Genomic DNA, 144,179 nt, shown 5'->3' with positions numbered 1-144,179 from the left:
AATATTTAACCCTTAATATTTTAATGGAGCTTGTAATGACACAGAAAAAATATGTTTCTGTTTTTTTAATTCTGGTGAATAGAAATATAACAATAATTTAATCCACAGATTCCAACTTACAAAATGACTCTATTCTTTTCTCATGGACTAAATCCTTGAGCAAAAATTACAGATAAGTGAAATAAAATTTTTACAAGTAATAGAAGAGTTAACCAGAAATACAGCAATTTTTTTTTCATGTAGTAAAACATGAAAGAAGGCATTTATGAAAGACTGAGGGAGACAAGGCTCAGAAAACATTAAATAAGTATTAATTTAAAATTTATGTTTTCAAGCTATGTGATCATGATTGAGTTCAGACCTTTAAAATGTTATCACATTGAAGTCACTGGCACACCTAAATTAACTTCACCTGACAACAGACACAGCCATTGCTGGTGACTTCCATCAAACCCAGAGTACACAGTTTCTTAGTGTGATGGTATTTCAGAATACAAGTAATGAATACTACAGTTAATATTCCTAAAGTAGCTAGCAGCAAAACATGTTCACTAATGTGTTTTAAAGACCCCACCCAGGAGGGGTCTTCTATGAAACATGCTACCTAGCAGGTTTAGTATATCTTTACTTAGGAAATTCAGATTTAACTGGGCAAGCTCTTGCACAAGAGATTGCATGTCCATTTTCAAAAGGTCATTTGAAATCAGCAGATTCTCCTTTACTATTTTAGAGCTCACCACTGAATTCTAAATAGTAGTAATCAGAAGGAGAAACAGCAGAGTTTCAAAGCTGTGGACTCTGAATATTTTGTTTCAGTGATTGTACAACACATACTTGGGGTTGGGAACAAGGCCTTGTGAACATGGAGGTCATGGGCAGGCCAGAGGACTGAGAGAGTGTGTTAGGTGACTGGCACTTGACATCTGAAGTCTAACAGATGTCACTTATCAGTTAAGAAGAAGGCTGTGCAAAGACTCAGACACTAATCAACACATATTTAATCAGAGTAATGGGACTGGTTCTTTTAAGGACTGGAGGGAGGAGGTCACAACTTATTAAAGGTTTTACATGGCTTTACTGAAGGAAATAAAAAGCTTCAGCACAGTACACTCTAGCTAGCTCAGTTTTTCTCTCCTGGATTCCACATGAATTAAAGGTGCACTGGGTCATCCATTCACTGCCTCCAGACCTAGCGACAGGCACTCATCAACCACCGGGTGACTTTGAGGGAAAGGGGGGACCCAGAAGTCTGTGCTCACCAAGATTTGCAATGCTTCATCCCCACCACAGGGTCCACAAGTACCAGCCAACTCCAGGCAAGAGTCCACCCAGCTTGCCCCCACACTAGGCCTCCCAGGCTGCACCACAACCCGTGACCCCCACACCCATCCACCACTCTTGGCCCACAAAGAGGCCCATGCACCCAGCATCCACCTATCTTCTGTAGGCACCAGGAACAATAGCACTTGCAGCACCAGCAGCGCCCACCATCCACCACAGCCACGGCCAAATTTTGCTGCACACTATTATTGGAAGAAATCCTAGGTCCTGGCTGGCAGCAGTGAACATCTCAAATGTGCAAGGAAAACTTGTGGGGAGGAGCTTTCCACTTCAGCTACCTGGGAAAGTCAACAACTGCCCCAAATTGATTCAGTTTTACCAAGAGAACTCATATAGGAAACTGGTGGTCTGATCCCCTGTGGAACATTTCGATTGGACAAGAAGCCAATAAAATGTATACCTGTTCCCACAATAAACCAGTTTGCAGGCTGCTCACCACAAGCCTGCTTCCACCCAGCTCCCAGAGTCTGGGTATTGAATCCGCACCCTTACCCTTAGTCTAAGCTAGCCAGGCACAAATTAAACTGCATAGACCAACATCAATATAAATGGAAAAATTTCAACACTTTGACAAGAGAAACTACATTTGGTGTCTCACATGCACCTCAGGATGTTCAAAACAGCTGAAGAATTAAAGGAGTATATTATTGGGCCCTTAGAAAGATTTGAAACCTGGCATTCAAGACAACATTGAGAAGACTGGAATTATGCTAGTTGAAGGTCAAATACTGTGTAATACCACTTACATTAGGTATTTAATATTCTTAATTCTATGAAAGGAAGGGAAGGAAGGAGGGATGGAGAAAATAAGAGAAAGAGGAGGAGGAAGAAGAGGAGGAGGTAGAAGGCAGGCAAAGGAGGACTAACCCCATAGTGTTTCTTCTACACAGTCAGGATCCCTGCTCAAAGTGGCCCTGTCCATGCATTAATAGCCTGCTATGGCTATTATAATTTTTTAATTGTATCTTTGTGCTTATTTTTCGTGAGTGAATTTCAAAACAATAGACCAGACCACATGAATGAACATAGTGCATACATGTAACCACATGTGAAGGATTATGGAAAGTAATATTGCTATAAAACAACTCCCCAAGAGAAATGGAGATATGGTGTGACTTGGAATGAGAAAATTGTTCAGATATTAAACATCTCCCAGTATATTCTTTCCTGATAAGAATGGGTCCTGGGAAAAAGGACAGACACTTAATGCTGGGCCCTAAACCTTCACCTTCCCACATGGCCAATTAGTTCTAAATGACAAGGGACAAGATGTAAGTACTTATCCCTCGGGGTCTGGTTTTAACCTATACGACTAGCCCCTAAGAGTCAAAACTGAACATACATGATTTCCAATGATTGCATCATCCGCATTTTACCCTATAAAACCCAAATCCCCTCTGTAACTGATGGCCATTTTTTTCTCACCTGGAAAGTGGGCCCTGACAGCACCCGAGTCTATGAAGGATAAAGCCTTCTCTGAATCCATTGAGGTCTGCTTCCTGTCCTTTGGAACTTATGGCACGTTTTCTGCATCTGATGTCCTCATGCATACTAAGGAGTTTTAATTTCCATAAGCACAGAAGCCCAGTGGGTCAAAACTATGGGAGCAGAGAGGATATGGGGTATAAGATAAATGTATTCCATCTTCCAGTAAATACACACAGGGAGATTACTGAATCCCAGGATGACCATACTGGGGGGGTTCAATGAGAACTAGATTCAAATGCAGAAGTATAACAGTGAATTCTTCACCAAGACTGAGGAACCCTGTCTTCTCCTTTGGCATTCATAGTACCTCATTGTGTCAGCCCACCTCTGCAGTTGAGTATGTGAAGAGAAAGGGAAAGCAGGGCAATCGTCAGTCAGATTCCGTTCAGTTCTTTCCAACTCACTAACATATCAATAGTAGAAATTGTGCGCAGTCACCAAAGTGTATTGAAAACTATTGCATTTGTTTGTGATTCATTTTAACTTTTCAGGAATGAATAAACTGAACATGGGTGCACGATCTATAAAATATGTCTTCTTGTAATTTTCCATTTTCAATTGACATTGAATAATAAGTGATGTTAAAAGTCTTACTAAAAATTATAATGCTGTTATTTCTGTAATGATAAATTCAATAAAGAAAAATAAAATGCACCATTACATATAAAGAGATCTCAGAATCCTTCTGTAAACTGGGGGGTCATCTTCATACCCAGAAAATTGGTGCCTCTATGCTTGATCAATGGACCTCGCTGCAGAATAGAGGAAAGCTTGCTGATCCAAGCTTTGTTTACTGTCCTGCCTCTGTCATTATGGGTCATGAGCTTATAGTAATGACAGCTACTTTCTTAGCTGGAGAATAATTTTATTAATAAAATTAATTAAGAGTTTAAAGAAAGTATAGGCTTCTTGCAAAACTAGTACTGAAGGGCTCTCTAATTTTGAAAATTTCCATTAACCAATCCAGCAGACAGATGTGCAGATACTTTTGGACTCTAGAAAAAGTTTTAAGTACAGTTCCACCATGCTCTAGCATCTAATTAGGAATTAGAACTTCTTTCAAGGGAAAAACACACTTCAAGCATAGTTATGTACTGGTGGAGTGAGAGAGGTGCCCTGGAAATATCTGAGATAAATGGAGAGATGCAACTGGAGAAGAAAGTGAAGGCAAGTTTCTGAAGGAGGCCTTTATCTCAGGTAGGAAAGGACAGGGGGAAGCTAAGTGACATGATGAGGGGTGTGTTTTAGAATAACTGAGCAGGTTAAACATTGCTATGGATGGTAGCATGATGTCAGATACCTAAAGGAATCACTGAATCAAGTATTCAATATAGGCAGTCAGTGTAGATAGGTAATGAGGTCCTATACTGAAAGTGAATGTCAGTTTGGATCTGGGATGTTGAAGTCACTCTCAGAGTTATTGAATTGTCAATGCCTCCAGAGTCCTTCCACCACCCTTACCAAGATAACCTGCCCCTTCTCAACCTGTTGCTAAGGTAACCTGTCCCAAGAACTGTTCCTTATTGCAGGGAATTGTAAAAATTGCTAATTAATGCCTCCAGGACAGCTATTTCCTGCATTTCTACACCTTGGCCCTTCAAACCCACCTGCTTCTCAGCTTTTGACCATCACACCTGCATTTCCTGAATCTACAGAGGAAGGAAAGAGATAAGGAGAAAGAGAGATGAAAACCAAAACATAAAAGCAGCAAGATGCTCTCACTTCTGGGAATACCAGGACATCAGCTATGTCCCACTTTTCCCTCTCGGGAGAAGTCTATGTTACTATTATTTAAATAAACTTTGTTTCCCACACATGCCTTGGTGAGCTTCTCTAATGTTCAAACTTGAACATTTGAGGAAGCACAACAGCTTACTGATAACTGGGGCTTCATCAATGCTCCATGCCTTTTAGTGTCTTAATTCTTATGTCACACCAGTGGAACAGCAGCCCTCACAAGGATTGAAGCAGGAATTCTTGGCATTTTTATTCACATCTATGTCCTCTATTTCTAGAACAGAGTCTCATCCAGAAGAGTTTTATTTTAAAATACAAAAGCAGTACATTTCCATATGGAAAAATAAATTTTAAGAGTCATAATGCAGATCACCTACCTACCTATTCCGTACTGTCTTTTAGAGAATTACAAAACTGGGGCTTGGTCTTACACTAGCCTCAGAGACAAGCATTGCTCCTTGTACTACTTTACAGATGCAGTGAGACCACCAATGTTGCTCCTGGCAATTGTCATGGTCGCCTCCCTCATCTATGCTTATCTCACTGCCCAGGCACCAGGAAGCCCCTGCACCATGGGTGAGTGAGATGAGCTTTGGCATCTGACCTAGGCTCCAGTGACAAACACACCACATGTTTCCCATCTTTGGACCACCAGATTACACCTTCTACACAGCAAATACCAGGAGAATCCCCTGTGAACACACATCCAAAAATGGTTGCTTCCATAAAGCAAAATCTCTATACAAACATTCACCAAGACCCTTCCCAGAAATTCCATGGATACTAAGTCACCTAAATACATGGAAAGTTGACAGCAACTAGTGAGAGGAAAGAACTAAGGAAGGCTTTACCATGGCATCTTCTCCTCACTCCATTCTCTAATTGTAAAAGTGAGAAACAGAGGCTCCAACAGAAAAGACTCTGAGCTCGCATATAAAGCAGGAAAAGTCCAAGTGCCCTGATTTATTATTTGGACCACAGCAATATTCTACATGATTTCCAAAGTTTATGTGTCTCTTTGGGCTCCCTGGGTATCCTTTGCCTGCTGCAAATGCACCCACCACTGTCTACTTAACTCCTGTCCGCCTTGTTTCCAGACTGAGCTCACCTGAGCTGCCCTAAACCAGCTGCTCACCCAAATATTTTGAGGCTGCAGACTAGGCTTTAGGGCTCCAATGAGGTCCACACTACTGGCTCCAACCATTTGCTGGACTGCACTGAGCAATACTTGATTCCACAGGACTCCATCACTTCAGGTCCACTCAATTTTATAGGCTACTCCTAAAAGTTGGGCTCCACTTGGCTGTAATTTGCAGAACCATACCCACTTCATACCCTTGCTTCACTGCATTCTGAACACTTGGCTCCTCCTCTTCTGACCTATTTAACATACTGGAGTCTCATGTTTCCCTTCTAGCCCTGGAAACTTCTGATGTCTGGCTTGACCCACTTCCACCCACATCAAATAGCATCTCAAATGGCTCTGCTCTTCTTTATCCACCAGGCTCTTCAGTCAATCTCACTTGTACACCTCCCATTCCTTCCCTACTGGCTGCTCAAAAACTCCTGTAGAACTCCAAATGAATGGAATGGAAGGGGTCTTGCAGAGTTGCTCATTGGTCTCATACACTGATTAGGTTGAGGGACAAATAACTTGGTGTCTGGTCTTATCAGCAACCCCCATATCACCAATGAATGACCTTGGATCACTTTGCTCATCTGAGTCAGTCTCAACATTTAAACAGTACAGCTAATGATAATAATTTATTAGCATAAAGATGAGCACAATTTGATTGCTATCTGTGTATTAGGCAGAGTATGGAAGTAGAGGAGATACAGGTGAGCAAATAACAAGGTCCCTGTCCTGCTTGTGGAGTAGTCTGTATTAAAAGTGTGTGTGTTTTCACAGGGCCTGCCCTTTGCTTTTCTGTAGCCCTGTGGCATTCAGCTTCTTTCTTAGCCTTCCAGCACAGGATGGGCATGGCTTCTTGGCAAAAAGTATCATCTGTATTTCCCTAACCAGCTAGTCCAGGGCTTCTCAGAATGAGTCATGATGTGTTTCTGACCATGACCTTCTTTCTCAAAGTTGGGTCTGAGAAGGAGAGTCTCTAAAACAACCTCTGTGTAACTACTGTTTATTCTGTAAAACTGACTCAATTCAGGGGAGGCAGGACAGCAGTTGTGGATATTCGCTACAAGTTGCAGAAACAAATATGGGTGCTTTAAACAAAAACAATGTGTTAGAGGACAGTGGAGGGATAACAGGAAACTGAGGGTAAAGCTCAAGAAAGGAGGTGCTTGGCTGTGCAGGTGATCTCTAAGTCCCAAACACCTGCATCAATTTCCATACATGTTGCTGGTTCATGATAAAACTCTGAGTGTTTCTGCTGTCCCCTTATCAGTGTTCAGGTTCTAAATTTCCAGAGAAATTTTCTGAAGGACTGGGTGTAAGTATTGAGAAATTCTTCCCATTCAACTAGGAATTGAAGGATGAGTAGATGTTTTCTAAATGCAAAAGAAATGACATTCTAGATAAGAATAATATGTAAGTCCCTACAGAGAAACTGGGGACCTCTCAGAATCTCAGTCACACTATGCCAGGTGCTTTCTTTGTAATGTCATTCAATACTCAAATCCCTTCAAAAACAGTGCTAATATTTTGAAAAAAACAAATTGCATTGTATTATAAAAGTTCCAAAGGCTCTTAAAAAGAATTCAATGTATATAGCAGAATACTGGAAAACTGGTCAGGGGATAGGGACCACAAAAAACCCAGTACCTCAAGTGTCAGATTAAAGGTGACATCATTACAGTTGACTTTCAATTCACATAGATGGAGAAATGAAAAAGGGAGGGGGGCAGAAAAATATTTTATTAAAATGAAATAACGACGTATGATAATTTTTACTTATTGTTTTACTTGTTGAAGGACCATTATTTTATATTTTATATTTGATGCTGAGAATCAAACCCAGTACCAAACACGTGCTAGGTAAGCATGCTACAACTAAGCCACAACCGCATAACTATGGTAATTTTAAAATAGGGTGATTTCACAAATTCAGATGAAAGAAAAATAGTTGCTAACTTGATATATTTCTTTTGTGACCAAAAGTACTATATGATACAGGATCACCTCGATGGTGTCATTAAATTTTTGATATAAAAGTACACTATAATAAGAGCATTTTCAAAAAGACTGGCCTGAATGTTGCAATCTTCCTGCCTAAGCCACCTAAGCCCCTTGGATTAGAGGCATGTGCCAGTGCACCTGGCTATTTTAATTTTTATTTTTTTAGGTGCTGGGGCTGGAATCCAGAGCCACATACCTGATAAGCACTTGTTCTGTCACTGAGCCTCAAATCCAGTCCAAAACCTGTCATTTTGAAGTACTAGCAACAGATAATTTTTTTTTTAATGTAAGGGCTCCATGGAACAATTGAGTGTGTTCTGGAGTTTGGCCATAGCAACCTGCTCTGCTGGGGTGTCTGTGCAGATGAAATGCTACAAGGTTTCAAGGGGCATGGTTGGATGGGAAGCAAGCAAGGATAGACCCAGGATTCTGATCTGAGTGAAATCTGATGGGTTGTTTTGGGAGTTTAGGCAGTAATGGTCAGGTTGAGACAATTTTCTGTCATGCATGCAAAGGAAGAGTGCATTTGGGAGCTTAAGCACGGAGCCACATCTCACTCCCATTTATTATTATGAGGAAGGGTCCAGCTAAGTTTTTCAGGACCTTGCTAAGTTACTGAGGATGACTTTGAACTCCCAATAATCCTTCCTAAGCCTCCCAAGCCATTATAATTGCAGGCATGCACCAGTGTGCCAAGCCTAAAGAAATTTTAAAGTTATTTTTCCATGCAAATGTGGATTTACTTAAACTTATACTATAAAAATATACATATAATATTTTGATTAATGTGAAAGAAATTTAAAAGAATGGGCATATGCCATTTATATGTACAGAAATACCACAAAATAAGAGAACAGTATTTTAGTGATCAAAAGTGACTGATAAAAGTTTGGACACTTATGGACATTTGATTTATATATTTCCTCTTATATCTTTTGTCTGGACATATCATGGGAGACAACCCCAAAACACAGAATGAGTGAATGGAGTCAGGTTATATGTACTCCTCAGGCCATAAAGACAATGTAGGCCAAATAATATACAAAGGTCATAGAGGCTAAGAATGTCAGTTAGGCAACTCAAAACATAGAGATTTTGCAGAAAATAGAGGCTTCCAATGTCATAGATTATATTCAGGCCACAGAAACTATGAAGGCTGTTCAAGTTATAAGGGGCTATGCAGATATGGCATAAAGGGTATTTAGGCCATGAAAACTACTCAGGCCAGTAAGGCTACACAGATCATAGATGTTAAGTAGATCACAGAAGTAGTTAGCTCCTTTTTGTTATTAACACCATAAAGGCTACTTAAGTTATAGAGTGGATACAATTCACAGAGACAACAAAAGTCATAGATGTTGTGCAGGTTGCAAAGTCTATGCACAAAATAGAGACTAATGGATCCATGGAGGATTCTCTGGGAATTTGGTAAGACATAAATTCTCCATGGTTATGAACATAAAAGAATGTGCACAGGGGATATATGTAAATAAATTTATAGAGACAACATAGGCAATACTGCTAACACAGGGCATAGAAGTTAAACAGGACATAGAGGGTATGAAACACATAGAGGTCACATAGATAATATGGGTTATGCTAGTGGTGCAGTCTACTGAGTACATAGAGACTACTCAAGTCATAGAGAGTATCTAGGAAGTAGAGGTTATGCATACCATAAATACATTGAAATTTATATATGATGCTCAGGCCAGAGAAGCTAAGAACATCATGGAGACTGTAAACTTTTTAGGCTAGCTGGAAATTTCTCAAGTAAAGGAGGCAATGTAGGCCATAGAGATGTCAAAGGCCACAGAGGGTACTCTGTTCATGAAGGGAACCAGATTCTAGAATCTACCCAGATCATAGAAGCTATGCAGGTTTTATATGATGCTCAGGTTATATAAGTCAATCAAGTCATAAAATTTACACAGACCAATCAGTTTATATGGGTCATACAGGCTACACAGAATATGGAAGCTAAGCAGGTCATAATGGCTACTGAAAATATGGAGGTCAATTGTGTAATTTAGGCTATGTAGACATTGAGACTACACAGGAAATGGAGGATACATGGGTCACAGAATATATGTAGGATGCATGTAATTACCATTCAGGATACTGGGGCTTTGTAGGCCATAGAGGCTGCACAGACTTTAGTGGCTATGTAGAATATAGTGGTTTAAAAAGTCACAGAGTGTAATATATTTAAAGAGAATTCTTTGGAAATAGTACTTTGCAGAATACATGGAGTAATAAGTTTGTAGAAGATATTCATGTCATAGTATAGATGCACATTATGTGTCCTTCTCAGACCATAGAAGCTAGGCAGGTAATAGGAGCTCTACTGGTCATTCATGCTACCCAGGTCATAGAAGTCCCACAGATAATAGTGAACTTGCATGTCCTAATGGCTACTCAGGATGTAGAGCTTATTCATGTCATAGAGTTCAGGCCATAAAAGGTACTGAGTTCACAGATGCTATATATATTATCAAAGAATCTCAAGCCCTATATACAATATAGGTCAAAGAGAATACTCAAGTCATAGGGACTACATAGGCCATAATGACTTTACAGGCAATAGAGGTTACAGTGTTCCAAAAGGCTACATTTCTTAATACTGCTCTTATTATAGAAGATATTGAGTCAATTGAGGTTACTCATGCCATAGGATCTAGGCAGATCATAGTAGCTTCTCAGATGCAAGGCTAAAAATCATAGAGGCGACAGATGTCAAAGAGAGTATGAATATTTTAGAGACTACTTGGGTCATTGAGCCCACACAATTTACAGAGGTATGCAGAAGATAGACTACTCTGGAGATGGAAGCTAGGTAGACTATCAAGAATACTCAGGTCATAGATTTTAAAGGATCATGCAAGTTACAAGGTGACAGGTCAGGCTACAGGACATGCACTTCATAGAGGTTACTCATGCCATAAAGATTTTACTGCTCATAGAGTATATGCAAGTCATAAATCTATTAAGGCTAAAAAATCATAGAGGCTACAGATGTCAAAGAAAGTTTGAATATTTTAGAGACTACTTGGGTCATTGAGCCCACACAATTTACAAGATGACAGGTCAGGATACAGGACATGCACTTCATAGAGGATACTCATGCCATAAAGATTTTACTGCTTATAGAGTATATGCAAGTCATAAATCTATTAATGTCCCTTAGGCTACTCAGGCTGTAAAGGTTTCACTGGTCATGAGTCTCTGCAGTTATTAGAGGCTAATGAAGGCAACCAAACTATTCATACCATAGTGGTTACTCTGAAAACAGTGGAGTCTAAAGTCATAGAGGATACTGAGGTCATTTAGGCTACTCATGCTATGTAGTGACACAGGTCATATAGGAATCTCAGGCCAAAGAATTGAAGCACATCTCTGAGGCTACACAGGTAACAGAGACTATGAAAGGCACTGAGGTTTTATTGGTTATAGATACTACTCAGTAACTAGAGCCTACAAAATCCTAGAAGTTCCTCAGGATATAGAAATTATGCAGGACATTGAGGATAATCAGGTCATGTAGGCTATTCAGGTTCAGAGATGCTCAGGTCATAGAAGCTGCACAGGTCATATCAGCTATGCTGGTCAGAGAGGTTATGGTAGTTTTGCTGATACTGAGTTCCACAGGGGTACTCAAGTCAGGGAAGATGTGGCAGCTACAATAGTAAGGTCATTCAAGGTATGCAAAGATTTTCATCTTTTAAAATAGGTGCTATACAAACCATAGAATTTTCTTAGGTTAAAGAAGTTCCAAAGATTAAAGAGGCTACAAGATCTTAGAAAAATAGTCTCCAGTCTTAAGAGACTACAAGGGAATAGGATATTCATTCCATAGAGTGCACACTTACATAAAACCATTGTAGGAAGTAAAGGCTAGTGGTCATAGAGGTTATGCTAGCTATTGGGACTCTGCGTATTTTACAAGTTACTCAAAAAAAGAAACTTTGTAGGTCACAGAGCCTACACAGGTCATAAAATATAACTAAGTCATAGAAGTTAAACAGGCCATAGAAACAACTGAGATCATAGAAATTAAACAGGTCATAAAATCTATGCAGGTAATGAGACTACTAAGTTAATTTAGGTTAATAAATCCATATATACTAGAGAGATTATTTAGGCTACTCTATTTATAAGGGGTATAAAGTCACGGAGGTTTCTAAGGTGATATTGGTTTCAAAGATCATAGAAAATACACAATGAATAAATGTTCAGACAATAGTAACCACAAAGGTTGCAATCTCTGTAGAGGTCATAGAAAAACTGAAGCCTCAGTAACCCTCCCAAACTTCTCCATCCCTTCCCAATTCACTAGACCTGTTAGGGAGTAATTACTTGCAGCCGGAAAGAGGTGGGGAAGGTGGCCATTATTTCTCACATGGACAAAACAGGACAGTTCCACAAAGTGGGCCTGGAGGACTCTGTGAACTAACAATCTTCAGAGGAATTCCTTCTCTTGGACAGAGTTGTTTAGATCAAGGACATTGGGGCCAGAAACCCAACACTCACTGGCTCCTCTGCTTCTGGGCAACAATATTTGTATCACATTACATGAAAAGCACAGGCCCCTTGGACTCACTCTCTTCATTTTCCCACTTACGATCACAGGTGAGCTTGCACTTGTTTTGAAACTTGATCTGAAACAGCTAGGACCAGAAGTCTCTGTATTTTCCAAGGTAACTGTGATGTCATCATACACTCATTCCACACTCTATGACATCATAAGGTGTCTGAAGCACAGCCAGGCTTTCTGGGACGCCACTCATGGAAACCCTTGTTTCCCAAGGCCTCCAAATAACACTTGGGGAGAGATACAAAGTGCATTCTTCTACTGGAGCCTGGAAATTATGTGCCCTTCAACCCCTACTTATGGTATGCCATTCCCTTCTACTTTGAATATTGTACCTCTTGCTATTTTTGCTCTACCTTCACAGAAGCACATGCGACCAGGATATACATTTCTCCAAAAATAAATAAATAAATAACACCAGAGTACAAAGAATTTGAATGGAAATAAATGAATGAGTGTTCAATGGTCATGGTTTTCTGCAACAAATCACAATCTAATGAATCACGAGTGGAATTGCTACAAATAAAATTGCTAGAAAATTTGAAAATTGAATGAGATTTTTCTATTTTCTTTTTTTTTTTTTTTGCCAGTAAATATTTACTGGCATCACTGACCTGTGAGTCATCACCTCTTCCCTTAGATAGACTATTTATATTTACAGACAGTATATGGCTAATTTTCTTATGCATTCTCTAAGGCTTTGACTTTGAGAACCACATTCCCCATCCTCCCCTATACCTGAGAGAGCCGGCAAGATTCAGCATCTCTTCAGGGCTGTGTAGAACTGGGTGAGAGATGTCATGTTCTCATTTTACCATGGTTGTGGAAATAATTTTATTTTGCTCTGTAGAGTAAGGCATGACACAAGAACTCCTATTTGAAAGAAGTGACATGGAAAAAATGAAATCACAGACATTAGGTATGTGGCATGTTTGTGGTTGATATAAGCAATTACAAGAAAAGAAGGATTTTGAACTTTGGAAATGCTTTATTAACTGATTTTTCTGTTCACTATATCCTATCACAAATTTAGGTGTTCTTTAAAATTTTCTGTTTATGAAATTCAGGTTTCACGTGTATTCTGTACCCATTTTGGTATTTTAGTAGAGATGCTTTTGATTAAATTTCTTGTGATGTAGTGCACTCTTTATTTGAGAAACATATTTCATTGTCACATTTCCATACTTATACTTGTTTAAATTTTATTGCTTGTGTGTAGGTGCTCTGGTGTAAGAAAAATGTGCTTCATAAGTCATGTGCCAGAAAATCCAATCTGAAAATGTGTAATCAGCCCTCACTTGCAAGCAACAAGAAAGAAGCAGAAATTTGCAAGGGCATTGATGTCCTTTGCAAATGAACTATTGTCAGTAATTACAGTTGCTTACAAATGACAACACAATTCCTCTTACTGTATTTGAATGTATGATGAAGCTGAAGAAATGTCCTGGAATTTTGTGGGAGACCATGAAGGATGACAATTTCTTTTAGTGTCCTGTCACTGATGATGGTTTTCATCTCCAGCACCCTTCTGCATTGAGTGTCCCCAAAATGTCCTTAACCTTCCCTTTCAGAATCTTCAGCTTTGAACCTGTGTACCATTCCTCTCTTCCAGTTTGCTGCATGTTGAAAAATGGTATTATGCCATGGTAAACTTTGCTCTTCCTGCCACCATCAGGCACTTTTTCAACCAGCAACTTGACTTAACTGAAGCATTATTGTGCCAGTGTTTGTTGAACTGTCCTGCAGTCAGTGTGTCCTACAGGGGCTGGTAAAAGCAACCCTGGCATTATCAGAGTGGGCTTTTTGCCAGACATGCAATATTCAGGTCAAGAGAGTAAACTATTATGTGAAGACAGTATGGCCAGATATTTCTGCACCTAAAAGTGGGTGTAAGGACCTCAGGGAAAATCATACCAAGAGAATTTCTGAGTGCAGCCTATTTGTATGTCATCATCAATAGAAGGTGGTGCCTGGCAGGTGGAGTGAGCACAGAACATCTCTCCTAGCTTGCTACCTCCTTCCTGGAATCCATCCTACATGCTGAGTAATTTACTCCCTCCTCTCCTCATTGGAAATCACAGCACCCACCCACCTCCACTTAACAATCGAAATTCCCCTGTTCCAGTTGTCTCTTCATTGAGCATTCCAGGAAAGGTTATGTGTCCCACCAGAGTTGGTGTGATGTTTTCTTATTCAACCAATACCTAACAAAATAAACTGCACTGAATTCCCCTGTACCCTGAGTTGTGAACAGCCAACAGCCTGTGTGGGTCATAGAGCCATAGGTTAGGAAACATAGCAAAATCGCAGATGAGCCCAGACCTGGATGAGTTGGTCAGAAGGGCAGTGCTTCAGAAAAATGTGATAAGCTTGTTAATGCAGGTGCCCTCTCACACCCCTCTGTCACTCCCTGATCATCTATACAAGTCGGGGAATAATTGCTTGTAGCAAGATTCTAGTTGCCAGGCGACCATGATGCCTGGTCGCCAGGTGAGGACTTCGCCACCTAGCGGGCCTGGAGAAAATTGTGGGCTGTTGTTCTTCACACAGGTCCCTTCAATTGAAAAGAGCTGGTGAGATCAAAGGCCTAAGTTTCCCTGTGCTAACACTCCCTGACTACTCTGCTACTGGGAGATGATGTTAGGATCTCATTTCTTGAAGAGAACAGACCCCCGGGGCTCCCTCCTTTCATCTTCCCTATTACAATCACAGCTTATTGGAGGCCTGATTAGAATCATGATATGAAGTAGACAGGACCAGATGACTTTCTGGCTGCCATGACAACCGTGATGCCATCATATTCTCATTCCACCTTTCTGTGATATCAGAATGTGTCTGCAGTGCATCCAGTACTCAGGGAATTCAATCATGAAAACCCATGTGGCCCTAGAATCAGACAAAACCCCTGGGGAGAGAAGCAAAGTGCATTCCCTCACTGGAGCCTGAGACCTCTGGGCCCTTCAAACCCAACATGTCTTATGCCAACCCCTTCCACACTGAATATTGTATCTCTTCTCTCTTTTGATCCAGGGATACTGGTAACCAAGTTAGGCATTTTTTTTTTTTTTGAGAAGGATCATACCAGCCTAGAAGAAATTTTAATGGTTATAAATAAATGAGAGTTCAATGTATATAATGTTCTGCAACTAATCACACTGCAATTTTTCTTGAGAGGAATTGCTGCAAGCATGATTACTGGAAGTATGAAATTTGGATGAGTTTTTCTTACATTTTTTATTTTCCTGCCAGCAAATATTGTACCTTGGATCACTGACCAGTAAGTCATCACCATTCCCCTTTGCCTATTTACAGACAGTTTTTGGCTAAGTTGCTTAGGCATTCCCTAATGTAGGAAAACAGGCTCTGTGCTTGAGAACCACCTTACTCAGGCTCCTCTATACCTGAGAAATTTGGCAATATTTGACACCTCCACTGGTCTATGCGTTTTGCCCAGATATCTGCTAGTTAGAATGTTTCAATGAAAAGACCAGAGGAAACAGAACAAGTCAGAAAGGAATGAATAGACTGACTGCAATGGCCTGGGGTTCAGGTATAAATAATCCCAACAATTGCTTTTATACTAATGCTATGAGCACATATTTTCCACATGTGTCTGCATCCCCTTAAGCCCCAGGCTACCAGGGATCACTGGGATAAGTGCCTGTTCAGTGTTCAGCTACAACCTTTTATATCCTTATATATGGTTAAATCATTCTCTCATGATAACCCTGGACTGGGTCTTGATATGCAACAAAATATTCTACAGAATTGGTCTCAAAAGTGCAATTAAAAACTCTTTCAAAATTGTTTGGTTTTACCTTGGGATGGTTTCCTGAAAATTATTTCAGAGAATCAGACTGGAACATGATCCAGTCCCCTAATTTACAGAGGCTGCATATAATGGCAAGCCTCCAGTTTCTCAACATTGAATCCTTTGTTAAATCAAGTGAATGGTACATGATTTACAAAGTAGCAGTTTAAAGTGGAAGCTCATTCCTGGGACAGATTTTAGGATGGAGATTCAGTGGTAGTCAGCAGTGTTTTACCAGTGACCTGGATTACCTAAGAGTAGGCATTCTTGCAGATGACACAACTCTCAGGAACTGAAAGGTTTTATCATTCTTATGAACATGCTGATACGTTATTTTTTCAACAAGTTCTTGAAAAAGAAATTGCTCACCACATTTTAATGACTTGAATTTCAATATGTGTACTTCAGTATTCTTCTTGAGGTAGTAGCCCACATTGGCACATATGCATTCTCATTTCAAACAAAGGAGACTTCTACAGATGAGAGGTTTCCATGTCATCATCATTGTGAACTGGAAAAACAAGAAATGAATGCAGCATGAAACTGCTCTTTGTCTCCCACTTTCTCTTTCTGTTTTCTTATGCATTGGGATAAATATTATATTATCAAATACTTGCATTATGTGGGACTGAATGCATATCTTCAGCTGTTATCATTCAGGAGGCACAGGGGTATATAAACCTGGTTTTCCTGTATCATTTGAGGTACTGCTTAAATAGTAATGAAGCATTTTTATAGAAATGGTTAATTCTGATGGCTTCTTAAGATATACTGTGGAGAAGTGGATGAAAGATGGGATGTTCTCATTTTTACCATGGTTGTGTGAATAATTTGGTTGTGCTTACTAGAGTAACGTGTGGCACAAGTACCTTTATTTCAAAGCACTGACATAGATACAGTAAAATCAGAGATATTAGGAATGTGGCATGTTTATAGTGAATATAAGAAATGACAAGAAAAAGAAAAGGACTTTGGAAGTGCTTTATTATATGCTATCCTGCTCATTATGTCCATTCAGAACTTTAGGCATTCATTAAAGCTTTCTCTTGATGAAATTGAGGTTACCCCTATATTTTTCCTTGATTTTCGTATTTTAGCAGAAATGCATTTGTTCGAATTTCTGGTGATGTGGTGCACTGTTATGCCGCCTGCAATTCCCCTCAGTGTTTGACAAGGATTCCATTGAGTAATAAAGATTTTTGCAAACTCTTATCTCTTGGGAATTTGGGTTGTGGGCTTTCCTTCCTTGCTTGCTTAATATGTGTAGGTTTATTATTAATATTTTATCTGTTTTCCCTGAAAACAGGGGTCTAAACAGAACCAGGGTTAGAACATAAGAACCAGATTTCTAATGGAACAGTGATTTCAGATTTAGCCATTTGCTATGAAACTCTGAGTAACTAAGATTGCTATGAGAAAATCCAAAAACATATTCTAACTGCTGATCCCCTGTTGACTACTCTCAGATGACCTGAAACATGTAGGCAAATAATTCCAACCCCACTAGGAAGGAATAACAGGAACAGAAGAAATAAAGTTTTTCTCAATGTTAAGTTCACACAGTATAAGATGATATCATACATTTCTTAGCTTAAAATGTCTATTGTTTATTAACTACAGCAGTAGTCACATGACTGACATTTATTCAACCCTACTGAGCTTACTTTAATCTTTATGATTAGGTAAATATTAATATGTCTTATTGTTTAGTTAGAGGTTATCACATGTAAACAATTACTAGAATAATTAGAATTCTTCATTGTCTAGTCTAGTAATGATTATACAAAATATTTTTGTTTTTTTCCTTTTGACCTTTTCCTGTTCTGAAAAAAACATGTGTAACTGCCTACCTTTTAATGTATAAAAATCTGGCTGGAAAAAAAAAATAAAATTTTGAACTTAGCATCCATTCCTTGAGTTTGTGTTGCTTTGTTCTCCACCGCGCCAATGCCTACTCCATCACCTGAGACCACTATGACCCCTGCTAGCACTGGACCCTGGAAGTACACTCTTTATTTCGAGTGACATGGTTCTGTACTACTTTTCTAAATTTGAACTTGTTTATATTTAAGTGCTTGAGTGTAGATGCTCTAGCATAAGGCAACCTTTCCTCACAGTTTATTTGCTGGATAAGCAAAATCAGAATATATATAATCAGCTGTCCCTTGCAAGCAACAGGAAGAAACCAGAAATTTGCAAGGGCACTGATGTCCTTTGAGAGTTGAAATGTTGTCAGAAGTTAACGTTCCTTATATATCTCACAGTGACTTCTTACTCTATTTGTAAATAGTATGAAGCTGAAGAATATTTCTCTAATTTTGAGGGGAGATGTTTAAGAATGACAGTTTCTTTAGTGTCTCTTCACTGATGATGGTTTCCATCTCCAACACCCTTCTATATTGAGTTCCCCAAAAATGTTCTTTACTCTTCCACTTTTGAATATTCACCTTTGAACCTGTGTAGCATTCCTCTCTTCCAGGCTGATGCATGTTCAAAATTTGAACTAAGTCATTTGAACTTATCCTCTTCCCACCATCATCAGACACTTTTTTCATCCATCAATTTTACTTATTTGAACCATCATTATTTCAGTGTCTGTGACACTGTCCTATAGTCTATATCCTACTGGTGATAGTAAAAGTAACTTTGACATTGTCATAGAGGGCCTTTTACCAAACCTCTGAGTGAGCACCTCTCACTCAGCAGTGTTCATTTTCCTCTGTACCATGTGCTAAGTTACTGTAGCCAATCTTATATCACTCTCCTCTGGCTCCTGTGTGTGATCATAAATAGCCTACCATTTCTCATCTTTTTTGGGTTCTGTTTTAACCTCACTTAACCCACCATTTATCATGGTCTTTTGAGTTCTGTGGGTGAGACCCCTCTACCACCTGTCTTCAAGTTCCCTGTGTATATTGTGGTTGGGCACACTCCTGTAACCAGTGTTTATTATCCACTGAGCCCTATGCGACTTATTTTTCTTAGTGATCTCTCTGGGTGAGTCCCATTCTGGCTAGTATGAGTACAATATTATGAGTATAATATCTCTGCCTTTACCTTCATGTTCTTACCAATACTACTGTGGAAAATTAAGGAGATGTGGATACTTCTACTTTGCAACATCCTTGATAGGCCTTTTTGTGCTGCCATGCAGAGAGTCTCCTAGGTTTTTTTTTTTGTCAAAAAAACCTAGACAATATTAATGAGTGTCACTTCACAGAGGATCTCATTTTACCACACATCGTCCACATCATTGCTCAAGTGGATGAGTTCTCATTGATGATGTAGCATGCCTGGGATTTCTATCATCTCTCTGAACAGTGGATGGAAAGCATATATTGAAGTAATTTCAAGATCTTCTCTAATATGTCACTGGCTGCAATCTTTTGACAAGAGAGAAAACCTCCTCCGACCTCTGAGTCTGGCACAATACACAATTTCAAAAGACAATGTGAAATGCGATCAAGAACCATTTCCCATCTTTATGGAGGACTTTTTTATACCTTGAAATAGAATAATTCCCACCATAACTGAAGCCAATAACTTTGGCCCAAGAAGTATTCTGCAAAAGTTTCCAAGAACTCACCACACTATAGGTGAGAACCCTTCTGCTAAAAGACCTCGGTGTCCTCTGCATCCTGTATTCACACAAACCTCATCTATTTTTTGTTCTGTCTTCTCTAGGTTGTGCCATAAAACTCCTCTCAAACGCCATTGCTCAAGAACTTCTGAGTCTTCTGGGTGAACACCCTCTCCCACCATTACTCAGTCTTCTCTGGGTCCTGCCCTAAAGTTTGCTTAACCTGTCCTTACTCAGTGCCCAGGGGGTCCTGTAGGTGAGTGCCCCTCAGTTAATGGTGCTCAGAGTTCTCTGCTTTATTCTGAGTTCTCTAACAATTCCTTGATCTTTCTTCTATCATCCTTTGAGTGAGTGCCCATCACCTAATAATGCTCAGTCTTCTGTCTTTCTCTATTTTTCCCAAGGCAATTCTTGCTCAGACCACTCTGAGTTCTGTGTGGGAGTGCCCCTCACCTGACAGTGTTTAGTGTTCTCCACATTATGTCCCTAATCTCCATGAGAACATCATTACACCACTCAAAGTCCACCATTTTCACATCTTTGCTCAAGTAGCTCAGCTATTATGAGTGAAGTAGCATGTCCAGAATTTCTGCCTTCCCTCTGACCATTGTGTGGAAAGCATATTTGTAGGAATCTTCAAAATCTTCTCTGACATGTCACTGGCTGCCCTCTTTTCACCAGAATAAAACTCCTTTCAAATTTGGATCAAACTCAATTTACACCTACAAGGGAGATTGTGAAATGTGGCCAAGGTCAATTCCCCATCATCTTGGAGGACTTCTTTAAGTCTCTTAAATACTACCATTCCCACTTCTCTGAGGTCACTGAAGCACTGGTCTGAGGGACACTCTCAAAAAAGATTCCAATAACTCTGAGGTCTATAGGTGAGAAAACCCTTCCCAAAAGGGTTCAGTTATGTCTGGATCCTGGGGTCAGTAAACCTCATATAACTCAGCTCAGTCTTCTCTGGGTTCTACCTAAAACTTTTCTCAGCCACCATTTTTCAGGTCTTCTGAGTCCTCTGGGAGAGCACCTCTCTCCCAGCACAGTGCTCAGTCTTCTAAGTGTCCTGTCCTTAATCTACCCTCCCTCTTGATTGTTTAGGGTCATTTGAGTCCTGTGGGTGAGTGCTCCTCTTCCACCAGAGCTCAGTTTCCTCTGGGTTATTGGATAGACTCACTTTACATACTAATGCTCCCTCTCCAATGTGCCCTAGGCAACCTGTTTCCCATAATAAACTCTCTGGGTGAACCCCAGTATACCATCTCTAACATTACTTACGTGTCCAGGGCAACATGACTGTGTAAAATGAATATATGTGGATACTTCCTCTATTCAACAATTTCATTAGACCTTTGGTGCTCCCATGCACAGTGGCTCCTCACAAATGCCTCAAAATCCAAGACAATTTTAATGGATATCAGTTCTCACAGCACTGAAAACCTTGTTCTACCACACATCATCCACCATTTTCACACCTTTTCTCAAGTGGCGGAGTTTTTACAGATAAGATAGCATGCCCAGAATTTCCAATATGCCTCTAAGCAGTGGATGGAAAGCATATCTTCAAATATATCAGGATTTTTTCTGATGTACCTGAATGTTCTGTTTTGCAAGGGAGAAAACCACTTAATACATCTGAATCAGGTAGAATGCACACCTTCAAGGCACAGTGCAAAATGTGGCCATGGACAATTTCCCAACATCATGGAACAGTTCCTAAGAACTTTGATAAAACACCACTGTCCCACGACCCCTGAAGTAACTGAGAACATTTCTCTTGAAAAGGATCTAGAGTCTGTGAGTCATCTTGAAGAGCACTCCTTTTCCAATAAAGGTCAGTCTCCTCTGACTTCTTGTGGTCAAACAACCCTCATCTAGCTCTGCTAAAACTTCTCTGGGTCCTGCACTAAATCTCCACTCACTTTTCATTGCTCAGGGTAATCTGAGTACTAGGGGTGAGTGCCCCTCACTCACTAGTGCTCAGACCCAACTGGGTTCTCTTGATGATATCTCCTCTTCTAATATTACTCAGCCTTATTTGTTTTAACTAAGTTTGACTAACCTGATCTCAGTCTCTTCTGGGTCCTGTGGGTGAGCCACCATCTTCTAACACTGCACATTCTCCTCTGTTTCTTTTATTTTCTGTTAACTAACCATTTTTTGTTTATTCTAATTTGGGTCCATTGGGTGAGATCCCTCTCCTACGAGTGCTCATTATTCTCTCTGTCGTGTTCCAGGTTCCACAAGGCAATCCTTGCTAAGACTCTTCTGGGTCCTGTGAGTGAGTGTCCCTTTCCTGACAGTGCTCAGTCTTTTCTGGATCCTGTCCTTAATGTCCACTCATACATCATTCCTCAGTGTCATATGAGTTCTGTTGGTGAATATATCTCTTCCACCAGTACTCAGTCACCCAGAGGTTTTGTGGGTGGACACCCTTCGCCTACCAGTGCTCACTTTCTGAAAAGCCGTAGGCAACCTGGTTCCCTTAGTGATCTCTCTGGGTGAACCCCTTTCCTGCTAATGTCAGTAGATCTTCTCTGCTTTTACCTTCTTATCCAGGCCAATGTGACTGTGGAGACTTGGAAAGATGTGGACACTTCCTCTTTCCAAAAACCTCAATAACCTTTTGATACTGTCATGCAGACAATCTCCTCAACAATGCCTGAAAACCCAAAACAATTTAATGCATGTTATTTCCAAAGCACTGAGGACCTCCTTTCACCACTCACAGTCCAAGAAGTCTACACATTAACTCAAGTGTCTGACCTCTTCTCAGTAATGTAACATGTTCAAGATTTCTAACATCCCTCTAACTGAGAATGGAAAGCATATATTTCAGTATTTTCAGGATCTTTTTGTGATAAGTCACTGACTGTTGCTTTTGAAATGAGAGGAAATCTCCTAGGAACACTGAGTAAGGCACAATACACACATTCAAGGGACAGTGGGAAATGTGGTCATGGAAAACTTCTCATCAAAATGGAGTACTTCTTCAGACCTTTGAAATATGACCATTCCAACCCTACTTGAGATTACTGAAACTTTGGCTGGAGGGAATACTCTTGAAAAGATAAAAAAAAAAAAAAAAAAAAAAAACTCTGAGAGTTGTAGGTGAGAACCACTTTCCCAAAAGACCTCCAACTCCTCTGGATCCTGTAGTCAAGCACCCCCATCTATTTTTTAATCTGTGTTTTCTGAGTTATGCCCTAAACCTCCTCCTAACCACCACACCTCAGGATATTCTGACTCCTCAGGGTGACCCACTGTCTCCCACCAGTTCTCAACCTTCTCTGGGTATTGCCCTAAATCTTCCCTCATCCAACATTGCTCAGGGTACTTGGAGTCCTGTGGGTGAGCACCCCTCATCCACTAGTGCTCTGATTCCACATGGTCCTCTTGGTGATAGTGCTTCTGCTAACATGGCTCAACCTTCCTTAAGCTGTTACGTAAGCCTAATTTGTAGTTCTTCAGTCTCCATTGGTTTTTTTGGGTAAACCCACTTCACCTTACCCTGTTCAGTTTTCTCTGTTTCTTCTTTCTGAGTTAAATTACCATTCCTCACTCATTCATCTCTTGACTCTTTAGTGATTGCCCCTCACATTACAGTGCTCAATATTCTATCTTTCCTCTTCGAGGTTCCCAAAGGCAATACTTGCTCTGACTCCTTTGGATCCTGTGAGTGGGCACCCCTAATCTGACAGTACTCAGTCTTCTCTGAGTTCTGTCCTTACTCTCCCTTCATTCACCATTGCTCAAAGACATCTGGGTCCTATGGTGAGTGCACCTTGCACACAGGTTCTCAATTTTCCCTAAATATATTTTTGAAGTGCATCTTATGCTCCAGTATACTGTCTCCTCTGTGTCCTCTGGGTGAGGGGCCCTCATCCAGCAGTTCTTAGGGACCTCTAGGGAGTACCCAGAGTGCTCAGTCTCCTTTTTGCCATTTGCTAAGTTCCATAGTCAATGTTATCTCACCATTCTCTGGTGCATGTGTGTGATCATAGGTAGCCTAACATTGCTCATTCTTTTCTGTGTTCTGGCTTAATCTCCCCTTTCCCACCATATTTCAGCATCCTCTGAGTCTTCTAGGTGAGAGTACCTCTCCCACTATTGCTCAGTCCCCTGTGGGTACTTTGGGTGGGTACACTTGTGCTACCAGTTCTCCCTTTCCATTGAGCCCTAGGCAACCTTGTTATTTTAGTGAATTATGTGGGTGAATTTCATTGTATCTAATGTCAGTATATCATCTCTGGCCTTATCTGAATTTCAGATCAAAAACTACCATGGAATCTTGGGGAGATGTTGATACTTCCTCTTTCCAACAACCTCAATAAGTCTTTGTTGCTGCATGCAGATGGGCTCCTCATCAATGCCTGAAAATCCAAGACAATTTTAATGGATGTCAGTTCCCACAGCACTGAGAACACTGTTCCACCACTCATTGTCCAATATATCCACACCACTTCTCAAGTGAATGAGGTCTTATGGTTGATGCAGCATGCCCAGTGTTTCTGACATTTTTCTGAACATTGGGTGAAAACTATATACTTAAGTATTTTCAGGGTCTTCTCTGATATTTAACTGACTACTCTGTTTTGATAATAGAAAACAAGCCTCCTAGTACCTCTGAGACAGGCATGTGCACACCTTCAAGGGACAGTGTAAAATGTGGCAAAAGATAATTTCTCATCATCAAGGAGTACTTCCTCAGACCTTTGAAATGGGACCATTCACACCAAACTAAGGTTACTGAATCTTTGTCCAGAGAAACAATATTGAAAAGTTTCCAAAAACTCATAGCCCTGTAGGTGAGAACTCCTCTTCCAAAAGATATCATTGTCCTCTGGATCCTGTAGTCAAGCATCCTTCATCTATCTTGGTCTGTTCTGTTGGTCCTGCCCTAAACCTCCTCTCAACCACCATTGCTCAGGGTTTTCTGAGTACTCTAAGTGAGTGCCCATCTCCCACCAGTGCTCAGTCTTTTCTGCATCCTGCCCTAAATCTCCCCTCTTCCACCATTGTTCAGGGTACTCTGAGTCCTGTGTGTGAGTGCTTCTCTCCCACTAGTGCTCTGATTCCACTAGGTATTTTCAGTGATAGCCCCTTCCCGTCATGGATCAGCCTTCATTGCTTAATCTGATATGTTCATCTAACCTGTCCTTACTCAGTCTCTTTGGGTTCTCTGGTTCAGTGCTCCTTACCTGAATGTGCTGTCTCCTCTGTTTCTTTTTCTGTGTTCCCCAACCAATCCTTGCTCATTGCACTCTTGGTTTTTTTGGTGAGCACCCCTCACCTTAGATTGTTCACTCTTCCCTCTATCCTGTTCTAAGATCTCCAAGACAATCATTGCTCAGACACCTCTGGGTCCTGTAGTTAAGTGCCCCCCACCTGAGATTGTTAAGTCTTCTCTGTATCTTGTCTTTAATCTCCACTCACACAGCATTGCTCAGTTTAATCTGAGTCCTGTGGTGAGATCCACTTGCACACAGGGGCTTATTTTTCCCAGAATATTGTTTTGAGTGCCCCTTACACTTCAGTACAGTCTCCTCTGTGTCCTGTAAGTAAGTGCCCCTCATCCACAGGGCCCAGTATACTCTGGGAACTCTGGGTGAGTGCTGCTCACCTAGCAGAGCTCAGTCTCCTCTGAGCCATGTGATAACTTTCCATATACAATCTTCTCTCAGCCTCCTCTGGCTCCTGTATGTGATCACAGTTAGCCTACGATTCCTCAGTCTTTTCTGTCTCCCATTTTAACCTCACTTTCACTACCATTGCTCAGCATATTCTGAGTCCTGTTGATGAGGGACACTTTCCCAACAGTGCTCATTCACTCTGAGTCCTGCACATATCTACCATCCTGCATATTTTCAGGGTCCACTGAGTCCTATAGTTGAGCACCCCTGTCCCACCAGAGCTCAGTTGTTGTAGGTATTTAGGGTGGGCACATTTCCACCACCAGTGCTCACTCTCCACTGTGCCCTAGGCAAACTGGTCCTCTTAGTGAAATCTCTGGGTGAACCAGATTCCAGTTAAAGTCAGTACATCATCTCTGGCCTTGTCTGCATGTCCAAGCCAGCACTAATGTGAAAAGTTGGAGAGTTGTGCATACTTCCTCTTTCCAAAAACCTTATTAGGACGTTTTGTGCTACCATGCAGACAGGCTCCTCACCAATGCCTGAATACCCAAGACAATTTTAGTGGATGTCAATTCTGAGAGCACTGAGGACCTTTTTCTATCACTCATCATCCACCATTTCCACACCAGTGTTCATGTGGCTGAGCTCTTATGGCTGATGTAGCATGCCTGTGATTTCTAACACCTTTCTGATCAGTGAATAAAAAGCATATATTTAAGTAATTTCAGGATAATCTCTGTTATGTCATTGGCTGCTCTCTCTTAACAAGAAAGGAAATCTCCTAGGACTTCTGAGTCAAGCACAATGCACCCCTTGAAAAGACAGTGTGAAGTGTGACCGAGGAAAATTTCCCAACATCATGGAAAACTTTAGACCTTTGAAACAGTATAACTCCCATTGCAACTGAGGTGAATAAAACATTGGTTCAAGGAACACTCCTAAAAAGATCCCATAACTCTGAGCCCTATAGGTGAGAACCCCTCTCACAGAAGACCTCTTTCTCCTCTGGATTCTGTAGTCACATCTGTCTTTGCTCTGCCTTTTCTGGGTTTGGTCCTAAGCCTCCTCTAAACCACCATTGCTCAGGGTCTTCTGATCCTTTTTGTGAGTACCCCTCATCCAGCAGATCTCAGTATACTCTGATAACTTTGAGTAATCACCACTCACTAACTTTGCTCTCGTTTCTCTTGATACTTCCCCATTTCTCCCCTCCCTCACCATTTCTCAGGTTCTTCTGTGTTCTATGGGTAAATGGCCCTCTCCCACCAGTCCTCAGTTTTCTCTGGGTTCTGCCCTAAATCTCTCCTCACACCTCACTGCTGAGAGTGGCTCTGGGTTCTGAGAGTGAGCACCACTCACCCACTAGTGCTTTAATTCCACTGGATACTCTAGGTTACTGCCATTCTCCTAATATGGCTATGCCTTCTTTAAGTTGATAAGTTTCACTTAACCTGTCCTTACTCACTGTCACTTGGGTCCTATGGGACAGCACCCCTCTTCTAAGAATGCTCATCCTTCATGGTTTCTTTTTTCTGGGATTCCTAACCTATCCTTACTTATTCTTCTCTGGGTCCTTGGGGTGACTGCTGCTCACCTAAGAGTGCTCGGTCTTCTTTCTGTCTTGTTCTATCTTCCTCAAGACAATCCTTTCTCACACTCCTCTGGGTCCTGTGGGTTAGTGCCTCTCACCTGACAGTGCTCAGTCTTCTCTGGGCCCAGTCCTCAATCTCCCTTCACACACCATTACTCAGTATCATCTGAGTCCTTTGATGAGCACCCCTCCCACACAGGAGCTCAGTAATCCCTGAATATTGTTTTGGAGTGCCCCTTACCTTCCAGTACCTTGTCCCCTCTGTATCTTCTCAGTGATTGCACCTAATTGAGCAGTGTTCAGGATTCTACTGGACTTCTGGGTGTCTATCTTCAACCAACAGTGCTTAATCTCTGAACCTTGTGCTATGTTTCCCTCGCCAATCTTTTCTCAGCCTCATCATTCTTCTGTTTGTGAGCATATATAGCCTAACATTGCTAAGCATTCTGTCTTATCCCCAGCTACCCCACCATTGCTCAGTGTCTTCTGAGTCCTGTGGTGAGAGAACCTCATGCACAGTTGCTCATTTTCTCTGACTACAATTACCAAGCAACACTTAGCCTTCTATTCTCAGTCTGTCCTTCATCTTCTGGTGAGAGCACCTTGTCCACCATTACTCAGACTCCTATGGGTCCTATGAATTCCTGCCCCCTCACCAATCAGTTCTCTGTCTCTGCTGGGTCTCTGGATGAATGCCCTTGCCCAGCAGACCTCAGATTCCTCCCTGTCCTTTGCACAGAAAATCAGATCTATGGAAATATTTGTGGCACTTGGTTTCTTTGTGCAAAAAGAGCGGGTGTTCCTGGTGGAATGGATGCTAGTTTTGAGTGCAGGAAGAGAGCTCCCCACATTTCTGTAGATCTTCACTATAAAATGGCTGCATAGATATGCATTCCTTCTTTATTAGCATTCACACAATCTCTATATTAAATGGAGTCAATGCACCAAATAAGACACCATCCCACAGCAGGCAGTTACTGCTTATTTCCCTGTTGTAGATGACTCAGGCAACAAGGGCTGGGTGTGTCCAAGAAGGGACCTGGAGTAGAGCAACACCTTATGACTGTGAACATGACTCTAGAGAGTCCTGATCTGGGGTGATAGCAAGACTGGGTGCCTCTGAACATGACTTAGTTGAGTCCTGAGCAGGGGTGATACCAAGACTTGGTGCAGGTATCTTCAAGTCATAGGGGGGAGAACAAGATCAAGGTGCTTCTCTCAGTTCCTGGCTCTGGAGCTCAGCCCTGCCCATGTATACCCTGGCTTCTGCATACAGGTTACCAGACACACATGGTGCCTAGGGAGGTGTGGCAGAGTTGGCAGTGTTTAGGGCAGGGCTGGTTCTGTGCACAGATCATCTCTGGAGGCTCCTCCAGCAACTATTTTCTGCTCCTTTCCAGGGTCCAGGGCTACTATTCTCCCCAGGCTCCTCCTGCCCTCTGTCCACTTCTATCACTCTCCTCCTATGACCACCCTGGTGCATCCCTCATCAGGAGTAAAAACTGCTGTGGGTTTGGGTTCTTCTTGCCTCCTCTGGACATAAAGTCAGAACTCTGATATCACACTTGCCTGCATGCAGAGCAATCCACAGGAAATTTCTGGAAAAAGAGAATCCACTGAATGCTGAGAGGGAGAAAACAGGTACTCATCCTTGTGAGGCCTGAGAACACATCACTTGGCAACATAAATAAAAGAAGGGGAGGGATGTCAGAATGACACTCCTGGTGGGCAAAGGCCATTCTTACATTGAAAATACCAAATACCCGTGCGTAGAAGTTGAAATTGAAGTTTCCAAACATACAACTCTTAGGAATCAGTGGAAAAAACTTGAAAAGTTTGATGGAAATGGGACAAGAACACCCCCCCATCCCCAAGCTCGCCTTCTTGGGGTCACTGATGCAGATGGAGCAATCAGAAGAAGATCTGCTGCTGGACTATATCTAGAAATTATGAAGCCCTTGAAAAGGATAGAGGAGGTTTTCATTCAGGAAGGCAGGAGAGACCCATAAATTGTGCAGAGCAACATGATGTGGAAATTGCTTCTTTTCAGACCAGGGAGGAAGCACTCCAGTTGTGAAGAATTATGGTGAAACATTAGAAGAGCTGGACAAAGTGCAGGGCCACAGTGTAGCTGCAGAGAATGCTCAGGAGTGGGAGCAGGTGCAGTGGATGGACTTGACAAAGGCGGCCCTGGCTCTGCATATGTGGTCCTTCAATTTGACCAGTGGATCATGTGTAGGTGAACATGGAGGACTGTGGCATTCCTCAGTTGGGTCTCCATGGAATGTCATTTTGTGAGTTGGATGCTAGACTGTGGTCTTCCAAAACAGAGCTCTGCCCTGGCCACTTGCCTGTTTCTGAAGAGCCCTGCCCTGCTGACTGCCAGTCCCTGCAGCACTCTCCCAGCAGCTCTGGACTTCCTCTGCAAGTTTGCATCACTCAGCCCTGCCCAAATCTGGTGTGCATGCCAACCTCCAGAGGCCATGGCCATGGAGCTGACACCATCACCCTCTCTGAGGATGGTGAATGCCATCCTGAGGATCGGATCTGACCTAGGTGAACATGTCTCCAGAATGACATGCATCTGTGGCCCATGGGAGGAGCAGGGCCAGGATGGGACTTGCTCAGGGCCTCAGTTTCCTGCCCTGGAGAGATGGCAGGCTGCCTTGATGGTAAATTTTGGGGCTCCCAAAACAATCAGCAGACTGTCTGCCAGGTCAGCAGGCAGGTAGGTGGTCAGAACCAGTTGGAGAACTTGATAGGTTTGTGCTTCCACACAACAGGGTGTATGCCTGTGGGTGGATGACTGTAGAGTGGGTGGCCTTGGGCCCTGAAATGAGGCATGTTCCCCAAGCCCAGGGTTGAGGTGTCAAGACTGCTTGGCATCAAGTAATCAATTTCTTCCCACCTCCTCTTGCCAACCTGATGTGTGATATTGCCCAAATACCTGAGAAAGTGAGTACCTGTCTTCCTGGAGGGGGAGACGTGTGATGTGGGATGACATGTGTATCTGGCATCAGGGCCTCCAGCTGCCAGGTGGGCCCAGGTAGATGCCCATTTCTAATGTGGACACTGAGAGAGGCCATAACTGCTCAGCAAACACTGTGACTGCTCTGGCCCTGTCCCTACCCTGCAAAATGGGTACAGCAGGGCTGCTTCCTCCCAGAGAGGCAGGTGGATTTCTCTCCACTCCATACACTGCATGGGAAATGCTGGACTCATTGTTCCCAAGGGCATTAGCTACTCAGAAAGGAAGTCAGGGAAGGAGGGTAACAGCTAGAAGACATGGTGTTGCTTATAGATTGTTTCTGACTTTATCACAACTATTCCCTGCCTGGCTTAGCACAGGAACCTGTCTGGTCACAACTGGGTTCTTACCTGATCAGGCACAGGGCCCTGACATAGTCAAAACTGGTCCTGATTCTTGTCACACACTGGGCCCTGATCTGGTCACACTCTGTTTCCTGATCATTGTCACACTCGAGGTCCTGGACTTTGTCACAAGTGGACCCTTACCCTAGTCATGCCCTGGTCCATGGCCTGGGTCATACTTTGTGCCTTGAAACTGTTCACAGTCTGGGCTCTAATCTGGTAATAATTGAGCCCTATCCTGGTCACAACAGGACACTAACCAGTCAAACAGAGGACCCTGACCTGGTCAAAACTGGACAATGACCTGGTTACAACTGGGTCCTACATGGTCACACCTGGGCCCTGAAATAGTCTCAAGCTGTGTGCTGACCCTAGTCACATTCTATGCCCTTAACCTGGTGAAATGCTGGGCCCTGACTCTGGTCACATTCTGTGTCCTGATACTTAGTCACCTTGTAGGCCCTGATTCTGCTCACATTCTAGGCCTTGGCCTTTGTTACACTCTGGGCCTTGACCCTAGTTACACTCTGGACCCTGACTCTCATCACCCTCTGGCACCTGACCCTGGTCAAAGACTGGGTCTGGACCCTAGTTATACATTGAGACTTAACCATGGTCATGTTTTGTCCCTGGCCTAGTCACTGTGCACCATGACCATGGTCAGACACTGATCCCTTGCCCTGGTAACACTCTGTATTCTGACCATAGACACACTCTGAGACCTGACCCTGGTCAAACTCTGGGCTGTGGGCCTGGTTACACTATAGGCCCTGGCCTAGTTCACACTCTGGGCCCTGGACCTGGTCACACTCTGTTACCTAGCCCTGATCACACACTGAGTCATGGCCTTGGTCAAACCCTACACCCTTTCTTCTTAATGCCTGTGGCACTCCCTGTTGGGTTAGAGGGTGAGGATGAAGCATAAGACAGGTTGTCAGGAGGCCTGAATGTGCTGAGAGGGTGAGAGTGAACCAATCAGGCCTTAATGAACATCAGTCTGTCTTGCTTTTTTCCAGGTCCCCCACATCAGCAAGCACTTATCATGAAAGCCCTTTTTATACCTGCCCTGGTGTCCAAAGGAGCCTGGCTTATTTCAGAGCCTCCTGTTGCAACACAGGCCTCTGCAACATAGCCAAGAGACTCAGTGCCAGCTGGGGTGCTGGCACTCACCATCACCTTAGCAGACAGTGGTGGGCCTCAGGCCAAGGTCACCTTCCGAGTGCAGGAATAGAAGCCTGGAGTCAGGTTCCCCTGGTAGATGACATGATTTGTGGCCTAGTTGTGGCACTTCCACACTTCCAACCACAAGGATTCCAGGGGAGAATGGACACCCCAGTGGGACTTACAGGACACTAGACAGAGTGAGCATGGTCATGGTCACTGTTTAGGGTGTGGCCACCACTTACCAGCCATAAGATGGCCCCCTTCAGCCTCCAGGGGCTATGCAGTTAGTTTCTCCTGGTTGTAGATGTGTTGCCCAGTCTGCTGAGGCAGGAGACAGGACTCAATATTGCATCTGTTCCTTCATCCCACAGGTGGGATATCTATAAAATCTTAAATTGAGCAAGAAATATAACACTTGTGATAAATTCAAAATGTCATTTTGGTTTTTATTATGTTCACAGAATTGGGAACTTCATGGGTTAAAGAGACTTTCTAAATTTCACTGCCCAGGGAGAAATCAGTGCCCAGATCAGACTTCTTCCTATATGCATTCCTCTTCTCCTTAAGAGCTAGGAATCTCTGGTCATGAGGACAAAGCACTGGGGCAATTCAGGTGTGATTAGTGACCATCACATGAGTCCAGGGTGCCCATGGGTGTTTGGAGCAGAAAGGCTCCACTAGTACGCTGCCTGGGAATGCCAGGTGCTGATGTTCAGGATCCTGGCTTCAGTCATGGGTCCCAGCTATTCAGTGGGGAGGGAAAGAATCACCTGTGTGTACATACCCTCTGAACTCACCTCCTAGGAGACAGGAATTCCTGAGAAGTTGACAGGATTTTGTCCCAGAATGTTTTCCCATTGTACACAACCAGGGCTACAGTCCCACAAAATCTAGCCTCAGCAGGGAGGCAGAAGCTGTGCCAAGCATTAGACAAAGCCTGTAATGGGCAACACCCTCTTTCCTGAGTCAAAAGAAGCCCTTGGTGAGTCTCACAAGGTACAATGTCCCTGTAGCCTGTGCCCCAGCTTTGACCTCAGTGTGGGTGTCAGCAAGTCATGCAGAATAATTTGGGGTTTATAGTAAGCCTGTGACCACATAGAGATGGTTCAGGGCTTGGGGTACAACCAGCAATGTCATGACTAAGTTTGGGATCAGGTAGGTCTCTCTATGGGATAGAGGCCAACACTGTGGCTGGGTTTGGATACACCATGCTTTGAAGGGTTTAGTATCAGGGGTGAATACAGCAGCTAGGAAAGAGTAGCTGGCACTGATTCTGCTTTTGAACAGAAAGCTGGGTTCCACACTGGTAAACAGGATGCGGGAGACAGAGTGGGCGATGGATGAAGAATGAAAGACACAGACTCTAGTTCTGGTGCAATCAATGCCCCTTTATTCTGGGGAAGGCTGGGTTTATATACATTTTTCTTCAGGCTTTGATGACAGGCGTGTGACTAATAAAATCAAAGAAGTTTTCAAAGCATAGGCAGAAATTGTTTTTACCGAAAGATTATGAGAAAACAGTAGCCTTACAGATTATCCTTACTTAATCACAATTATTTTAAGCATATCTAACTACGTCAATGAGCTAATACAATGTTAATTTCCTTAATATCTAAACTCCATATGACCTAAGTCTATTTTTATTACTTTTTGCAGTAAAGTGATAGACAAATAATCCCATGTGACCATCTCTACTAGGTCCTTCTGGTTAATATCTAAATTGCTGAGTTAACGGCTACAGGAGGGCAGCAGTCCCAATGGTTATTGTGTATCAATGTTTATTATAGGGGTGACATATTTTTTGTAGGATGGAAGGAATGTTATGAAACCTTATTCTTTTACCTTACCACCACACATAAACAAAACCATCATCTGGATTAAACCACCCTGTTGGAGACAGGGGGAGATCTATATCTACCTTCTCTAAGGGCTTGCCTTAGGGGGGCACCAGGGCTTGCCATTGATAAAATAAGTTGGTCCATATCTAGTAGCTACTGTGGGAGGTGCTTTGTGCTTAGAACTTGGGGAAACATTGTTATCTATAAGTATCTGTGCCCCAACAGGTTCTGGCTGTGCCAGTAAATGCAGTGTTTGATTTTTAACATAATAAGAACATTCTTCTGTAGTGAGGTTAACATCACAGGGTTTCAACATGTGTTTTTGTCTCCATGATGTTTTTCTGGAAATTTGTAGAATTATTCCCATCACCTCTAGCAAGATCCTCAGACTGAAGTGAGTAATATATTATTAGGAAAACCCCACAGAATAACATCCAAGCTAGGGAGGTATACGTCTGGCATGCCATCCTTTTAGGATGAGTCTCTGCAATCATCTTTCAGTGGAACTCTGTCAAGCACTGCAAGGAGAGCCAGGCACCCTCGCAGGTCAGAGGGACACAACCTTCTCAACTGAACATTGTCTGCTGAGACACGTGAAGGGCCATGTGTGCTAGACATGAGCATTTTGTTTCCAAATCCAGCCTGGTTACTCTGGTATCCTCTCCAGATCCCACAAATAAACAAGTCATATTCAAAGAGTGACTAAGCAAATGAGAAACAGAAAAAAGAATTAAATATTAGAAAGAAATCAAAACGGAAGGAATTAATAAATAACTCTTTACATCAGCGTGGAAGGTAAATGGTCTCAACTCTCCAATTAAATGACACTGGCTTGCAGAATGCACCAGAATGTAAGACCAAACTATGTATTATTTGCAAGGGAAATACTTTATAGGTATCATGAGTCACAGAAAATGAAACTGAAAATTGATAAACCATGGGACAGGAACCCCAAAGAAGCAGGAGTGTCTACTCTCCTATCTGACAAGCAGAATTAAAAGCAATATTAAAGAGAAGAGTCAAGAAGTGTCATTACATACAGTACAAGAAAAATACAAGAAAGAGATGTAATGATGAGAAATATTTATAGCCCTAACGTGGGTGCAACTAATTAATTACAAGAGACACTGCTTCAATCACAGCCTCAGACAGATACCAGTTCAATACTACTGGATGATTTCAGTACACCTGTCTCACCAGTGGCTAAGATATCCAGAAATAATACAGCAAAGATTCTTCAGACATGAAAAATATCATAAATCAAAATGATTCAACAGACCTCCAAAAAATATTTTTTACAACAATGGCTGAAAGCACTGCCTTCTCAGAAGCTTGTGGAACCTTCTCCAAATACACTATATTTTATGTCAGAAGGCAACAATTAGGAAATACAAAAATATTGATGTAATTTCTTGCATATCATCAAATCATAATATAAAGTTAGAAATCAACATAAACAAACACTACCAGAACATAGACACACATGGATATTGAAAAATGCACTTTTGAATGATAAATATGTAATAGAGGAAATCAAATTAGAAATTTGAAAATGCTCACAGAGAGAGGAAAACAATGAAACAACATATCAGAAACTGGAACGTTGTGTGGATGGTTCTAAGAGGAATGTTTATAACCCTGAGTGCCTATGTACGAAATCAGAAAAATCTCAAAGGAACAGCCTAGTCATGCTTCTCAATATCCTTGAGAAACAAAAGCAAACCAATCCAAAAGTAACAGATAGAAGTAAATAATAAATATCAGAACCAAAATTAATCAAATCAGAATAAAAATTAAAGAATCATGAAACAAAGATCTGATTTTTTGAAAAGATAAACAAGATTGATAAGCCTTTAGCCAATGCCACTAAAAGAAAAAGACAGAAGGCCCCACATTAATAAAAGTATAAATAAAAACGGAGCAATTATCATGGACACCACAGAAATCCAGTGTATCAATGGAGGATATTTTGAAAACTAATACTCCAAAAAATTGGAAAACCTAGAAGAAATGGATCAATTTCTTGACACATACAACCTGACAGAATAAAATCTAAAGGATAAAGGAAACCTAAAGAGAACACCAACTCGCAATGGGATAGAAGCATCAACAAGACTTTCAACAAAGGAATACACAGAACCAAATAAAATCTCAGCTGAATTCTACCAGAGCTTTGAAGAAGAAATTTCAGTGCTCCTCAAATCATTTCATGAACTAGAAAGAGATGGGACACATCCAAATACATTCTATGAAGTCAAATAAAATAAGAAATCATAAAGAAAGGAAAACCACTATCCATAATGAAGTTAGATGCAAAAATCCTTAATAAGGTATGAGCAAAGCATATATAACAAAGTATTAAGCATACTGAACACGATTACCAGGCTGGTTGAACCAAGGGTTGCCAAGAAAGTTTAACATAAAAAATATCAATAAATATAATAACCAAATAAATGGAATTAAAAACAAAAATCACAGTCACCTCAAAATATGCAGAGAAATATTTCAGCAAATCTCAGCATCCATATATAATCAAAATCTTGAAAACAGGCACAGAATGAACCTCCCTCAGCAACATAAAGCTATTCAACTAACTCAAAGCCAACCTCATAGTAAATGGGGAAAAACTGAAAGATATCCTTTTCAATCAACAAGAAGAGAAGGATTTTCACTCTCACCACTGTATTTAAATATAGAGCCAAAAATTCTACCCAGAGCAAATAAGCAAGAGAAGAAAAAATATGAAAATAGGCAAGGAAGACATCAAATTACCACTACTTGCAAAATTACCACTGCTATAGCTAAAGTTGAAAGAGTTCAAGGAAGTATTTGTTTCCAAAATCAACAGATTTTGTACCTACCAACAATGAATATGCTGAGAAAGAAATTATGAAAATTGTCACATTCACAATGCACTCAAAATATAAAAAGATAAATAAATAAATAAATATTGAAGGAAGAAAGGAAGAATTGAGAATTAATCTCACCAAGGGGGTGAAAGATTTCTAAATTTAGTTACAGAACATAGAAAAGAAAATGAAGACACAAGAAGATGCAATATATTCCCATGTTCAGAGAAAGGCAAAAATCAATATTGTTAAAATGGATATACTACCAAAACAATATACAGATTCAAGGCAATCTCCATCAAATACCAATGGTGTTCTTCCCTGAACTAGAAAAGAAAGTCCCAGCTTTTATTTGGACGAATAAAGGAATGCAAAGAGCCAAAGAAAATCAAAGTTGAAAACAATGCTGCAGGTGTAATAATTGATTCAAATTACACTACGGCCGTAGGTAATAAATCTACATGTACCAGCCTAGAAAGAGGCACCCATGCCAATGACCCAGCTTAGAAGACACACAGACTCATCCATACATCAACACTCATCCAATTCTTGAGAGTAGTGTAAAAAATAGGCATTGGATAAAAGACAGCCTTTGTAACCAGTAGTGTAGGGAAACTGGTTATCCACAGTAGAATGAAACCTACATATCTCACCCTGCACCAGAATCAACCCTAAATATATCCAGTATCTTGAAATTGGACCAGAAACCATGCAACTTCTACAGGAAAACCTAGGGGTAACACTTCATCTTTAAGGCATAGACACATCCATCTCAGTGGGACCCATATAATGAAGAAAATAATGCTGAGTCAATAATGGAATTAATTCAAAGTAAAAAGTCTCTGCACAGGAAAGAAATAATTGAGGCTGTGAATAGAGAACATGGAGGATGGGAGAAAATCTTTGCTAGTTACTTTTCTGATAGAAGAGTAATATGTAGAATGCATAAAGTACTTAAAGACTTAACATCAACCTCTGCCCCTGAAAGAGACATTAATAACTGGGAAAATGAATTAAACACTTTTCAAAAGAAGAAATACAGATAGCTGGCAAATATATGAAAAACAGTTCAACATCATTTTTAATTAGGGAAACACAAAACAAAACTGCACTGAAATTCCTTCTTGCTCCAGTTAGAAAGGCAGTCATGAACACAAACAGCTGGTCTCCATGATGCATGCTTGTAATCCCAGCAGCTGGGTAGGTTGAGGCAGGAGGATGGTGATATCAAGGCCAGCTTAAGTAAATTGGGGCTGTAAGCAATTCAGTGAGAACCTGTCTCTAAATAAAATACAAATAAGCCTGGGAATGTGCCCTAAGTTGTGAGTGCCACTGAGTTCAATTGCCTGTAATGACACCCAAAAACTAGAAAATAATACAACCATAAGAAAACCTGGACAGGCTATGGAGATAAAGGAAACTTCTGTAGTGGTGGTGGGAATGTAAATTAGCACAATTATTGTGGAGGTTTGTCAGAAGACTAGGTATGAAACCACCATATGATTCAGCTATAATTACTTCAAGATTTATGCTTAAAATTAGTCAGCATATTGTAGCAATACACATATAACCATGTTAATAGCAGCACAATTCACCATTGCCAAACCTCAGAACAAGTCTAGGTGAATGTCCACCAAAGGATGAAGACAGAGAAAATGTGGTATGTAGACACAATGCAGATTTATTCAGTCATGAAGAAAATGAAGTCACATCATTTGCAGGAAAATGGCTGGAACATGAGAACATTATATTAAATGAAATAAACCAAAGCTGTAGGGGAAACAGAAGAAGAATGGCAGGGAATGTCATAAAATCCAAGGCAGATAAGTAGGTAGAATGACCAAAGAGTTGGCGGGAGTTGCTCGGGAGTGACGCTGGCCAGAGAACATGGCTTCACTTTGTACACATGCAAGTGTGTAATAAAAATCCCATCATGATGCACATCTGTGACAACCACCAGAAGGAGAAAGGAACAATAATATCCAAGGGGTGGCTTGTGTGATGGTTTCAGTATACTTCCTTTCTCTTTCCTGCTCCTGGACTCTGAATTTCATGCCAGAGTTTATGAGGGCCAGGTCATGGGTACTTAGAGAAGGGGTATGGACACACCATTGACAGTTACCTGGGCACTCAGCCAAAAACCAAGGGTGGGTGAGGGCAGTGGACTCAGGTACATTGATGGCCACATTCTGAACAGGCCATTGTAGCTGACCTTGGTGGGACCAACCCTTCCTTCTCTTTCCTGGTGCTAATCACAGGGCATCCTCTTCTGTCCTGGACACAGGCCAGCACCTAGACTAGAACATTGGTGCTCTTCCCCTACTGCTGATTGCTTCCTGTAAATTTGCTCACTGTTCTCCATGCCAGGATCTAGCTACACATGCCTTTACCTCTCTGCCTTGATATCAGCCTTGCCCCTCCTAGAACCTTCCAAGGTTACTAGCCAAGCTCTATCCATATCATTGTGGCAAGGTCCAGGTCATTGCCTCCTATTTCTCAGCAGGGGTTTCCTGCATCATCATCTTGAGGATTTCTGATCTTTATATTTATGGATAATTTTACAAGAAGGGAAGTTTACAAATCAAGAGCATGAGGAAAAGATAGGTCTCAGGAGGAATTCAGAGAAGTTCAGCAGAGCCTGCAGACCATTTCCCCATCTGGGGGCACCCATGATGTGGATCTCTGCAGCAGGAAACTGTGCACATGAGCAGAGTGTCTGTGCCCAGAGAAAACAGGTCAAGTGTCTGGGTCTGAAGCTTTTATTGTGAGGTATTTACATAGAGGCATCATGCTATAGGACACTCACAGTCACTGAAATTTAGGCTCCCAATGATAAATCCAGAAGCACATCAGGTATGCTGATATATGTGCATGACAGTCTGACAGCTGCATTGGCATTGTCTATTGGTCAGCTGTATAAGAGAAGACCATCAACCATAACAATCAGACCACTCTGAGGACAACATTTCCTACGTGTACCAAGGACCATTTCTGGAACCAGGTTTCTTTGAAGACATGCAAGAACTGAAGAGCAAGACCTATTCAGGGAACAGTTTCCTCAAACTCAACATGCACTATTTAAAATCCAAAGGTGACCATTAGATGGGGCATAGCATGTGTAAACTCTGATATGGATCAAGACCACATCCAGCCATGGCTGGACTGAGACTTGATCTATGGTGTGTTATTCTCTCCTGTGCCATTCTGCCTTCTCACTACCAGCTAACAGGGTGCTGAGTATTTATAGACCACCCATCCACTGGTGTGGGCAATCACCTCATTGACTGAAAATTAGTCTAAGCCTCCTCCCACTCTGCTGCAGGCATACAATGATGTCTTTTGCTCATTCTTTCACCACCCCATGGCCTCTATCTTTTCCCAGGTAGTTTCCCCATGTGTGTGTCTGTAAGGTCATCACAATATTATGGGTATTACATTGTTGTTTATGCATAAAAGTATTATGAGAGAGTACATGCATACACTGAGGATAATCATGGACCAAGCATGGTACCACACACCTGTTATCCGAGTCACTCACAAGGTGCAGGCAGATCATCAAATATTTGAGACCATAAAAGTCAACTTATGAACACCATGTCTTATAATAAAACATTCTGAGGAGGATCTCAGTGACAGAGCACTTGCTTAGCCTGTGTGAAACCTGGGTTCAAATTCCCCCCACCCCTGCTTAAAAAGAAAGGATTGTGGAAGTTCTAGACTTGAGTTTTCTACTGGTATTACCCAGTTTAATAAGAAAACTGAAAAGGAATATGTAGCAAATTATCATGTTTAGAAAAGCATGATCTTTTAAAAATTCTCAAAGCAAAATTTATAATCAAATTTTAAATTAAGAAGAGAAACAAAGAAAGGTAAACATGTAAATCTCATATATTTATTACTGAGTTTAAACAGGTACACTTCATGACCAATGTTGTTTAATTAGAATTTTTTCCAATAATCATTTTAACCTAAAATATTAGCATTGTTTTATGCACATACACTTCCAGTATTTCATTTAGAATGTAAGGTTCCCTCAACTTGGGATCCTCCTATATCAGTCTCCCTGGTGGCTCAGATGAGAGGCATGACCAGAAGGAGGAGCATCAGCTGCAGGTTTTGGCTCAATTTCAGCCCTCATGGGTCTGGCACCCAGGGAAGAGTTTCAGGCTGCTGTGTCTGCATTCATTGCTGCTGGTGCCTGACCTTTTGCCCAGCCTACTGGTGAAGCTTGGTGGTATCCCAGACAGCCTCCATGGCCTCCCCAGAGGAGTGGTTTACCCTGGAGGCCTGTTGCCTGCATGTGCCCCAGATGATTCAGTAAGGAAACTTCATGGTCAGGGTAGTGTCCACAAGACAATAGTGGCTTCATCTGTAATAAATTTATTTAATATAATTTAAAGTGCTACATAAGAAAAATTGGAGACTTATTTTTGACCAAACCGTGACCTCTAATTTAGTATGAGAGGCTGAGAATTCTTTCAAAGCCATCACTGGGCAGGTATCACAAGTCTGTAACCCCTGAGCCCAGGGAGACTGTGACAATAGGATTCAACTTTAAGAGTTGCCTCTGCAACTTCAAGATCTTGTCTCAAAATAAAATGAAAATAGAACTGTCAGTCAGCTGTAAAGATCCCTGACTTCAATTCTCAGTATAGTCAATTAATTAAATAAATAAAACAAAAATAAATTCAGGGAGGAACCTTCTGGAGCTGAATTGTTGGCAGTGCTGCCAATAAAATAGGATGCTGAGCCCACAGGTGGGTGCAGGAATATGGTGAGCTCAGGAGGGTCTCAGGAACTTGTGATAGTAGAGGCAGGGATCCCAGGTCTTGTAAATGCCTAGTGGATGAAGTTATGCTTGAGAAGCCTCAGTAGAGCCTGGAAGCACAAAGGTGTGCCCCAGCTGGAGGGCAGAGGCTGCTACCTGCATCCCCATGTCAGACGCTGTGCTCAATGCAGCAGCCCCTGTGGCACACACTAAGGGGCAGTGTCCATGCCCTGGCTGTTGCAGAAGAGTCAGACACCTGAGTGACTCCAGAGTGTGGCCTACTGCTAGGAAAACCCCTAGTTACCAGGGAGAGAAGGGAGAGGGGATTAGGGCAGGTAAAATTCTTGGGTGGCCAAAGAGTCTTTCCTGGCTCAAGACCTGGATGCTGGTCAGGAAGCAGGCACCAGGAGCCAGATTGACAGACACAGAAGAGCAGAACTGTCCATCATTCCTAAAGGAAGAGTGTTGGAAAGGGATGAGGTGTGGGTACCCTCAGTACTCTGGAGACATAGAAGAATAGACTGAAAGCAGGTTGCCCTAAATCTGGCTCAAGGTAGAAGAACAGGAAGATTTGTATGAAGCAATCTGAACTGTGGGCACTACTATTCTCTGTGTCCAGAGGAGAGTAGGAGGTATGAATTACAGACAGACTTTTCAGCAAGTTTGGTGTTCATTAAAAAATTCATTCCCCCACTGCTCCCAATGCTAGATACTAGGAAAGGAAGGAAGGGTAGAAGGGCATGTGGTCCTTGGTGACTTCTGGAATCTCAAAGGCAGTGTTCTGTGGTTTGGTTGCTGTTGGTGTGCACAGCAGAATCCATTGTGAGTGAAGGCTTGCTCCACCAGGTGGAGGGTGGGGCACCTTTAGAGATTGGTCTAGTGTGCAGTCCCAGGATCAATGCAGAAACTCCAGAAAAGGGGTGCTCTTGGACTCTGGGTGTTGCTCAGGGAGGGTTGTTCTAGTGGCAAGAGCCTGCCTACCCTTCTTGGAGAGGAGATGCTTGCTCCAAACACCCTGATGTTGTGGTGCTCATGGGCAGATTAGATTATGAGGCCCTCACAAGAACTGGTTGAGGTAAGTTCCATGGCTTAGATATGACAAATCTGAGGGAAATTGGCTCTTCTCCGTACAGTTACATGACTCACAAATTTTTTTGAAGAGATGCAAGACTGACCAACAGGCACCCAAACTTCCTTCTAAGTTTTGCAGATCTATAGTCCAAAATCATGGCACTGGCAACCTTGGTGTATTGACAGGACCCCTTTCTGGTCCTGGATGTGCACTCTGGCTGTGTTTCACATGGTAGTCAGTGCTCTTTGGGCCTATCTCATGAATGCACCAATGCCTCACAGAGGGGCTCTGTTCCATTATGTAATCCCCTTCAAAACTTCTCAGAGTTAGACATTAAATATGAAGGAGGGGTCAGCATTCATTAAGGCCATGCAGTTTCTCCCAAGTAACACATCTTTCTCCAACATGTTGAATGCTTTCATTCCCTCCCAGTAGCTCTCAAAGGCCACTCTGAGGACTGGCTCTTGGAGGGAAGGACACAGGTCACACATGTTCCACTGGCTACCAGCACATGACTGTGCTGAATGACATCCCTGCAACTGCCCCTCAGGGGACCTAACATGAATGCTACAATGGAGGGTCCTGGGTGGGTTCCTAGAGGGGACTATTGGAGGAAACAGACCTGCCAGTGTTCCCAAAACAACAGGAAATCCCTCAAGTTGGAAGAGCTGGGTAGAGGTTTGGGAAGTAGGTCTGTGGCCTAATGGGAGACTGAAGCTGGGATATCTGATGACAGAAGTCTAGTTGGTGGTGCATGTTAGGACAGAGGAACATGTGATAATGCAAGACCCAGACAAGAAAGCATTTCTGATCTTTAGTGTTGTTTACCAACTGTAGAGGTGTACCACCACTGGGAGACTCTGAGGGAGTCCATATCAGGGAACTCTCTCTGGACATGTTGGACCATCCTCCTTTCTGGGGCCCAAGGCCACTCTGAGGAATATTGTTTGACCAGGCTATACAGGCTGCACCAGACTAGAGTTCCTTGAGGTGGGGGATAAAGTTCGTTTGCACCCATGTGAGACCCTGGACCCCTGAGAGTGGTGGACAACTTTTTAGGGCACTACAATCAGTCTTCAAAGTGGGGACAACACAGTTTCAGTTTCAGCACACAAGTGAGATAGATTGTGTCTGATTTTAGACACACTTTTCTTTCTGGCTAACTTCAGTGTGGGTCTGAGTTATAGTTTCATCTACACCACTTGTGAGGGAAAAAACTTCTGTTTAACAAGGAAGGGACTGAGACTAGCATGGTGCCCCATCTATAATGCCAGCTATTCAGAAGGCTGAGCAGGAGGATCAAATTTGGAGCCACCTGAGCATCTTAGAGAGACTCTGCCTCAATATGAAACACAAAAAGTGCTATGGGGTAACTTAGCTAAAAGGCACCCTGGGTCCCACCCCCAGGGTCCTCGAACCCTGTCAAGGGGGAGAAACTGAAGGGTAGAGGGAAACATGGGAGGGTACAGGCTGAGGCTGCTACTTGGATCTGAGCATATCATGAACTTGGTGTATCAGACTTGGGGTTTGGGAAAACTGCCCTCTTAATTATCACCGGGCTCCCTGCAGTGTTTGGGAAATCTCAGAAAATCTGAGAAAGGAAGAACAGGGAGTGAGGAGGAGAGATTACTTGTGCCCCTCTTCAGCAGGTACCCCTAGATGTGCTTCTGTCCTGCAATCACACAGAGTCCCTTTCCCTTCCCCTGGTCCCAGGCATTTCAGCCTCCTTGGAAACCACACACCCTGGGAAGTCTGTGGGGGGTCATGATGCTTTCAAGGATATGCCCCACTCTATGGCACAGGGGAACCACAGTGGGTCTGTGATGGTGGTACAGGCTCTGCCTGCTCATAGGTGACCCTTGATGAGGAGCCCTAGGGACAAGGACAGATCGAGGTCCTGTGGTTAACTTTCTATCCACCTGTCAATGAGGACCTCACATGGGTCTGTGAAACTTCTGCTTTCAGGGTCGAATGACCCATTATATCATGTCTGGGTGAAGTTGCAGCAGGGCCAGGCACCCTGGTAAGGGTTTTCACCTGCCTGGTAAGGGCTGGAGAAAGGGAGGGGAGAAGGGGGAAACTATGGGCTCAAGACGGAGCATGAGGAAACAAGGGTTACAGACCACAGCTGTGGTCCCTATGGAGTAGGAGGGGCAAAGAGGCCCCTGGCTCCAGCAGGGACTGGATGGAAAACTGAGGCACTCTTACCCAGACTCAACGCTCATATTTTGACCTCACTCCTCATACCTGGGACAGCTCCTCCCAACCAGACATTCCTAAGATCATGGAAAACAGGGTTAGAAATAGAATTGGAGTCAGGCTGTTCAGACCTCTGACTGCAGCCATAGGAGTCAGAGGTCATTAGGTCCAAGGATAGGAGGACACAATCAGTCCTGAGGGCCATACAACTCTCCAAGGCCCTGATAGAAAAAACAGTCACGCCTGACCCTCCCCTCAGGCCATTATGTCATCACAAACTGTATGAGAGTTAAGGAGAGAGACTGTTCAAGTTAACATAAATTGATGGACACTGTTCTCCCACCATGGACCCAGGGGAGCAGAAGAGGCATGGAAGATCTCATGAGGCCACATATCAGCTCAAAGGTAACATTAGAACAGTTGACAAAATGTTAATAGTGAGTGCTACATTCAAGTGAGTATTAAGGGCATAAACTTCCCTGTGTACCAGGCCCTCTGGACAGTAATGCCAGACTCCTGTGCCCTGTGGGTGAGCACAATTCACCTATGATTTCTCAGTTTTCTCTGGTTCCTCTCCTTAATATCCCATCCCCAAAATTTGTCAGGGTCCTCTGAGTTCTGTGGGTGAGCACCCCTGTTCCAATAGTACTCAGTACCTTGTGGGTATTGTGGGTAGGCACACTTCTGCCACAACTTCTCCCTCTTCCCTGAGCCCTAGGCAACTCATTACTCTTAGTGAAATCTCTGGATGAATTCTATTCTGGCTAATGTCAGTGCACATTCTTGGACCTTCTATGCATGTCAAGGTTAAGACTTCTGTGGAAACTTAGAGATGTGCATACTTCTATCTCAATAGAACTTTGATGCTGCCATATAGTCTCCTCACCAATGCCTGAAAACACAAGAAAATTTTAAAAGATGTCAATGCACAGGCTTTGAGGACCTCGTTCCTTCAATCATCATCCACCATGTCCACACCATTGCTGATGTAGCTGAATAACTATGGGTGATGTATCATGCCCAGGATTTCTGACATATTTTTGAACAGTGCATGAAAATATTTTCAGGATCTTGTCTAGTATATAACTGACTGCTCTCTTTTGACAAGAGAGGAGAACTCTTAGACCTTCTAAATCAGGCACAATGTACAACTTCAAAAGACAGTGTGAAATGTGGCCAAGTAAAATTTTACATCTTTATGGAGGACTTTTTCAGATCTTGGAAATGGACCATTTTTACCATACAAGAGGTTACTAAACCTTTGGCCCAAGGGGTATTTTAAAAAAGGTTCCAAAACTCAGAGCCCTATTGGTGAGAACCCCTCTCCTAAATACATCTATCTCTTCTGGATCCTGTAATCAAGTAATGCTCTTCTACCATTTCATTGTCTTCTCTGGGATCTGCCCCAATTTTCTCTCCACTACCATTGTTCAGGGTCTTTTGAGTTCTCTGGGTTAGTGCCCCTCTCCCACAAGTCTTCAGTATTCTGTGGGACCTGCCATAAATCTTCCCTCATTCACCATTACTCAGGGTACTGTGAGTTTTGTGGGTGACTGTCCATCATGCACTAGTTCTCTTATTCCACTGTGTCATCTTGGTAATAACCCCTCCCCAACCACGGTTCAGGATTCTTTGATTAAGCTACTAAGGTTGCATAACTTGTCCTTACCCAGTCTCCTTTGGGACCTGTGAGTAAGTGCCCCTCTCCCAACAGTGCTCTATACTCTTTGCTTATTTTTTCTCAGTTCCATAACCATTCCTTGCTCATTCTTCTCCTGGTCCTTCTGGTGAGCACCCCTCACCTTATAGTGCTAAGTCTCCTCTCTTCATGTTCTGGTTTCCCACAGGTTATCCAATCTCCACTCCTCTGGGTCTTGTGGGTGAGTGTCTCTCATCTGACAGTGCTCAGTCTCCTCTTCTTCCTGTCCATAATCTCTCTTCTCACACAACTTCTCAGTGTCACTTGCAGGGGTCCAGACGTAGCAGGAGTCCATGGGTTCCACACAGGTAAACGGGACACGGGGAGACATCGTTGGCAATGTATGGAGAATGAAAGACACAGACTCTAGTTCTGATGCAATCAATCCCACTTTATTCTGGGGAAGGCTGGGTTTATATACATTTTTCTTCAGGCCATAATGGCAGTCTTGTGGTTAATATTAAAGAAGTTTCCAAAGCATAGGCAGAAAACAGCAACCTTACAGATTATCTTTACCTAACCACAATTGTTTTAAGAATATCTAACTATGTCAATGAGCTAATACAATGTTTATTTCCTTAATATCTAAACTCTATGAAACCTAAGACTATTCTTATTATTCTCATGGTTAAAGCGATAGGTAAGTAATCTCATGTGACCATCTCTACTAGGTCCATCTGGTTAATATCTAAATTGCTGAGTTAAGGGCTACAGGAGGGCAGCGGTTCCAATGGTTATTGTGTACCAACGTTTATTATAGGGGTGACATATTCTTTGTAGGAAGGAAGGAATGTTGTGAAACCTTATTCTCTTACCTCACCAACACACATAAACAAAACCATCATTAGAATTTAACCAGCCTATTGGAAACAAAAGCAGATCTATAACTATTTTCTCCAGAGGCTTTCAGGGACTCATTGCATGGTTGCAAAATTATTTTTAACTTTGTTAGTGGTAAAGACCTATTGTTTTTCAGATTGTAGGTAATATTTTCTGGAATTTTTGTTGTATTCCCCTCATTCCCTTAAGCATCCATTCCAACTTAAATGAGTAATATATTATCAGAAAAACACAGCAGAGAAAACACCATGCTCCACAGCAAAACATCTGGCCAATTCCTTTTAGGATGAGCCTTTGCAAACATCCTCCAGAGCATCTTTGTCAAGCACTGGATGGAATTCCACATGCCCCCGCATCTCCCCCTTTTTTATTTTGTAAAGTGAAGAGGCCTTGAATTTTTACTCTATTGACTAGTCTGAGGATTACTCGGAGAATGACTGGAAGACAAGGAATTAAAATTAAAATACATACTCCAATCAAGCCATATTTTAATATTGTATTTAGGAATGTGCTATTAAATATAGTTGTTTTTATATTATGAAATATTTGGGATGCAAATTATCTGCTGGAACAACCGAGAGATGAGCCTGACTTAACATTTTTATTTGTAGTTGCAAAGCATTGATATCTGGTGCTATATTAGTATTATTCCAAGCTCCTTTAAGGTGAGTTTTAACTTGTTTCCAATTAGTATTATTATCAACCTTTAAGGGAGTAATACAAATCCATTTGTAGTTAGCATGATATCTAGTGGTCATTCTAGTTTGAATATTTTGAATCTCATTTCCCATAAAGAGAATAGCTTCTTCAAGAGCATTAATTCTTGTTTCTAATTTTTTATCAATTTGTTCTTGTGCTGCTAAAGCCACAGAGACATTATGAGATAAATCATTTACATGTGAAGCAATATGAATTTCCTGTACAAGCACTGTGGTCAAGAGAGCTAAAGAAGTGATTATACTGATTAAAGCTGTTATTCCTAGGATCAAAGCTGCAACAAATCTTTTTGGTCTTAAAAGTTCATTAACTGTTTTTAAAATTTCAACATCTGGGTCATCATACCAAGATTCTGTAAGATTAACTGGCAATATAACATAATTAGGCTGATGTACAATTAAAAACACCTTTAAATCTTTAGACATGGTTGAATTAATACAATTAGTAAGAACACAATCATGGCAATAAATGTTATAAGCTTCCTTATTTTTAGTGATATTGAAATTATGGTAGACATAAGAATAGCATGAGTAGCATTTATACAAGCACGTACTGAAAAGTCATTAGGTTTACTTAACTTAGGTCTTTGTAATAATACTATATTAGTAGCTGTTAATAGTTTATACAAGTCAGGAATGTAAGAGAATTTACCACTCATAAGGTCACTCCGATAGATGGGTGTTACCCATCCAGGAGTAAACCTTCTATGAATAGGCTCATTGGTAAGAAAAGGGTTAAAATTAAAATATAACGTTTTATTCTGTCTTATCTTTAACCAAAGTTTATAATCAAAATCACGAGAAGACATAGAATAATCTGTAATAGTAGTAGCAGAGCCTTGTGGCTTAGCCTGTAGTGTAGTATGATGAAAACCACATTCAAACCATTTTGGGAAATCTGTTTCTAAATCGAGTAGATTCCAAGATCTGTCTTTACGACTGTTAAAGTCGTCACACAGTTTAAAAGGAGGCGGTAAAGCCACTGAAATATTTGTATCATTATAATTAGCATATCCAAGTGAGGTTATCTCTATGGACCATATATCTCTTTTGTTGTCTTCTTCTCCTGGAGAATCAGTAATGTAAGTCCTATAACTTAAAGGGAGACATCCCAATGGCACATGTAGATTATCTGTTCTAAAGCACATTGGTGTCTCTTCAGTAATTCCATGAAATGTAATTGTAGATGCTATTTTATGTGGTATTAAAGAATTTAAAATCCCTCCAAGTAATTGAGGCTAATTAGTAAACACTTTCATATTATATCTGCTACAAGTAGTTGGATGCAGTAAGGGAGGATTTGGAAAATAGGTCCAGTAAACTTGCCCTTCATTATCATAAGCATGAATAGGCAGTATCTGAGTTGAAATGAGAGCAATCAATTCAGAAAACAAAGCCTCTGGGGTTTTAGGTTTTCTGGAGCTGTTCACCATGTGTTCAGCAGGGGCAGTCAGGCGTTTCACTTGTCCCCAAGTCGGCAGGTCTGAGTTGTGAGTTGCGGATGATTGTGCAAGATGCAAATTTTTATCTTAAATACTAGCCCATTTTCATCCATCTGATTGGGTTGGTAAGGGATCCAATACTTTTTGTTCTTACTCCTTTGAATAGGGCTCATTGTAGTGATGTATCAATCTGTCTGGAATGCACAAAGGTGTTTCAGCATCCTGTGGAAATACACAAGCATAGCCTTGACTGGATATCAGCAAGACATCAGGTCCTCTCCATTTACCAGATAATAAATCTTTCCATTTTACTAAAGTTTGTTTTGATCTTTTACTTTCCCAATGTCTCATCATTGCATATTTCCCTCCTTGTCAGTATTTAGATGATTTAAAACAAATAAAGCATGTTGTAAAATATGATGTGGGGAAGAATATTTAAGCTCTTCTTTTAGCTTATTTATTTGTATTTTTAATCTTCGATGACTCCTTTCTACTATTGCTTGTCTTTGTGGGTTATAAGGAATTCCTGTAGAATGAGAAATATTAAACCTGAAACAGAAATCTTTAAATGGTTTTGATGTATAAGCAGGAGCATTATCAGTTTTTAGTTTTTTAGGCATTCCTAAAACAGAAAAACAAAGGAATAAATGTTGAACCACATCCTTGTAGCCTTCCCCAGTTCTGGCTGAGGCCACAATAACATGACAAAAGGTATCAACTGTAACATGAACATAAGACAATTTTCCAAATTCTGATAAATGAGTTACATCCATTTGCCATAAATTAGGTAAAAGTTCTCAAGGATTAACTCCCATCTTTGGAGAAGGAATAAATTTAGGACAAATATAACAATTTTTAACAATAGTTCTAGCTTCTTCTCTAGAAATATGAAATTGTTTTTGTAAGGCCGATGAATTTTGATGATGATTTTTGTGTGATATAAAAGCTTCTTGTATAGCTGTTAAAATAAAATTTTATTTAAGTGATCAGCATGGGTATTCCCTTGAGCAAGGGGACCAGGTAATCCGGAATGTCCCCAAATATGACTTATAAAGAAATGTGAAGTTCTGTTATGAATTAGATATTGAAGTTCTTGTAGCCTATGTATAATTTTAGATGAAAAGGAAAGCATTGCTATTTCTATGGTTGGAAACAGTTTAACCATGTATAGTGAGCCTGTTTACAAGTTAAAGTGTTGAGAAACAGTCTTGAAAGCATAGATGACTGCTTCTAATTCAGCCCTTTGTGCAGAAGTTTCTTGTGTCCATTGAACTGTGGGTTGAGAATTAATTATTGTAACTGATTTTCCATTTGATGACCCATCTGTAAATATTAACATAGCATTGTTAATTGGAGTCGAGGAGCACCATTTAGGAAATATTATTTCTGTTTGAAGTAAAAAATGTAGTAAAGGATTATTGGGCAAGTGGAAAGAAATTTTTCTGGTAATATTTAGAAATGCAATAGCCCATTGATCATCAATTTGTAATAATTGGTCAAACTGTTCTCTTGTGTAAGAAATAATTATTTCATGCATTTCACAAGCAAAAAATTCTTTACTTCTAAATCTGGCCTTTAATACCAAAGAAGCTACCATAGTAGGATAAGACATTCTTTCCTGATACTGGTAAGTGTATTCATTCAAGTGAATCATTTTGCCATAAACAACCTGTTGGACTATGTTTTGTTTTTAGCAAAATAAAAACCCAAGGCAAGTTATAATTAACGTGTTGCAAGTGATGTTTTTGAATTGCAGTTTCAACAACTTGCAAGGCTTGTTCTCTTTCTTTAGTTAATACTCTACTTGAGTTAGGATCTTAATCACCCTTTAGTATTTTAAACAAAGGTTTTAAATGATTAGTTGAAAGTTTTAAATAAGGTCTAATCTAATTTATATCTCCCAATAATTTTTGAAAATCATTTAACGTTATTAGTTTGTCTTTTCGAATTTGTAACTTTTGAAAGCTGACAAAATCTGTTTTTATAGTTCTTCCTAGATAATTATAAGGAGGTTCCTGTTGAATATTTTCAGGAGCCACTATCAGACCCCACCTCTATAAATCTTTAATTAAATCCTGTAATATTATTTGTAACAAATGGCTTTGAGAATGTGCAATCAATATATCATCCTTATAATGAACCATAGAGAAGTTTGGATACTTTTGCCTACAATTAATTAAGGCTTGATCTACAAACTTTTAACATAATGTAGGATTATTTTTCATTACTTGAGGGAATACTTTCCATTGAAATCTTTGATAAGCCCTTTGTAAGTTAGGTGATGGTAAACTTAAAGCAAAATGCCATCTATCTAGTTTAGCTAAAGGAATAGTAAAGAAGCAATCTTGTAAATCAATGACTATAATATGATAGCCTTTAGGGACAGCCACAGGAGAAGGGCATTCTCCACTAGCTGCAGAGTATACAGAGAAGTAGGTCTTAAATCTTTTACAGCTGCTTTTAGTTCTGTAAACATTTTAAAAGAGAGAGGCTCCCAATGAGGCTCTCCTCCCTCATCTATAGCCCATACTATAGGGCAACAAATACAGAAATCCTACCTTTTGGACTTTCCTTTTTATTTTATCTGGAGGTTTAGGAAGGGCCAGCACAACAGGAGCCACTAAAGGTGGATCCTCATTATGATATCTGAAAGTGGCTTCTTCCAAGTCCTCCTCATCAGACAGGGAGAGCTGATCAGGCAGACCTTTCTCCTTTTACCCATCTTCATCATCGTCTGATTCACTTTCACTTTTACTCTAAGTTTCCTCTATATATTTTTTAACTGAGGCTGTCAGCAGACTCCTTTTCTGACAATTCATCTGGTGATTTTACCCTTTTACTTAGCTGCTCACTTCCATGTCTAGGGTCTAAACAGTCCCTAAAAAGATTCCACAATGCAAAAGCATTGGCAGGGACTCTTTCATTGCCATATAATCTATGATGTGCATGCTTAGCATCACCTACCTTTTTCCAGGTTTTAACATCTAAAGTACCCTGTTCAGGAAACCAAGAGGCACATTCTTGCACAAAATGAAAAAAATTTTCAATTGAGCTGTTCCTACATGCATTACTCTTTTAGTTAATAAGTGCTTAGCAATATCAATAAATAGTGCTCTTTCTTTGCTTTCACTACGTCCCATGGTAGCTGTTCTGTCTATCCCTGCCTCTCCTTTCTCAGCCTTCTCTACTGAGGGGTCCATGGCACCCCAAGCAGGATTCTAGCTGTCTCGAAAAGGAAAGAAATTAATATTAATAAATGGGGTGTTTACCAGAGTGCCCCATGTTGGCGCCACTTGCTGTGGTCCAGCCCTAGCAGGAGTCCATGGGTTCCACACAGGTAAACTGGACATGGGGAGACAGCATCAGTGATGGATGGAGAATGAAAGACACAGACTAGTTCTAGCGATCAATCTCACTTTATTCTGGGGAAGGCTGTGTTTATATATATTTTTCTTCAGGCTATAATGGCAGTCTTGTGGTTAATATTAAAGAAGTTTCCAAAGCATAGGCAGAAAACAGCAACCTTACAGATTATCCTTACCTAATTTGTTTTAGGAATATCTAACTATGTCAATGAGCTAATACAATGTTTATTTCTTTAATATCTAAACTCTATGTGACCTAAGACTATTCTTATTATTCTCATGGTTAAAGCGATAGGCAAGTAATCTCATGTGACCATCTCTACTAGGTCCATCTGGTTAATATCTAAATTGCTGAGTTAAGGGCTACAGGAGGGCAGCGGTTCCAATGGTTGTTGTGTACCAACATTTATTATAGGGGTGACATATTCTTTGTAGGAAGGAAGGAATGTTGTGAAACCTTATTCTCTTACCTCACCACCACACATAAACAAAACCATCATTAGAATTTAACCAGCCTATTGGAGACAAAAGCAGATCTATAACTATTTTCTCCAGAGGCTTTCAGGGACTCATTGCATGGTTGCAAAATTATTTTTAACTTTGTTAGTGGTAAAGACCTATTGTTTTTCAGATTGTAGGTAATATTTTCTGGAATTTTTGTTGTATTCCCCTCATCCCCTAAAGCAATCCGTTCTGACTTAAATGAGTAATATATTATCAGAAAAACACAGCAGAAAATACACCATGCTCCACAGCAAAACATCTGGCCAATTCCTTTTAGGATGAGCCTTTGCAAACATCCTCCAGAGGATCTTTGTCTAGCACTGGATGGAATTCCACATGCCCCTGCAGTCAGAGTCTTGTGGTGAATGTCAGTCACAGAGAAGTGCTCAGTTTTCCCTGAACATTGTTTTGGGGTGCCCTTTAACCTTTAGTACTCTGTCTTCTCTTGGTTCTATCGGTGGGTGTCACTCATCCAGCAGTACTCAATATCCTCTATGCAATGTTCTAAGTTCCCATGTCCAATCATATCTTATTTCTTGTGGTTGCTGTGTGTGACCATATGTAGCTAAATATTGCTCATCCTTTTCTGGATTTTGTCTTAATCTCACCTACACCAACATTGCTCAGGGTCTTCACAGTCCTCTGTGTAAGCAACCCTCTCCTGCAAGTGCTCAGTCTTCTCTGGGTCCACTCCTTAAAATTTCTTCATGCACCATTGTCAGGATCCTCTGTGTCCTGTGGGTGAGAGCCCCTCTCCCATGAGAGTTCAATCCCCTGTGTGTACTGTTGGTGAGCACAGTTCTACCACAATTCCCACTCTTCATTGAGCCCTAGGCAACCTGATTCTCTCAGTGAAATCTCAGGGTGAGTCTCATTCTGACTAATGTAAGTATACAATCTCGAGACTTATCTGTCTATCAAGGCCAACACTACTGTGGAAACTTTGAAAGATTTGGATCCTTCCTCTTTTCAACCTCAATAGACTTTTGGTGCTGCCATGCAGACAGACTGCTCACCAATGCCTGAAAATCCAAGAATCTTTTAAAAGATGTCAATGTCCACAGTACTGAGGACCTCGTTCCACCACTCATCATACACAATTTCCACACCTTTGTCACTCCAATGACTGAGAAATTATGGATGATATAGCATGCCCAGAATTTCTTACTTTATTCTGAATAGTGGATCAAAGTATATATTTAAGTGTTTTCAGGATCTTCCGTGATATAGTCTACTCTTCTTTGACAAGACAGGAAACCTCCTAGGGCCTCTGAGACAGGCACAATATGCACCTTCAAAATGCAGTGTGAAATATGGCCAAGGACAGTATTCCATCACCATGGAGGACATCTTCAGATCTTTGAAGTAGGACCACTGTGGAAACTTGGAGAGATGTGGATACTTCCATTTTCTAACATCCTCAATAGAGTTTTGGGGTGACCTGCAGACAGGCTCCTCACCAATGCCTGAAAACCCAAGGGAATTTTAAAGGATGTCAATTGGAAGACCTGAGGAAGACCTCATTGCTCCACTCATTATCCACCATTTTAACACCATTGCTTAAGTGGCTGAGTTCTCATGGGTGACATAGTATGCCCAGGATTTCTGTCATCATTATGAACAGTGGACAGAAAGCTTATATTTAAGTATTTTGAGGAACTCGTGTGATATGTCACCGGTTGCAATCTTTTGACAAGAGTGGAGACTTCCTAGTACTTCTGAGTCAGGTGCAAGGCAACCTTCAAAAGACAGTTTAAATTGTGGCCAATGACAATTTTGCATCATTATAGAGGACTGGTGGTCCAGATCTTCGAAATGGACCATTTTTAACCTCCCTGAGGTCACTAAAATTTAGGCCCAAGGGATACTCTCCAAAAGTTTTCAAAAACTGGCTCTCCCCTCCCACTTCCCTTTCTGGGCCTTGCGGCGGGATCTCTCCTGCAGTGCTGAGCGGGGAGGAGCCCGCCACCCTCGTTGCTGCCTCTGAGGGGAGGATGTCCGGGACCAGCGCACCCTGAGCCCACCCCCAGCTGCCCAAGGGCTCACAGCCTGGTGGCGGGAGTAAGAGGGAGCTGGTGTGTGAGGAATCACCATCACCCTTGTCAGCTCAGTGGACAAAGTGCCTGAGAACATTAGCTCCACCTGCCAGGCCAGCTAATGATCGCCCTCCAGGAGGAGCTGCATTGCTCCTCGGAATTCTGACACATTCGCCAAGAATTTCGAGGTGCTTTTCTGCGGCAGTCTGAAGGTGGCTCACAAGAAGGCCCCACCCACACTGATCGACGAGTGCATTGAGAAGTTCAACCACATGAACTGCAGCCTGCACATGGACTGGGGCAGGGCGGTGGAGCCACACAGGTCCATGCCCAAATTCTTCTCCAAGTCTGGCCTGTGCTCTCTGGCCTTCAGGAAGGAGTTTCAGGACATCAGCCTCTGAAGCAGGAGTTTCTTCAGCTCTTTTGAGGAAAATTCAATTGAGAATCACATAATTAGGGGACACAATATTGTGCAGCCAACAGAACTATACTCTTCACAATTGGCCAGTTGAAGTTTACCTCATCAGTCCTCACAATGAAAAACTAGCACTGGAGAAATATTTTAAAGAGATATCCTTTTGCTCTCAGAGCATTAGACATGGGGACTACTTTGAGTTTATCTTCCAGGAGACTACAGGAGGTGGTGGCTTTCATTTTATCTGTAATGCGTTCCACTGCACAAATGAAGCTCTGGTTGATGAAATCATGATGACCCTGAAACATGCTTTCACAGTGGCTGAGGTGCAGCAGATGGCAAAAGTGCCAGCCCATCTGGGTGAGGGCTGTCCCTTGCAGGCCCTGCACAAGCTCTGTGAGAGGATAGAGGGAATTAATTCTTCCAAAACTAAACTAGAACTCCAAAACACCTGACAAAATTAACTAACCAGGAACAGGCAACTATTTTTGAGGGGGTTCAGAAATTGAGACCAAGGAATGAGCAGCAAGAGAATGAATTGATAATTTCTTTTCTGAGATGTTTATATGAATAGAAATAGAAAGAACACATCCACATTAGGGAGATGAAACAGACATCAGAGATTGCAACAGAGAATATTGGAAGTGAATTGCCAGCAAGTGCCACTCGATTTAGGCTAGATATGCTGAAAAACAAAGCAAAGAGATCTTTAAAAGAGTGTTTAGAAAGTATTTTGTCCCAAGGTAATAAAGCCAAAGACCTGCAGGAACATTCTACCAGTGTGGATCTGGACATCTCTGTGTCTAGCACATTAAGTAACATCAGCAAGGAGCCATCTGTGGGTGACAAGGAGGCCTTGCCCATCTCTTGTTATTTCCTTCAAATTCCTTGGCTCTTCAGATAACCTGTCCAGTGACTCAGGGCCATTTCACAGAAGAGCCTGGTTCACTCTCCCTGCAGCAGCCCTTCCAGAGGTGAGTGAACACCCTGAGTCATTTCCCAGAGGGGTGCCCAGAACTTCCAGAGCCCACTCAGGGCTCTCCAGGGGTCTCTCAGAGAAAAATTATGAGGTATCACTCATGAACAAAAGGACTTTGAATCCAAAGTATACCACCTTGGTGACTCTAGCAGGACTCCAGTGAAGACCCTGTGGCACTCTTGAAGGCAGCAGGTATTCCTGTATGTGGCTACCCCACAGAAGGCATGTGACTCCCTTGGAAGATAAAAGGATGCCTCCACTTTTGGGTTCTCCTCCATTTCCAAATACAACAAAGAAGGAAAAATCAAAGAGGAAAGGGTGACCCTCTGTATCCAGAAAGCAAGACTGATCCAGAAATGCCTGAGAGACTTCCTTGTGCATCTCACTATCTGAACCATATCATCTGGCCAGCCACAAGGGGCTGAGTATATTGCCAGCTTGCCTGGTACTCAGGAGAAGGGTGGGGGATTGGGGACCCACAGCCCTGCTGTAGAATGTGTTGCTGTCCCCTGCTGTGCTGTGTTCCCTGGACAGCCATGGTTTTGGATAGACCATTTTCATTTCCCATAAGGTTCTTCCTCTTCATTTTCTCCCCTCTGTACCCCACCAATGATACTTTGGCACTGGAAGACTTTTCAGTGTCCTCTTCAGGACCCAGTTCCACTGTTTCCTTCCCACATTAGAACAGTCAGCCTCTCTATTCCTGTTGTCCCTTATGTTTGTCTTGTCTTGGGTATGTTTGTTGATATCCACAACTGTGCTGTCTAGTACAGCAGTCACTATCCACATATAGTTGTCTAAACTTGAATGTTAACTAATCACACTTAAATGCATTGACAATTTTATTTGCTCACACTAGCCTCACTTCAGGTGGTCAAGAACCACAGAGGCCAGGAGCTATAGTGTTGAAGAACACAACTCTACAGCATTCTGTCATCCTAGAAACTCTCATGGACACACTGCTGAGCTGATGAGCTCTTCAAGAGTGCCCTTCCTCGACTCCACTCTTCAGAAACACAAATGTGGGCTGCAGGATGTTGCTGAGTTTCACTGGTTCCTAACTGGAGTGGTAAACTTTGTGCAGAGTCAAGATAGCTGACAAAACACACCACTCTTAAAAATAATGTTGCTGATTATGAATATGTAAAAGGTTTCCATTTTGAACAAACCCTAAAAGCAAGTGGTGACTTTGAAAGTCATTTATTCCACACCTCTTATTTAAGAGATGAAGATGCTGAGACTGTGTGTATGGGGTGGGATGGGACCCACTGAAGTTTCACAGGCAGCCAGTGGTAGAATGGACTGGAATCTTGGCTGTCATACCTGCATTCCCATCTGTTTCCATTAATCTATGTCTGATTGAGTATTGCCATCCTGTTTATTTTCCCTGATTGAGTTCTCTGAGACAGGAAGCTGCTTTCAGCTACTCAGCTATCCCTGCATGCCCATCACATGTAGGCATTGCTCAGGGGAAGCTCAGGGAACTGCTGAGTGTAGACATTTTTCCATCAATGGTTGTTTAGTTCCAATAGTCAGAAAATGACTAAAACTAACTTACCCAGAATGTGGCTTTAGAAATCAAGATAAGGGTAAGAACGGGAACTAGGAAGTTGTCAGGAATCAGGGATGTCTCTAGCTCTCTCTTTGGAGTCACAACATTTTTTCCTTCTGTTCTCTTCTTTATTCTGCATGCCAGTTCTGCCAGCTCACTCATCCCTTATATGATCATGCTAACCCCCGAGCTGTATGACTTCTTAGCGCTGGAGGTAGCCATGTACCTACTGCTGGCCTGTGTTTTATTGCAGTTTTTGAGATGTAGAACTGATTGACCCAGCTTTGATTGCTTGCCCAGAATTTATGGGAAAAGTGTGGTACCACCATAGCTGCAGGACCCGGCCAGCTGTCATCTGGTTTTGGGAGTATGGAGTGGGCAAAGAGCTGGGAGACGGGGCACAGTCACCTGCCACCATAAGTCAGTGTGGTCTTAAAAATTATATCATTTATCTACCAAAGGCAGGGGACAATGAAACTAACATTTTCAGTTGATGGTTATTCTCAGTAGGTAAGATTGGGCAGGGGTAAGTAGTGTGAATTTCCCATTACCTGAAAAAATTGGGTAGAGATTGGCTAAACATTGGTCAAAGAGACTTCTGCTAACAACAGAGTTTGATTGATATATTTATCCTATAACAAGAGCTTGGGATTCTTTGGGCAAAATAGTTTTCATGTGATTCCACAACCAAAGGTGTGTAAGGTGTCCTTCAAGCCTAGGACCCCTGGGAACACTTCTTGATCTCACACCATGGCCCTGGGCTCCAGGCTAATATAAGCATCACTGATGTGAGGCCTTGACATGCTTCTGCATCTACTTAAGTCTCATCAAGCCTTTGAGAGCACTTAGTGCATTTGCAAAATCCAGCTGAAGCCTTGTGGGAACAGTGACACTATCTTGTCAGAGACCTAGCACCTTCCACGGAGTTTGGCTTATGGATGTTACTTGATTTCTTTTGGATAAAGAAATGTATGATTTTTGTACCTAACCAACTATAGGTATTTTTATTATAAAAGTATTTTTACAACTACTTTGATTATGCTATATAAGAAATAACATAGAGAAAGATACAAAGAAAACACTGATATTCTATAGAAGTTAAGAGAAGGTATGATGGATGATGTTTTCCCTTGTCTCTCTTTAAAATTTTATAATGTAATACTTTGATAATAGAAGAAATTAATGTGTAATTAATAAAGGAGCATTTGAAATTTAAAAAAAGTTTCCAATAACTCAGAGAACTATAGGTGACAAACCCTTACCCAATAAAACTCTGTCTCCTCTGGATCCTGTAATCAAGTCCACCTCTATTTGTATTTTTTCTCTTTGAGTTCTGCTCTAAACCTCTCAACAAATATTCCTCAGGGTCTATTGGGTACTCTGGGTGATAGCCCCTCTAATCCCCATTTTCATTTTTCTCTGTGTCCTGCCCTAACCCTTCCCTCATTCACCATTGCTCCAGGTATTCTGAGATCTGTGCATGAGTGCCCCTCATCCAGTAGTGCTCTAATTTATCTGAGTCTTCTTGGTGATAGCCTATCTTGTAACATGGCACAACCTTCTTTGACTAAGCTGCTAAGTTCTTCTAAACTGTTCTTACTCAGTCTCCTTCAGTTTTTATGGCTGAGTGCCCCTAAGTAAACAGCACTCAGTTTTATCTGTTTCTTTTTCCTGATTTCCATAAACATTCTTTGCTCATTCCTCTCTGAGTCCTTTTGGTGAGTTCCCTCACCTTAGAGTGGTCAGTCTTTTCTCTGTCATCTTCCAGCATCCCCAAGGAAACTTCTGACTTGGGCTCCCATGCATACTAAGGATGAATGCCCCTCCCCTGACAGTGCTCTGTCTTCTTTGGGTTGTGTACTTAATCTCCTTTCAAACACCATTTCTTAATGTGATCTGAGTCCTCTGGTGACTGCCCCTCACACACAGATGCTCAATTTTTCCAGAATATTTATTAAAAGTGCCACTTACACTCCAATATCATGTCTCCTCCATGTCCTCTGGTTGAATGTCCCTTATCCAGCAATGCTCAGTATACCCTTGGACCCCTGGGAGAGCACCCCTTACCCAGCAGTGCTCATTATTCTTTGTGTCATGTGCTAAGTTTCCATAGTCAATCTTATCTCAGTCTTTTGTGGATCTCTGTGTTATCATAAATAGCATAACATTGCTCAGCCTTTTCTGGGTTCTTAACCTCACCTACTCCAATATTGCTCATGAACTGTGTACTGTGTGTGAGCCACCTCTCCCACCAGTGCTCAGTGTTCTCTTGGTGCTGTTCTTAATCTCCCCTCCTGCACCATTGTTCAGGATCTTCTGAGTAGTATGAGTGACCAATCCTCTCCCACCTTTGCTAAGCCCCCTGTGGGTATTGGGGTTCAGCACACTCCCAAAACCAGTGTTCATTGTCCACTGAACCCTAGAAAACTTTGTTTTCTTAGTGAAGAGTCTGTGTGATTCCAATTCTGGCTTATGGGAGTACACCATCTCTGCCTTAATCTGCATGTCCATATCAATGCTACTGTAGAAACACGGAGAGAAATGGATAATTCCTCAACATCCTCAATAGGCCTATTTCTGCTGCCCTGCAGGGAGGCTCCAAAAGAAAATCTGAGAACCCATGAAAATATTAATGGATGTCACTTCCCACAGAACTGAAGATCTCATTCCACTACACATTCTCCACCATTTCCACACCATTGCTCAATAACAGTTCTTATTGGTGAGGTAACATACCCAGGGTATTGGACATCTTTCTGAACAGTGGATGAAAAAATATATTTCAAAAAACCAGTGTCTTCTCTGATATATAATGCCTGCACTCTTTTGACAATAGTGGAAACCTTCCAGGACAAGTGAGTCAGGCACAATGCACACTTTCAAAAACAGTGTGAAATGTGTCCAATGGCTGGTTCTCATTATTATTTGGAAATTCTTTTTACCTTTGAAATAGGATCCTTCCCACTCTAATTGATGTCACTGAAACTTTGGCTGAAAAGACACTTTCCAAATTGTTCCCAAATCTCAGAGCACTATAGATGAGAACCCTTTCCCAAACGACCTCACTCTCCTCTTGATCCTGTATTTAAGAACAACTCGTTAATTCATGCACTGTTTTCTCTGCATTGTGCCATAAACAGCCTCTCAACCAGAATTGCTCAGGATCGTCTGAGCCCTCTTAGTGAACATCCCACTCCCATAAGGGCTTAGTCTTCTCTGGGTCCTGCCATAAATTTTCTATCATCTACCATAGCTCAAGGTACTCTGAATCTGTGGATGAGCGCCCCTCAGCCACTAGTTCTCCAATTCCACTCATCATTCTTGGTGATAGTTTCTTTCTTCACACTGCTAAATTTGACTAACTTGTCATTACTCATTCTCATTTGGGTCCTCTGGGTGAAAGCCCCTCACCTAACAGTGCTCAGTCTTCTCTGTTTCTTTTTTCTGAGTTTTCTAATTGTTCCTTACTCATTACACTCTGGTTCCTTTTCATTAGCACCCCTCACTTGAGAGTGTTCATTATTCTTTGTGTCCTGTTCAAGTTTCCTCAAAGCAATTTTTGAGCAGACTCCTCTGCATCCTGTAGGTGAGTGCCCCTTACCTGAAAATGCTGTCTTCTCTGGTGCCTTTCCTTAATTTTACCTCCCACACCATACATCAGAGTCCATTCAGTCTCATGGTTGAGTGTTCCTCCCCCACCCATGCTCATGCCCTGTAGGTATTTTGGGTGGGCACAGTATTATCATCAGTGGTCACTCTCTAGTGAGCCCTAAGCAAACTTGTTCTACGAATTAATTACCTGGGTGAAACCCGATCCAGCTAATATGAGTACAATATTTCTGGTCTTATCAGTGTGTCCAGGCCAACATTAGAGAACACACTTGAGTAAATGTGGGTACGTCCTCTCACCAACAACCTCAATAGGCCATTGGTGTTGCCACACAGACAGACTCCTCACCAATGCCTGAAATCCTACACAATTTTAATAGATGTGAATTCCCAGAGCACTGAGGACCACCCTCCAAAAAACATCATCCAATGTTATGGGTCACAACTTAAGAACAGACTGATCACCACTGAGAAGTCCAAATTTGAGGTTCTTAATTAAGCTGACCGGCTGACTGTATCACACAATATCCCAAAAAATGGCTATTGGGAGAAGAGCCCTGACCAGAAGATTGTAGGTAATCTTATACCAACAATCACATCACTAATAAGTGTCAGTTGTTATGATTGAATTTACAAACTAACATCATGAGAACATCAAAAGAGGGGGAAGTGGGTCAAAAGGACCCTTACCTATGTACAAACTAAAGAATGGTTACTGAAAGCCACACAATCACTGTTTACATGGTACATTGTTAAAGAGCAATGTTCTAAACATCACAGAGCTAAGCATAATGCACAAGCCAGTTCAGATGCTGGATCTTGACCATCAACTCAGGAATGAGTGAGGCAGAGGAAGATGTTCCTCTTGGGCTAAGCCTGTTTCCATCAGTGAGGGGGTGCCTCAGAAAATTAGCCAGATGTTGTTGGGAGATATAAACAGACAAAGGAAAGTGGTGATGACTCATGGGGTCTGGGGTCCCAGGACTAAAACGTGGTGGCAAAAAGAAAACATTCCTCAACCAATTTCAATCTTCTACTCATTATGTTTTCAGTTATTACTCTCAAGAATCATTACAGTGTGATAAAAAGCCGAAAGTCATATACTTGATCCTTGAATAATTAAGTTGCCTTCATTTCCACTTAGAAAAATGCATCACTTTGTTATCAGTTCTCCTGTGACATAAGAGCCATACATGGGAGAGCTCCTCTAATCAAAGGAAAGGAGCACACATTGGACAGCTAGGTCATGAAGGGCGTGACTTTTCCAGACCCCTGTAAAAGAAGGCACTTGGTTTCACTCCCCAGAGGGTTATTAAAGCCTTGGGCAACATGAACTTGAAGGAGTGGCTCCAATGACTTGATGCCTGCACCCCAGAATCCACCTGAGGTCACAGAGGAGCGGCATGAGAGCATGGTGGCATCACGGTTCCTATGGCAACCAGAGACCATTCTGCTCCTGGCAGCTTCAAACCACATTCAAGACAAGCACCGGCTCAGCTGTGAGGGTAAGAGGAAAGACAAAGGGAGTGGGTGTCAGGGGCTTGCAGGTTCAAGAAATGATTCTATCCTTGTTGCCCAGGCAATGAGGAACCAGGCTGTATGGGGTATGAAGCAACACGAGTGATAAATCCCTCCATGTCCAGACAGGAAAAGGGAACCAACTGAAGCCTGACAGCTCGCATTTCCACACAGGCCCGCTAGGTGGCGATGTGCTCCTTTGGCCACACAATACATGCTGACAGCCCGCTCACCTGGATCTTCCTGCAGGCTATTAACCCCCACAATATCCAGTGGAACAGACTGGGATGGAGGGGTTCTTCTGAGCACGTGGAACACCAGGCTTAGCACCTACAACAGTGGAATTGCCACATGAACCCACTTCTCCAGGACTGGGAAAACCCGGATCTTCTTCCTAGTCAGAAAACTAGGCTAGAGGCCTGACAGCCACATAGAGAAATGGTTGGTGAGAACTCAGTTCAGTAGAGCACACAGTGCAGCGCCGTGGCTCAGGTGATCATTGAATTGGGACACATCACATTCCATCTGTCGGGTTTTCCATCCTAACATACACAGACAGGAAAGAAGTCACCTGGAACCTGGGATCTCCACATTCTATTTGAAGGTGAGTGGCTCTTCTGGTGGCTCATGGAGAGAGGAGAGAGTCATTCACTTAGCATGTTGGAAGAAGGACAGGACGAACCTGCCATGCAAAGAGAGTTGTTCTGTGCTCATTCCAACTGCCAGGAACCACCTCCTTGGCTGCTGCCTTACAACTAGGCTGCACCCAGAAACTTACCTGCTGGGATTTTTCCAGGTGCACCTCAAATCACCTCAAGATGCAGAAATGTCTTGCCAATCTGTATTCACACAATGGATCATCTTCTTGACCAGACAAATGCCTCTCTGTCACAAGGGCCTGTTGGGTATTGCCAAGAATTCTAAAACAGTCCCAGGAAGATGCACACTACAAGTCAGGGGATGAAATAACAGTCTGGGGATGTCACGATGAGCACAGTTCCACAGGGTATAACACCAGATTTGAACATAGACCGTGCTGAAAGTGGAATAGTTTAAACCTTCCAAGTTGAATATTCAAAAGGGGAGAGTAAGGACATTTGGGGGGCAAAAAATGCTGAAGGGTGTCGATGCTGGAGAAGAGACACTATGAAACTATCCATTGTTCATGGTCAACCCACAAACTCTACAATATATATTCACCATCATTGTACACTACAAATACAGGAAGTAGTCATTGCCCATTCATTCTGTATTTGACCAAGAATATCGACCCTCATTCCCTTTGTAAGGACATCAATGCCCTTGCAAATTTCTGTCTATATTCTGTTGCTCCCAAGGGACAGCTGAATACACGTTTGCTGATTCCTATTTTTTTCTGACACAAGAACCATGTGCAAAGACTTTCCTAACATCACAGCATCTACACCCATGACCTACAATTTTAACCAGTTGATCCTGGGATATGCAACACTAATCCCTGGCTTTCCTAATAAAAAGTACACCACAATATCAGAAATTTAATACCAAAAAGGTCTATGAATATTCAAGTGTGAAGACCCTACATTGACAAACTCTGACTATCAAAACAGAAGTGGTTCCATACTAACCAACAATGTAATAGAATTACTGAGCAGAAAAAGTGTGCCTCAATCATTTGCAAATTGTCAAACTCATTTTCTTTCTTGTCTGGCTTCTATCCACCACCAGCATGTTATATGACTATTGTCTCTGATTTTCTTCTTCCAGTGTGAGTTCTTGCAAAGAGGCATTCTTGTTTCATTCCTTAACCTCCAAAGCACAATGCATTAATTCCAAGATCTGTGCTAAACATGAGAAAAACTCATAACCTGGGTTGTTGTTTTGCCTCACCCAATTCTACGCTGCATCTCTTCACATCATCCATCAATATTAACAATGATCTATAAAACGGCACCATTCATCTTGAAAATGGACCTACAATTATATTGGGAGATTAGGTTGCAAACACCCTCTGATCCTCCTGAATGCTATCAATAAAGGCTAACATGGATTCAGCCCCAAATGCTACCCTTATTCATCAAGAAGTCCCATGCTAGCCACTGCAAAGCAAAACTGTCAGAGAAAATCCAGGGACAAGAGCAGCTGTCTTTTGTCTTCATCCTTTGGTTTTCCAGTTAACATTGAGGGTCACCTGGAAAGTGTTCAGTTGTGGATGTATGGGAGTGTGTCCAAGAAGCCTGGAGAGTGCCAGGGACAAGTGTAGTTGTCATTTTGAATTCCTCCCACTGCAACCTGGTGCACACTGTGCAGTTAAAGAAGGTGCTGATGAAATATCTGCATAAGCATACTCATGAGACACACGTGACCTACGTCTTAAGGAGAGTTGAGTGAGGTCGTGGAACACATACTCTGATAAAATGCAGCTGACTGAGCAGCACTGCTATCTTGGAGTGCAATTGCCTGCTGAAAGTGGTTCAGTGGAAATTGGTTGCATGTGAAACTGGTGCGTTTTTGCAGTTTTGATTCAGTTTGTGACAAGAGAAGGAAAAAAAAGGAGAGAGGATAGAAGGTTAGGAGCCCCAGAATTGGTTTCTTTTGTTTGCCAGTTATTTCCACAATCCCACAGTGCTGGGGACTCAAAACGTGGCCTTACGCATGGAAGGGAGGCACTGCACTCGATGGGCTACATCGCCAGCACAGGAAAGGCTCCTCTAAGTTACAACACTTGATCATCAACAGTCTTACATTGTGTAATTGTATGCAGAGAAGCAATCATGACAAATCCAAACATTATCTAAGGAATTCTTAATTCTCCTGTTCACAAAAATCCAACAAGAAAATTTTTTGCATGTCAATTTCCAAGTCTAGCAGTGTGTCCTGAGGGAAAGATTTTTCCTCTCTTCACTTAAGAGACAAACCGATGTAGATGGTCCCTGAACGGGAAAATTCCTCAGTGATATGAGGACACAAGGAGCAGGGTCAGAGGCAGGACTGTGGGATTGAGAATATACACAATTGTTGACTATGAATGGAGAATACATGGATCATTTACACATACATCCCTAGCCATTACATTCACAATCTACTGATAAATTTCTTGTTCCTTATTTTTTTTTTAATTTTTCTTTTGGCATTTTCTTTTGATAATATCTAAACAGCAGAGAGCTGTGCATAATGCAAAAGCCAGATCAGGTTCTGGGTCTTGCCCATCATCTCAGAGAAGCTTGTTTCTCCTGAGCTAAGCCAATTTCTCCCAGCGAGGGAGGGCTTCAATAATTTATCCAGATGCTGTTGGGAGATATAAACAGGCAAAGGCAACTGGTGGTGGTTCATGGGGTCTGGTGTCCAAGGACCTTAATGTGATGTCAAAAAGGCAACATTCCTCATCCAATTTCAATCTTCTGCTCATTAGGTTTTCAGTTATTACTCTCAATATTTATTTCAGAGAGACAAGTGACTGAAAGTCCAATCCTGATCCTTCGGTCATTCACATGCATTCAATTTTTCAAGAAAAATGAATGCATTGGTTAACAGTTCACCTGTGACATAAGAGTCATACATGGGAGAACTCCTCTAATAAAAGGGGAAGGAGCAGGCATTGGGCAGCTAGATTTTGATGGGAGCAGGTTCTGGTATTGGATAGGACAAAGAACTTGGTTGCACATCCCAGAGGGTTTGTAAAGCCTTGAGCAACATGAACTTTGATGAGTGGCACTCGTGACATGTTGCCTGCACCCCAGATTCCACCTGAGGTCACAGAGGAGTGGCCTGAGGGAATGGTGGCATCACAGTTCCCATGGCAAACAGAGACCATTCTGCTACTAGCCACATCAAACCCAATTCAAGTCAAGCACCAGCTCAGCTCAGAGGGTAAAAGGATAGACGAAGGGAGCAAGTGGAAGTATCTTGCAAATTTGAAGAAATGATTCTATACTTGTTACTCAGGGGACAAACAACCAGGCTGTAAGAGGTATGGAGCCAGTTGGGCTATAAATTCCTCCATGTCCAGGCAGGACAAGATTCCCACTGAAGCTTGACAGTTCGCACTTCCACCCAGGGCAAGTAGGGGGCGCTGTGCTCTGTTGATGGCATCATTCATGATTACAGGCTGCTCACCTGGATGCTGAAGGGTATTAGCCCCCACAAGGTCCAGTGGAGCAGGCTGGGACTGAGCGGTGCTTGAGAGAACGAGGCTCAACATCAAATCTGCTCCAATTTCCACAATTATTCATCAAGAAGTCACATGCAAGCCACTGCAAAGCAATGTGTCAGAGAAACTGCAGAGACAAGAGCGGTTGAATTTCGTGTTCACCTCTGGTTTTCCAGTTGACATTGAGGTTCATGTGGAAAGTACTCAGGTGTGGAAGTCTCCTTCATTGGCAGAGACTATGGGAGTGTGTCCAAGAAGACTGGAGAGAGCTAGGTACAAGTGTGGTTGTCATTTTGAATTTCCTGTCACTGAAACAGCCTGAAAAAGGTGCAGTGGAAGAAGGTAGTGAAGAAATACTCACATAAGCATACTCAAGAGACCTGTGATCTATGTCCCAAGGAGAGTAGAGTGAGGTCATGGAAGTAGTACTGTGAAGAAAAGCAGGTGAGTGTGCAGCACTACTCACTTGGAGCATATTTGCAAACTGAAAGGTGTCAGTGTAAATGGGTTGCATGTGAAACTGGTGCAGCTTTCCAGTGTTGATTCATTTTGTGAGTAGAGAAGAAGATAAAAGAAAGAGGTGAGAGTATGGAAGGTTTGGAGCCTCTGAATTGTACACATTTGTTCATTTCTTATTTCTGTAATCTGACCATGTTGGGGACTCAAACCTGGGCCTCAAGCATGCAAGGCAGGCACTCTACGTGATGGCCTATAGCGCCAGCACAGGAACAGCTCCTCTGAGTTACAACACTTGATCATTTACAGTCCTACTTTGAGAAAACGTAGGCAGACAAGCAATCATGACCAAGCCAACAATGCCTAAAGAATTCTTAATTTGCTTGCTCACAAAAATCCAGCAAGGAACTTTTTTGCATGTCAATACCAAACACTAATGGTGTGTCCTGAGGGAAAGATTTTTCCTCTCTTCACTTAAGGAGGAAAATGTATGTAACTGATCCCTGAGCATAAAATTTTATCAGGGAACAAAGGAAACCAAGAGCAGGGGAAGAGTCAGGACTATGTGGGATTGAGAATATGCTCAATTGGTGACTATGAATGGAGATTTTGGGGATCATTCACACATGCAACCCTAGCCATTATTTTCACAATTTACCAACAGTTTCCTTGATCTTATTTTTTTCTTATTTTTCCTTTGCTCACTTTCTTGTCAAATATTCTAAACAGCAGAGACCTGTGCATAATGTACAATCCAGTTCAGCTGCTGGAACTTGCCCATCATTCAGAAAAGGATGAGGCAGAGGAAGAACTTCCTCCTGTGCTATGCCTGTTTCCCTCAGTCAGGGAGTGCTTCAGCAATATACACAGAGGCTGTTGGGAGATACAAAGAGTCAAATGCAAGTGGTGAGGTGATAGCTCATGGGATCTGGGGACCCAGAAGTGAAACGTGGTGGCAAAAAGAAAACATTCCTCATTCAATTTCAATCTTCTGCTCGGTATGATTTCAGTTATTACTTTCAAGATTCATTACAGAGAGATCGTGACTGAAAGTCATATTCTTGATCTCACATTCATTCAGGTGAATTCAATTTCACTCAGAAAAACACATCATTTGCTTACCATTTCTCCTGTGATATAAGGACCATTAATGGGAGAACTCCTCTAATCAAAGTGGAGGGAGCAGGCACTGGGCAGCTAGGTAGTGAAGGTCACAGGGCTTCTTGGCTCCGGTAGTAGAAGGCATTTGTTTGCACACCCCAGAGGGTTTGTGAAGCCTTGGACAACAAGAACGTTGACCACTGGCTCATGTGACATGGTGCCTGCACCCCAGATTCCACCTGAGATCATAGGGGAGCAGCCTGAAAACATGGTGGCATCATGGTTTCCATGGCAACCAGAGACTGTTCTGATCCTGGCAGCTTCAAGCCCACCTTCAAGACAAGAACCAACTAAGCTGTAAGGGTAAGAGGATAGTTGAAAGGAGCGTGTGCCAGGGTCTTGCATTTTTCAGTAAATGATTCTATCCTTGCTGCCTGGTCAATTAGAAACCAGGCTGTAAGCTATACACAGCAATGTGGGCGACAAATCCCTCCATGTCCAGGCAGGACAAGTGTTCCCACTGAATCCTGACAGCTCATACTTCCACCCAGGCCCGCTAGGTGGTCCTGTGCTCTGTTGGCCACACCATTCATGCTCACAGCCCGCTCATCTGGCTCTGCTGCAGGCTATTAGCCCCCACAAGGTCCAGTGGAACAGGCTGGGACTGAGGGGTGTCTGAGAGAAATTGGCTCAACAAGCTCAGCACCGGCACCAGTGTATTTGCCCTCCGACCCAACTCCTCCAGGACTGGGAAAACCCGGGTTTTTCTCAGAGTCAGGAAACTAGTCTACAGGACTAGCAACCACACAGAGAGATGGGTGGTGAGCACTCACCTCAGTAGAGCATGCAGTGCAGATCTGGGCCTTAAGTGATCATTGAATTGGGACACATCACATTCCATCTGTCACATTGCCCCTCCTAACATACAAAGTCTTGAAAGGAGACAGCTGGAACATGGGATGTCCATGTTCCATGTGAATGTTTGTGGCTCCTCTGGGGCTCATGAAGAGAGGAGGGAGTCATTCACTCATAATGTTGAGTGGAGGACAGGATGAAAGTGACAGAAAGGAGAGTTGTTCTGTACTCACTCCAACTGCTTGGCCCCTTCTCCTTGGCTGCTGCATTATGAGTCAGCTGCACCCAGAAACTCAACTGCTGGGATTTTTCCAGGGGCACGTCAAATCACCTCAAGATGCAGAAATGTCTTGCCAATCTGCATTCATACAATGGTTCATCTTCTTCACCAGAAAAATGCTGCACTGTCCCAAGGGCCTGTGGGTCATCTAAATAATCTGGGAGGGAGGAGACTACAAGATGGGCAATGAAATAACAGCCTAGTGATGGCATGATGAGCACAGTCTCACAGGACATAACACCACATTTGAACATAGACCGTGCTGAAATTGGAATGGAGAAAAGTTCCAAACTAAATATTCAAAAGGGGAGAGTAAGGACATTTGGGGGGCAAGAAAAGCTGGAGGATGTCATGCTGGAAAACAACTTCGGAGAAGAGACCCAATGAAACTCGTCATTGTTCATGGTCAACCCACAAACTCCATGACATATATTCAGCCTCATCTTACACTACAAATACAGGAAGTAGTTATTGCCTGGTCATTCCGTATGCAAACATGATCACTGACCCTAATTTCGATGAAAGTACATCAATGCCCTTGAAAATTTCTGTCTCTTTATGTTGCTCACAAGGAACAGACAAATATACATATACTGATTGCTATATATTTCTGGCACAAGAACCATGAGCAAAGGCTTTCCTAACATCACAGCACCTACTCCAAGACATAAAAATTAAACCAGCTGATCCTGGGATATGCCACACTACTCCCTGGTTCTCTGAAAGAAGAGTGCAACACAATCTCAGAAATGTAATCCCCAAAAGGTCTATGAATATTCAAGTGTGAAGACCCTACATCGGCAAACCTGAATGTCAAAACAAAAGTGGTTCCATAATAACCAAAATTTTAATAGAATTACTGAGAAGGAAAAGCGTACCTCAAGCGTTTGCAAATTGTCATATCCGTTTTCTTTCTTGACTCTTTTCTATCTACCACCAACATGCCTTATTCCTAATGTCTCTGATTTCCTTCTTCCTGTGTGACTTCTGGCAAACAGGCATTCTTTTGTGATTCCTTACCCTCCAAAGCACAGTACATTCATTCCCAGATCACCGGTTATGATGAGAGCAACTCACAACATGAATTGCTGTTCTGCTTCACCCAATTCTACACTGCATCTCTTGAGGAAGTCCGTCAATATTAACAAGAGTATATAAAAGGGCTCCATTCCTCTTGACACTGGAGCTCCAATGATATTGGTAGAATGGGCTGTAAATCCTGTTTGATTCTCCTGAATGCTGCCAATAGAGGCTAATATCGATTCAGCCCAAAATCCTACAATTATTTATCAAAAAGTCACATATAAGCCACTGCAAAGCAAACGTTTCAGAGAAATACCAGAGACAAGAGTGGTTGTCATTTGTTTTCACCTCCTGGTTTTCCAGTTGACATTGAGGTTCCTGTGGACAGTGCTCAGGTGTGGAAATCCACTTCATTGGCAGAGAGTATGGGAGTGTGTCCAAGATGACTGGAGGGTGCCAGGTACTAGTGAGGCTGTCATTTTGAATTTCCTGCCACTGAAACCTGGTGAACAAGGTGCAGTGGAAGAGGGTGGTAAATAATTCTTTGCATAAGCATAAGCATGAGATACCCGTGATCTCTGTCCGAAGGAGAGTAGAGTGAGGGTATGGAAGTAGTACTGTGAAGAAATGCAGGTGAGTGTGCAGCACTGCTCTCTTGGAGCACATTTGCAAACTGAAAAGTGTCAGTGGGTTGCATGTGAAAGTGGTGCTGTTTTCTAGGGTTGATTCATTTTGTGAGGAGATGAGAAAAGAAAAGAAAGAGGTGAGAGGATGGAAGGTTGGGATCCTCTGAATCAGTCTCATTTGTTTGTTATTTCCATAACCCAGGCCAACAACATGCAAGGCAGGCACTCTACGTGATGGGCTACATTGCCAGCACAGGGACACCTTCTCTGAATTACAATGCTTGATCATTTACAGTCCTACTTTGGGAAAATGTATGCAGTCAAGCAATCATGACCAAGCCCAACAATGCATAAGGAACTCTTAATTCTCTTGTTCACAACAATCCAGCAAGGAACTGTTTTGCATGGCAATACAAAAGACCAGAGGTGTGTCCTGAGGGAAAATATGTTCCCCTCTTACCTTAAAGAGGAAATTGGATGCAGCTGATGTCTGAGCAGAATATTGGATGAGGGATGCAAGAATGGGAGGAGGAGGAGTGGAGGCAGAAATATGTGGGATTGAGAATATGCTCAATTGGTGACTATGAATGGAGATTTGGGGTATCATTCACACATGCAACCCTAGCCATTATATTCACAATCAACTGACACATTCCTCAATCCTAATTTTTTCTTATTTTTTCTTTGATCATATTCTTTCAAAAAATTCTAAACACCAGAGACATGTACATAATGGACAAGCCAGTTCAGGTGATGGATCTTGCCCATCATCTCAGGAAAGGGTGATACAGAGGAAGTTGTTCCTCCTGTGCTATGCCTGTTTCCCTTAGTGAGGGAGGGCTTCTGCAATTTATCCAGATGGTGTTGTAAGATATATAAAGGCAAAGGCAATTGATGATATCCCATGGTGTCCGGGGTTCCAGAAGCGAAGTGTGGTGGCAAAAAGAAAACATTGCTCATGCAATTTCAATCTTCTGCTTGGTATGATTTCAGTTATTACACTCAAGATTCAATACAGAGAGAACTTGGCTGAAAGTCATACCCTCGATCCTGCATTCATTCAGGTGCATTCTATTCCACTCAGAAAAGTGTATCAATGGCTTACCATTTCTCCTGTGACATGAGAACCATTCATGGGAGATCTCCTCCAATCAAAGTGGGGGGAGAAGGCATTGGGCAGCAAGGTTGTGAAGGGTGTGGAGGTTCGTGGCTTCTGTAGGAGAAGGCACTTGGTTGCACACCCCAGAGGGTTTGTGAGGCCTTGGGCAACATGCACTTTGAAGACTGGCTCATGTGACACGATGCCTGCACACCAGATTACAACTGAAGTCATAGTGGAGCAGCCTGAGGACATGGTACTGTCACTGTTCCCATGGCAACCAGAGACTGATCAGCTTCTGGATGCTTCAAGCCCACATTCAAGACAAGCACCAGCTCAGCTGTGAGAGTAAGAGTATAGATGAGGGGAGCACGTGCCAGTGTCTTGCATTTTTAAAGAAATGATTCTATCCTGCTTGCCTGGTCAATGAGAAACCAGGATGTTAGCGGTATGCAGTCCCGTGTGTGTAAAATCCCTCCATGTCCAGGCAGGACAAGGGTTCCCATTGAAGTCTGGCAGCTCGCTCTACCACAAAGACACACTCGTTGGTGCTGTGCTCCGTTGGCCGCAACATTCATGCTTATAGCCTGCTCGCCTGGCTCTGCTGCAGGCTATTAGCCCCCACAAGGTCCAGTGGCAAATGCTGGGACCGTGGGGTGCCTGAGAGGACTTGGCTCAACAAGCTTATCACCGGCACCAGTGGATTTGCCCTCTGACCCTACTCCTCAAGGACTGGGAAATTCCGGGTCTTCTTCAGAGTCAAAAAACTGGCCTGGAGGCCTTGCAGCCACACATAGTAATGGGTGGTGAATGCTCACCTCAGTACAGCATGCAGTGCAGCGCTGGGACATAAGTGATCATTCAATTTGGACACATCACATTCCATCTGTCGGTTTTCTCCTCCTAACCTACAACATCTGGAAAGGAGACAGCTGAATCATTCGATATCTGTGTTCCATGTGAAGGTGAGTGGCTCTGTGGTATCTCATGAAGATAGAAGTGAGTCATTCACTCAGCCTGTTGGAGGGAGGATCAGACCGACAGCAGATCGCTGTGTAAAAGGCACATCCAGTTCAGGTGTTGGATCATGCCCATTATTTCAGTTTTGGCTGAAGCAGAGGAAGGTGTTCTTCCTGAACAAGTCCTGTTTCCTTCAATGAGTCATTGCATCAACAACTTACCTTATGCTGGTGTAAGATATATGCAGGCAAATGGAATTGTGTTGTGTTCCATGGTCTCGAGTCCCAGGACAGAAACTTTGTTTAAAAAGAAAACATTTCTCATCTATTTTGAATCTTCCATTCGTTATGTCTGCTGCTATTACTCTCAAGATTCATTTCAGTGGAGTAAGGGGCTGAAACTCATATCCCTGATATTTCAATAATTTAGTTGCATTCAATTCCTCTCAGAAACTGCCTCACTTGGTTACCATTTCTCCTGTGACATGAGAGCAAATGATAGAAGAACTCCTCTCTTCAATGAAGTAGGAGTATGCATGGGGTAGGTCAGTTTTGAAGGGCGGGTGTGTTCCAAGCCCCAATAGGAAAAGGCACTTGGTTGCTCTTCCCAGAGGATTTTTAAAGCCTTGGGCAACAGGTAGTTTGAGGATTGACTCCTGTGACATGACGCCTGCACCTCATATATCACCAGAAGTCACAGAGAATGGGCATGAGAGCACAGTCATGTTTCCAATGACAAAGACACTTCTGGTATTCGCTGTTTCAAACACTTTCAAGACAAGCACTGACTCAGCTTTGATGGCAAGTAAAAGATGAGGAAAGTGGGTGCTATGGGCTTGGGGTTTTCAAGAAATTATTCTGACCTCGTAATCCAGGTGATAAAGAACTATACTGTACTGAGTTGGAGATCCGTGGGTGTTGTGTTGCTCCAGGTCCAGGCAGGACAAGGCATCCCGCTGAAGCCTGACAGCTCGCAAGTCCACCCAGGCTTGCTAAGTGGAACTCTGCACCTTTTGCAACACTGGTAATCCTGAAAGACTGCTCACCTAGTTCCTGCTGCAAGCAATTAGTCCCCACTAGTTCCAGTGGACCACGCTGGGACCTCTGGGTGCTTGAGGGCATGTTTTTCACCAGGCTTAGCAGAGGTGCCAGCAGCTTTACCCTCTGAATCCACTTCTCCAGGACTGGGCACACCCAGATTTTCCTAGTCAGCAAACTAGCCTAAGGCCCTTGCAGACACACAGAATTATGGTTGTTGAGAGCTCAGTGCAGGAGAGCATGCAGTGCAGCATGGTATCTTAGGTGATCTTTGAATTCAGACACATCACATTCCGTATCTATCTGGTTTCCCCTCCATTCCTACAAAGTCCAGAAAGGAGACAGCTTTAACCTGGTAATTGAGTCTTCTAAGTGAAGACCAGTAACTCCTCTGATGGCTCATGAGGAGAGGAGGTAGTCATTCACTCAGTATATTGGATGGAGGTCAGGATGGAGTTGACAATCCTCCTGAACTCTTCCACATGACAGTCAGTGACCATGCTGTCTGACTCATAAGTGTCTCCTCTGCTTCCTTCCACTGCCTGTCACTCATAGGACACTCAAAACATGCTCAATCTTTTGTTGATAAACTATTTTTTTTTTATCAGCAGCAGAGTGTAAATGTAAAGACTGTGTCTCTGTGGTGAGCACAGTTGTTCAAGGTCATTCATTTCTGATGTTGGGGTCTCAATGCAACAAGAACCCAAGTCCAATTGTGCCTCAGCTTAACAGTGTGAGCTGTCTAAGATCCCATTCATTACTTTCTGAGGAGTTCTTTAGGAGCATTGGAGCAGCCAGGTGGGCAAATGTGTGGCAATTGAACAAGTGTGGTTGAATGAAGACCCAAGTTGATCTAGAGAGCAGAAAAATTTGAGATGGTATGGGATGTTGGTGGAATTGTGCTAAACTGGAATACAAGGTGTTCCAGTATTAGAGGGCAAAACATGTCACCCTAGTATGTTAAAATTATCTAAAGAGGTTGAGCCCATTGGCACAATGCAGTGAAGCAAGTGGGTGGTGTGGGCAGGGTGTTTCAGAGAGATCCAAGTAAGGCTAAATGTTGTGTGGAGCCTATGAGATGAAGTAGTTTGTGGCCCAGTAGAGCTGAAATGATTGGAAGAGTGAGTCCCCTGGAGCTTAGTTGGACCCAGTGAAGCCACACAAATGGGTGAAGCCAAGAGGGGTCTGAGTGGAGCCCAATTGGTAGGAACTGTAGGTGAGGTGGGCCTAGCAGAAGCAAGTGAGAGGCTAACCTGGCCCAGTATTTTCAGGTAAGCACAGCATGGGAAGCAGGAGCTGATCAGGTGAGTGGAGTGCTTGATGGATGTGACCACAACAGGTGAAGGGAGCCTGCAGAGGCATGTATACACTGGAAATCTTTCAGGGATCTCTGTGGGTCCAGTGTGGAAGCAGTTCCTTGGACTCACTTGGACCAAATGTCATCTCAGAATCAGCTCTTTTGGGGTCTCAGTTTCCTCACTTACACAATGAGACAACAATGGGAGTCTCAAGATACCACTGCACACCTTTCCTTATTTCCATGTTCTCAGTGGATGCTGTGGGCTTTCAGTATATTCACGTGGGTTGGAGTTCATGTGGATTCTGGTAGAGGTCCTGGTTGCTTAAGAGACTTTTTTTTGGTAGTGAAAATTGTCCCTTCACATTCAAAGAGACTTCTGTTTACTATTGTGTAGATTGTGGACCTGGAGGTACAGAGAGGGTAAGTGTGTGGAGTAATTGCCCCTCACTGGAGCCTGTTTCAGATTGCACAGGCCTCCTCACTTGCCCAAGAGCAGGGATGTCTTGGCGACTGGGCAGTTAGAGAAGCATAGATGGAGGAGGCAGCTTTGACCTTTGCCAGGGGTGATCTTGGGGCACTAAAGTAATCTTTAATGTAGAAAAAATTGAGGCACCTGCCTCAGGCAAGTCTGAAGCCAAGTCCCAGTTTCATGGTTCTATAAATGTCAGTTTAGCAATGATTGGGTAAGGGGCCTACATTTTGATAGTGTTATCATGAAGACTTACATGGTGAAGAATATTCTCCTTTTACTTTTAAAGGGAATGCTGTTATGGAGCAGGCTCTGTTCTACATTGTCAGGACATAACTAGAAACAAATCAGTCAAGAATCCCTGCTTCCCTTCTCAGAGGGGCGGATTTTCCATTGATCTGGCCTAAGAATTCAGGCAATGTCCTGTTAAGCATGTGATACAATTTCTTAGGTGCATGGAGAGATGTCTTTGAGGTGTGTATAGAAGGATTTCTAGGACATATAGAAAGGGTTGTCTTAAGTGTGTAGGAGGGTTTCTTGCCATGAGTGAGAGTGCTCCCTTAAGAGAGAAAGTAGAGCTGCTTGGAGTGTATATGGAATGCCTCTGGTAGGCTGGCAGGGCTCTGTGGGGTGTGTAGTGTGTGCTCTCTGAGGTGAATAGAAGGGCCCTTTGTGGTGTTTTTAAATGACGTAAATAAAAATATATTGAGTACACATTCTGGACAGTAGTGATATGTCTCTGATGTTTTAAAGCACTGCTCTTGAGTTTAGTAGTGAGGATTTTCTGAGTAGCCCCTGAGGTGTGTAGCAAGGGCTATCAGATATTTGCAGTTATGAGCCTCTGGTCTGTGTAGGGAAGGCTCTATGAACTGTGTCAGAGGGCTTCTTGACATGCGTAGGAGGGTCCCTGAGGTGAGTAGGGAGGGTTCTTTGTTAAGTGTAGGTACAGTCTTCAGAGATGTGAAGGGAGGACTTTTGTGGCAAAAAGTGAGGGATCTCTGAGATATGTAGGTAGGGTTTTATTAAGTATATAACATGGACATTCTGTGATTTGTAAGAGACTCTGTGATATTTGTAGAAGTACTCTCATGTATGTATAGGGAGGACAATTTGTTATATATAGGGAGAGCCCACTTAGGTGAGTAGAAAGAAGTTACTGAGATCTGCCGGGTCAGTAATCTAATGTCAGTAGTGAGAATTCTCTGAGGTGAGTAGGAAGAACTCGCTCATGTGAAAAAAAAAAAAAATCTCTATGAGGTAAGAAACAGCAGTCTCTGAAGTATGAATTAAGGGCTTTCTGAAGTGTGTAGAGAGGATGCGTGTGATGTTTAATGAGGGTTGTCTGAGGTGTCTATGAGTGGCTCCATAAACTGTAGAGAAAGCATATTTAAGATGCATACACACAGCCCTCTGAGCTGTGTATTAAGAGCACTTTATATGAGTAGGAAAGGCTTTCTGTGGTGTATAGGGAGGGGTCTTTTGGGTTTAGTAATATGATTTTGAGTGATGCAGGAACTCTCTCTGAGGTGTGAAGTGAAGGCTCTTTCTCATGTGCAGGGAGGGCCCTCTGAAGTTGTAGGCAGTCTTTTTGAGGGTTTTATGGTGTGAGTGGGAGTGCTCACTTAGGTGATTGAGGAGGTCTCTTTGAGGTGTATAGGGATGGCCAGTGTATTGACTAGAAAAAGCACTCAGGAGATCCAAGATGGCGGACTAGAGGGACTCTGCATTCCTTGTCAATCTAAAACTCTGGTTACAAGCAGAGGATATCTGTTTCTTGGTGAGGCAGTTTTTGCTGCTTATTGATCCCCTGCTGTTTACCCCATTTGTCTGCTGTGATCACCTGCAGTCTGCCAGCATATCAACTCCTTTTTTGAGTGCAGATTCAATATACTGAATTGGAAACTGCTAGTATTTCTAATACTGTCAGGTGCCTATCATTTGCCATTTTTCTGCCTCTCACCTGTCCGTCACCTGCCTTACACCTATCCATCACCCAATGCATGAGGTTCACCTCCAGATCATCTGACAACAGTCAGCAAACTGATTGCTGACCCCCAGAGGAGCACCAGCTGCCTAGTGTTGCCTAGAAGTTCACTTTTACAGTAGCTGCAGGTTTGATTACATGTGGCTTCTGCCATTCTGAGACAATAGCCAGGCCCCATAGGACCCTTGGCCAGACTGATTGAGCCCCATATCCAGGATCCCTCAGCCCTACCAATCACTCCCTTCCTCTGGGGCCATCACATGGACTGACTGCTCCCTACTGCCAGGACCCCCAGACAACTGCCTGCACCCTATAAATAGGACCCCAGACTGACTGATTGCAACTGGCCTCCAAGATACCACAACCACTACAAACACACCTGACCTCCAGGACCCCTGCCTCTCAGGTACCTCTCATACATCAGGCTACTGAATTCTGGGAGGTTTCATTACTATATGACTGTTATACTGCAGATTTTCTTTTTTCTCCTTATTGAAAAAAATTAAGTTTTTATTTCTTTCCTTTTCTTGCTCTCCTTTCCTTTTGTTTACCTGTTCCCTCGGAGTCTTTTTCTCCTTTTTTTGCATGCTAACATCCAATTTCTTTTGATTACACTTTCACACTTTCTATTATCTAGAACTTCTGTATATTCTTTTCATATGCCATTACCAGCTACATTCTACATCCCTCTGCATCTTCTTTGTCCTCCATTAGTAACTGCAGACCTTATTGCAAGTCTGTTTTACTGAAGATAATATTTTAACTCATTCTGTTTATTATGACAATATTGTTATTGTCCTCATAGGGGCTATTTGGTCTAGGATTGCATACTTTCTGAATTGGGCACTGCTAATCCTGATCTCCCCTTAAAGAAAAGGTTTTGGAAACCTATAGGACCACTGTAAGCCTATAGGGGGAAATCTGCAATACCCCAGATCTGCACTGCTAGAAGGGAAGATACATGAACAACATGAAAAAAACAAGGGAAGAAAATGATCCAAACAAATCTAGATTCTACATTAATAGAATACAATGACAGTATGGTAGAAAAAAATGTCAGAAAAGGACTTCAGATTATACATGATTAAGATGATTCATGAAGCAAAGGATGAGATAAGAGAACAAATGCAGGCAATGAATGATAATACCAATAAGCTGAAAGAGCAACTGCAGGAAGCAAAAGATCATTTCAACAAAGAGATAGAGATTCTCAAAAAATACCAAATGGAAATCCTTGAAATGAAGGAAACAATAAACCAAATAAAAAACTCAATGGAAAGCATCACCAAAAGATCAGACCACTTGGAAGACAGAACCTCAGACAATGGACAAAATATTTAATCTTGAAAATAAAGTTGCTCAAATAGAGAAGATGGTAGGAAATCATGAACAGATTCTCCAAGAACTATGGGACATCATGAAAAGACCAAATTTAAGAAGTATTGGGATTGAGAAAGGCACACAGATACAAACCAAAGGAATAAACAACCTACTCAATGACATAATAGCAGAAAATTTTCCAAACCTGAAGAATGAAATGGAAAATCAAATACAATAGGCTCCCAGAACACCAAATGCACAGAATCACAACAGATCTACACCAAGGCACATTATAATGAAAATGCCTAACATTCAAAATAAAGATAGAAGTTTGAAGGCCGCAAGAGGAAAGCATCAGATTACACATAGGGGAAAACCAATACAGATAGCAGCAAACTTCTCAACCCAGACTCTAAAAGCTAGAAGAGCATGGAACAATATATTTCAAGCTCTGAAAGAACATGGTAGCCAACCAAGAATTCTATACCCAGCAAAACTAACCTTCAGATTTCAAGATGAAATAAAATCCTTCCATGATATACAAAAGTTAAAACAATTTACAAATAGAAAGCCTGTTCTATAGAATGTTCTCAACAAAATATTCCATGAGGAGGAAATGAAAAACAACAATGTAGATCATAAAGAGAGGAACTACCTTAGAGAAAAATCACTCAAAGAAACCATGCCAACTTAAAAACAAAAAATAAGTCCAAGTGACTGGGAATACAAATCATATCTTAATAATAACCCTGAATATTAATGGCCTCAATTCATCAATCAAAAGACATAGACTGGCAGAATGGATTAAAAAGAAAGACCCAATGATATGCTGCCTGCAAGAGATTCATCAAATAGAAAAAGACATCCACAGACTAAAGGTGAAGGGATGGGAAAATACCTACCATGCACATGGACTCAGTAAAAAAGCGGGGTTTCCATCTTTATATCAGATAAAGTGGACTTCAAGCCAAAGTTAGTCAGAAGGGATAAAGAGAGACATTTCATACTGCTTAAGGGAACCATAAATCAGGAAGACATATGATACTAAATATTTGTGCCCCAAACAATGGTGCATCCATGTACATCTAACAAATCCTACTCAATTTCAGGAATCAAATTGATGACAACACAACAATTCTGGGTGACTTTAATGCACCACTGTCACCACTAGATAGGTCTTCCAAACAAAAACCACCCAAAGAAACCATAGAACTCAATAAAACAATCAATAACCTAGACTAAATAGACACATATAGAATTTTCCATCCATCAACAAATGGATACACTTTCTTCTCAGCAGCACATGGAACCTTCTCGAATATAGACCATATCTTATGCCACAAAGCAGAACTTAGGAAATGCAAAAAAAAAAAAAAAAAAAAAAAAAGAGAGATACTGCCTTGTGTTCTATTAGATCATAATGGACTGAGAGTAGAAATCAGTGACAAAATAAATAACAGAAATTACTCCAATATCTGGAGACTAAATAATATGCTATTGAATGAAACATGGATAACAGAAAACATCAGGGAGGAGATAAAAAAATTCTTAGAGGTCAATGAGAATGATGATACAACATATCAAAATATCTGGGACACTATGAAAGCAGTACTAAGAGAAAATTCATTGCATGGAGCGCATTCCAGAAGAGAATGAAAAGTCTACAACTAAATGACCTAACATTATAGCTCAAAGCACTAGAAAAAGAACAGAATAAGAGCAAAAGTAGTAGAAGACAAGAAATAATTAAAATCAGAGCTGATATCAATGAAATTGAAACAAAAGAAACAATTCAAATAATTGACAAAACAAAAAGTTGGTTCTTTGAAAAAGTAAACAAAATAGACAAACCCTTTGCCACATGAAAAAAGAGGAGAGAGAAATCTCAAATTACTAAAATGCGTGATGAAAAAGCAAATATCATGACAGACACCACTGAGATACAGAACATAATGAGAAGCTACTTCAAAAATCTCTATTCCAACAAAATAGAAACTACTGAAGACATTGACAAATTTCTAAAGACATATTCTTCTCCCAAACTGAACCAGGAGGACATACACAATTTAAACAGATCAATATCAAGCAATGAAATGGATGAAGGTATTAAAAACCTAGCATACAAGAAAAGCAAAGGACCAGATGAATTCTCAGCCTAGTTCTACAATACCTTCAAAGAAGAACTCATTCCAATACTTCTCAAAGTATTCCAGGAAATAGAAAAGGAGGGTACCCTACCAAACTCATTCTATGAAGCTAATATCACCCTCATATCCAAATCTGGCAAAGATGCATCAAGGAAAGAAAATTTTAGATCAATATCTTTGATGAATGTAGATGCAAAGATTCTTAACAAAATATAAGCAAACCATATCCAAAAACATTAAGAAAATCATGCACCACGATCAAGTGAGTTTCATCCCTGGAATGCAAGGATTGTTTAACATCATAAATCAATAAACATAATCCACCATGTTAATAGACTTAAGGATAAGAATCATATGGTTATTTCAATTTTTGCAGAAAAAGCATTTGACAAAATACAACACCCCTTCATACTCAAAACACTAGAAAAAATAGGGATAGTGGGAACATACCTGAGCACTGTAAAGCCTATTTATGCTAAGCCCATGACCAACATTATTTGTAATGGAGAAAAACTGAAAGCATTGCCCTTAAGACAGGGATGTCCTCTTTCACCACATCTATTCAACATTGTCCTCGAAATACTAGCTAGAGCAGTTAGGCAGACTAAAGAATTTAAAGGGTTACAAATAGGAAAAGAGGAACTTAAGCTGTCACTATTTGCTGATGACATGATTCTATATTTAGAGGCCAAAATCTCCTCCAGAAAACTTCTAGACCTCATCAATGAATTCATTATAATAGCAGACTATAAAATCAACACACAAAAGTCTAAAGCATTTTTATACACAAGCGATGAAACATCTGAAAGGGAAATTAGGAAAACAACTGCATTTGAAATAGCCTCAAAAAAAAAATACTTGGGAATGAATCTAACAAAAGAGGTAATAGATTAAAACTACAAAGCATTGAAGAAAGAAATTGAGGAAGAGCTTAGAAGATGGAAATATCTCCCATGTTCTTGGATAGGCAAAATTAATATTGTCAAAATGGCCACACTACCAAAAGTGCTATACAGATTCAATGCAATTCCAATTAAAATCAAAATTGACATACCTTACAGAAATATAGCAAGCAATTATGAAATTCATCTGGAAGCCTAAGAAACTCAGAATAGCTAAACCTATCCTTAACAGGACAAATGAAACAGGGTGTATCACAAAACCAGATCTTCAACTCTACTGCAAAGCGATAGCAACAAAAACGGCATGGTATTGGCACCAAAATAGAAAGGTAGATCAATGGTACAGAATAGAGGACACAGACACAAAGCCAACTACATACAATTTTCTCATACTAGACAAATGTTCCAAAAATATGCAATGGAGAAAAGATAATCTCTTCAACAAATAGTGCTGGGAAAACTGGAAATCCATATGCAACAGATTTAAATTAAACCCCTATCTCTCACCCTGCACAAAAATCATCTCACAATTGATCAAGGACCTTGAAATCAGACCCTGCAGATTATAGAAGAAAAAGTAGGCCCAAATCTTCAACGTGTTGGCTTAGGATCAGAGTTTCTTAACAGGACTTCCTTAGCACAAGAAATAAAAGCAAGAATCAATAACTGGGACAGATTGAAACTAGCTTTCTTTCAGCCAAGAAAACTATGAGCAATGTGAAGAGAGAGCCTACAGAGTCGAAGAATATCTTTGCCACTCATACTTCAGATAGAGCACTAATTTCCAGAATATATAAAAACTCAAAAACCTCTACAACAAGAATAAAAATAACCCAATCAACAAATGAGCTAAGGATATGAACAGACACTTCACAGAAGAATATCTAAAAGCAATCAACAAACATGTGAAAAAATGTTCACAATCTTTAGTAATAAGAGAAATGCAAATCTAAACTACACTGCGATTCCATCTCACCCCATTTAGAATGGCGTTTATCAAGAATACAAGGAAAATGGGTGTTGGAGAGGATGTGGGAAAAAAAGTACACTCATACATTGCTAGAGGGGTTGAAAATTAGTGCAGCCACTCTGGAAATCAGTGTGGAGATTCCTTAGAAAACTTGGAATAGAACCACCATTTGACACAGCTCTCCCACTCCTTGGCCTATTCCCAAAGGACTTAAAATCAGCATACGACAGAGATACAGCCACATCAATGTTCATAGCTGCTCAATTCATAATAGCCAGATTGTAGAACCATTCTAGATGTTCTTCAATTGATGAATGGATAAAGAAACTGTGGTATATATATACAATGGAGTATTACTCAGCTATAAAGAATAATAAAATTATGGCATTTGCAGGCAAATGGATGAAATTGGAGAATATCATGCTAAGTGAGATAAGCCAATCTCATAAAAACAAAGGACAAATGATCTCACTGATAAGCAGATGATGAAACATAATGGGGGCGGGAGTGGGTAAGATTGGAGGAAGGAGGGACTGTATAGAGGGAAATGAGGGGTGGGAGGGTTTGCGGGGAAGGAAAAATATCAGAGTGAAGCAAACATCATTATCCTATGCAAATGTTTGATTGCACAAATGGTATGTTGTTACTCCATTTACAAACAAACATCATGTATCCCATTTGTTTACAGTAAAAAATTAAAATAAAAAAGAAAGGGCACTCGGTGTTTAATGAGGACTTTATGAGTTGAATAGAGGATTCTTTGAGGTCTTTTATAGGACTTTTGAAGGAATATATTGAGGATTCATGAGTGATTAATGTGAGTGTGGATGGTCTTTATATTACTGTTTTGGTACAGAAATTGAACTCAGGAACACTCAAACAATGAGTCACATTTCCAGGCCTATTTTGTATTTTAGTTAGAGACAGGATCTCACTGAGTTGGTTCGTACTTTTCTCTTGCTGAATCTGACTTTCAACTTAAAATTCTGCCTCATCTTACCAAGTTTCTGGGATTAAAGTCATTCACCAATGCACCTGGCAGGAGGACTTTCTGCAATGTGTAAGGAGATGACCCTTAATGTGTGTTCCTTAATGTGTGAGGGAGGGCACCTGTGATCCTCCCTATGATCCTAGGGAGTGTTCAATGAGATAAATAGTGAGGGTTTCCCAATGAGATAAGAGAGGACTAAATGAGTTCTGCACACAGGGTATTTTAGGTGCATATTAAGAGATATCTGAGGTGAGTAGAGAGAAAACACTGATTTTGAAGATAGAACTTTCAGCTGTGAATGGAGGGCTTTCTAGGATTCTCTGAGTTGAGTAGGAAGTGTTGTATGTGTCTAAAATGTAGGTTCTGTGAGTTTGGTAAGGTTGAGAGTCAGAGGTCTTTTTGATATTTACTTTGGGGATAAGAGGTGTGCAGAAGGAATTTCAGAGGGAGTGTAGGAGGAAATTTTGATACTTATATAAGTGCAATCTCATTTGTGTATAAGAGACCTCTGATGTGAGCAATGAGATCTCCCTGAGATGTGTTGGGAGAACACAGTGAGATGTGATTGGTGGGATCTTTGAGAAGTAGAAATAATCTCCAAGATGTTCAGGGAGGGCACTCAGAGGAGTATCATGAAAGCTCTGTGAGACTTGTAGTTATGGCTGTTAGTGGTATGCAGGCAGTGACTTGTGATTAGTAATGAAGGTTATACTAGAAGAGAATATATGGATATTTTACATGAGTAGAAAAAACATGCTGAAGTTTGCATGGAAGGCTCACTGAATGTGAAGGGTGGACTCTCTGGGTGAGGATTTCTGATGAGTAGTGAGAACTCTCTGGGGTGCATAGGATGAGCAATCCAAGATAAGTAGAAAAAACACATGCACTGTGTAGGAATGACTTAATATGATGAGTGAGATCTCTGATGAGTAAGGAGAACATCCTTATGTGTGAAGGGAGGTTCCTATGATGTGTGTAACATATATCTCCATTTTGTGAAGGGAGGGTTTGTGTATGCAAGAACTTCTGATATGAGAAGTGACCTTTAAGTGAGATGAGTAGGGTGCACCCACAGATTTAAAGGGATGGCTTCCTGAGCTATAGAGTACCCTCTGTGATGTTTTATTTATTTATTTATTTATTTATTTATTTATTTATTTATTTATTTATTTACTTATTTATTTATTTATTTTTATTGTAAAAATGGGATACATGTTGTTTCTCTGTTTGTACATGGAGTAAATTCATACTATTGGTGTAATCTTAAATTTACATAGGGTAATGTTGTCTGATTCATTGTTAATTTTCCCCCTCCCCCATCCCTCCCACCCCTATTTTCCCTCTACACAGTCCTTCCTTCCTCCATTCTTGCCCCCTCCCTAACCCTAACCCTAAACCTAACCCTAACACTAACCCCTCCCAACCCCCATTATGTGTCATCATCTGCTTATCAGCAAGATCACTCGTCCTTTGGTTTTTTGAGATTGGCTTATCATACTTAGCATATTTTCCAATTTCATTCATTTGCCTGCAAATGTCATAATTTTATTCTTCTTTATGGCTGAGTAATGTTCCGTTGTATATATATATATATATATATACCACCGTTCCACAGTTTCTTTATCCATTTGTCAATTGAAGGATGTCTAGATTGGTTCCACAATCTGGCTATTGTGAATTGAACAGCTATGAATATTGATGTGGCTGTATCTCTGTAGCATGCAGATTTTAAGTCCTTTGGCCAAGGAGTGGGAGAGCTGGGTCAAATGGTGGTTCCATTCCAAGCTTTCTGAGAAATCTCCAAACTGCTTTCCAGAGGGGCTGCACTAATTTTCAGCCCCACCAGCAATGTATGAGTGTACCTTTTTTCCCACATCCTCACCAACACATATTGTTATTTCTGTTCTTGTTAAACGCCATTCTAATTTGGGTGAGATGGAATCTTAGTGTAGTTTTGATTTGCATTTCTCTTACTACTAAAGATGGTGAACTTTTTTTCATATATCTGTTGAATGCTTGTAGATCTTCTTCTATGAAGTGTCTGTTCATATTCTTAGCCCATTTGTTCATTGGATTATTTGTATTCTTCGTGTAGAGTTTTTTGAGTTTTTAATAAATTCTGGAAATTAGGGCTCTGTTTGAAGTGGCAAATATTTTCTCCCACTCTGTAGGCTCTCTCTTCATATTACTGATAGTTTTCTTTTCTGAGAGAAAGATTTTTAGTTTGAATCTATACCAGTTGTTGATTCTTGCTTTTATTTCTTGTACTGTGGGACTCCTGTTAAGGAAGTCTGATCCTAAGCCAAAATGTTGAAGATTTGGACCTACTTTTTCTTCTATAAAATGAAGGATCTCTGGTCTGATTCTAAGGTCCTTGATACATTGTGAGTTGAGTTTTGTGCAGGATGAGAGATAGGGTTTTAATTTCACTCTTTTGCATATGGATTTCCAGTTTTCCCAGCACCATTTGTTGAAGAGGTTATCTTTTCTCCATTGCATATTTTTGGCCCCTTTCTTTAGTATGAGAAAATTGTATTTATTTGGGGTTGTTTCCATGTCCTCTATTCTGCACCATTGATCTACCTGTCTATTTTGGTACCAATACCATGCCATTTTTGTTACTATTGCTTTGTAGTAGAGTTGAAGATCTGGAATTGTGATATCCCCTTCTTCCCTCTTTCTGCTAAGGATTGCTTTAGCTATTCTTGGTTTCTTATTCTTGAAGATAAATTTAATAATTGTTTTGCTCTATTTCTGTAAGGTATGTCATTGGGATTTTAATTGGAATTGCATTGGAATTGCACCTGTATAGCACTTTTGGTAGTATGGCCATTTTGACAATATTAATTCTGCCTATCCAAGAACAAGGGAGATTTTTGCATCTTCTAAGATTTTCTTTAATTTCTTTCTTTAGTGTTCTGTAGTTTTCATTGTAGAAGCCTTTCACCTCTGTTGTGAGATTTATTCCCAAATATTTTATTTTATTCAAGGCTATCGAGAATGGGGTAGTTTTCCTAAATTCTCTTTCTGAAGATTCATCACTTTTGTATAAAAATGCATTGGACTTATGAGCATTGTTCTGGTAACCTGCTACTTTACTGAATTCACTTTTGAGTTCTAAAATCTTTTTGGTGGAATTTCTGGCTCCCTTAAAATATATAATCATGTCATCAGCAAACAGGGATAGTTTGAGTTCTTCTTTTCCTATTCGTATCTCTTTAATTTCTTTGGTTTGTCCAATTGCTCTGGCTAGAGTTTCGAGGATGATGTTGAATAGAAATGGTAAAAGAGGGCATCCCTGGTTTGTTCCAGGAATGCTTTCAGTTTTTCACCATTTAGAATGATATTGGCCATGGGCTTAGAATAGATGGCCTTTACAATGTTGAAGAATGTTCCCACTATCCTTATTTTTTCCAGTATTTTCAGCATGAAGGGATGCTGTATTTTATCAAATGTTTTTTCTGCACCTATTGAAATGATCATATTATTCTTAACTTTAAGTCTGTTGATATGGTGAATGACATTTATTGATTTCCAGATGTTGAACCAACCTTGCATCCCTGGGATAAAGGTTGCACTATCTTTTTAATATATGTTTTATGCAATTTGCTAAAATTTTGCTTGAGAATTTTTGCATCGATGTTCATTAAGGATATTAGTCTGAAATTTTCTTTCCTCAATGTGTCTCTGTCTGGTTTATATATCAGGGTGATATTGGTTTCACAGAATGAGTTTGGGATGGTTCCCTCTTCTTCTATTCATGGAATACTTTGAAAAGAATTGAAATGAGTTCTTCTTTATAGGTTTTGTAGAACTCGCCTGAGAACCCATCTGGTCCTGGACTTTTCTTTGTTGGTAAGCTTTTGATGACCTCTTCTATTTCATTGCTTGAACTTGATTTATTTAAATTTTGTATGTCCTCCTCGTTCAGTTTAGGCAATTCATATGTCTCTAGAAACATCTTGATGTCTTTGAGGTTTTGTTTAGTTGGATTATATATTTTCAAAATAGCTTCTAATTATGTTTTGTATTTCACTCATGTCTGTTGTGATATTTCCTTGTTCATTCCAAATTTTAGTAATTTGAGTTTTCTCTCTCTTCTTGTTAGTGTGACTAAGGATTTATCAATTTTGTTTATTTTTTCAAAGAAAAAATTCTTTATTATGTTAATTTTTTCAATTGTTTCTCTTGTTTCAATTTTGTTTATTTCAGCTCTGATTTTAACTATTTCCTGTCTTCTACTACTTTTCGTGTTGGTCTGCTCTTCATTTTCTAGGGCTTTGAGCTGTAGTTTTAAGTTGTTTATTTGTTGATTTTTTTTCTTCTTTTGTTGAGTGCGCTCCATGAAATAAATTGTTCATTCCTTCGGTTTGTTTCTCTAAGCCTTCCTCAATCCTAATAATTCTTAAATTTGGCCTTTTCATGATATCCCATAATTCTTGTAGATTCTGTTCATGATTTCTTACCATCTTCTCTGTTTGGTGAACTTTGTTTTCAAGATTAAATATTTTGTCTTCAATGTCTGAGGTTCTGTCTTCCAGGTGTTCTATCCTACTGGTTATGCTTTCTATGGAATTTTTAATTTGTTTTATTGTTTCCTTCATTTCATGGTCTTCTGTTTTTTTTTTTTTTCAGTTTCTCTCTTTATTGAAATGATCTTTTGCTTCCTGTATTTGCTCTTTTAACTGTTGATTGGTGCAATCATTTAGTGCCTGCATTTGCTCTTTCATCTCTTCCTTCAATGCCTGCATTTGCTCTTTCATCTCCTCATTTGCTTCCTTGATTGTTTTAATTATGTACATTCTGAACTCCCTTTCTGACATTTCTTCTGCTGTGCTGTCATTGGTTTTTATTGATATAGTATCTAGGTTTGTTTAGGACATTTTCTTCCCTTGTTTTCTCATATTGGTCAGATATCAGTGGGACACTGAGATTTGCAGTTTTCCTCTATTGGCTTATAGTGTCCCTGTAGATTTCCACTATATCACCTCCCAGCCTTCAGTAGCCTGAATTCTTGGAGGAACTTGATAATGCAGTGCTTCTGAAGAAAGCTGCCCCTAGCCCGCGACTGGGTCCAGGGCTGGGGTCTGGTTCTGCATGGAAATCCTCTCACTGGGTGGGCCTGGTCCTAGAAGCTTGCTATAGATTCTGTCTATCCCCACCTGGGGGAGCCAGGCTTCTTGGAGAAAGTCTCTCCCTGTCCTTCCTTGGTCCCAGAAGCCACCTGTGGGCCAGGTCTGCCATTGGGTCAGGGCTTGGGGTTGGCTCTGTGTAGAAAATCTCTCACTGGGTGGGCCTGCTCCAAGAAGCTGGCTGTGGATCACACCTGCCACCAGAAGGAGCAGGGCTGCTTGGGGAAGATTCTTGCTGCCCTGCCCTGCTCCAAGAAGCTGCCCACTGTCTGGGCCTGCTGCCCCAACTGAGCTTCACCCGGTGGGAAAGACTCACCCATGTCTCTATGTTGTTTCAAGTCTCTCAATACCTCCCCTTCTTGAATCCTGAGTTCTGGAGTGATGGGAGATGCAGTTACCCTCTAGTCCACCATCTTGGATCTCCCTCTGTGATGTTTTGATCAGATTTTCTGAGATGAGTTGGGTGGACTGTCTTTTGTACAGGAGGATCTCTATTGTGGACAGGGGTGACTATCTGAGGTGCATACAGAGGACTAAATAGGTGTGTAGGAAGGGTGATTAATTTGAGTAGGTAACGTTTTCTGAGATGTATGAAGAGGTTCTTTTGAGATGTGTAGGAAGGGTTCTCTAATTTGTGAAGGGAGGACTCTGTGTTCTGTAGGTACTAATCCTGAGTTGAGTAAGGAGGACTGTCTGAGCTTTGTAGTGTATGTTCTCTAATGTGTGTAGAGAAGGCCCTCTGAGCTTTCAGTGGTGGAATATCTGTGCTGTGTAGGTAGGACTCTCTGAGATTTAAAAAAGGGCAGATCCTGTGTGTTTTGTAGTGTATGACCTCTGCAGTGGGTTTAGATGGCTATCTGAGGCAATTTGGTTAGCTCCATTGGTGTGTAGATAGGGCAATTGATGTAAGAAAGAAAGGCTTTCAGAGTATATAGTGAGCTTTCTTTGAAATGTGTAGAAAGGATTCACTGAGATGTTTTGGGGGCTTTATAAAATGTGTAGGGAGTCTTAATTCTTTGTGTAAGAATACTCCTAGTTATGAGTGTGTGTGCTCCCTAAGATGAGTACATACACATGTTTGAGGTGTGTAGGAAAGACCTCTGTGATAAGTAGAAAGGGAACTCTGGGTGTAGGAACGTGAGCACAGGGGCACTCTGAAATTTTTATCGAAGACTGTTAACAGGGTAGATTGAGGCTCAGTGAGTTTTGTATGGACGACTCTCTCAGATGTGGAGGGAATTCTCTTGAGGTAAGTAGTGACATCTTTATAAGATGTGCAACAAGGGCACTCTGAGGTGTGTAAGGAGGGCTCTCTGTGTTTTGTAGGCCTCTGAACTGTGTAGGAAGTGTTCTTATATGTGTTTTGAAGGACTCTATGAGATGCGTTAGGGTGTCTCTCGAAATACCTGGGAGGGCCATCTTAGGTTATTATAAGTAGTTCACTAAGGTTTATAAGGAGGGCGTACTGAGGTATGTATAAATGACACAATCAATTATGTATGGTGGGATGTCTGAGGTGATGAGTGAGAGTTCTCTGACATGAGTAGGGAGAACACACAGATGTTAAAAGGAACACTCTTTCATCTGTGTAGTTTTGATTCTGTGAGGTCAGTAGAGTGGGCACTCAGTTTTGTAGTGTAGGTTCTCTGAGGTGGTTAGGCTTGGCTCTCTGATGTTTTAGGGCAGTCTCTATGAAGTATACAGAAGGAATCAAATGTTTCAGTAGGAATGTTTTTGACTAAGTAATTGTGTTATCTTAGTTGTGTAGAATGGGCCCTTCTAAGAGAATAGTGAGATCTCTCCAAGATGGTTAGTGAGAACGCACTGAAATGTGATGGGAGGATTCCTTGAGGAGAGTGGAAGGAATATCTGAGGTGTTCAGGGAGAACACTCAAAGGAGTATCAGAACAGTTCTCTTTAATATGTAGGGATGGCTCTTCATGGTGTTCAAGGCAGGATTTGTTTTGAGTACTGAGGATTATCTGAGATTTGTGGTTAGTGTTTTCTGATGTGTGTACAAAGGACATTCTGAGATTTGTATGTAAGAATCTCTGAGATGTGAGGGGAGGACTCTGCAATGTATAGGAATGTCTCCCTGTTGTGCAAAGGGTGGGTAATCCAAGGTGAGTAGAATGACTCATGAGTGGTGTGGGAATGACCCTCTAATATGAGTAGTTAGAGATATCTGTGCCGAGTAGGGAGAACAATCTAAGTTGTGAAAATTAGACTCTAAGAGTTGTGTAACAGCATTCTCTGTAGTGAATAGCATTGTCTGAGGTGTTTAGAGATAGTGTTTTGTGGTGTGTAGTGAGGGCTTTCTGAGGGCAGAAAATACTTTCTGTGTGCATAGGGATTGTACAATGAGATAAAGAATAATCATCTCTGGAGAGTAAGGATAGCACTTTGAGCTATGTTGTAAGGGTTCTCTGAAGTAAAAAGGGAGGACTTTGTGTGGTGTACATAGGATTCTATGAGATGAATATGCAGAGCTCTCTCAGCCTTGTAACATAGATTTTCTGAAGCCTATAGAGTGAGTTCTCTGAGATGTGAAGGGATGGTTCACTGAATTGAGATGGGAGGTTTCTCTGGGGTGATTAAAGGTGTCTCTGTGAGATTAGTTGGGTAGTCACTTTGTGTTTTCTATGCAGGATCCTTAAGGTGGTTAGAAATGGCTCTATGAGTTGGGAAAGCTCCAGAAGTGTAAAGAAAGGGTGATATATATGAGTAAGTTGGGTTTTCTGAAGTTTGTAAGGAGGTTTTTTAAGGTGTGTAGGTAGGCCACTCTGAGGTGTGTGTGTGTGGGGTCTCTGGGTGTGTAGAGTGGGTTGTCAGGTATGTACACAGGGCATTCTGACATGTGCAAAAGACTTTATGAGATTTTTAGGAGGGCTTCCTATAAATGAAAAGGAGAGCTAATTGAGATGTATAGTGAATTGTTATGTGGTCAGTGGAAAGGGGTCTCTGATTGTAGTGAGGGTTCTCTAGGTGATTAGAAGCACTTTCTGAGGTGTTTAGTGAAGGCTTGCAAATGAGTACAGGACATACTGAGCTGTATAGGGATGTTATCATGAGTTGTGTAGGGTATGCTCCTCAGGTGATTTCTGAGATCTTTCTGAGGTGTGTAAGGATGGCTCACTGTGTTCTGTAGTGAGGGGCCTCTTAGTTGTGTAGGGAGTGCTATATGAAGTTTGTCAGAGGGCTTGTAGTTGCCTGTGTGATGATCTCCTGCAGTCATGAGGGAGGGTTCACTGAGGTGTATGTGGATTGCACTTTGAGGTAAGGAGAAATGGCTCAGTGAGTTATACCTGGAGGGATTTGAGAGGTGAGTAGTTATATTTCTCAGAGAAAAGAAAGGAGAAGAGACAAAGATATTCTCCCACTCTGTAGGCTCTTTCTTCACATTGCTGATAGTTTCCTTTGCTGAGAGAAAGCTTTTTAGTTTGAATCTATCCCAGTGGTTGATTCTAGCTTTTATTTCTTGTGCTATGGGAGTCCTGTTAAGGAAGTCTGGTCCTAGACCAACAAGGTGAGGATTTGGACCTACTTTTTCTTCTATAATCTGCAGGGTCTCTGGTCTGATTCCGAGGTCCTTAATCCATTCTGAGTTTAGTTTCGTGCATGGTGAGAGATATGGGTTTAGTTTCATTCTGTTGCATATGGATTTCCAATTCTCCCAGCACCATTTGTTGAAGAGGCTATCTTTTCTCCATTGCATATTTTTGGCCCCTTTGTCTAGTATGAGAAAATTGTATTTATTTGGGTTTGTGTCCGTGTCCTCTATTCTGTACCATTGATCTACCTTTCTATTTTGGTACCAATACCATGCCGTTTTTGTTACTATTGCTTTGTAGTAGAGTTGAAGATCTGGTATTGCAATACCCCCTGTTTCACTCTTCCTGCTAAGGATTGCTTTAGCTATTCTGGGTTTCTTATTCTTCCAGATGAATTTCATAATTGCTTGCTCTATTTCTGTAAGGTACACAATTGGGATTTTAATTGGAATTGCATTGAATTTGTATAGCACTTCAGATAGAGCACTAATCTCCAGAATCTATAAAGAACTCAAAAAACTCTACTCCAAGAATTCAAATAGTCCAGTCAACAAATGGGCTAAGGAAATGAATAGACACTTCACAGAAGAAGATCTACAAGCAATCAACAAACATATGGAAAAATGTTCAACATCTCTAGTAATAAGAGAAATGCAAATCAAAACCACCCTAAGATTCCATCTCACCCCAATTAGAATGGCGATTATCAAGAATACGAGCAACAACAGGTGTTGGCGAAGATGTGGGGAGAAAGGTACACTCATACACTGCTGGTGGGGCTGCAAATTAGTGCAGCCACTATGGAAAGCAGTGTGGAGATTCCTTAGAAAACTTGGAATGGAACCACCATTTGACCCAGCTATCCCACTCCTTGGCCTATACCCAAAGGACTTAAAATCTGCATACTACAGAAATACAGCCACATCAATGTTCATAGCTGCTCAATTCACAATAGCCAGACTGTGGAACCAACCTAGATGCCCTTCAATTGATGAGTGAATAAAGAAACTGTGGTATATATATACTATGGAATATTACTCAGCCATAAAGAATGATAAAATTATGACATTTGCAGGCAAATGGATGAAATTGGAGAATATCATGCTAAGTGAGATAAGCCAATCTCAAAAAGCCAAAGGACGAATGATATCGCTAATAAGTGGAGGATGACACATAATGGGGGGGAGGGAAGGGTTAGAGTTAGGGTTAGGGAGGGGGGCAAGTATGGAGGAAGGAACTACTGTATAGAGGGTAAAGAGGGGTGGGAGGGGTGGGGGGAAGGGAAAAAATAACAGAATGAATCAAACAACATTGCTCTATGTATATTTATGATTACACAAATGGTATGCCTTTACGCCATGTACAAACAGAGAAACAACATGTATCCCATTTGTTTACAATAAAAAAAAAAAAACCAAAAAAAAAAAAAAAAAAGAAAGGAGAATAGAAATATTGAAGTGAGAAATCTAGGTGTGTAGTTCAGGTTTTTGGTGGGGGGCAAGAAGAGTATTTTGGTGAGTAATGAAGGCTACCTCAGATGTGTAACTAGTCTTTTATTAGGCCAGTTAAAAGAGTATTTTGAAGTTTATATGGAATACTGTCAGATATGTGAATGGAGGAATTTCTGGGGTATGTACTGGGATCTCTCTAAGGAAAGTGAGGAGGGCCCTTTGAAATGTAAAGGAAGGGTTTCGATGTGAGTGAGAGTGCATCCTTAGGTTAGTAAGGAGTGATATTTGAGTTGTATAGCAAAGACCTTAGTAGTGCATACAGAGGGAATTCTGAGGAGTGCAGTGATAACTCACAAAGGCGTAAATGAAGGATTCATTGAGATATGTAGAGATGTATTTCTGAGGTGTTTAGGGTCTGCTCTTGTGATGAGTACCAAGGGCTTTCTGAGGGCTCTTAGACATGTGAAGAATATCTCTGAGGTTCTAAAGGAGGGGCCAATGAGCAGTGTAGAAAGGGCTTTTTTTGTGTACATGAGGGCTCCATTAAGTTTTTCAGGGATCTTAAATGTGTGTGGGAGATCCAATTGATGCTATTAGATATGGATCACTGAGTTGTATATGGAGGGTACACTGAGGTGTTTAGAAAGCGCTCAGTGAATTGTGCACAGAGATCTATCTGAGGTGAGTAGTGAGAGTTTCTTCAACTAAGAAAAGATGGCATGTAGGTGGTGAAAAGAGGTCTCTCTGAGGTATATAAGAAGGTCCCTTTGAAATGTCAGTCTTCAGAAGTATGAAGGAGCAATTGTTGATCTGATTGGAAGTGACAGTTATATAAATAGGAGGGCTACTTGAGGTGTATATGTATGGCCTCTGTGGTGCATAGAAAATGCTCTCTAAAGTGTGTACAGAGGACTTTCTGAAGTGAGTAGAAGGGGTTTTGGGGTATTTAATGAAGGCTTCAAAATCTTGTTCCCTGCTCCCAGTTTAAGGAGAGGGGTAAGAATAAAAGGAAAAGTATAGTATTTCCCTTTTAAATTAAGCAGCAAAAACTATGTATGAAAGGTTAAGTGGATCAGTGTTGCAATTCCTCACTGTCCATTTCTGTACTCCATTTCTATTAAAAATGGGTGATGACATCTCCAAGATGCTTCCTGCTGAGAGAGAGCAAAGTTGGGGGAAAGTGATCCCAAATCCCTATTTTCTGTCAGGTAGGGCAAAGATAGTTCAGGTTATTCATCATCACAGCTGTCCAGAGGTTAATGTTGATAGTTGAAATGTGAATGTGCAAGGCATACATAGGGGAAGGTTCATGCTAGGACATAACAAGAAGAGAAAATCCATTACTTATTTGTAAACAATTAATACAAATGCAATTAGTATTTCAGCTACTTTTAGAAATGCAGACAAGCATTTGTATTTATAGTCCTTTTTGATAGTTATATATTGGTCATTCCCACATTAGAAATCTTCCTTTACAGTCTCCAGCTATGATTACTATTGATAGGGCAGCCACAAGTGTATAACCTTAATTATATTCAAAAAATACTTTTCCTTTTAAATATCCATGTAGTTCTGTTGTTTGCTGTACTCTTCTGCCAGGTTTTTAAGACCAAGTTGGTCAAACCGACTTTGTTTCTATCCACTGTTGACAGTCAGCTAAGTTTCTCAGAGATCCCTCTTGTAAATGAATGTGGATCCTCTTGGCTCCTTAGCTGTGTTTTAACAGTGGTACCATTCAGTCAGGATGGGTGAGAGTCTTGCCGATCTTTGTGGATTCTCTTGGAACTAGCAGAGACATTTGTCTCTCCTATTATACTTCTCTTTGCTGAAAGTGTGCTGTTAATTCCTGTCCTCTGGGGTTCTCTTAATCATCTTTATTGGAAGTTTGGATTACTCATCAGTGTTGCAGTTCCATTAGAGTAGTCTCATTCTTCCTAGGTCTTGGTTGAATTTAGAGGGCAAGGGTCAAATATAGTTTGCATTTTCGTTGGTCCTATTTCTTCCTTAATTTTAAACTCCAAATTTATTCAAATATCCAGCAGACCAGTTTCACCAGACTTAAATTGAGAGAAATGGGTTTTAAATTTTGTGTCACCTCTTCCATTTAATGGGGTTAGTATCAGTGAGGGAAGTTAGCCTTAAATTCTCTCTGCCTGTAGGTGATGGCTAAATATTTCTGATTAACTCAAGTTGTTCTATTAGGTTGAGTACTTCTGAAAACATTTATAGGTAATATTTGTAATGTTTAAAGGAAATTATAAAATAAAATTAAAAATATCAAAAACAAATTCAGTTTTAAAAGTTATGATGGAAGATTCAACATCTTATACTGTGGTGAATGGAAGAAAGGGAGTAAATAAGGGTGGGAGAAAAGATACAGCAAAAGGATAACAAATGAAGGAAGGAATTAATTTCGAAAGGGATTTATGCAACTGCACATGAAACCTAGTTCAAGAGGTCTGCTTCCACAATAAGCTAGTTTTCTTTCCTCTCAATAACTGTATGAAATACTTTTTCAAATAGGAGTGGAGAGATTAGACATCCTTCTCTTGTTCCTAATTTAGAAGAAATAATTTCAGTGCTCCCATGATTTCAGTGCTATAGGTTTGTCATACATAACCTTCATGATGTTGGGATAAGTTCTTATTGAGCTTAATTTATTCAGGATTTTATTGTCAATTGGCAATAAATATTTTTTGAAGTGTTCTCCTGCACCTATTGAGATGAGCATGGAATTTTTGTTCTTAATTCTATTAATGTGGTGAATTATATTTATTTATTTCCACAATTTAACTTTGCTTGCACCCTGGAATGAAATCAACTTGATCATAGTATAAAATATTATTAATGTGCTTTGGAATATGATTTGCTAAAATTTTGTCAAGTATATTTTCAGTTCTTTTCTCAGTGATATTGCTCTGTAGTTTTCTTTTGTTGTGTCATTTTCTGGTTTTGGTAGCAGTGGAATACCAATTTTAATTAATAAATTTTGAAGTATATTATTTCCCCTTCTGTTTCACAAAGTAGAGAAGCAAATATTATTTTAAAAAATAGTTTTTAGATGTAGAACAATACAATGTGTTTTTTTTTTTACCTATTTATTTTTTTGTGGTGCTGAGGATTGAACCCAGTGCCTCACATATTCTAGGAAAGTGCTCTAAAACTGCTACAACATCAGCCCTCATTAATTGTTTTTATAAGGTGTAATAAATTTGGCTAAGGTAATATTTGATCAAGGGCTTTTCTCTTTTTGACATCTTTTGAAAACATATCTTTAGCTTGGCAAAGTGGTGTATGCTTGAATTCCCAGTTGCTCGGGTGTCTGAGAAAGGAGAATCACAGGTTCAAAGCTATCCTCAGCAGCTTTTCAAAGCCCTGAGCAACTTAGCATAACCCTGTCTCAAAATAAAATATAACGCAGAAGTTGGTATATGGCTTATTGGTTAAGTAACCCTGGGTTCAATCCTTGATACCAATATACTGCATAAACATAATGTACCAACAGATATATATCTATACACATATGAATATACATATTAAACAATATATATAAATGTATTTGTTGGTACATTATAATTTCTTCATGATATGTTTATTCTGACATATTTCTGTATGTATATAACAAAATTTGAAGTGTCTCTTCCCTCAGTGCCTCATGTTTTCCTTCTCTCATCCATCCTCATGAGCTTCTCTTTATTCTGCTCTTCTTCCTTTCATCCTTTGTGAAATATTTCTTTTCTTCACTCCATTTTTTTCTAGTTTTTACATATAAAACACTTGATCTTCGATTTTCTGGGCCTGACTTCTTTCACTTACCATGATGTTTACCATTTTCATTCATTTCTACCAAATGGTATGATTACATTCTTCTTTATTTATTTATCTTCTTTATTCTTCTACTCAGTAGAATTTGTGCAACTATGAAGAGATGTGTAAATGCTATTTTGTGAGAATGTTACCTGCAGCAAACAGGACCTCCCATATGCAGGCCCATGCTGCTGTTGTGAGAACCAGGGAGAAGAATATCTAATCTGAAATACAAAGGGTCCTTCCATCTGCAGATTTTACTTATATACCCATGGATCAGTATGGGCATCTATAGAGTGTCCTTTGCCTGTATTGACTAATAACTTGACTCTGTGGCACAGGTTTCCTGGAAAGTTTTGTTCCTGAGAAAAGGGAGTCAGCCTGAAGGTGAAATGTTACAGTCCTCCATGTGACAGCTGTAGGACACAGCTCCTTTGTACAATTATTTCTCCTTTGTCCATTTGTGAAACTATCTTAAGCAGCTTTACAGTGTCTGACTCTTCATATAGCAGTTTTACTGTTCTGATCCTAAATTGTGGTTAAAGTCAGGGAATCTAGGGTCAGATAAGTTGTGGGCCCAATGGCTAGACAAATTAATTTCAATTTCTTCACTTTTATGGTATTCATGTTCCCCATGTTGTGGAATGGAATTGAAAGTCAATAATGGTGACATTTAATGATAGTAGGGTCCATTGATGAACATGTGCTGGATTCATGTGTTCAGGACTTCTATCCCTGCTCCCTTCATTCACAGCAGGAACCCCATGAGTAGGAGCCGCATTTACACTCATCTTGAAGAACAGGAATGCTGAGCCATGTGGAAGATAACTCACTCAAGGTCACATAGCTCACAAATGGCAACATTACTCAAGCTGTGGTGACAGAAGAACAGAAGTATTCACTCTAAAGTTCATTGTTTGAATTTGCATCTGTGATTTTTCATTGAATTCAGGGTGACCTTGATGTTAAATATGATGACCTCATCTACAAGATATGGGCATTCATATTACCTGTATCCTAGAGCAATGATATGTGAAAGAAAATAAAGTAACAAGTAGAGAAGTGTGTCTGACCTACTATGACTTCTATAGAAATGTTTTCCTTTATGTATCAATAATGCAGTTTCTTATACATGTGACCAAGATGGTTTAATTCAGTTATTTTAATAATGACTATCTGTTTTGCTGCCTCAACAAATTTTCATACTGTTAGAATATGTTATCAATATCTTTAGATTTTGTTTCTACTTTAGGACTCTCCTTGAATCCCCAGTGTAAGTATTCATCATATACACTTGTTATTATCATGACCACAATAAATATCCTAAGTGAGTCAAGTTCAGTTATCACATACTTTTATGAACATAGTTTAATCATTTTCTTTGTGGTATTCTGGAGTCAGGAAGAATTTGATTAAAGCCTGGAAAAAGGACCTTCAAAAGAGTTCCAGTATTCATCTTAATGAAATAAGCAAATATATTTCTCCAGTTCATAGACCCAAGAACAAAACTGAAAGAGAAAATTTGATTTTGATCTACTGATGAAATATTTTCTATTCAAAGCATATTTGTGCTTTAATTCACGTGTCTGAAATAGTAAGTATGTATTTTAATTATTTCCATTATAAATATGCAAGTCATAGAAAATCATGTTTGAGAAGATAAATCATTTCATGAAACTTTACAGATGTAGATCTATAAGGTAAGATAATATGGGAAATCAGAACACTTAAGCATTCGTGAATATGGGATATCATTTAAAAATGAAAGGTACTTGGTTAAAGCATTGAAATTTTTATTTTTATTTAGTTAAATTGGAATCTAGTGTTTGCATGTGGATATGGGACCCACTATTGTAATTCTACAAGTGTATAGATTGAGAAGTGATCAAATTAGGTGAATTAGTCCAATACTATCTTTTTATGTTTGAAACCTGAAAACAGTTCTTTGGTTAGTTTGAATTTTTTAAATATTTATTATACACTGTAATGATGCTATTGCTGTATACAACCTAAGAGTTTCTTTACACTCTTAAACGTATTGGATATTTCCTTCTGACACTTTCTTTCATTTCATTTCTTATAGATCTAGGAAGCTTTTCTGTTCTCAGCTTCTGTGGGATCATCTTCTTCATGTTTAATATATGAGAGCCAACATGCAGTACTTATGGAAAACATAAATTCTCTACCACCACTAGCAAAAGACAATCTTAATCCCAAGTAATGATCATGTCAAGTGACCTAATTTTCCCCATTCACTCATTTTGTGTTTTGGGGTTGACTCCAATGATAAGTCCACAGAAAAGAAATTGAACATTAAAAGTCAAATATGAATATGTGTCCAAGATTTTATGGGTTCCATTAGATTACTTAGACAGATATTTTGTGATATATGTGTACATATCAATGGTATATGCCATTTCTTATAAATTTATTTCACATTAGTTAAAAGATTATATGTAGATTTTATAGCATAATTTTAAATTGATCTATGTTAGTATAAATTAAATAAGATTTTTTAAAAATTGTTTTAGGCTGGCCACAGAGGTACATGACTGTAATTTCATTGTCATGGGAGGCTGAGGAGGAGAACTGGGAGTCAAAGTCAGCCTCAGTATCTTAGCAAGACCATGAGAAACTTATTTTTACTTCCAAAATTACCTCAATATCAAACACATCATTAAAGGGAGCACTCAAATTTGGCCACAGTATGAATTAGATAATTTACACCAGTGGTCCAAATAAAGAACATTTGATCAGGAAATTTTCCAAAAATTAAAAAATATATTTATTTCTAAATGGCAAATGGAGTGAGGTCCCAGTCCAATGTCATGTTAAAAGCCTTATCTCAAGCACCTACTTTCAACTTACCTATGGAGCAAAATTTTAACTAGCTTGTCAATAAGAAAGAGAGAAATATCCCTAACCAGCCCAATAGCTCATGGCATGTCTCAGTAAGGAGTATGATATAGTAGCCCTGTTCCTTAAAAGTTGTGGGAGATAGCAATTTATAATATTCTGCATCCAAACCTGACCTGTTTACCAACCAGAAAAAAAGGGTTAAAAACCCTAAGCAGAAGATGGCGGACTAGAGGGTGGCTGATTTCATGTTGCTCCAGGACTCAGGATCAAGAAGAGGAGATACTGAGAGACTTGGGACCAACTCAAAGCCACCGGGAGAGTCTCTCCTGTTGGGGAGGCATCCCAGTTGGGGCGGCAGCCCCGGAACACAGAGAACTTTGTGAAGTAGAGTTGCCCAATGAGGCACCCCTGCCCCCGCTGAAGCAGTGAACTCGGACAACTGGGAGCATCATAAAGGAGGCCGCTCAGCACAATGCTTGGTCTCAGAGCAACCCACCAGGGCTCTGGGTGGCTGCCCAGAGGAGGAGGTGCATGGTGAGCTGTTTGGACTTGCTCTTGAACACTGGGGGGATGCCCAGAGGATGAGGAGGAGCACGATGGGTGCTTGGGCTCAGAGCGGCCGCCCCAGAGCTCCGGGCAGCTGTGCAGAGGAGGAGGAGGAGCACTGCTGGTCGCTTCAGCCCCAAGTGACTGCACCAGGGCTATGGGTGGCTCTCAGAAGGAGGAGGGGCAGAGTGAGTTCTTTGGACTAGTGGTGACTGCACCGGAACTCCGGGTGACTGCCTGGAGAAGGAGGAGTTGCACGACAGGTCACTTGGACTCGGAGCGACTGCATGGAACATCAGGCAGCTGCCTGGAGAAAGAGGCAGCAGTGTGTCGCTGGGACTCAAAGTGACTGTAAGGGGCTCCAGGTGGCTGCTCAGAGGAGGGGCTGCATAGCCAGATGATTAGGTGCAGAGCAAGGTCCCAAGACCTAGGTGGCTTCTTGGTGGAAGAGCTGCACAGAGACAAGCTGAGGGGTGGAGTGAAGGTTCCAGGACTGCAGGCAGCTTCTCTAAGGAGGGGCAGCCTAAAGAGACTTGTCTGTGAAGGGCGAGGCTCTCAGGCCTAGGAGGTAGGTCCGGGCCCCTGGGACCATTGCAGAGGAAGGCTGCCCAGCCCAGGTGGTAGTTGTGGATTGAGGGGAACCTCAAGGAGGGAAGCTGACCAGCGAGACCTCACCACCAGTTGAGTCTTCCCTGCTGGGTGAGGTTTTCCCACAAGGACTGCTATGGTCCAAACAGGCCTTGCCTCAGTGGCCAGCCTACTACCCCTTTGGATGACCATTGGTCAACAAGTAGAGGAAGCTCTGCCCACTAGCAGGGAATTTACCCAACTTTAAGGCCACCACCCCTAGAGAGGCAGTTTCCTGTGGAGCACTGCATTATCAACTTGCTCAAAGACTTAAGGCTACTGAAGGCTCAGAGGGGATATACTAGAAATCTTCAGGGATATTATAAGTCAATAGAGGAAATTTGCAATATCTCAGTGGTCCATTGATACCTGAGCAATATGAGAAAACAAGGGAAGAAAATTCCCCAAACAAATCTAGATGCTACATCAATAAAATCCAATGACAGCATGGCAGAAGAAATAACAGAAAGGGAGTTTAGAATGTGCATAATTAAAATGATCAGGTAGCAAATGATGAGATGAAAGAGCAAATGCAGGCATTGAATGATTGCACCAATCAACAGTTAAAAGAGCAAATACAGGAAGCAAAAGATCATTTCAGTAAAGAGTTAGAAATATTGAAAAAAAACAAACAGAAATCCTTGAAATGAAGAAAATAAACCAAATTAAGAACTCCATAGAAAGCATAACCAATAGGATAGAACACCTAGAAGACAGAACCTGAGATATTGAAGACAGAATATTTAACCTTGAAAACAAAGTTGAACAGAGAAGATGGTAAGAAATCATGAACAGAATCTACAAGAACTATGGGATATCATGAAAAGGCCAAATTTAAGAATTATTGGGATTGAGGAAGGCTTAGAGAAACAAACCCAAGGAATGAACAATCTATTCAATAAAATAATATCAGAAAATTTCCCAAATCTGAAGAATGAAATGGAAAATCAAGTAAAAGAGTCATATAGGACTCCAAATACACTAAATAACAACAGACCCACACCAAGGCACATTATTATGAAAATACCTAACATACAAAATAAAGACAGAATTTTAAAGACTGTGAGAGAAAAGAACCAAATTACATTCAGGGGGAAAGCAATATGAATATCAGCAGATTTTTCAATCTAGACCCTAAAAGCTAGAAGGGCCTGGAACAACATTTTTCAAGCCCTGAAAGAAAATGGATGCCAACCAAGAATCTTATACCCAGCAAAACTTACCTTCAAATTTGACAATGAAATAAAATCCTTCCATGATAAACAAAAGCTAAAAGAATTTACAAAAAGAAAACCAGCATTACAGAACATTCTCAGCAAAATATTCCATGAGAAAGAGATGAAAAACAAAGAATCAAATCAGCAAAGGGAGAAACTATCCTAAAGGAATTGTCAAATAAAGGAGGAACCAAGTCATGTCAAAAAAAAATAAATAAATAAATAAATAGATTTAAAAAATGAGCCAAATGACAGGGAATACAAATCATATCTCAATAATAACCCTGAATATTAATGGCCTGAACTGATCAATCAAAAGACACAGACTCGCCAATTGGATTAAAAAGAAAGATCCAACAATATGTTGCCTGCAAGAGACTCACCTCATAGAAAGAGATACCCATAGACTAAAGGTGAAAGGATGGGAAAAACATACCACGCACATGGACTAAGCACAAAAGCTGGGGTATCCATCCCCATTTCAGATAATGTGGACTTCAAGCCAAAGTTAGACAGAAGGGATAAAGAAGGACATTTCATACTGCTTAAGGGAAGCGTAAATCAGCAAGACATAACAATCATAAATATCTATGCCACAAGCAGTGGCTCATCCATGTATGTAAAACAAATCCTTCTGAATTTCAGAAACCAAATAGACCATAACACAATAATACTAAGTGATTTCAACATGCCTCTCTCACCACTGGAGAGATCTTCCAAACAAAAATTAAACAAAGAAACCATAGATCTCAATAACATAATCAATAATTTAGACTTAATGGATATTTATAGAATATGCCATCCAACCAAGAGCAAATGCACTTTCTTCTCAGCAGCACATGGATCCTTCTCTAAAGTAGACCATATATCATGCCACAAAGGTAATGTTAGCAAATACAAGAAGATCGAGACACTACCTTGTATTCTATCAGATCATAAAGGATTGAAATTAGAAATAAATGAAAGAGTAAAAAACAGAAATTCCTCCAACACCTGGAGTTTAAACACTGTGCAATTAATTGACAAATTTATAACAGAAGATATTAGGAAGGAAATTTAAAAAATTCTTAGAGTAAATGAGAACAAAGAAAGAGCATATCAAAGTCTCAGGGAAACTATGAAAGCAGCACTTAGAGGAAAATTTATTTCATGGAGTGCATTCAATAAAAGAAGTAAAAATCAACAAATAAATGACCTAACCCTGCAACTCAAAGCCCTAGAAAAAGAAGAATAGACCAACACCAAGAGTAGTAGAAGACAGGACATAGTTGAACTCAGAGGTGAAATCAATGAAACTGAAACTAAAGAAACAAAACAATACAAAAATTGAAAAAAAATAAATACTTGGTTCTTTGAAAATATAAACAAAATTGATAAACCCTTTGTCACACAAACAAAGAGAAGACAAGAGAAAACCCAAATCACTAAAATTCGGAATGAACAAGGAAATATCACAGCAGACACGATTGAAATACAAAACATAAATAGAAATTATTTTGAAAATCTATACTCCAACAAAATAGAAAAATTTGAAGACATTAACAGGTTTCTAGAGACATATGAATTGCCTCAACTGAACGAGGATGACATAAAAAATTTAAATAGACCAATTCCAAGTACTGAAATAGAAGACGTCATCAAAAGCCTACCAAAAAAGAAAAGTCCAGGACCAGATGGGTTCTCTGCCAAGTTCTACAAAACCTTTAAAAAAGAGCTCATTCCAATACTTCTTAAAGTATTCCATGAAATAGAAGAAGAGGGAACCCTCTCAAACTCATTCTGTGAAGCCAATATTACCCTGATATCTAAACCAGACAGAGACACATTGAGGAAGGAAAATTTCAGACCAATATCCTTAATGAACATCGATGCAAAAATTCTCAACAAAATTTTAGCAAAACGCATACAAAAACATATTAAAAAGATAGTGCACCATGATCTAGTAGGTTTCATCCCAGGGATGCAAGGTTGTATCAACATCAGGAAATCAATAAATGTCATTCACCATATCAATGGACTTAAAGTCAAGAATCACATGATTATTTCAATAGATGTAGAAAAAGCATTTGATAAAATACAGCACTCCTTCATGCTCAAAACACTAGAAAAAATAGGGATAGTGGGAACTTTCCTTAACATTTTAAAGGCCATCTATGCTAAGCCCATGGCTAATATCATTCTAAATGGTGAAAAATTGAAAGCATTTCCCCTAATAAATGGAATAAGGTAGGGATGCCCCCTTTCAGCACTTCTATTAGTATTGTCCTTGAAACTGTAGCCAGAGCAATTAGAAAGACCAAAGATATTAAAGGGATATGAATAGGAAATGAAGAACTCAAACTATCCCTATTTGCTGATGATATGATTATATACATAGAGGAATGAGGAAATTCCACCAGAAAACTTTGGAACTCATAAATGAATTCAGTGAAGTAGCAGGATATAAGATCAATGCACATAAATCTAATGCATTTTTATACATAAGTGATCAATCTTTGGAAAGTAAAATTATGGAAACTACCCCATTCACAATAGCTTTGAAAAAAATAAAATTCTTGGGAATCAATCTCACAAAAGAGGTGAAAGACCGCTACAATGAGAACTAGAGTAAAGGAAGAAATTAAAGAAAACCTTAGAAGATGGAAAGATCTCCCATGTTCTTGGATAGGAAGAATTAATATTGTCAAAATGGCCATATGACCTAAAGTGCTATACAGATTCAATGCAATTCCAATTAAAATCCCAATGGCATACCTTACGGAAATACAGTAAGCAATCATGAAATTCATCTGGCAGAATAAGAAACCCAGAATAGCTAAAGTAATCCTTCACAGGAAAAATGAAGCTGGGGATAATGCAATACCAGAACTTCAACTATACTATGAAGCAATAGTAACAAAGATGCTATGGTATTGGTACCAAAATAGACAGGGTGATCAATGGTTACAGAATAGAGCACACGGACACAAACCCAAATAAATACAATTTTCTCATACTAAGACAAAGGTGCAAAAATATGCAATGGAGAAGAGATAGCCTCTTCAACAAATGGTGCTGGGAAAATTGGAAATCCATTTGCAACAGAATGAAACTAAACCCATCTCTCACCATGCATGAAAATAAACTCAAAATGGATTAAGGACCTCAGAATCAGACCAGAGACCCTGCAGATTATAGAAAAAAAAGTAAGTCTAGATCTTCAACATGTAGTCTTAGGACGAGACTTCCTCAACAGGTTCCCATAGCACAAGAAATAAAAGCAAGAATCAATAACTGGGATAGTTTCAAACTAAAAAGCTTTCTTTCAGCAAAGGAAACTGTCAGCAATGTGAATAAAGAGCCTACAGAATGGGAGAAAATCTTTGCCAATCATACTTATTTTAGAGTGCTAATCTCCAGAATCTATAAAGAACTCAAAAAACTCTACACCAAGAATACAAATAATCCAATTGACAAATGGGCTAAGGAAACGAACAGACACTTCACAGAAGATCTACAAACAATCAACAAACATATGAAAAAATGTTCCACATCTCTAGTAATAAGATAAATGCAAATCAAAACCATCCTAAGAATCCATCTCACCCAAATTAGAATGGAAATTATCAAAAATACAAGCAACAACAGGTCTTGGCAAGGATTGGGGAGAAAGGTACACTCACACATTGTTGGTTGGGCTGCAAATTATTGCAGCTGTTCTGGAATTTAGTGTGGAGATTCCTTAGAAATCTTGGAATGGAACCACCATTTGACCCAGCTATCCCACTCCTTGCTCTATAATCAAAGGACTTAAAATCAGCATACTACAGAGATACAGCCACATCAATGTTCATAGCTGCTCAATTCACAATAGTCAGATTGCGGAACCAACCTAGATATTATTCAATTGATGAATGGATAAAGAAACTGTGGTATATACACAATGGATTATTACTTAGCTATAAGGAATGATAAAAGTATGGCATTTGCAGGTAAATTGATGAAATTGGAGAATATCATGCTAAGTGAGATAAGCCGATCTCAAAAAAACAAAGGACGAATGATCTCGCTAATAAGTGGGTGATGACACATAATGGGGGGAAGGAGGGGTTAGCGTTAGGGTTAGTGTTGGGGTTAGTGTTAGGGTTAGAGTTCGGGTTAAGTAGGGGGGCAAGAATGGAGGAAGGAAAGACTGTATAGAGGGAAAACAGGGGTAGGAGGGGTGGGGGAAGGGAAAAAATAACAGAATGTATCAAACAATATTAACCTATGTAAATTTATGATTACACAAATGGTATGCCTTTACTCCATGTATAAACAGAGACGTAACATGCATCCCATTTGTTTACAATTAAAAAAAGAAAACACCAGCATGGAAACAAAACTCCTCCCACTGAAACCTAATACTGCCTTTAATGTACTCTCCCTTAAATAAGGACCTGGGGTCTTTTTCAGTTGTTCAGTTCCAGTTCCTATCATGACTGGAAGATCCATCAAGCACTCCACATAATAAATTCACGCTTTGTCTTCCACTTTAAAATTTTACTGATTATTTCAGACTTTTTTTTTTTCCTCAGGTTGCTCACACCTTCTGAATAGTAACCTGCTCTGTTGGATCGCTTGCCTCTCCATCATAGTAACTTCTTCAAAAACAAAGTTGCTGGGAAAAACTGCAAATCCACGTGTAAAAAAAATAAAATTAAACCCCTGTCTCTCACCCTGTAAAAAAGTCAAAGTGGATAAAGAACTTAGGCATTACACAGAGACCTTGTGCCTAACATAAGAACAAGTACAAATCTCCACCATGTAGGCTTAGAAACAAAATCAGGAATCAATAAATATGATAGAATCAAACTAAAACACTTCTTCTCAGCAGAGGAAACAATCAATAACATGAGGAAAGTGCCTGCAGAAATGAAGAAAATCTCTACTACATGGAACTCAGAAAGAGCATTCATCTCCAGGATACAAAAATGTCTCAGAAAACTTACGAGCATTAAAATAATGAACACCATATATAAATGGGTTAAAGAACTGAATACAAACTTCACAGAAGAAATACAATCAATCTGTAAATACTTATCCAAGTGTGGGGAGTGGAGAAGTGAAATTGAGAGAGGTTCATATACATAGAAAAAAAGTTTATGGTTCTAGAACATAGAAGGATTACTATAGCTGTTACCAATGTGCTGTATTCCAACATATCAAGGACAAATACTTTTATGTTCTCAGCACAGGAATGAAAATATGAGGTGAAAGGTATGCTAATTAGTGATGTTTTTATATAGCATATACACATGTTGAAATGTCACTCTGAATCTCATAAAATTTATTTTTCTACATTGTTATACATAAAATTTAAAATTAAGGCACTATCTCAAAAAAAATTAACACAATATATACTTCCACAAAGTACCTTATACTTTCATTAGGAGAAAACAAACTACACACCAAAACTAAAATAAAGTTTCTGTAAGATAACATGAATTAAGGAAAAAGGGAAGAAAGATAAAGCCACAACATTGGTCATTAAGGAGAATAGCTGTGATGTATATGTAGCTAAAATTGAAGATTCAAAGGGAAACATGATTAACAAACAAAAATTGAAAATATTTTAAATTCATAGACACTTGTGCATCATTGAAAAATTTATTTTTCCTCATGCAGAATTAGTGTTATTTCTTCTCTCACAATGTTTTATTCTCCTTCATGAATATATGAACTCATTGTCTTATAAAGCCATTTTGTCTCCCTGTGAAGGAGTATCTTTTAGAAATCATTATTTTTTGTGATTTTCTTTCATAGAAACATGAGGAAAACCTCAGATGTAGGAAGTCTCCTCAGGTTTCACCTGACCAAAGTGGTTCAGTGAATTCACTAAAGTATATAATGTAGTATAACTTTAAATGACAAATCTCACATGACTTAGTGTTCTGCAATTCAGAAAGAAATAATGGAGGATTATTAATACAATAAAATATATATTAACATGCGCACCATAACTATATCTCCAAACTCTTTACTAAATATCACTAAATGTCAATAAAACTATCCTTATAATTTCCTTAACAGATCATATAGCAATGTTTCATAAATTTTAAATAAATAAAAATCATACATTTTGTTGCGTGAAGAACAAGAAAGCAGAAAAGATGGGAATGACATGGGGAAATTTTTAATAATGAACCACAATAATTTGGAAAAAAATAATTCAGTATGCCTAAATTAGTTATTTTCAGACATTTGAACTTTCCAGTTTAATTGTAATTGAGGAGCAATATTGAAATTCCCTTTCAGTTCAATAACTCTTTTCTTCTAAAGAGGGGTATAAGCAAACACATTCATTCTGTCTCTCTCTCACACACACAGTATTAATACTTCCATGATTTTCTTTTTTTTAATTTTTTTATAATGTATTTTTTTATTGTAAACAAATGGGATACATGTTGTTTCTTTGTACATGGCGTAAAGGCATACCATTTGAGTAATCATAAATTTACATAGAGTAATGTTGCTTGATTCATTCTGTTATTTTTCCCTTCCCCCATCCCTCCCACCCCTCTTTTCCCTCTATACAGTACTTCCTTCCTCCATACTTGCCTCCTCCATAACCCTAACTCTAACCCTAACACTAACCCTTCCCTCCCCCCATTATGTGTCATCATCCACTTATTAGTGATATCATTCATCCTTTGGCTTTTTGAGTTCGGCTTATCTCACTTAGCATGATATTCTCGAATTTCATCCATTTGCCTGCAAATGCCATAATTTTATCATTCTTTATAGCTGAGTAATATTCCATTGTATATATAAATACCTCAGTTTCTTTATCCATTCATCAATTGAAGGACATCTAAGTTGGTTCCACAGTCTGGCTATTGTGAATTGAGCAGTTATGAACATTGATGTGGCTGTATCTCTGTAGTATGCTGATTTTAAGTCCTTTGGGTATAGGCCAAGGAGTGGGATAGCTGGGTCAAATGGTGGTTCCATTCCAAGATTTCTAAGGAATCTCCACACTGCTTTCCAGAGTGGCTGCACTAATTTGCAGCCTCACCAGCAATGTATGAGTGTACCTTTCTCCCGACATCCTCGCTGATTTTCTTAATACTATATTTAACCATTAGCTTGTAACACTTGTTTATTCAAGTCAATTTAAATCAAAGCCAATTTGTGGATGTGTTATTGACACAAAGGGTTGACACATAGAAAAATATTGTATTATAAAATTTTTAAGTATTTCCAAAGAGACAGAAATCTGAATTAATTGTCATATTTCAATAAATTTCTTGCTGGTTTCCAGCCCTAGCAGGGGTCGGGGGTCCTATGTGGATAGGGGGCATCAGTGTGGTGGAGAAATAGCACACAGAGACACCAAGTGTTCTGAGGCTGAATCTGAATCTTTATTTTTTTCTGCCAGTCTTTTCATAGATATTTTTCTTTAGCAATGATTATATCATTTTATGGCTAGTTTAAAAGAAGAAAAACCTTCAAAAGTACAATCTATCCTTCTTCTCAATGTACACATTCTCTCTGTATGACAGTCCAGACCAAAACAACCTTATTTCCCAGCTAGATTAAAACAACCTCATCTCCCAGCTTAACTAAAACAACATTGTCTCCCAGCTAAACTGAGGGTACTATGATGTGCCAGCCTTTAACCTTCAGAACAAACACATTACTAGATTTTCTGAGAAACCCCCCCCACCATGAACTCCAGTATTTAACAGTGAAAAGTTTTTACTATTATTAAAGGGCAAGGAAATCAACTTATAATTAATATTTAGTCTATTCTAATTTCATATAATGGCAGGTTACACTCTTATTCTGATTCTCAAAGAATTAGACTATACATAGGAAAAACACAAATTATATTTATGACTAACTTTAATATTTTTATTATGTAAAGTATCTCTAGAACCAACTATTGAAACTAGAAAAGCAACAAAGTCTAAGCACTGCATCAAGTAATTAATTCCAATATGCTCACAAATAGTTATGTTAAACATGAGCTATAGTAAAAATAAACAAAAGAAAAACAATTTATACTATAGACATATATTTGTATTAGTAATTTGAACAACATAAAAGCTAACAGACATCAGTAGTATATGGGAGTAATAAATAAAAAGGGGTACAAAAGGAAAAGGGGATTTTAAGAGAAAAATATATTTATAATCATGGGGCACTGAGCAACATGGGAGTTAGGTAATTCGCTGCACAATCTAGGATGAACAAAGGTTTGAGAAACACTGAGTACCAGCTCTCTACTTCTGGAGTCCACATTTATCTCAAATTTATTGTTTTTTGAGGACCTGTTCCCATGCTGACTCATGAAAGCAGTTGTCCCTGCAATTGAAGTAGCCCAGGCTCTGAGGTCCTAGGTTAATTGCTGATCTGTGGGTTGGGATTAAAACAGACAGAATAGGTTATAGCTTCAAAAGAGTGACATGCATGATTTGACCTAGAATAACATATCAGGTATTCCTACAAATACCTGTTCAGTAACTGGAGGTCTGATGCACAAGTAATCACCATACATATGACATAGGTAAGTCACACTATTTAAATATAGGAAAGGCTAATACAAACATTTTTCAAATTGGTGGGAAGTATAAGGCTTAGAAGATAACTTAAATGTAGAGATATTAAGAACAGGAATAAGATAAGGACCCTGTAGAATGGGAGAAAATCTTTATCAACTGCATGTCAGGTAAAGCACTAAACTTCAGGGTATGTAAAGAACTCAAAATAATTAACACCATAGAAAATCCCTATTAGTATGTGTGCAAAGAAATAGAAGAGGCTCTTCACAGAAAAAGAAATAGGAGTGGTCAACAAATATATAAAAAGTCCTCAATATCTCTATCAATAACAGAAATGTGTATTAAAACTATACTGAAAGTTCATCTGACTCCAGTCAGAATGATAACAATGAAGAACACAATCAATAAATGTTCACAAGGGTGTGGGAAAAAGGGTACACTCATACATCTATGGAGGGACTGCAAATTAGTACACCCACTCTAGAAAGCAATAAAGTGATTCCTCAAAAAACTAGGAATGAATCCTTCATTTCACCTCACTAAACCACTCTTTTGAAAAAGGCCAAAATAGTTAAAATCAGCATGGTACACTGAAATAACCAAATCAATATTTATAGCAACTCAATTAAAAATATATAAGCTATGGAACCAACCTCAGTGACCTTCAATATACAAATGTACAAAGATGTGATATATATATATATATATATATACAATGGAATATTAATAAATCATAAGAATAATAAAATTTTTGCCTTTGGGTGAATCTGCAGACTATCTTGTTAATTAAAACAATTCTCCAAATTAAGGCCAAACATTCTTATTGATATGTGGATGCTAACACACAATGTGGGTGTTTGGGGGGAGAATAGAAGTTAATTGAATCAGTAAAAGGGGAATGAAGGGAGGGTGGGGATAAAAATAGGAAAGAGTGGAATAAATTTGACATAAATTTTCTATGTACTTTTAGTAATAAAACAGGGAATTTCCACATCATGTACAACAACAGGACTGGGACCCTAATTAGAATAAGATATTCTACATGTTTGTATAAACATGTCAAAATGTGTCTGTCCTACATAACTAAAAAGAACAAATAAGAGACATACACCCAGTCAATGATAAATTGCTGAAGTGGAATTAAAAAAAATATTTAAAGAGACCCTTTTACCTTCTAGGTAAGATAGCTCTCTGCAAACTAAAAAAATGCTGACAGATCTAAAAAATTATATTTTAATATTCCATGTTCAAAAATAACTAAAATATTTAAAATACTCTTCTATTACCTGGGATTCAACACAGGGGCTATGTTCACCTAGGCCATAGCCCCAATTGTTTGTTTCTTTAGTTGAGGATGGGTCCTTCTGAATTGTAGGGACTGGATTCAGTCTTGTGATTCTTTTGACTTGTTTCCTGAGTCACTGAAATTATTGACTTGTGCCATCAATGTAAGGGAATTTCCACGGAACAACCCTGGACATGGGAAATCACATAAGGAAGTTTATTAAGCAAACAGAGTGTCTCCCTGCAGGGTAAGAGAGAAAATGAGAGCAAAAGAAAGAGAATGAGAAAGGGCGCATGCTAGAGAGAGTGTGAAAGCCAGGAGGATAGAGAAAAGTGAGGAGGACAGACAGAAGAATAGGAAAAGATGGCAGGGAAGCTATAGTAAACAGTTGAATTCCGCTGGGCTAAGAGGGGACCAATATAGGAGAAGGATACTTGTGAGCTGACTGATGAACCAATTGCTAGCCAGAATGTTCACAGATTGACAAGTGGTTGGGAGGCAGGGAAAATGACTGCACCTGATGGGTGGGGAAGCAGCTTTATACATTACATTCCCCCATTTCTGTTTTTATAAGAAAATCTTTTGCTCTCCAGTTCTTTCTGAAGCCTTCTCTCTCCTTCCTGCCTAAGTGACTGGGGCTGGTTTTGCAGGTGAGATGTGAAAAGTCCATTCTCCTTCCAGACCTCCAAAGGCAGATGGTTTTCATGGACTTCATTTCCTTGATTTGACTGAACCCCTATTTCTACACTAACTACCTGTCCCCCATTCTGACTTCATTTACCCCTCTAATTCTAGGAACTCCTTTGCTGTAGGGAAAGGGGGTCAATGACCACTCTGCCTTCTTTGAGCTGAAAGAGGGCAGCATGGGGCAAGCAGTTTGGAGTTCCCTTTTTAGAAATCAGGTCAATTGAGGGGTCCAAAATCCGGTTGGGGAAGAGCAGGTTGTAAAGGCATCTGGGGATGGGTGCTTCTATGAAAGAAGAACAAAGAGACATGAGAACTGAAATGAGATTGATACAGTATAAATGTTGCAGAATCTGGAACATGCCAATGCATATCATAAAGATTTCAGAAGTCAATAATTCCTCACCGAGGGGTGGAAGAAATGAGAAGTTGTTCCAATACAAGGCCTAGCAAAGGCTGGAGAGGACAAGGTCTTTATTTGAGAACTTTAACATTGTCTAGGTTATCAGGAATGTAAACACAACATTTAGTAGAGATCTCTATACTTCTGTTACTAGCAAACATAGATTAAGCCTACCTGTGTCTGTAGGCCTTAAACTGACTAAAAACTTCTGACTCTGGCAGTTTTTCTTGATAGTTATCAGGCACGTTTTCCTAAGAATCTCCCTTTTGTAGCTTTTACTCTTTATTCTAGTGGGTTAACAAGTGTACATCTTAAGTTACATTTAAGTATTATTTCTTTTAAATGCCTAAGAATGGCTATATTTTGGTTCTAACTGTTTTGCTAGGTGTTTAAGATCAAGCTAGTCAAAGTAACCTGTTCTTGTCTGTTAAAGAGTCAGCTGAGTTCCCACAGGGGCCACTCATAGAGAACTTAAGAGCAGCTTCTTAGCTCCATTAGTGCCATTGTTTTGGCAGGGTCTCCTCGATGAGGTGGGTCCCCTTGGAAACAATAGGGTGTCTCCATTTTTTCATGACCCTCCTCTGTAGCAGGTGCATTGAGTGACTTTTCCTCTAGTGGCCTTATCAATCTCCTTGGTCAGAAGGTTGTGTGACCCAGAGTTGCAAAGCTCCTTGGAGAAGTCCTCTTTTTCCCTGGGTTCAGGCTGACTTTGAGGGCAAGACCCAAATATGGACTTTTCTTGACCTCTGTATTTAATCTCAACCTCTAAGTTTGATCTTAACCATCAAGCAAGTCAGTCTCACCAGTCATAAAGTAAGAGTACTGGGCTTTAGCTTCAATGTTTATAACTTTACAGTTATTTACCCCCTTCTATCTAATTGGGGTTTACATTATATGGTGTTCACTATTGAAACAGTACTTCTGCAAAATATTGATCAGGCAATGATTAGAGTTTACAAGGAAAATACAAAATGAAATCACCAACAGTAAAACATTCAGTTTGTGCAATAGCTATCTTGAATTTTGGCTGAGTTCCCATTTGAGATCACAGTACTCTTTACAACAAACATCAGACTTTAGAACACAACTTTAAATGAGTTAAAGTCTGGCTTACTTTGGAGCAATTCTGACGTGCAGCAGAGTTGTGAGGCAGAGTCTTATCTCAGGTAAGATGGGACTTTATTAAAGGCCCTATTTTTTCCTCTTTTGCCATGATCAGCATGACCAAATTCTCAAGTTCAGTGGGGGGGGGCAAAGGAATATTAGAAAATAAAGGTTTATAAACACAGATTTTGAAGATTAAGCTGAGATCAGATGGAATTCTGTTCTCTGATGGAAATGCAGATGTAAAGAGTTATGTCAGCAACGTTTATATTTGTATGTAAGCATTAAAGAAAAGCTGAGAGCTTTTAACTGTCCTCTCAATAACTTTTAGAAATATATTTAACAAATTTTATATATACCCTATTGATGACAGGTCCTATAATAGAACATTAAATGATAGGTTTACAATTATAGACAATTTTAATTTGGAGTATAGCAGCTTGATAAATTTTCTGATTTAAAGCTTGTATACCTGGAAAATATGAACACATTTAATATACAAAGAATAATGTTTTAAGTATGTTACTCCATGGACTAACTTTGTAAATTAATTAGATGTCTCTAACAAACACATTTAAGTAATCCCATACATGTCGACTTTAATTCACTCATCTTATTGTAAAAAACCAAGATATCAGACAAGTGTAAAAAAACAAGATGTCAGACAAATGTAAACACTATTTGTCATCTCTTTCCTGTTGAAGAAAATCCTAGAAAAATTTATGTTAGACATTTTATAAACATTAATTTTTTTATTGTGACCACCTAGAGACTTGTGAGTTAATTTTAAAGGCATTTTACTTCTATTAGTTTACCCAACTTTAATTGAACCTTTTTAAATTATGTGAATTAAAAATATTTGGATCCATTTTTAAAATTTTAATTTGTATGCGTGCTTATATTTAACACAAAAGCAAAGGCCTTGTAATGCTTATCTCCTTTGCAATGTAACGGATGTTCAAAAATCACTCTAGAGTTGGATAAACAGAACTGATCAAAAATCATTAACCTAGGTATGTATATCAAAATTTTGAGCTCAAAAATATAGCATTTAAGAAAAACAAAAGTCCTAGAAGAAATTACAGCATGAGAAAATGAGATGGAGAGAAAAGATGAAAGGGAGAAAAGTATTCTGAGTTGCAGCACAGGAGAAATTTAAAATGGACACTTTTTTTTCCTTGGGTTTGAAACTGGTCTCTCACTGTGCCTTTCTCCAGTAGGTATGGGAAGTCGGAAAGCTGGATCCATAACTTTGGGATAAGGACTGGCTGTAAGGGCTGGGTCGGTCATGCTGGGGCACAAAGCAGGGCTGGGCACGCACCGAGACTGGATGAGGTGTTGACGCCCACCCCACACCTGGGGCACCTCCCTGACTGGGCCTGCCCCCAGGGCCAGCTCTCCTGCCCTGACCCTGCACGGCTCCCTCCATTTATGTTTCAATGTAAGCCTTGACTGAGATCTGAATCTGAAAGGGGCTAAAATGTTCTAGCAGAAAACTGTCAAACTATTATCTCCCACTACTTGTGGGGAATGGGACTCTTTATATTATATGGGGATGCAGAGGAAGATGGATAAGCAGGGTCAGGAGGTGCTTGAGCCTGCAGGAAGAACCAAGAAGCAAGAAAGAAGAGACTTGAAGATAAGGAATCCCATTCCATCTGCCCGCTCACTCACAGAAGCTGTGTGCCATTACACAAATGGATTTTGATGGTTTTAAGCACTGGAGGTCAGGTGAAGAGTTCCCAGGGTGGAATCTGCCAGATTGGAGGACTCAGATTCCATGGTGGGGACTGATACAGCCGAGTCTGTGGCCAGGGCATCCCAAGGCCAGAGTAGTTGACTGGAGACAAGAAGGCAGCGCATAGATGGTGTCCTCACACAAACATCCATGTGGGGCCAGGCAAAAGCTGAGAAGAGTTGAGGACCTGATATCAAGGTTTTCGAGGGCGAGTACTTGAGCATGAGATGACCCTCAACCCTGAGATATAATCTCCACCATAAAATCAGGAATCCATCTGGCAGATAAGACTGACTAAGGGTGCCTGTCATAACTATAAAAGTTGTGACTGGGGGTACCCCCACCCCTCAACTGCCTTGAGGGTGTAAATCAAATCAGCCTAGGGGAACCGGCCTAGAGGACTCACCAACCTGAAATCCGGTGATAAATGCAGAGTAGAATGTCCAGGCGAATGGAAGGTTGGACTGTGTCTGGGGGCACTGGGGTGTCAGATGGTGTCCACTTTCTTAAGATACAGTGAAAGATCCCATCCGAGTTATGGCACCACCATAAGGGAATTTCCACAGAACCACGTTGGACATGGGAAATCACATAAGGGAGTTTATTAAGCAAACAGAGTGTCTCCCTGCAGGGTAAGAGAGAAAATGAGAGCAAAAGAAAGAGAATGAGAAAGGGTGCATGCTAGAGAGAGTGTGAAAGCCAGGAGGATAGAGAAAAGTGAGGAGGACAGACAGAAGAATGGAAAAAGATGATGGGGAAGCTATAGTAAACAGTTGAATTCCGCTGGGCTAAGAGGGGACCAATATAGGAGAAGGATACTTGCAAGCTGACTGATGAACCAATTGCTAGCTAGGATGTTCACAGATTGACAAGTGGTTGGGAGGCAGGGAAAATGACTGCACCTGATGGGCGGGGGAGCAGCTTTATACATTACAATCAAGCACACCAAAAGGTCTTAGACAAGTGTATCCTTAATGAGTGTTACTAAATTATTTCCTGGAAGAATGCCATTGATATAATGTCAGATATTTGATCTTGATGAATAGATGTTGCAAAGGTAATGTGTGATAAAGAAGTTATTGATGTTATTTGATGGGTTCATTAATAGAGGTATATTGTACCTTTCTGAGATAAAAGCAAACTTAGATGAGGGTGTTGAAATAGACATTAAACAAACATTTTAACCATGATTGTGATGAAAATATAAAGCAATATTTATATTAATAGAATAATTTTTAATAATAATATTAGGTGTTGCATAGGAAGGAACACAATGGATGAGACTAAGAATTACAATTATAATAGACTATGAGATGACATTTGTTCTTTCCATGTTTGTGAAGAGGGAAATTGGAGTGTCAAACAGAATGAGTGGGGATAATCACCCCTTTGTTATTTGGGATTTATATACTAAGTTTCAACCATTGAAAATCTTTTTTCCATATACATTGAAGGTCACATTATCTATTTTAGCTGATTGTATGGTCACATTATCTAACTTATTTGTAAATGTGAAAAATTGATCTAATTTGAACTTGTTTTTGTTTTTTCACATCTTTTTCTCTTATGGCTATTTCATGCCAATGTATATTATGCCTATAGAAAATTAAGATGTTTTTGCTGAAATAAAGTGTTTCCAATAAATAAAATTTTATTAAGTATTATGCTTTTTTATTTAGTCACTGTATTTTATAATACTGTGAATTGAGCCCATAGACTTTAAAACTGATCTACATCCCCAATTATTTTGATTTGATATTTTTGTGAAAGCATCTTGCTCAGTTACTGAAACTGCCATCAAACTTGTGATTCCTCTACATCAGATTCCTGCATCACTGGGATTACAGGTACTTGACACTGTACATGACTCTTTTTTAGCATTTTAAAAATTTGTGTTTATGAGATAGTGTTGGAGGCACATGATTTACATCTCAGCAACTCAGAAGGCTACCCCAGCAATTTAGCAAGATTAAACGTCAAGATAAAAATAAATAAAAGTAAAAAGGTCTGTGGATGTAACTCAGTGGAGAAGCATCCCCTAGATTTAGTGCCAAGGGAAAAAATATTTTTGTATTTACAAGTTTGTGTTTAGTGGTACACAGAGTCATAATTGCTATTTGAGTCACATTTTGTTTACACTGATTAAACTTTGTAACACATGATAAGGTTAATTTCCAACTTATTCTGTATAGTCACAAAATCTAATTACTGCTCTTTTATTTTACTATTATGTAATTTTTGAGGTAAACGTGAACTGCAAACTAAGCAAAATTATAGATTCTAAAGACTCTGTGTATATGTAACTTTGGTTTTTATCTGTGTATTTATGGGTTTTTGTGAAGAGGTTCAATTCTTTTTCTTCTTTTCTTCTTTTCTTCTTGTTTTAGTATTTTGACCACCTTAATCCAGCTTTTAGTTCTTTTTATATTTGATAACTCAAGGTATGGACCATGTTGAGGGTGACAGGAAATGTAAATGTGGAGCATATACATTTGCAAGAATTACCATAATAAAACATCACAGAGGGAGTCATGTAAAACACACAATTTAATTTCTTACATTTATGGAATTCAAGTTTCAAGATTAAAGAATTAGCACGATGGTTTCCCTTCAGTTTCTCCTCTTTGGTCCTGGAGAGGCATTTTCTTGATTTATCCTCACACGATCTTTCCTCTGTCTGTGTGCATCTCTGAAATCTCTACTTACTAAGACATCAGTCAATTTGAATTAGGGCCAAAACCTTAAGATCTCTTGTGACTTTTATTACCTCCTTAAAGATCCCATCTGCAAATTTCTTCACATTGTTGGCAAGGGATTCAGTATGCAAATATTGGGAAATTAATTTATTATCTTAATTAATTAAGATAATAAAATGAGAAAGTGTCATTTGGTGTGCAATAGCAGTCATGTCTGAGAACAACTAAGTATATGAAGTAAGGGTCAAGATTCCACAAATTATTAGTTTTGATATTTTGTCCAATATATTCAATCACCTGTGTGCACACACACAAGCACATGCATACACATATAAATCTAGAATGAAAACGTGTGAGAATAGTATAAAGAAAAATCAACAGTTAATAAATCAAAAAATACAGAAGAAAAAATTAGAAAATAAGATTACGATAAATGCAAAAATGTTTTATAAATTTTAAAACCATTGTGAAACAAAACAAAGTCATGGAAGTTATTTTATAATATATGGCAGTTATTTTATCTAAAATTTGAAAAATTAATTGCAAGAAACAAAACTCATAGTAATACAGAGTGCTCAACATGAATTTTGTTTTTCTAAAATTCTTGCAAATTTTATGTTGTTATCAAAAAATAGAACTTATCCTTATCTGGCATGTTGGAAATAAGATTCCCAGAAAGCATAAATCCACTAATACCATATTAACAATTTAATTTTATGCTTGTTTTTATTTTCTCAGCATTATCTAACAAATTAATTTTTTAGCTAATGGCAGTTTTTATTCAACTCATATTATATAATATTAAACACTTCTGATTTATGTAGAGGTTCATCTTTCAACACTTACACTAATTTTTCCCAGGTAAAAAATATGTGGTGACTATTGTAGTATTTAAAATAAAACATTAAACATAGTGACAAAAGTAGTGTTAGAATCTTCAAAGATTCTAATATACATAAGAAGTGTGATTCTATTACAGGATACTGACAACTGAAATTTCATATTTTCTAATATGTTATTTCTATGTGATAATTACAAATAATTTAAAAGCTACTCAGTCATTTATAATTTCTACAGGACTTATGGCTTCACATGTGAGTAACTTTATTGAACCACACACCATTTTATTGATCAAAATTATTTCTGAAATCAAAGAAATAAAACCACTGAAATTCTTTCTAGGGACTTAAGGCATAGCTCAGTGGAAGAGCACTTGACTAAAATGCTTGAGGCCATTGCTTCAATTCTCAGAATAGTAAACATAAATATATACATAAAACAAAAGTTATTGTATGTAAATGGTTCCAAGGATTTAAAGCCAATTAAGAAAATCCACTGTCATAGAGTAAAAACTTTAAAATTCATTGGTCTGTAAATAAAGGTCTGCTTCCTCCCTTTATTATCCTACTCAGTAAAATGGGAACATGACTCCAAGAACCCTGAGCTTCATCTCCTGCCAGCTACCAGTTGGAAATGCATATTCCTGATGTAACAAAATATCATTTTTCCCATGACCCTAGGTTCCCACTACTGGGCCTATGTTCTGTGTCCATATATTTGAGAGGTAGGACTCCAAATCCCTTGCACATTGGGAATTTGTCACACATTGGGATGGTGCTGCTTAGAACTTTTAGACTCCAACATTTATTATATATAATGCTGAAAAATAATAATCTATAGAAACTGAGAGAAACCAATTTCCATTTGAGTACATATTGTTAGGGAAAAAGGGTCAAAGGACATGTTTTTTAAATAACAAAATTTTTTGTTAAGTGATATGTGATGTTTTCACAGATCTATGAATATTTGAGTTGAATTATACAAAATTAATTTTTGAATTTTAGGACAATTGAATTATATCTTAATGAAGCTGTTTAAGATATTCTTATTCAGTCAAGTATTTGTGTCATATTTTTTATTCTGTTTTCAATACTGCCATCTACATAAAATTTGACTCTCCTCATGCATGATGTAATATAAATATGCAAACATAGATGTTGGGATTCAAACACAGAGCGGCCTTGCAGGATTCAGAAATGTGAGTGTGATGTGAAAACACCACGCCAGGAGCTAGGTTTGGGTGATGCAGACTCAAGTTTAATGCGGAAACAATCAACTTTTATATTCTCAAACAGCCAATCAGTGACAAGGTGAGTGCCTTCTAGCATATGGGTATTAGCATGTATCTCTCCCTCTGAGCTCGTGCTCACTCCTGATAAGGAAAGAGGATGTGCCTGCAGCCAGTGTGCTTGAAAGGAGTTTGACTCACAGCAGAGGTGTGCCTCCTGCTTCTGAGAGGACACAGGTGTGCCTGTTCCATAGTCAAATATCTTCCTTCAATACTAACCACATGGCTTGGGGCACTCCTTCAATTCCCCACTTTTCTTTTATTGAGCCAGTGTACACTTCTACTAACATGGCTTGTTTTGTTGTATGTTTGACAAACGTTTACATACACATTTTGTAGTAATCCAGAATATTATAAGAAGAACAAGATAGAGACCTAATAACAGCAGATTAGCAGGGTCAAAAAATGAAACAATTTTGTTAATTAGTTGTCATACAAAGGTAGAGAGCTAATACTCTTGGAACACTCCAACAAGGGTAAGGCACATACTGGAGGATATGAGGAATCACAGGGAGCAGTTAGTATCAATTGTATGATTGTTACTCTCTCATTAGTAATGTCTATTTGTTGATGCAAATTTAAAAGTCCTTTATGTAGCAAAGCAATACTTTCTTGCACAGTCTGTAAAGATTAGGCTGTTTGCCTAGCAGGTGCATTGACTGTCTCCATGGCAGGACTGGATTGTACAGCTGATATGATAGTGGTGGTAGAAGCAGCCAGAAGACCCAAGATAATGGTGATGAGAGCAGTAACTCTGAAATCATGCTTCATTCTCAGTGGCACTCTATGAGTCAAAAACATAGGACTGGATGCAGCAGTAACATTATCTAGCATGGACATCAAAGGAGGTTGATTCATTAATATAGTGAAGGAATAGGACAAATTAGTACATGACAAAAGATAACATGTGATGTTATCACAGGGAAAGGAAGAGTCATTAGATAACAGTAGGTAAAAAGGGGGAGTTACATAAGAAGGGGACTTTAGGAACTCACATCTAGTGAGATTACAGTGATTGCATTGGTAAAGGTCAGTGAAGTATCTCCATGGCAGCTCCCTTATTAAATTTAGCAAGCCATTTTATCTGGTTTGAGAATAAAGAAGGCACTCTACCAGCAGCAATGATTAAGGCCTTTTTGCTTAGGGAACGGCTATTTTTTTTTATATTTTCTTAATCCACTTTGGGCAGAAATATTTTGAGCTTTTCCCTTTTTCAAGGATAGACAAACATCCTTGTTTGCAAGTAATGTCTTTTTCTCAGAACATTTTAGACCTCTTGGCAGAACATCCAGTTTGCAGGTAAGCTCTACCAAGAACCACAGAGCGTCTCATTTGCAAGCACTTTGCAAGCATGCCAGCAGCCATTACTTCTGATTCTCTACATTTTTCTCCTTTTTTTTTTGTAAATGTGCAAGCATAGAAGCAATTTGAGAGGCCTCATTTTTCAGCTGTTGTCGCTTTTTCCAGTGCTGGAAGACTAGATATAAAATAACACACAAAATAATAATTATTACATTATTACCAAAAGAAGTTGAAAACACAGTAGATATATGGCCCAAAGAATTTAAATTAGCAATACTGGAAGATAGTCTTTGAACAAAGTCAGATTCTGTTATGTCAAGTAAGGTTTCACTAAATGTGGCCATGATGGTTTTTTCTAACTCCATGATTTCTAAAGTTAAATTCTTATGTCCAATCAATTTTAAACATTTTCCCAGGAGTCACTGATATTATATGGAACAGGATTTACACAGATGAGAAGAATTCCAGTCACATTTTAACATTTTTGTTGCTAAAATTGTCACCTGATCACCAAGCCATGAAGCTGTGCCTTGAAGATTAAGTACATCCATAGCTATATAAGAGTCAAAATCTTTTTGTTGTTGCCATAATAAATGAGCATCTTGATTCCAGATTCACTCAAAATCTGCAGATTGAATTCCTTGATAGAAAGCAGTTCCAGCTACAGCAGCAGTAGCAGTAACAGAAGCGACAGCAAGGACTTAAGCTATAACTATCCCTATTAGCCATCAAGTTCAGAGTAATAAAATTTGTACAGCATTATATAAATGAGTAACACATAAAGAATCAGACCAGGATGAGTTAAATTAACAGGCATCCATAATTTAGTGTGAGCTTTAACAATAACTAAAGAACAGTTATTCCGTTCTATATTTTCCTGTGGTGGGCGAAACCCAGGGCCCAGGGTTACACCACGTACATCTAAAGATGGTGACTGGCAGAGAGCAAATGGTGTCCTGATTATGCCTGGAGAAAGGCAGGAAGCATTTACAATTGGCTGTATGATAATCAGTTCAGCCACCTAGTGCATGGACAGATATACTTTACATGTATGCTTGAGTCAGTGATTGCTTGACCTTTAACAGGATTGGATGTACATATCTGGTTACAATTGCTTATGCATGAGACTGCTTATATATTGAAGGTGTTATATGAATAAACAGAAAGCTGCTTCATGAACCTCTGAAGAGTATGTGTCTTTTGTCCTGCTGGTTGGGCCATAAGAGCAAGAAGCGGCGTGAGCAGCTTGAAGCAACCCGGGCTAAAAAGAATCAGTTTTCCATAAGTGGTGGCCCGGACTGGGATCAGAAAAGGATCAGACTGGAAATGGGTGAGTACTCATGTAAATGAAAGACAGTTTCACTAGCATAATTAACGAGAAGGTTTCCTTATTTGAGGAAACAGTTGCCTTAAGGTTTTAACGAAAGGGTCCCCTAAAGAGGGAGCATAACGGAAGATTCTCTTAGAGAGGGATTATTAATGGAAGATTCTCCTAGAGAGAGAATATATTGAAAGGTTGTCCCAAAAGACAGCAAAGGATGTCCCATAACAAATATGTGTAAGTTGCTATTTGTGTTACCTTTCCTTGTTTGGTTTCAGTTTATTGTTGTTATAGCGATGTGTACATTAGTTCGTTTCTGTCTGACTTCCAAAAAACCAAAATCTCAAAAACAGTTAAGAGAAGGGGAAAAGATATTAGAAAGTGTAATAAAAGAACAATCAAGTCGAGCTTCTGAAAGAGAATGTAGATGTTCTGACCTCTGTGCCTCCGCCAGAGCAGTATTAATTCCAGAGATGGGAGTACAGCCAATACCAACTTCGGTTGTCAGCCCATTACCTAAAAGAACAGTGGGACTAGTTCTGGGGAAGAGATCTTCTGCTTCAAAAGGATTAAATATTGTCCCTGGAGTTATAGACCCTGATTTTACAGGAGAAATAAAAATCCTTGCTCTTCACCAAGAGGTATAGCAATAATAGCTCAGGGTGATCCCATAGCACAATTGTTGGTCTTACCCAGTTGCTATGATCAATATCCATCAAAAAATACTATTAGGGGAAATAAAGGATTAGGTTCTACTGGCCAAAATATGGTCATGTTAACATGGGGTTTAAAAGATAGGCCTATGACAAAGTTAGTGATAGAAGGCAAAATTTTGAGGGCTTATTAAATACTGGGGCTGACAACAGTATTATCAAAATTACAGAATGGCCCAAAGCCTGGCCACTTCAACAGGCAGATCAGACTTTAAGGGGATTGGGTATGGCTTCCAATCCTAACAAAAGTGCAGCCATATTAAAATGGAAGGGGGCTCACCAGGAGTTATGTTCTGATACTGCCCGATGTAATGCAGTTGTGGGCAATCCTCAATGGAATCTAAACATGCTAATAGGCCAAGGACCATATGAAGGGCAAGGTAATCAGATTAATTTCCACTGGTGTGTATCAACAAATTAACCCTCAACTTTTAATCCATCATTATATGGATGATATTTTGCTAGCTCATAAGGTAAAACCTGTCTTAGAGCAATGTTAGAATTCCTTACTAAAGCCACTTGAAAGATGGGGCTTACATATTGCCATTAATAAAGTACAAATCACAGACACCAAAAACTTCCTGGGATCTGTCATAAATCAAACTATGGTAAACCCGTAAAAATTACCATTCAGGTGGACAAACTTAGAACTTTAAATGATTTTCAAAAAATTTGGGGTGATATTAATTGGATTAGACCTTACCTTCATTTACCCACCTCAAGTTTGGGCCCCCTGTTTGATATTCTTAAAGGTGATTCTGACCCTCTTTCTAAGTGAGTGCTTAACACGAAGGCTTGAACAGCTCTCAAGCCTGTTGAAACAGCTGTGGAAAAGGCTCATCTTGATCGTATTGACCTAATTAAGCCTTTATCATTCATTGTCTTGGCCACAAATAAGTTACCCACAGGAGTGTTTTGGCAAAAGGGTCCTATTCTATGGGTTCACATGAATTATGCCCCTAACAAGGTCTTAGCCTTGTTTACTGAATCTGTGGCAGAATTAATCCTTAAGGTGTTAAAAGTATCCCTTTCCACCTTTGGATCACATCCGTCAACTATCACTACTCCATATTCTACTGATCAGATACAATATCTTATTAATCATTCAAATTCATGTGCTATAGTCTTTACAAGTACTTCTGCTGTGTTTGACAATTATTTGCCATCTGATCCTCTTCTCCAATTTTGGAGACAACATCCTATGATTCTTCCTAAAGTCACCCGAAAAGAACCTATTACTGGAGCTACCCTTATATTTACGGATGGATCAAAAAATGGTGTGGGTAATATTACTATAGATAATGTTACAGAAACATTGTTGTTTAATACTCTATCTGCACAACAAATGCAACTATTAGTAGCTATAGACGTATTCAAAACCCACCATGAGCCTTTTAACCTATTCTCTGATAGCAAATACGTTGTTAATGCTGTTCAAAATTTAGAATTAACTGGTTTGATTTCCCTCACTTCCACTATTACTAAATATTTGCAAAGTTTACAAAAACTTATTTGGGACAGAAAAAATCCTTTTTTTATTGGGCATGTTCCGGCTCATACTGGCCTTCCAGGTCCTTTAAGTTTATACAATGATTTAACAGACATGGCCACCAGAAACCCACACATCTTTAATACGCTTGAAAATGCAAAAGCTTTTCATTCCAAATTTCACGTAAATGCTTCCACTCTATGCACATGCTATAAAATTACTAAGACAACAGCTCGAGACATAGTCAAGTCTTGTGCTAAATGTGTTACACTTATTCCTAACCCCTCGTTAGGAGTAAATCCAAAAGGCCTCAGCCCAATCATATTTGGCAAATGGATGTAACTCATTATTCAGAATTTGGAAAACTACAGTTCATTCATGTGTCTATTGACACTTTTTCAGGATTTATTATGGCCTCTGTATTATAAAACTGGAGAAAAAACCAAAAATGTAATAACACACTGTTTATACTCTTTCTTCATCCTAGGAGTTACCAAACAAATTAATACAGATTATGGTCCTGGATATACGTCCCAGGCCTTTAAACAATTTTGTTCCACCTTTGGTATTCAACACATCACAGGAATTCCCTATAATCCTACTGGACAAAGCATTGTTGAGTGTGCCAATTTAACGCTTAAAAACATGCTTTATAATCACAAAGGGGGAATAGGCGCATCATACAGATCCCCAAAAGACAAATTGTCTGTTGTCTTGTTCATTTTAAATTTTTTAAATCTTGATTCTGAGGGCCAATTGGCTGCTGACCATCATTCATAGCCTAATAAAAAGAATCTACCTCAAGTGCTCTGGAAGGACACTCTATCAGGACAATGGAAAGGCCCAGATCCAGTATTAATCTGGACCCGAGGATCTGTTTGTGTTTTTTCACAGGATGCACAATCGCCAATTTGGGTGCAGGAGAGCTTGGTCTAGACCTCGACAGAGACCCCAAAACAGGAAGAAGATGAGGAGGCTTCTCCCGCTGATGGTGCCTGCCATTTCTCACCAAGTTAATGGAGGAGACTCACGTGAACTATGGGGGATAGTGAAGATGTGGCCCTATCCTGTACCCCTTACCAACTCCTCTGTTCTATATTCCTCCTATTTTTACAACATTTGGCCACTTTTCTGCAGTCCTCTGTTCTATGGGGAAAAGAATGGTTTGGGTTTTTGTCCATGGGAGGTCTCGTGTGTTGTATCTGTCCTGTGCATATACAAAATGCATACACATCCACACAGAGAAACAGCCATTATTCACCAAGCTCTCGTTGCAATTGATGCTGGCCCATCTCCCCACATCTCGTTAAATATGCTGGACCGGTAGTCAAAGATGGGTAAGATTCATGGGGAGCTCATACCAACCTAAAACAGGAAATGAGGGCTAGAGTCTCATTGTCCAATGACGGGTAAGGATGTTGTTCTGCCGTGGACAACCTAAGACAGTCACGGTCCCTTTTTTAAACAGAAAGGGGGAGTTTTGGCAGGCGAAATCCGGGGCCCAGGGTTACACCACGTGCATCTAAAGATGGCGACTGGCAGAGAGAAAATGGTGTCCTGATTATGCCTGGAGAAAGGCAGGAAGCATTTACAATTGGCTGTATGATAATCAGTTCAGCCGCCTAGTGCATGGACAGATATACTTTACATGTATGCTTGAGTGAATGATTGCTTGACCTTTAACAGGATTGGATGTACATATCTGGTTACAATTGCTTATGCATGAGACTGCTTATATATTGAAGGTGCTTATATATTGAAGGTGTTATTTGAATAAACAGAAAGCTGCTTCATGAACCTCTGAAGAGTACGTGTCTTTTGTCCCGCTGATCGGGCCGTAAGAGCAAGAAGTGGCGCAAGCAGCTTGAATCAACCTGGGCTAAGAAGCAGCGGTTTTCCATATTTTCCCATTTAGTTTTGTTCATACATTGTGTTAAACTACAATTATTGCAGGAAATTGTTCCCCAAGTTTTATTCCATATCCAATTTTCTATCATCAAAGAATAAGAAAACTTCACACATGCAAATGCAAAATAAGTTAAATTTTTATGTTAATGTACTTCAAAAGGTGAAGGGTTAGAGATACTTAGTGAAAAATTTCCAGTCCACACTACAAGTTTACCAGAAACTGCCCACGATTTTCAAATGTTTCCTTGAGGAGATGGAAAATTAATATGTTGTAACATTGGAGGTACTATTGCATTATGTTGCATTCTAATCATTCCATTACCCCATGTGTTTAAGGTGCCATTATGACTATGCCATTTTAATGTATGATTTGACCAACTTTCTATAAATTCAGAGTAATCAGGGCTTCAGTCTACAATTGTTATATTATGATTTTGTATTACTAATTTAGGATGATGATCAAGACACCATTCCCATTCTAAATGATGTAATGATGCTTCAAAATATTTAGCTGAATAAAAGGTAAATGTGCATAAACAAAATGTTCCTCTGAAGTTAAAGATGATGTATTTAAGTATGATTGAGAAGTATTAAATCCTCGAGATGATATCATAACAGTAAAAATGGCAGAATAACCTCAAAAATTTATTCCCCCAGTATTATAAGCATATGAAGATTCATGAGAATGAATAGGTAAACAAAAAGAATGTTCCTATAAACAAGGGAACACCTTCTATAGTCATTCATATTAGAAATGCTTTAAAGATTTTTTATGAAATGAAATATCTTCAAGAAAACTACATTCAGGGGGAGGGAAAAATTAGTATTTTAGTACATACATAAACCTCAGGTTCACTCAATGAAACACCTTGAACTAAAGGATGATTGGGTATGTAAGCCCAATAGGCAAAAGAATTGGCAGCAGACACGTTCACCTGACAGTTGATAACTGTGAGCATGACCAATAAAAGATTAACAGGGTTCAAGGGTTGATTTGCCTTTTGAAAAGTGCATTCAGCCTCTTGAGATAATTTTCTCATCTGTCCCCATGTCGGTAGATCTGCAGTTCTGGTTGTCATCATGAAGATTCTCTGCATTGATAGTTCCTGAAATTGCCAGATGAAGGGATCGCTCACCCTGCAACTTAATAAATCTGGAAGGAACCCAGGAAAGCACCTCCTAAATTCTTTTTTACATCCGTCCCACACCAAATCTTTTGTTAATGCTTCTGCAGCCTCCTGATGTTCTACTTTTCTTTTTACTGCTTCTTGCACTCACAATAAGAATGTAAGAAATGATTCTTGTCGTCCTTGGATGAGACCACTTAAATTTTGTCTTTGTCCCTTAGCATCTCCTACCCATTAAAAGGCTTTTAATGCTAGCACTCGGACTTGATCAAAATGTAAAGCTGGACCTGTGGCTTGGACAGCTGGACTCAAATATGGTCCTTCACCTTCTAAGTCTTCAGCTGTTAGTTGAATATAAGGTTGTTGCTGTGATGCCAAATTTATTTCTGCTTGTTCTAGACAGGCATCAAGATATGCTGTCCCCCACAACAAATATTGTTCAGCTGTAAATATGGATTTTGCCAGATATTTTAAATCCTTAGGAACCAGTAACTGTAGGGACATAACCTCTAAAAGTCATTGAGCATACAGGATTTGAATCCCATCTTCTTTTGCAGCCTTCCTAAGTCTTTTTATATCAGCTGCCTCACATGGATACAATTGTAGAGGGTGAGCAGGTGTTGGATTGATATATACAGAGAAGGCTTGAGGGCACTGGGGAGAATTGAAAGCTGCCTGTGCTTTGATGCTGGATTGGTTCTAATTTGTATTTCTTATATCACATAAGTTTTTATAGGCTTGTAGCCAAGGAGGATTATCCTTCTCAAAGTTTGTTGTACTATGGTAAGGTGGAAGAGGGGGATAGAGTGAAGTGGGTTTCTGTGGTACAACATTGTCCTCTGTTACTGTTGTGTCCTGCACCTCCTCTTTCCCTGTTATGGTTTCCTCTTCCTATTTTAGCTAGGCACCATGTTGTGGCACAGTTTCTTTTTCACTGTCTTGTAACATTATGTTAGTCATTTGTGCCTTGAACACAAAAGGCTCCCCAGTGCTCTCCTCCATATTTAAACTTTCTCCTTCCAAACAGGCTACAAGAGCAGTTAAAACTGGAAACAAAGTGCATGGCACAAGGCTCCTCATTTGTACATCCCATGTTTTCATCTGACTGAGCACTTGCTGCTAGCATTCTAGGTTCCATATCGTATGAGAGTTCATCCAAGAACATACTTTTATCATTATGTCTCAAATATATGCAAGCTCTTTATCACTTACTTTTACTTGCCTACTGTGCAACAATGTTGACAAAAGAGCTATTTGCCCTTTCCTAGCATTAGGGGGTAAATTTCCCACTTCACACAGATCACTCACCTGGCAAGCTTACCTGAACCTCAGCTAGTGCCCTAGTTGTGTACCAGGTGTTGGGATTCAAACCCAAAGCCGGCTGGCAGGATGCAGGAAGGTCAGTGTGATGGTGAATGCACCATGTCAGGAGCCAGGTTCAGGTCACACGGACTTAAGTTTAATGCGGAAAGTTTTTATATTCTCAAGCAGCCAATCAGCAACAGCGGGAGTACCTTCTAGTGTATGGGTATTAGCATGTATCTCTCCTGCTGAGCTCGTGCTCACTCCTTATAAGAGAAGAGGATGTGCCTGCAGTCAGTGTGCCTGAAAGGAGTTTGGCTCACAGCAGAGGTGTGCTTCCTGCTTCTGAGAGGACACAGGTGTGCCTGTTCCATAGTCAAACATCTTTCTTCAAAGCTAATTACTTGGCTTGGGGCACTCCTTCATCTTAACACACAAACACACACACACACACACACACACACACACACATACACACACAAAACACACACACACAAACACACACAATAACCCAAACGCTAAATGAGCAAAGAAACTTAGGAAGAAACTTGAAGGAAGAAATACATATTGTGAATAAATTATGAAAACAATTTCAGTATCTCCAGCATTTACAGAAATGCAAATTAAAATTACAATGAGATTTCTTCCAACACCAGTTGGAATTATCAAGAACAGAAGTAATGATAAATATTAGTGAAAATGAGGTGAAAATTTTTCACTCATTCATTGCTTGCAGTACTGCAAAGTGGTACAAGTACTCTGGAAAGCAACATAAAGATTCCTCAGAAAACTTGGAATGCAGTGACCATTTGACCCAGGTGTCCCACTCATCACTATATAGTCAAAGGATTTAAAATCAGTATACTACAGTGATGTAGTCACATCAATTCTTATAGGAACTCACTTCTCAAAGACTTAGCTAAGAAACCATGATAGGTGCTCCTCTACAAATGAATGGATAAAGAATATATAGTGTATATGTAAAAAAGAATATTACTGTGCAATTAAGAAGAATGAAATTATGATATTTATCGGTAAATGAATAGAATAGAGATGATCATGCTAAGTGAAATAAGCCAGGCTCAAAAAAGTAAAGGTCATATTTTCTCTATCATATGTGGATGCTAACACACAATAAGGGGTGTGGAGGGAATAACAAGTTTATTGGATTAGACAAAGGGGAATGAATTTAAGAGAATTTCATGGGAATACAAAAGACATTCAAATGAAATGGACATAACATTTCTATATTCATCTATGAATACATGAACAGTGAAATTCCATATTATATACAACCACAAAAATGGGATCCCAATTAGAAAAAGTTATATTCCATGCATGTACAATATCTCAAAATATACTCTAAAGTCACATATGTCAAGAAAGAGCAAACAAAAAAGGAGGTAAGGGACCTGGAGTATGGGGAAGGAAAGAAAATGGGAAACTCAGGAATTATTTTGCATATTTTTATATTGGATGAATCATTGAACATGTAACAATAAATCCCATGATAATGTAAAACTCTAATGTGATAATAAAAATTTGGAAAGAATCTAAAATTGGCTAGTGGCATGTTTTGCTAGTCATCAAATAATCCCTAGGTTAAATCTATATTATCAAGAAATAAATTTCATATACTCTCATATAAAGTAATTTTTATGTATTACTATGTGTTTGTGTGTGTGTAATTCACTGCATAAACAAATTTAAGTACAAATTTACATGATTATATCAACAGATGAAGAAAAAACTTTTGACAATATTCAGCACCCATTGGTGTTTAAACTTCTAGAAATAATGATAGAAATGAATTTCTTCAGCATTGTAAAAGCTGTGTATGAGGAAGTCAATACCAAATTCATATTGAATGGAGAAAAAAATAAAGCATCTTCTCTTAAAACAAGAATAAAACAAGAATATAAACTCTCACCACTCCTATTCAACTTGCAATTCAAGCCAGAGAAATCAGGCAAGAGAATAAATCTAATGGCATGCATATAGGAAAAATGAAGTCCATTTGTCTCTCTTTGCTGATGATATATACCTTTATTTAGAAGATTTAAAATGCTACATTAGCATATTTCTAGCTGATAAACAAATTTACTAAAGGAACTATATACAAGAACAACATACAAAAATGAATAGCATTCCTACATTGGAAGAGAAAACCCGCTGATAAAGAAATTGGGAAAAAATATCTCAATCACAATACTCTAAAAAAATACTTAGGAAAAAATCTAACCTGGGAGGTGAAAGACATCAACAATAAAAACTACAGAGCACTGAAGGGAAAAAATGAAGACCTTCTCAGTTAGAAATAGTTCCCAAGTTCTTGAATAAGCAGAATTAATATTATCAAAATTTTATTCTGCCTAGAGCAGTAAACAGATTCCATGCAATCCCAACCAAACTATCAGTGGCATTCTCCACAACACACACTGACAGAAAAGCAGTTCTAAAATTTATTTGGACAAATAAGTGACATAGAAGAGCAAAAGCAACTCCCCCCCCCCAAAAAAAAGTGATGTTGAAAGCATCACAATAACAGATATCCATTCAAGTTTTAGAGTTTTATTATAAAAACAGCATTCTTTTGGTTCCAAAACCCACCTTAAGACGAATGGAATATAAAACACAGAAAAATCCACATAGTATGAACTGGTATGTGATAAAAGTACCAAAATATATGCTGGAGAATAATGAAAATTTAACAAATGGTGCTGTGAAAACTAGATTCATATGTAGAAAAAAAAATGAAAAGACTCATCCCTATCTCTCACCCTGCATCAAAGTCAATTCCAGTGAATCAAAGACTTAGGAATTAGGGTAGAAGCTCTACATCTGCTTAAAAATAATGCAGCCCCAACACTGCAACATATTGACAAAGGCATCAACTTCCTAAACAAGACTTTGAAAGCACAAGAAATAAAATGAAGAATAAATAAGTGGAATAAAATCAAATTTGAATACTTCTGTAAAATGAAGGAAATGAGAATGTGAATAGAGAGCATACTAACATGATAAAATATTTTCCATCTGCTCTTTGGACAAAAAATTAATATACAGAATACAAAAAGAACTAAAAAGTGAACCTCCCCAATTAGTAAATTGGCAAAAATCTCTAACCAGGCACTGTTCAAAATAAGAAAAACAAATGACCAACATATATATGAAAACATGTTCAATATGTCCAGCAATCAGTGAAATGCAAATCAAAATTACATGGAGAAGATAGTCTATTATTAATGTGCCCTTGCTTTTTTTCTATACTTCAATAAAATTATTAAATTCCAAAGGAAATAAATAAAAATTTTTATCTCACTCCACTTACACTAACATTTATCAAGAATAATGTGGGAATACACATATCAAACAACATTTAGAGGGAGAAAGGAAGAATAAAATTTATTGAAGTAGAGAAAGGAGGATTAAGGGAAAGGAGGTAGATGGGAATAGGGCAGACAATAGAATTAAACAGACAATGATTTATTGTTTCTTTATGAATACATGGCCCGTTTAACTCCACATCATGTACAGCACAAGAATGAAAAGTTACACTCCACGTTTTATAATATGTCAAACACACTCTACTGTCATGTATATCTAAAAAGAATATTAAAAAAGGATAATGTGGGGGAAATGTCCACTTATGCAGTGCCTGTTGGGCAGCATATAAGTATAACCATTCTGGAAAACTGTGTGACTATCCCTTTCAAAACTTGGAATAGGAGCAATATCTGATCCAGTTGTCCCACCCTTCAATATATGTATGGATTGAAAATCAGTCTACTATAGGGACACAACCATACCATCATTTATGATAACATGATTCACAAATTGTGAACACAATAACCAAATTACAGAAGCAGCCCACATACCCATCAACAGTCTAAGGGACAAAGATAATATGGATGTACATACCAAATGGAGTTATACTAAGTCACACAGAAGAATAAAATGATGGCATTTTGTGGAAAATTGATGAAACTGAAGAACATGATTCTATGTGAAATAAGACACACTCAGAAAGCCAAGGGTCAAATATTTCCCCTCATATGTGAATACCAGATAAAATAATAGAAAATGAGAAATCCAATAAAATTAGGAGAGCCATCTCTGGAGTAGAGGAAGGGATTATATGGAAGGAGGAAGGAAAAAAGTGAGATGAAAAGTAGAATAAAACAAACCAAACTCTCTTATGTACACATATGAATAATGTACAGTGAAGTTCAATTTTAAGTATATCTATAATATGCTGATTTAAAAATCTATAAATGAGATCTTCTTTAGGTCACAGGGAGCTGCTTCCCCTGAGGTCCCTGCCACACATTCCCATAGGTGTATTTTATGGGTGCCTTTGCTGCTCATGCCAGCGCTGACCACCAGAAGTTTTTTACCCTAGTGCTCCTGCTGTAGGCACTGCTACCACAGCCCAGATGTAGTCTCTTGGGGCAGACCTTCCCCTGATGCCACTGTCACAGGTGTTGTTGCTTTTGTCGCTGTCCCAGTTGTGATCATCCGGATGTCTACTGCCCTCCATGCTGTCTGGGATCCCGGGTTGCCATGTTCACTGCTGACACCACTGCTGCTATCACTGACAGCACTGCCATCAAAGTCACTGAAAATCACTGGAGGCCACCTGAAGGTCTTTACTCTGGTGCTGTTGCAACTGCAGCTACAGCTGACCCCACTGCCACTGCTATCTCAGTGCCCCCACCTGCTGCCATCACCACTGACATCTATAGCTGCTGCTGAACCCCTGCCTGCTGCTGCCATCTCCTGCTGCTGTCACTTCCACATTTGCCCAGGAGTCCACTGCCAGGGAGACATCAGGGTTGGTTGTACATGGTCACATCCATTTTGAGAGTCTGGCCAGAACCTGGGAATTTTCTTGAGTGTCAGAATATTTTGGTGCCACAGCCATATAGGGTTGCAGTTTCCCCTGTTTAGGGACACTGGCCAGGAGCTACAGATTCAATGTCAGGGTGCCTATAACTCTGGCTACAACTGGAGTATTCCTCCTGGAAATGCAGGTTGCTGCCACCTAGTTACTCTTTCTCAGAATTACTCATCCCTTGTGGTGTCTTTCCAAATTCAAGTGGCATCGTGATCTTAAGATTGCAATATGACTAAAATCAGAACCTCTGAGGCCCACATTGGTGAGATATTTACTGGGTCAGCCAGGGCCTGTCTGGGCCAGGAAGTCTTGTGGAAATTAAGAGACAGTGCTGAGAAACTTTTGGTTACTAGCAAAGATAGTTGTTCAATTTTCTACCAAGATTTACCTCATTTTTATTTTTTTCTTCTCTAACATCTCCTTCCACCATATTTGGAGCAGAATGTTTTTTTAAGCTTGAGGACAGTGATATATTCATGGTGTTTTGCATTTTTGCTGTGTATTCTGTACATTCTTATGTTTTTACTTTTTTATTCTCTTTGTATGTATTCTTCCTCTCACCTGTATATTTTCCTAATTTCTTTCTCACTTTTCTCCACTAAACAACCAATCTCTTTGTATCATCTTCCACTCTTCCTGTTAAGTTTTTCTTCTAACATATTTCTTGATTCTTCATGAACACCATTTCCTGCACTGTTTCTGTTCTTCCTTTGTCTAATATTTGAGATTTTAAACAAATTGGCAAATTTTCCATCTTATTATTGACAGTGAATGAACTTGTCATTAATGTTTATAGGAAGAGAGCAGTGGATGACTTACTGGGAGCTATTAGCTTTGAACTTCTACATTGTTTGTACTGGGTGTTGTTGGTTTTGTTCTCCCTCTTAAAGACAGGATACTGGAAATCTTTAGTGCCAAGGTAAAAGCTGAACTGCCTCACAACTATACAACTAGATGGGAAAACACACAATAACATGAAGAAACAAGGGAACAGTATGCCACAATCAAACCAAGATGCCCCAATAAGAGAAGCCACTGACAACACAATAGAAGAAATGTCCAAGAAGTAATTTAGAATGAACATAATTAACCTGATCTGAGAAGTAAATAATGGTGTAAAGGGTGAAATCAAAGAGAAAATAGAGGATGTGAAAGATCACTCCAATAAAGAGTTAGAGATTGTAAAAAAAAATAATAACAAGCAGAAATTATTGAAATTTAGGAATCAATAAATCTAATTATAAATTATTTGGAAAACAACAACAGTCTAGACTATTTGGAAGACAGTATCTAAGACAATGTAGACAAAATATTAAATATTGAAAAAAGTCAACCATGCAGAGAACATGATAAAAATCCATGAAAACAATTTTCAAGAATTATGACAAAACATGAAAAGACCAAATGTAAGAGTTGTCAGGATAAAAGAAGCAGCAGAGATACAAACCAAATGAAAGAACAATCTTTTCAATGACATAATATCAGAAAATTTCCCAGTCCTGAAGAATGAAATGGAAATCAACACAGGTGGCCTCCAAATGTACAAAACTACAGCAGACCTGTACTGAAACACATAAAAATGAAAATGACTAAAATATAAAATAGGGATAAAATCTTAAATTTCATGAGAGGAAAAAAGCAAATTATGTACAGGGGAAGCAAATTCATAAGTCAACTGTTTTCTCAGCACTGCTCCTCAAAGCTAGGATGTCATATAACTGCATATTCAAGCTTGGAAAGAAAATGGATGCCACCCGAGAATTACTTTTAATTTTTAAAAATTTGTTCTAATTAGGTGTACATGAAAGTAGAAAGTATTTATACATTTTGATAAATCTCACATAAATAGAGTGTAATCTCTCATTATTCTGATTATACATATTGCATGATTACAACTGTCACAGTTGTACATTTACATAAGGTAATAATGTCTGTCTCACATTCTCACATTACAGTCATTCTTTCCCCTCCTCCTTCACTTTCCTATGCCTAAAATAAAGTAACTCTATTTTTCCCTATTCCCCCTATATTGTAAATTAGCTTCCACATGTCAGAAAAAAATTCATCTTTTTTTTTTTTGTGGTTTAGCTTATTTCATTTAGTATGTACCTTTTAACTTCATCCTTTTACAAGACAATGCCAGAATTTAATTTTTCTTTAAAGCTGACTAATAATCCATTCTGTGTGTGTGTGTGTGTATATATATATATGTATATATATATATGTCATTGAAAAGATTGTGCTTTCATATATATATATATATATATATATATATATATATATCACATTTTCTTTATCCATTCATCTGTTGAGGGGCATCTAAGTTGGTTCCATAGTTTAGCTATTGTGAGTTTAGCTTCTGTATACATTGATGCTGCTGTGTCCCTATAGTAAGTTGATTTTAAGTCCTTTGGGTATAAACCAAGTAGTGGGAAAAGTATATCAAATTGTGATTCCATTCCAAATTTTTTGAAGAATCTCCATACTGCTTTCCATAACTTTTTAAACATTTTACAATCTCACCAGCAATGTATGAGTGGACCTTTTCCCCCACATTCTTGCCAACATTTAGAGTTGCTTATATTCTTTATAATTGACATTCTGTTTCCAGTGAACCTGTCTTGGAATCAATGGACATAGAGACCCAAAGGACTTCTTACTTTCACTCATCTGTCAAGCCCTATGTGTACAGGGGAAGTTCTCATTTTCTCTGGTCTTCAGATGTTAGATAGACTTCTACTTCTTTTTAGATAGTAGCCCTCATCTACCCCTCAGTGGCATCCTGAAACACTTCAACTTTCCCATGAACATTGGTTCATAGACGTGGAGACACAAACTGAGGTTACTTCCCTTGCTAAAAAACAATCTGCTCTGGAGAGCAATGGTAAGCTGAACAGTGCAGAAACACAGACCATGTGTTCATGTTTTAAAACCCTGGAGAGTTTCTTCCTCAACAGCAATGAAACTCAGGCAGAAATGGATGACTTTCTTTGGGTCGCTTTGGCATGAAACACAATGGATTCTCAGTTTAGCTTTGTAGAAACTCAGACTTGTGCTGAGCTGCATGTAGTCTTCAAATTCTAAAGGTGAAGTCCAGGTTGGATGGACCTTATTATTTTCTTCCATATGTAGAAAATGGGGAGCAGGGATAACAGCCCTAATCCCGTTTTATGTAGCTGATGAAACAGTTGCTTATAAACATAAACTTTTGTATAAATATTAGTGTATTAAGAAGTGTAAGATGTTCATCTAAAAAAGGGAAAAACTAAATCAAATTAAAATCCAGAAATAAATAACATGACCCAAAAAACAAGTCAAAATTTAATAATAAACTTGAATATTAATGGGCTAAACTCATTAATCAATGGATGTAGATTTGAAGATTGAATTATAAAACAAGTCCCAACAATATGCTGTCTACAAGGGACTCACTGAATAGACGAAGACATCCACAAACTGAAGGTGAAAGAAAGGGGAAAAACAACCCTACCACTCATATGACACTCACATGGATTACATAAGCCAGCAGATATCTCCATCCTCATATGAGATAAAGTGTACTTTAAGCCAGAGTTAATCAGAAGGGACACAGAAGGTTATTTCATTCCCTGAAGATAATTACAAAGCAGCAAGACCCAGTGATTGTAAATATTTGTGCTTCAAACAATGGAGCATCTATGTATATCAAAATTTCTTCTCAAATTCAAAAACCAATTAGACCACAGCAAAATTATATGGGGTGACTGTAAAACACCTTTCTCACTACTGGACAGATCTTCTAAAGAAAAACTAAATAAAGAAACTGTAGAATTAAATAATATAATCAATAATTTAGACAAAATCTACATATGTAGAATATTTCATCCATCAAAAAGTGAATACACTTTTTTCTTGGCAGCACATGAATTCTTCTCTAAAATAGATAATACCTTACACCACAAAGCAATTCTTAGTAAATATAAAAAAAGAGATAATATTTTGCATTCTTTGAGATCATAATGGGCTCAAATTAGAAATCGAAGATAATAAAATGAAAGCTACTCTAATCAATGGATATTGAATAATACACTGTTGAATGATGGATGGATAGTAGAAGAAATCAAGGATAAAATGGAAAAAAATGCTTAGTTATATGAGAATACCAAAGCAACATATCAAAATGTCTGGGACACTATGAAGAAAGTAGTAAGAGAAATGTTCATTGCATTGAGCTCATTTATTAAAGGAATAGTCAACAAATAAATGACCTAACATTACATCTCAAACCCCAGAAAAAGAGAAGTAAACCAACATCAAAAATGAGAAGAGAATAAATAATTAAAATAAGAGCTGAAATCAATGAAATTTCAACAAACAAAAAATTGAAAAAAATTGAAAATCCATAAAGTTGGTTTTTTTGAAAAAAATTAAAATTATCAAACCTTAGACACACTAAAAAACAGAAAAAGATAAAACACAAACTAAAAAATATGTGTGATGAAAAAGAAAATGTCACAACAGACACTACTGAAATACAGAAGATGATTAGAAAATATTATAAAAATTTGTACTCCAATAAAATGGAAAATATTGAAGGAATTGACAAATTTATAGACATATAAGACCTACCTGAAATGAATCAGGAGATCAAACATGATATGAATGGAAAACTTTCAAGTAAATGAACAGGAAAAAACATTAAAATCTATCCAGACAGATTCTCAACTGAGTTCTACAAGACCTTCAAAGAAGAAATAACAACAATACTCCTCAATATTTCCATAAAATATAAAAGAAGGGAACCCTTCTAAACTCATTCTATGAGGCTAATGTCACCTTGGTTCCAAAATCAGACAAAGACACATCAAGGAAAGCAAATTTCAGACCAATATCTCTGATGAACATAGATGCAAAAATTCTCAATAAAATTCTGGCATCATAGGATCATCTTAATAGATGCAAAAACATCATTTGACAAAGTACAGTACAAAATACAGTGTCCTTTTATGTTCAAAACACTGGAAAAACTAGGAAGAATACCTCAAAATCTTAAAAATCATATTACTAAACCAAAGAACAACATGATTCTAAATTTAAAAAAATTGAAAGCATTTTCTTTAAAAACTAGAAAAAGACAAGGATGCCTTCTTTCACTAGCTTTATTCAATATTGTCCTTGAAACTAGTCAGAGCAACTAGTTTCTTCAGAAGGAAGAAATTAAAGGCATATATATATATATATATATATATATATATATATATATATATATATATATATATATATATGAATTCAAAGTATGACACTTTGCCAATGATATAATTCTATAATGGGAAGATCCAAAAATCATCCAGCATTATCTTCTAGAAGTAGTAAATGAATTCAGCAAAGTAGCAGGTATAAAATCAACAAAAAAAAAGTGCTTCTTCTCTCTGGAACTTTGGATCTTTGTCTTTTTATAAAATTTTGCTTATGAAATGAAAATTTTTGCTGAAAGAAGTTTCTCTGAAAGAGAAAAAGCAAACTAACCTCTTGGTTTCTGGTACAAAGCTAGGTGGCTTGGTTTCAGGATGAAATGATGCTGCATATTTTGAGATACGTCTTCCATGAGGAAGGGGTCCAGGAGGTTGGAAGTGGCAGCACAGTCTGTGTGTGGCAGCACAGTGTCAGGAGTGCAGTGCCTTGAAGATGACTCATCTCCCTTCCTTGGGGATAATTCTACCCTAAAAAGAGAAGAAACTATATGTAGACCTCTGGCTGCAAATTGCCATGATAATTTTTGCTACAAACTGAAATGAACAGCAGTTTTCCCCTCGTTATAAAGAATATTTTGATACCTCAATTACTCTCAGTTTCACTCTTATAGTTGGAGAAAACTGCATATTGCATATTTTTATGTGTAGTGGGGAAAGTGGAGAAGATAAATATTTAAGAATCTCTTTTTTTGGAATGATTTTGCACATCAATTTGCATTATAGTTGACTCTAGTTTTCATCTGGAAACATTTAAAGTTGTTCTCATTTTGCATGATGCCAAAACTATCCATTTAATTTTTAAAATTCTTTTTCTCTGTTGGCCTCAACTTATGATTTAAAGACTTTATCCTGCCTATGCAAAGGAATTGTAAGTATCAAATACATAAAACTTAGGAGCTAATACTGTTTACACATTAGGGAGAACACTATATATATGCAGCATCATTCTTACTATCATCCAGCATGTCCATATGAAAAAGATATCTAAATGTTTTACTAATTATGTAAAACTAGTGATTCAGAGCACTTGGACTGGTCTGCTTGATTTATGCCTCCCTCCCTGAAGTTTATGTTCACAGGCAATAATCATATGGAAGAATGAAGAGGATTAGAAACACAGAAATAGATGCAAAATTTTATTTACAAACTAGAAATACTAAGCCCTGGAGATCTGCTCATGGTATAACTTTTGTTCTCTTGTTCTCCAAGCAATTACATCCTCCTATATAGTCCTCTTGGATTTGCATCCTGGTGATTTTTGGGGTATACAGATTCAATTATCTTCTATTTATCTTCTAGCCTTAAACCTGAATGTCACTTCATGAACACTTACTCTTCCATTCCACACGCTGCAGGTATATATTAAAAATTCTTCTAAATATTTATACATTAGAGTACTCTTTAGGGTTGAGAATAAAAATAGCAATACACAAAATGTATTTATCAAGGTAAAATAGCAGTACATAAAATGTACTTATCAAGGTAGCTAACACATGTTCCAGGATATTCAAGAAGAGTTTGTAATGAAGATCAAAACTGCTGTAAGTAGTTACTATCTACCTACTTTTACATATATTCCTAATTTTTGTTTTTAGTGCATTTGTTTTTATTTTAATGGCATCTTTCATTTTCATTTATTTTTTTAAAAGTGATCAAAAGAAAAACCTGAAATACCATCAATATTGCACTATATGTAATATGTAAAACTTTCCATATTCTGAGTCTTAGCATTTGAATACATGGAAATACTTTATAGAAACATTTGGCTTTAAATTGCACAGATCACTATAAGCATTATTGATTATTCAAGAGTGATCTTGCCAGCAAAGAGATGATTATATGGGATTATGCATAAGATACACTTTACTCTATGCACAAGTAGCATTTTAAATTGCTAATACATTGTAATCATTATTTATCAATTCAAGAGCTCTAATAGTCACACACTAATTTTAATTGAAATGTTTCTGTTGAGAACACTGAATAAAATTTTTATCAAGAATTTTTTTATGTAAATATCAGCAAGATTCATCTCATATTCATATGTGAACACAGCATAACACAGGTTTTTTTCCCCAGCACTACCTCATTTCCTCCCATGCTCTGTTCTTCTCTATACCTTTTCTCTACTATATTGATCTCTCTAATACTTTCATGGGAGTCACCATCATTGTTTTTCCTTTCAAACATCAGCATATGAGAGAGGATATTTAACCCATAACTTGTGCCAGGCTTATTTACCTTAGCATGGTGTTCTCCACCTCCAATCATTTACAAACAAAAAACAAAATTTCATGCTAATTTTTGACTGTACAGAACTCAATTGTGCATATATATTTATATATATTTACATTATATATATAAAACGTTCTTTATCCATTTATCTTTTGACAGGAATTTTGATGGTTTCATAACTTGGCTATTAACTGTGCTAATATGATTATTGATATGAATAAAGATATTGACATTTGATGGCATAGAAAAATTGACAAAAGATATTGTAACTAATAATTGATAGTAACAGAATTTATATTTTGATAGTTGTTGTCCTCAGATTATTGCCCAAATAATGTTATTTTTTTTCAAACATTTTTATAGCACATTAGAACTCTGTTTTGTCTCAGGATCCACTTGGAGGA

The sequence above is a fragment of the Sciurus vulgaris genome (genome assembly GCF_902686455.1).
Source record: "Sciurus vulgaris genome assembly, chromosome: 13".
NCBI lineage: Eukaryota > Metazoa > Chordata > Mammalia > Rodentia > Sciuridae > Sciurus > Sciurus vulgaris.
This window is presented reverse-complemented; position numbering follows the sequence as displayed.